At 41.9% G+C, this 138,799-nt stretch overlaps 10 protein-coding genes and 1 long non-coding RNA gene across 19 annotated transcripts; 4 read left to right on the top strand and 7 right to left on the bottom strand.

Moving 5' to 3' along the window:
* Window positions 1-234: 234 nt before the first annotated feature.
* On the top strand, window positions 235-7,137 carry get4 (guided entry of tail-anchored proteins factor 4). 2 transcript variants are annotated; one of them, XM_041066989.1, is made up of 10 exons: window positions 235-422; window positions 1,443-1,521; window positions 1,724-1,805; window positions 2,032-2,181; window positions 2,496-2,634; window positions 3,070-3,210; window positions 3,387-3,462; window positions 4,172-4,244; window positions 4,386-4,513; window positions 4,554-7,137. In XM_041066989.1, exons 1-9 carry the CDS (start codon window positions 283-285, stop codon window positions 4,475-4,477), a joined length of 972 nt encoding a protein of 323 aa, XP_040922923.1. In that variant the 5' UTR covers window positions 235-282; the 3' UTR covers window positions 4,478-4,513; window positions 4,554-7,137. The 2 variants fall into 2 exon arrangements, with proteins under 2 accessions (XP_040922923.1, XP_040922922.1); XM_041066988.1 differs by having other exon boundaries at window positions 4,386-7,137.
* A 225-nt stretch (window positions 7,138-7,362) lies between these two features.
* On the bottom strand, window positions 7,363-15,843 carry vps35l (VPS35 endosomal protein sorting factor like). Its single transcript, XM_041066982.1, has 30 exons — window positions 15,784-15,843; window positions 15,040-15,139; window positions 14,580-14,762; window positions 14,251-14,370; window positions 14,088-14,112; window positions 13,906-13,985; window positions 13,559-13,687; window positions 13,319-13,403; window positions 13,176-13,232; window positions 12,965-13,061; window positions 12,663-12,710; window positions 12,367-12,460; window positions 12,085-12,285; window positions 11,914-11,960; window positions 11,622-11,733; window positions 11,317-11,433; window positions 11,167-11,220; window positions 10,981-11,061; window positions 10,804-10,866; window positions 10,623-10,708; window positions 10,463-10,543; window positions 10,314-10,377; window positions 10,067-10,165; window positions 9,889-9,966; window positions 9,680-9,794; window positions 9,295-9,434; window positions 8,918-9,083; window positions 8,573-8,691; window positions 8,277-8,426; window positions 7,363-8,125 (listed from the first exon to the last, which is right to left on the bottom strand). The coding sequence occupies exons 1-30, from the start codon at window positions 15,798-15,800 to the stop codon at window positions 8,027-8,029; spliced, it is 2,907 nt and encodes a 968-aa protein (XP_040922916.1). The 5' UTR covers window positions 15,801-15,843; the 3' UTR covers window positions 7,363-8,026.
* On the top strand, window positions 9,342-23,424 carry zdhhc16b (zinc finger DHHC-type palmitoyltransferase 16b). 4 transcript variants are annotated; one of them, XM_041066986.1, is made up of 13 exons: window positions 9,342-9,445; window positions 9,649-9,985; window positions 10,292-10,449; window positions 13,537-13,713; window positions 19,195-19,514; window positions 19,593-19,787; window positions 20,185-20,273; window positions 20,368-20,396; window positions 20,515-20,648; window positions 21,057-21,142; window positions 21,225-21,348; window positions 21,446-21,516; window positions 21,935-23,424. In XM_041066986.1, the coding sequence occupies exons 5-13, from the start codon at window positions 19,245-19,247 to the stop codon at window positions 22,035-22,037; spliced, it is 1,101 nt and encodes a 366-aa protein (XP_040922920.1). In that variant the 5' UTR covers window positions 9,342-9,445; window positions 9,649-9,985; window positions 10,292-10,449; window positions 13,537-13,713; window positions 19,195-19,244; the 3' UTR covers window positions 22,038-23,424. The 4 variants fall into 4 exon arrangements, with proteins under 4 accessions (XP_040922920.1, XP_040922921.1, XP_040922918.1 ...); XM_041066987.1 differs by lacking the exons at window positions 9,342-9,445; window positions 9,649-9,985; window positions 10,292-10,449 and adding an exon at window positions 12,279-12,509; XM_041066984.1 differs by lacking the exons at window positions 9,342-9,445; window positions 9,649-9,985; window positions 10,292-10,449; window positions 13,537-13,713 and adding exons at window positions 16,066-16,145; window positions 16,236-16,437 and having other exon boundaries at window positions 19,199-19,514.
* A 65-nt stretch (window positions 23,425-23,489) lies between these two features.
* mms19 (MMS19 homolog, cytosolic iron-sulfur assembly component) lies at window positions 23,490-34,893 on the bottom strand. Its single transcript, XM_041066981.1, has 31 exons — window positions 34,805-34,893; window positions 34,226-34,274; window positions 33,717-33,817; window positions 33,434-33,519; window positions 33,167-33,241; window positions 32,824-32,893; window positions 32,439-32,567; window positions 32,213-32,274; window positions 31,780-31,866; window positions 31,613-31,687; window positions 31,384-31,461; window positions 30,614-30,752; window positions 29,693-29,847; window positions 29,526-29,604; window positions 29,120-29,245; window positions 28,946-29,027; window positions 28,568-28,665; window positions 28,195-28,356; window positions 27,910-28,065; window positions 27,668-27,767; window positions 27,375-27,477; window positions 27,189-27,266; window positions 26,956-27,082; window positions 26,733-26,839; window positions 26,494-26,550; window positions 26,200-26,386; window positions 25,974-26,056; window positions 25,706-25,870; window positions 25,432-25,491; window positions 25,085-25,185; window positions 23,490-24,970 (listed from the first exon to the last, which is right to left on the bottom strand). The coding sequence occupies exons 1-31, from the start codon at window positions 34,890-34,892 to the stop codon at window positions 24,940-24,942; spliced, it is 3,096 nt and encodes a 1,031-aa protein (XP_040922915.1). The 5' UTR covers window position 34,893; the 3' UTR covers window positions 23,490-24,939.
* On the top strand, window positions 29,157-30,699 carry LOC121201244. The gene is made up of 3 exons (XR_005896613.1): window positions 29,157-29,283; window positions 29,424-29,501; window positions 30,600-30,699. It is a non-coding gene; the product is annotated as an uncharacterized LOC121201244 (long non-coding RNA).
* A 574-nt stretch (window positions 34,894-35,467) lies between the features above and the next one.
* Window positions 35,468-51,082, top strand: ubtd1b (ubiquitin domain containing 1b). 5 transcript variants are annotated; one of them, XR_005896611.1, is made up of 6 exons: window positions 35,468-36,211; window positions 42,608-42,835; window positions 43,032-43,189; window positions 43,342-44,896; window positions 48,997-49,107; window positions 49,746-51,082. XR_005896611.1 is itself a non-coding variant. In XM_041066990.1 (4 exons), exons 1-4 carry the CDS (start codon window positions 36,130-36,132, stop codon window positions 43,609-43,611), a joined length of 738 nt encoding a protein of 245 aa, XP_040922924.1. In that variant the 5' UTR covers window positions 35,468-36,129; the 3' UTR covers window positions 43,612-48,201. The 5 variants fall into 5 exon arrangements, 1 of the variants encoding a protein (XP_040922924.1); XR_005896610.1 differs by having other exon boundaries at window positions 48,994-49,107; XR_005896609.1 differs by lacking the exons at window positions 48,997-49,107; window positions 49,746-51,082 and having other exon boundaries at window positions 43,342-43,718; window positions 44,779-48,201.
* A 12,028-nt stretch (window positions 51,083-63,110) lies between these two features.
* antxr1c (ANTXR cell adhesion molecule 1c) lies at window positions 63,111-99,961 on the bottom strand. The gene is made up of 18 exons (XM_041029281.1): window positions 99,665-99,961; window positions 88,415-88,486; window positions 86,874-86,945; window positions 86,028-86,109; window positions 85,867-85,897; window positions 85,713-85,786; window positions 85,535-85,603; window positions 84,619-84,699; window positions 83,784-83,844; window positions 82,691-82,789; window positions 82,332-82,401; window positions 77,960-78,038; window positions 75,258-75,353; window positions 74,961-74,999; window positions 73,538-73,636; window positions 73,252-73,419; window positions 71,711-71,791; window positions 63,111-66,317 (listed from the first exon to the last, which is right to left on the bottom strand). The coding sequence occupies exons 1-18, from the start codon at window positions 99,820-99,822 to the stop codon at window positions 66,057-66,059; spliced, it is 1,692 nt and encodes a 563-aa protein (XP_040885215.1). The 5' UTR covers window positions 99,823-99,961; the 3' UTR covers window positions 63,111-66,056.
* A 3,267-nt stretch (window positions 99,962-103,228) lies between these two features.
* On the bottom strand, window positions 103,229-106,414 carry LOC121175439 (retinol-binding protein 3-like). Its single transcript, XM_041029205.1, has 4 exons — window positions 105,215-106,414; window positions 104,621-104,811; window positions 104,076-104,218; window positions 103,229-103,554 (listed from the first exon to the last, which is right to left on the bottom strand). The coding sequence occupies exons 1-4, from the start codon at window positions 106,406-106,408 to the stop codon at window positions 103,229-103,231; spliced, it is 1,854 nt and encodes a 617-aa protein (XP_040885139.1). The 5' UTR covers window positions 106,409-106,414.
* Window positions 106,415-108,312: 1,898 nt separating this feature from the next.
* LOC121175617 (retinol-binding protein 3-like) lies at window positions 108,313-111,096 on the bottom strand. Its single transcript, XM_041029422.1, has one exon. It carries the CDS (start codon window positions 111,094-111,096, stop codon window positions 108,313-108,315), a length of 2,784 nt encoding a protein of 927 aa, XP_040885356.1.
* Window positions 111,097-113,603: 2,507 nt separating this feature from the next.
* gdf2 (growth differentiation factor 2) lies at window positions 113,604-116,711 on the bottom strand. Its single transcript, XM_041067438.1, has 2 exons — window positions 116,263-116,711; window positions 113,604-115,402 (listed from the first exon to the last, which is right to left on the bottom strand). The coding sequence occupies exons 1-2, from the start codon at window positions 116,612-116,614 to the stop codon at window positions 114,483-114,485; spliced, it is 1,272 nt and encodes a 423-aa protein (XP_040923372.1). The 5' UTR covers window positions 116,615-116,711; the 3' UTR covers window positions 113,604-114,482.
* A 1,924-nt stretch (window positions 116,712-118,635) lies between these two features.
* Window positions 118,636-123,736, bottom strand: gdf10b (growth differentiation factor 10b). The gene is made up of 3 exons (XM_041067269.1): window positions 123,298-123,736; window positions 121,013-121,911; window positions 118,636-120,356 (listed from the first exon to the last, which is right to left on the bottom strand). Exons 1-3 carry the CDS (start codon window positions 123,584-123,586, stop codon window positions 120,165-120,167), a joined length of 1,380 nt encoding a protein of 459 aa, XP_040923203.1. The 5' UTR covers window positions 123,587-123,736; the 3' UTR covers window positions 118,636-120,164.
* Window positions 123,737-138,799: the final 15,063 nt, after the last annotated feature.

Below are 138,799 nucleotides of genomic sequence, written 5' to 3'. Positions count from 1 at the left end.
GACGTCAAAGGAGAGACCGCTGAAACAAACCTCATGAAACAACATCACCACTACACTCTATTAACTTCCCAGAGGTTTATTTCCCCTGCTCTTAACCTTAACCCTGGCATTCATAGTGCTTTGCTGGTCACTAGGTTTCATGCCTCTCTTCCCTCATTCTCCCAATAACCAATTGCCTACTACGCTTTGCCGGCTACGGCAAGCGACGAGGGTCTGTTCAGTTTAAGTCTTTCCAGTGTCAACACTTGGACGGAGATAGAGAGCTGCTGCGGAGCAACGACGATGTCGGAGCAGGAGTCTCTGAGGTGCTCCAGTGCCAGAAATCGTGGAGGCGTCCAAAGGGTCGAAGGAAAACTGCGAGCCAGTGTTGAAAAGGGCGATTACTATGAAGCACACCAGATGTACAGGACTTTATTTTTTAGGTAAGACATCGTTTCGTGTTAATTGTCATTTGGCTTTGGGGCCTGTCTGTTCCAGATCATTCTTCTGTCAACCTTGCTACTATACCTCGCCTTTCGTGATTGGTTAAATCTCCCACGGACCCACCCACTCATGTTGTTCCGTCTGTTTGTTTGGACAGCTGTTCTGTCGATCTTACAACGGCTGTTAGCTAGCTACGTGTTTAGCAGCGTAGCCAAAAGCTAATGGTGGCCGAAGCCGTTAGCTGGATTGCCAAAGGAAGACAGTGAGACAGCGGGGTTTTGTGTGTTATTGGTAAACACATTTCTCGCGCAAAATAACAGAATATATGGGCTAACTGCTTTGTCAACCGCTGTCGTCTTTTAAACATGTTTGTTGAAGCTGTCCAGCTGTGTTAGCATTTAGCCAGATAGCCACACACTGTATCGCCGCAGTCTGGACTCTAGAGGGTAGACATGTTTTTACTTAATATATTTATTTTGTCTTTATTTGTAGCTGGCATTTCTGGTTAAATTTGCAGGATCTGGGATAAGACGTCTTAGAATTGGTGTGTTTTCCAGTGTATCCGTTTCTCTTGGGAATATTCACACTCTTTAATTGTGTACATCTACTCCAATACACTATAAAATGTGGATGCTGTTGGGGTAACAAACAGATTACTTGTACTGCCAAACTGGTTGGCTACGTGACTCTGTATATGTTCATATCCAATCCAATTAAAACCAAATCTTCTCCATACCACAGAGTGATTACTGGCTTTCTCCTGCTCATGACTTAAATCTTAATCTCTGAAATCCTGTCACATATGTAAAATACTGCAGCTGTGCTGTGGTCTTTAAGAAAGCTGTTATACTCATTGCAGTGTTCACATTGATACCTTGATGTATATCTCAAGCAAAACCAGTGAGTGTGTCTCAGATTCCAGGAATAGTCTTGAGTTGTGATGCAGACAAAACGTGTCTGTGTCGATAAGCAGATAGTGTCACTTCATGTGTAATGCTGACACTTCTGTTTTTCATCAGGTACATGTCACAGGCAAAACATGCTGAGGCCAGGGAGCTGATGTACAATGGCGCTCTGCTCTTCTTCAGCTATAACCAGGTACATGCAGCACTAGATTTTTGCTAAAAACTCTAAGGTCATGTTAGAAAGCAGTCTTGCAATCTAATTTTAATTTTATTATTCAGTGTTGCTTTTCACTAGTAAAACTGTGCATGTAACAGAAGTTTAACTCATATTCATCTCGCCTTAATCTTGTTACTCACAGCAAAAAACATACAATTTGTTGTGTTTTTGTCTGCAGCAAAACAGTGCAGCAGATCTGTCAATGCTGGTGCTGGAAGTGTTGGAGAAATCTGAGACAAAAGTTGAAGATGAAATATTAGGTGAGTAGCAACCTTGAGCCTTTAAAAGACACTTTTGGTTGGTGCTGTGCTGATCTGCTGGATCACTTTGTGACATCTCTTCTTTGCACAATCATCAATAAAAGCTGCCGCCTTACATTGTCTGGCATTCAGAGGAGCCCGCCTTTCTTGGGGACAGCACAATAGGACTTTTCTGGAAGGGGCTTTCTCTGATGCTGTTGGGGTTGTTTGTGTTTTTGTTGAGCAGAAAGCCTGGCTAAGCTGTTCAGCCTGATGGACCAAAACTCTCCAGAGAGAGTAGCGTTTGTGTCCAGAGCCTTGAAATGGTCCACAGGAGGATCCAGCAAGTTGGGTCACCCAAAACTACACCAACTGCTAGCTGTCACCTTGTGGAAAGGTAATCAGTTTATTATTTAGTTTAGAAAGTGTGGAGAGTAATAAGAAGTGCTTATCACAAGTTATGATAAATATTGAATTTAATCAAATGAAACATGTTGAGAAACTGTAATCATTAAAATAGTCTTAAATCAGTATTTGAGCTTCTTGAAGTAGTCTCATCAATTATCAAATGATCACATCAGGACCCCCATCCTATTTCTCAGCATCTGGCTGGTGTTCGCTGCTCTTAATCCTGTACCAGCTGCCCTGTTACTGAGTGAAAGTTAATATCTTAATAACAGTTTAAATATTGACATTTTTTTGTGTGTTCAGAGCAAAACTACAGCGAGTCTCGTTATCACTTCCTGCATTCGTCTGACGGGGAGGGCTGCGCACAGATGCTGGTGGAGTATTCAGCGTCACGAGGCTTCCGCAGCGAGGTCGACATGTTTGTGGCGCAGGCCGTCCTACAGTAAGTGGAGTGTCACTCTCACTGTCTGAAAACACAAATATGATTATTATTTTTCTTCTTTTACACCGTCACACTGTAAAAGTTGAATGTCTAAGCTCAAACCTGTGAATGAATGCAGGAGTAGTCTGTAATGCCTAGTAAATGTAATCCATAGTCCTTATTCGATTCAAGGTGTAAGTTTTGAATTCAGAATCTGTGTGAAGGAGAGAAAGTGAAGTGGCACCGATGTATTCAACATGTCAGCCTGCGGTCGTATCCATTTTCTATTTGTCAGCAGTTTCATTAAAATGTCTTTGGATATATGGGTATTTGTTGTCCTTTGTGCGTGTCACACTTTCTGCCATGTTTTCTTTCCCATCATCTCCTCTTGTTTTTATTGTCTGTGCCTCTTTCAATTAATGTAATTTCCTTCTCTCAACTCACAACCTCCTCCAGGTTCCTCTGCTTAAAGAACAAAAACAGCGCTTCTGTGGTGTTCAGCACATACACAGAGAAACACCCGTCCATAGAGAAGGGCCCACCCTTCGTCCAGCCTCTACTAAACTTTATCTGGTTTCTGCTGCTGGCAGTGGATGGGTAAGGAAATATATTATATTTAATGCTCAGAAACCCCACTACCTCTTACGGTTGTAATTCTAAGTATCTGATATTATCTTCAGCAGAAGAGAATCAGTAAAAATCAGTAAATGCTTTGTGTTAGTGAAGATAATAATGAGCAGTATTTAAAACTTTTCTTCTCTTTGTTCCTTCAGGGGTAAATTAACAGTTTTCACAGTGTTATGTGAACAATATCAACCTTCTCTGAAGAGGGACCCCATGTATAATGAGGTGAGAGTTAAGATGCTGCTTTACACTCAGTTGTTTCTTCGTGGTTGGTGGAAACCTTTGGACAAGTGTCCCTGGACATCATGGAGGTTATGGTGGTGATGTGGACGAGATGGGTTGTGCGAAAGTAGGTCTGTAAGAGAGAGCTGCAGAAAGCTAGTGATATTTAAAGACCTTCATCCAGTGATTGACTGGCTCCAGGAACGCAGGCAGAAAGGTCATTGGTCAGATATGGTGATGTCAGGATTGTGAATGGAGGGAGGAGTTGGTTCATGAGGGGGCAGCCGTGGCGCAGCAAGTTAAGAGTGCGGCTTTGGACCGACCTGAGATCGGAGGGTGGAGGGTTCGATGGACGCGCCTCCCCTGCCTCTGCGACCATAGCTCCCCGGGCACCTCACTGCAGCGTCTCTAGTGCATGTGCATGCTTGTGTGTGTGTTTTGTTCACTTGGTGTGGTTAAAATACAGAGAGTAATTTTCCCAGGAAGGATCAATAAAGTAATTAAAATTAAAAATTAAAAAAAAAAATTCCTTTTGTGCGTACACCAGTTTTTCCCTCTCATTCGAGAGTTAAAAACATTTTGGAATTTTCTGTGTTCTCACTCGGCATGTTTACATAGCCCATGTCTTCGACTGTAAAGTTGCAGTCAGTCTCATTCACAACCATGTCTCTCTGCCTTCCTCTTCCTTTCGGACACCTTCGTGGCTCCTCAGTATCTCGACAGGATAGGACAGCTTTTCTTTGGCGTTCCACCCAAACAGTCGCCATCATACGGTGGACTGCTAGGTGAGTGCACCATGGCTTTGCCCATTTAACCAACACCTTTTTGAAAAAGAAAACCTCAGTCCAAGGTGAACCATTGTAAGGACTTGATGTTAAGTCACTTTTTTTATGTGAGAATGATGGTCACTCTGTCACATGGTGCAGGAAACCTGCTGAATAGCTTGATGGGGTCGGGCGAGGAGGATGACGGGGCTGAAGAGGCCCAGGAGGACAGCAGCCCCATAGAGCTGGACTGAGCCTGCAGCCCAGGAGAAGGAGAACAAATGAACACACACACACACAAAAAAAAAATGAGAAAGACCACCCCGCCTCCCTTCGTCACCTCGACAGCAGGGATGGGGCGAGGCTCTGGTCTGTGTTTTCAGAGGCGTGCTGTCTCCAGAAACCCCAACCCACCCTGTCAAGTCCAAAATCAGAATAAGAATCAGGCCGCCAAAACATCCCCTGACAGCACTGCCTGGACTGACTGCGCCAAACTGCAAACTCTCCCCGTGTTGAATTATTTTATTTTAATCATTATTTGATTTGTTAGTTTGGGAGTCTTACTCTGGGTTTATCATTCTTAAATAGCAGATAACCAACTGTCCTCTCCCTGTGAAACCCTGCTCCTGATGGGAGTCTCCCAGCAGAGAGGATAGTATCCCAAGTGAAACCCCTCTGCATAATGTTGATCGCATCATTAGAAGAGGGTTTAGTGAACTCACTACAAATATCCAACTGTTCTGTTTGTCATACAGACACACAGGGTTCGATCAGAGCCACGGTGTTGCTGTTGTTGGCATTTTTCAACAGCTTATTCCGTTAAGTCTCTTCTTTCAGTAGTAAATTAAATTGTACTTGTAGCCAGGGCCACCTCTCATCTGTAGTTTGTCCATTGGCTTCATGGACAAAAAAAAAAAAAATAAAAGACACCAGATCTCTGAGTAATTTATTATTAGAGGTCATTGTGCACCTTGAATTTCAACCAAACAAACCTTTTCTGCTCAGTGTCTCCTCTGTGGATCATATTGGTGGCTGTCTTTTTTTTTCTTTTTTTTTAATTCAAGAAAATGGCTACAAACGTAGAGCTGTCTGTATACAAATAGCTCCAGTGTAGAGGTTTCTCTTTTTTAAATGTGCACTTGCTGAACTGCTGCTGAGCTTGCACCATCTCAAAGAGAAACTGTGTTGGAAGATTCAGTTTTGGCCTTGTTACAGTTACAGCCAGAAGTCTTAGAAATTCTGGTTATGAGGCGTTGGAAGCACTTAGGGTCTGCAAAGGCAAATCTAGAGATGAGAGGAGCAAAAGGAGACACTGTGAAAACCCGACTGTTGGAGTGAATCTCGCTTTGCATGTTATAAAACGCTGATATTTAAACCTGCTGCTTACCTGACTATTTCTGGCTAAGTCTTCTGTCTCTTTTTCTGTTCTCTCTTCTTCTTTTTTTTTTTTTTAATTTATGTTAAACAGTTCCTCTTGGAGGTGGATCAGGAGTCCCTCATTAGTTCAGCCTGTGCACAGTACAATAACTGCTGTTTATCAGTGTTAACTTCACGGGCCCACAGAGAACACACTCATTCTGCTTGCTTTCTTTGCTCACATCGTTCAGTCTTCAGCTTCGTTTCGTCCTCGTAGTGACATCAGTCCAGGTCTTGTCGGTTGGCTGTTTTTTTTTTTTTTAGGATTTAAAAAAAAAAAAAAAAAAGACCAAAACCCTAACTGTGCTCCAGATAATCTTGAGGGGTCAAATCCCGCCTGTGAAGTCAGACTTTTTACTAAATACTAGGAAACTAGGAATGTCCACAGGTCTTCCAGTGTAGAATAGTGTTTATTTACTCTTATCTGTGTGGGACTATGGAAGTCCAAAATGGCCAATATTAAATAAAGACATTATGAAATAAATAATCTCATTATCAGTTGAGTAAAGAACCAAGAAACTGTAACATAATTCAATATTTATTATTATTATTGATTATATTATTTAAAACTAATTTTTGTTGCTTCAACATTTTTGTTTTTTTAAAATGAGGTTGCTGAAATACCATTTCCTGATAAGTATGTGTTTTTAATAATTTATTGATTTATGTGACAGGTTATTGGTTCATTTAAATATTTTACTTTTATTTCAGGACTTCAGATTTATTTATTTAATATTGACCATTCTGTCATTCCATACAGGACTGGCTGGCTACATGTCTTAGTGCTACAGAAGGACAGATAGAATAGTGTTGAGTTGTCGGTGTACATGCTCTGCTGTGATTGCTATCTATCTTATGATGTTGAAGACACAAGTGAGAGACAAGTGGTGTGGCAGTCAAGGAGTTAGTTAACAACAGCGGTCATCAGAGAGTGGGGGCAAAAAAATCTAATCTAAAACCTGCAAACAGTGATGACTTAGCAGAATTTTATTTGAATGTTTAAGTCATGAAAAGTCTCAGTTCAGAACCAGGACTCTCTCTGGTGACCAGCTCTTCCTGCAGGCCTCCCCGTTACACCTCTGAGGTCGAAACATCCAAAGGGAGATTCAGGCAAAACTGACTCTCAGGCTCCTCAACAACATTTTCCAAAGACATCAGCAACTAAACGAAACAGTATCACAGAACATGCTCTGCCACGCTTTTTGTCTGACATGTCAGGTGCAGAACGAACAAAACTTTTTACTAACCTGAGAGTCAGTTTTGTCAGAATTCTCCTTTGATTATCGGGCAGTAAAAAAAGGTGTGCGACCAAAGGCCTACTGTGTGTGTGTGTGTGTGTGTGTGCGTGTGTGCGTGTGTGCGTGCGCGCCTGTGTGTGTCAGTGAAAATCATCACAGCTTTTGTATTTGCCTTTTTTTTTTCCTTTGAGAACTAAAGGGGGTGTTGTTTGCCTTTTCAATGATTCACTAATTGAATAAATAAACTACAACGGAGAAGAGTTTGAGAATGTCTTGAGACAAACGCTCCTGTCCTGTCCTTTTTTTCCATTGCATCATATTGTGTCTTAAAAAGCTGATTCATGGGGCTCTACTAAGGAAAACCAAAACTGTAGAGACTGTTGTTTCTAACATAAAAACTGTAGTTAAGATTTTTTTAATAAGTAGCAGAAATCTGTTATGTTAAAACAACAGGTTAAAAAATAGATTCATACACATGATCGGTGTTTAAGTACAAAGCAGCAGGAGTATTTATTTATTTATTTATTTCTACAAATGCACAAAGAGGACAACATGTTAAAACACTATTGTTAATCCAATATTATTACATTATTTATGTTGCATGATGATAGATTATGTTACAATACAGAGAACAGTTGTGATGCAAAATCAGTTGTACCTAATTTTTTTTTCTCTGAAACAGATGCTGATAACTCTGAAAGTGGGATTTCCAACAGCACTTCCTGCACTGACAAAGACACATCACTGCCAAAAAGCATGGTTTTAGTGCTGCGACTGTGTTTTTGTTATAACATTTGAAGCATTTCCACATTTACCAAATAATGAGGCCCAAAACAGAGCAGCAGACACTGTATGACACTTGTCGCCTCCTTTTTCTGCTTTATTTTTCTGTTCTGCAGATCAAAGTCATTTTTCTTTCTTTGCATACTTTGAATCATGTCATCTTGAAGAAATCTGCCGTGCCAAGGAATTTTTGCCCAACAGATTTCTGTAACTTCAGTCTATAACTATCAATAATTTCTTCATTCACACCCCTTCAAGTGTTCAGAGTGTCCTCACACAAAACACCTTCTTTGTGCTTTTCTTTTACTTACACAAACTTGATGTGTGATGCGCAGATGTTTTCACAAAGCTTGAGGAGGGTGGTGTTCAGGTGCGGGTCTGCAGTGTGAGTCTCTGGACTGTATCAGACAGGTGGATCATGTCGGGCTGCTGAGCCTGGTGTTTGATGTACTCCAGGGTCCGAACCTGCAGCAGGGAGAAAGAGACGGGAAGACAGCGAGGCTGCGTTTACTCGAAGCACGTTTTGGGGGCTACAAATAACAGATGACTGAAAACTCTCAGGCAAGTACAAGAAACCTGTAAGTAATTATGAGCAGAGCTGTGGATGTGAACTCACTGAGATCCGTGTCTCACAGTATCCGTGTTTGTGGCTGAGGTTCCACAGGTTGACGGACAGCTGGCTCAGCTTGTTGTTCCTCAGGTCACCGTGGGCCAGCAGGACGCCGAACAGTGAGAAGGCTACAGCGCCTTGACGCCGTGTGCTCTGCTGCAAGAGGCCGAGAAGAATGTCAACGCAGTGCTACTGGCAGCAGAGAGGGCAGGCGGAGTGGTTACTGTAAAACTGGGAGCATCACGAGAAAATACAGAAGCACAAGAGGAGCTCAAACGCTGCTTCTTTGCGTCCGTCCTCACCTCATCCCGACCGAGCGCCTTCAGATGATCCAGGATCTGACCGATCAGGGTCTCGCACAGCTTGTTGATCTCTGATAGAAACTTGGGGTCTCCTCCATAAAGTGTCTCATTGGAATCCACTGAGTCCAGGAAAGACAGGGAAAAGAGGCTTTCGATGAACAAGTTTGTCGTAAAGCGTTCACATAAAAGAAACCACTACAGCTTACAGAGGGATAAAAAGCACAGTCTCAGGTCATGAAGCAGAGCAGCAGAAGTGTTACAACATTTAAAACCTAGGATTAGGGAGTTCCTTAGTCTAAAAGTCACAGTAGAGAGATATTTTTATTACACTACGTGTGCATGTACCTTTGGGGATGGAGTAAAGGTAGGTTTCCTGGCTCATGGCGGCCAGCAGGGGCAGAGCGCTGATGTAGACCCGGACCTTGGCGTCGCTGTTGTCCTCCCAGGTGTAATCCTGGACCATGTTGAGCAGACCGCGGACTAGGTAGAGCACGCCGTGCTCCGGATGGTCCTGTAAACACGTACGCACACTCATGGATCTGTAAAACTACAGGGAATCTGAGGGGGAAATGATGGGTCTGGTACACCTCCTCTGAACCCCTACACTGAGCTGTCTAATCTGAGGAGTGAGGAAGAACTGAATGTTCCCACTCCTTATTCTAAATTTTTTTTCCTTATCTTTCTGTTCTATGAGGCCAATTGGAGAGGATAGAGTGCATTACCGGGACAACCAGCAGCGTGGCCAGGAAGTTGTTGATGAAGTCCAGCAGAAAGCTCTCAGAGGAACGAAGTTTCCCCTCCACGCTGATGGAGCGAGGAACCTCCGGAAGAATACTGACCGCTGCCTTCAGGAAGGCATCCGCTGGAGGAAAGGTAAGGAGGAAGAAGGAGGTAGGCAAGGAGGAAACAAAGGAGGAAAGGGGGAAGTAACGAGAGACAGGACAAGTGAGAGAGAAAGAGGTGTAAGGGTGAGAGGGTGGGGTTCAGGGAACAAGGAAAGAAAAAAAAAAAAAAAAGAGAAAGAGTAATCATTCCCAGCACAAAGACTTGAAAATGCCCTGAGTTTTTACTTTCAGAGTAAAATCTGAGACCCAGCAGCCTGCTCACCCTGGGACAGACACTGATTGGCCAACGCAACCTGACCAGACAGAAGATAGAGGCTGAGACGACTGAAGATGCTGCTGAGAGACGGGATGGTGATGAAACTGTAGGCAGCACACGCCTGGAGGAGAGAGGCACAGGAACAACTGGTCACACTGATAACTGTTCCTGTGGGAACGTACGGGGGCCCGCAGTGATCAGACGCGTCGACTCACCCTGACGAACGCCGCTGTTTTTCGGGAGTGACTCCCTCTCATCACCCTCCTGGTCTCCATCGCCAGCTGGTTCACCGTCTGGAAACGACAAGATAAGGTCAGCATGAACACGTGTGTGAGAGTGTGTGTGTGTGTGTGATACACTGGATTTAATGAACACACTCAGATTCATACTGACGTGAATGAGCTGCACCAGAACTGGCTCCAGGTTACAGAAGGTGGCTCTGGCCTCCACACAGAAACTCAACTGCTGCTCAAAGTCACGACCGAAAGAAACCTGAACGATACGATGGACGAACAAAGTGTAAAAAGAGAGCTGGGGAAGTTGGTTGTGGCTGCTTCATGGGATTTGTTGACCATAATAAAATATAAAATAACACTACTCTTATCCTTCAAACCACAGACATCGGTCGGAGAAGTCTCACCATGCGGATGAAGCCGATGATCAGCAGAGCCAAAGATCTTTTCTCATCCTCCAGAGTGAGAGCGCTGCAACACAGAGAGCAGAGGGGTTTACTGACTGAGGACTGCCGCTGGGCATGAGAGACAACAGCTATGGAGGTAAACACCCTACTTGACAGAGTCGTGCATGGTCTTGCATATGTGCAGCATGGCGTTGAGGATGACCGGGTCTCTGGTGAGATCCACCTGGTGTCTGAAGATGGAGACAAAAGTCTAATTTAAAAAAAATGAATCATAAATATGATTTCAGCAAACTTGAGGTGGGGTCTTACTTGATGAAGACCTCCATGATGGATCTGCAGACCTCCACTCTCACGCTGTCCTTCTGAAACATGTCTAGGAACGGCAGGAAACGCTCCTGGGAAATAAAAAAAATCAAATATGTGTGGAGCTGCAGCTGGATGAAGGGAAGTCACTGGTCATTTTCAGCTAGTCCATAATCAGATTACTCACCATGGAGAAGAGGACGGAGAAGTCGTGGAAATAGGTGAGGACCTTCCTGATCACCGACTGCAGCTACATGCAGGTCAAAACAAAACACAGTCACTAAAGAGGCAGAAATATGATGGAGAATGGTTCAGTTTCAAAATCAGCACGGTCACTCGTCCTGTTAGCCAATGAGCTGCTAACCTGGGGATAGGCGTCTTCAAACGCCCGGTCAGGGGTCATGTGTTTGATGATGTCAGCCAGAACGGTGTTGACCTCACGTTTCTAAAAACGAGAGACGGAGACAGAAAGTGATAGAAGAAGATTGTTGTCGGATTCCCAACGATAAGAAAAGCAAACAACTCATCCTCTCTCCTGTGTCTGACTCACTGTAAAGTGTCGGCAGGTGAACTCCACCCAGATTTCAGCACAGTTGACGTAATCCTGAAAAACCACCAACAGTCACACACGCAGCCGTGATCTGGAACATTCTGACTGAAATAAAAGTCGGTGTGAAAGCAGCTTCGGTCTTAAAAGTACCTGAGGACTGCGGACTTTGGTGATGACCTTCCAGGCTTCATTCAAGATCGTCAGCCTCTCGGATTCCGGAGGGTCGGCGCAAGCGAGACTGCGACCCAGAGATCCGAACAGCAGATGCTGGAGAGGAAACGACAATCAAATATCATTCAATCGAATTTCAAGCAGATACATCATAAGTAGACCTCAACAGTAGAAGAAACCTCAATTTCCTTAATTCCACCATATTTCACCGTCATTTCCTCCATTCTCTTCAAGGCCAGAAGTAAAAAGTCACGACCATATTACACGTGTTTGTCTCCTCTGACCTTTGGGAAGCCGGCCTCGTCACAGTCTTTGATCATCCCGATGAAGTCAGTGGCTCTGGCTGCGACAAACTCCGGCCTGAACGCCCTCATTACTGAATTCAACAGCAAGGCACTGTGGGAAACAGAGGTACATTAAATCTTTCCTGTTAAAAGCACATTCCTTGTTTTTCCACCACCACTGAATAAACCCTTCATAATGCTTTTGTTAAGTACATTTCTAAGCACTGTGTTCTCTGTTGGCAGTATATAACTCTATATCTATCTAATCTGAATCTATATATAAAACACTCACTTGTTTCCCAGTTTCTTGCATCTCTCCATCATCTCTGTTAGCAGAGGCTGAAATGGAAAAACAAACAGAATGACTGCACCAAAAAAATGAGTGATGACAACATTTTTTCTGATAAATATTCAACATCTTTCAGTTTGAGCTAAATAAGTCAAATAATAAGTGATGGTGTACCTCTGGAGCTCTGTAGGCGATGCACTGCAGGATCCAGCTGATGGCAGGTGAGTAGAGCGTCAGGTACTCAGGCACCTCCACCCTCTGCAGCACCAGCTGGTTCCGGACACTCTCACCGCTGATCTGGCGGAAGGTCCCGAGCAGGTCGAAGAAGTTGCGGTTCAGGCTGTCTTTCAGGTGGGGGGCCACCTCCATGCCCACCTGGAGAGAGATAGTAACGTGGCCTCGTTGATAGTGATGAATAAAAAATACTGAGCATGTTTAAAATGTCCACTGTCTCACCCTGCAGAGGTACGCTCTGGCATACGCCGCTACCAGAGGGTCTCCGATCCCTCTGATCATAGCTGTCAACCGAAGGAGGGTCTCCTGAATGCCACTACGGAGAGAGGACGGACAGAATTACATAACTGTGGGCTTTGGAAATGGTAAATGCAGAATTTAACATATGTTACAGTAAATATTTAATCTTTTGAAGCAAGTTTTTTTTAAAGCTAAAGTTCAGTTCTTGTGGAGATGTAAAGAGAAATCAGGCTACAAACTGATAAATCCAATAAGAGAAGCAAACAATGACGACTTACGATTTGGTCAGGAAGCGGTTGCACTTGAGAATGGCAGCTTCGACATATCTGATCATGGAGGTTAAAGAATCAAATTTACATACTAGGTAATAAGTGTGATTATAATAAGGGTCAAGACGACCACAGCCAAGTCTGTGTCAATTTGAGCTCCAGCATGCTAAAAGAACGCTTGGTGATGCTTCAATATTTCCTTATTTTCTTAGTAGAGACAGCCTGATCTGCATGTGAGCATCATAAGTCAAAACAGGCCTGGGATCAGTGCAGATGATCTGTCCCTGAGAGCTGATGGTGGCAAAGGATACAATCTGGGCAGGAGCTCTCTGATGGAGGCGATCTTGAAGAACCAGTTGAGGCACGTCTCCTTGGCCGTGTCATTCACATCATCTACTGTGAACGAGTCTGAGGAGGGAGGACACCGAGTGACACGTAAATCAAATCAATGCAGCGACACCTCAGAAGCTGAAGAAAAATACTGCCCAGAAATACTATGGGAAGAAGATATTCGATCCATACCTGGCAAGGGTCGTGGGTCTGAGCACATGGTCCAGATTCTATCGTACACCAGCCGACCTACAAACAAATAAGACTGTACTCAGAAAACTTCCAAACTGTTTTTACAAGAACTGAAGTTAAGGAAACAAGGCTTCTTCACGCACCAAAAGTGTCGAGGATATCAGTGATGAGAACAAACTTGCTGGGGTAGAACTGGATCACCGAGGTGTCAGACAAAAGCTTGGAGCACTGGAGCACACATCAAAGATCAGATCAATGCTTAGAAAAGCAGTAAATGCAGACAGTGTCAATCCATCACTGCCATCATGACTGATGATGTATGTATGTCTGATTGTTTTTCCCCCTGTTCTTTTGAGGTTAGGTGTTCTCAGTCGCTGGGTTACCTGGATGACAATCTTCAGGGCTTTGACTTTCTGGTCGGAGGCCCAGGCTTCCTTCAGGGACTGGTTCAGCTCCTCAATGCGGTTGGCATAATCCTGCTGGGAGAGGTTCAGCAGCTCTCTCTGGGAACCCTGAAGAGACACACACACATTAACAAGTAAGTCCAAAATACTTACACTAACATAGATTCACTGTGCTTCAACAAGTCTTACAGCACCAGGAGAGCAGATGATTTTAATATGAAAGCTCCGGGTCTGAACTGAACCTCTGACACTGATATTACCACACCTGACACACATCTGTGTGTTAATACAGGCCCACACCAATGTGAACATAGATAAAAACCTACCTCCTCTAGATCATCCAGTTCCTCCAGGCGAGTGCGGACTTTCTCTGAAACAGCTGAGGATCCTGGACTAACAGCTTTTCCTACAGAGACAACAGGAGCAAGTTATCTGCTTTAAAACAGAGTAAAAACAAAAAAAGTCTCTATATTTTGAATGAAATGTTGAATGAAAACACAGGTCTTACCTCTATCAGAGCCCATGAAAAGATTCTACAAAAATAAACAAAATTTCATTAGATTTATATCCAGTAAAGGATGGCTGTGTGCGCGCAGGCTGATAAAATGAACCTCCATAGTTTAGTTTATAGTAAAGCTTGGTTGTTGGTATTATGATGGAGAACGACTCACGATTGATAGTTTCTCGGTAGTGGTGAATCTGGCTAGGATCTCTCCTCGCTTTGACGACCAGGGCTCAAAGTCTGGTCCCACCACCTCTTCCTCCTTCTCCCTCCTCTTTCTCCCCAAGTCCTGGAAACACAACATCTCAGTGTTCAAATCAAGTACAGGAATCATGCCATTAGTTCTGAGTTATTGTTACTTTCCGAGGGTTGAAAGTGTTAACTTAGTCATGAAGCTGCTAATAGCTCATGCTTCCGTGATGTTTTGTAAAGGTAATAAAACTTTTGGGACAGAATTTTGTCTAAATATCATTCAGTGTGTCTGCAGTGTGAACTGACCCCTGTGGAGGCGCTGTGTGAAATGGCTGGAGTCTCACTGGCCGAGGCTGCTGCAAACATGGACAAGGGGTCGGTCCCATCCAGCATGGAGCTTAGGGGGTCCGGGGGCACTGAGGAAGAGGAGGAAGAAGAGGAGGAGGTGCTGCCTTTCCGAGCCCCACGGCGGGTCTTTGTATCGGTCACCTGGGTGGAGTAGAGAGGGTCAGGTTAGAGCTGTTAAAGGAACACTGAATGACTGTGCCAAGGGTCTCATATTATCACTACTACATATTTTCCAATTCACATCACAAGCTCACACATCGTGCTCTTAATAGATATTAACATGCTGAGGGAAGAAGCTGAGGAGATGGAGAGTCAGGCTACAGAGAGAGGAGGAGGTTTATGATGCAGATGTTGTGACAGAGGTGTTTCTGACTACAGCTGATAGTGATGAGGCTGGACAGCAGGAGGACACTGATACCATTATGGGCTTGAGGGGATGGTAGTCTCCAAACTCAACTGGCGCCGCCTCAGGACGACACCTCTGCAGCTCTGTGTCATAGTTGCGCCCGCGGGAACGCCTGGTTACACAGCAGACAGACCAGACCAGGTTATCAGCTCATGACATAAATACGACAGAGATATGAGATACTATTACTCCAAACAATGAAACACTGTGGTTGACAGTGCCAAACTGCATCTGGAAACTGGAACAGCTCTGGTTTGGTTTGGTAGAACTAATATTGTCACTTGTAAGGCAAATCCTCATCTGTAAACTCTGCATGTGCTTAATAAGAGCAGCCAGGATGTGGGACATTATCTAATATACAGTTTTATTTTCTATAGAATAACAAGTCACCAAATTTTTCTTACTGTGCCTGTGCTGATTCCCTGCTAATCTGTTTATTTGGGGGTAGAAACATTTAAATCTAAGCTACCTAAGTGCAGCAAAATCGGTGTAATATCCCCACAGGCTCTGCTGGACTGCAACAGCCACAGCCATAATAACACTTTGTCATGTTAAATTTGACTGAAAACCTAATGTGGAAAATCTGCTAAAAAAGTTAACCATTTATTTTGGACGGTAAATTGTATTGAAGTTTGCAATACAAACATTTGCATTGCACGTACGTTCTCAAAATTCGGCACAATATGAACATATACACGATTGATCTGATTTATGTTGACAATTTGGTGTTTTTTAAATAAGAAAACTGCTCCTTACCACTGCACCGCGGCCATTTTTCTACAGTCATATGACACCAGCACTTCCTGGTTACTCGAAATTTGGGGAAAACGTTATTTTTCTTTTGAAATGGGCGGTTTGTAAAATATGTGTTACTGTAATACCAAGGACTGCTACTGGGAGTATATACTAAAGTGCTATGTTATCGTTTCTAGCGACGACAGCGTGAGTTGAGAGGCTTTTTAATGAACTGTGGAGGCACTGTAAAACTTCATTTCCCAGAACGCATTGGGCGCTCTCAAGTGAACTTCCATTAAAGAAGAGGAGTAGAAAAGATGTGCCACTTGGGCATTTATTTTGCGAAAAACAAGGAAAATAAGGAACTTTTCGTTGTCTAACGGGTAAGTTGCAAATCAGCCAAACTACACTGGCATATGATTGAATGACACTTGACTCCCACCAATTAAAAAACATCTTTTAATGTTTCGCAGGCTGTTTGATGAACCAGGAGAACGTGACAGTTTTCCTGCTGATGAGTGAACCATCGGTACAATAGACGATCTTTGTGTGTGCCGCCGCTCGTGCAGCACACTGTTTGCAACCGTCAGTCAGTGGAGAGCTTAGCTAGCAGTGTAGCCTGACCATGACCTGACCGCAGTGCTGTAGGCTCGTCGGCCCCTTTCACCTGACCAGGTACAGTATGTCAGTGTCAAGTTTAGTCCGGGTCGGTTTGCGGTTTTTATGTAAAAATGTGGTATTTACGTTTTCAGCATCATTCAGTCAGTCAGCGTGAGCGTGTGTTAGCTTTACCTCACTCTGCCACAGACTTGCTCAACCATCATTTGGACAGAGCTGTTTGTCTTTGTGTAGCCTCATGACAAATCAGAGGTACTGGCAAGTAAATATACTTTACTCAGTATTTATATACACACATATATATATATAACAGTGTTCTGGGTTTGACTCTTGGTGCGTTCATGCAGTGTCCAATCCAAACTACGATCTGAGGGGGGAAAAAAATCACAGCTGTCAAAATGGTGACGAACTGGAGGAATTGTGTTCTGGACTGTATTGTGGGTTTTAAGACTGGGATAAGACATTATATGATGGTAATTTTACTATTAATAATTTACTAATTAATCATTTAGTCTGTAAATTGTGAGAAAATAGAGATAGATGGCCATAGTCTCCCAGAGATCAGTTGCTCTTTGCTCTTGTGGCATGTTTTTATTCTGACTGACAAAATGAAGCAGAGAAAAGCCACAAATCCTCAGAGTGGACAAGTTGGAAATGGATAATGTCTGAGGTTTTTCCCTGAACACTGAAATGGTTAATCAGAAATGATTAATCCACTAAAGTTGCTGATTACTTTTCTATCAATCGACCAACCAGCTAATCATCTAATTAACAATCACTATACAGTATTATATAAACCATAACCACAGGTAAGACATATTCATATATCATCATATTGATATAAACATTAAGATGCCCACCTAATATTCAGTGGGGAGAGTGAGTGGGTGAGTGCTGTATGGCTGAACTTGCATCCAGAAGAGAACAGCAGCTGTGGTCCATGTAAAAGTGGTGAGTCAGTGTCAAGTTAAAGGTCGACAAGCCGAGACTTAACCCGGAGTATATTACTTTGTTGCAGAAGGTACAGAGACTGAAGAGACAATGAATTATAAAACCTTTTTATTGCTGCAGTCCAGCTGCTGAAAAACCTGTTTACAGGATGAGATCTGACTGTGCTGCCCCATCACCATCCTCGGAACAAAGAGACTAAAGATAGAGCTGGTGCTAATGATTATTTCAAGTCATGTATTCGTATATTTGTAGAGATTAGCATCTACTGCATAAAATATCAAAAACAGTAAACCAGTGTCCTCTACACTTTTCTGCAGGACAGAGTGACTTGTGTCTCCAGAGTGATCTCTGACAGTCTGACCAACAGTCACAAGTTCAAAGTATTTATCTGGTGCTTTAGAAAGTATATATCATCTAATAAATGACTAGATAAGACTAAAAATTGCAATCAGTATCCTCTCGCTGGACTAATGATGTTTTTGCATGAGACAAGCCTGTCTAAACATAAACATTGGCAGACACGTCTTCTTCCTCTGCGACTCTTAGAGACCTTGCCAGTTCAGAGGTAGAGGACGAGGTAAAGCTTATTACAGCAAGACACACAGGCAGTGATCTTCCTTTCTTCTAAGACCAGATTTAGGCCAGCAGGTTGCCATAGAGACTGCGGCGGTGCCCTGCTGTGTGCCACTCTCTCGCTCTCTGTCTCTGCCACATTAATATTACGCCTTTTAAACACTCTGTTTAGTCAGCCCACAACCTGTCTGCAGCGCGCAGAGGTGTTGCTGCATGTGTCTTCAAAGGGTGGAGCATTTTTCATATTTCTCCTTCTCTCACATCATAACATTGATTTATATTTATGGACAAAGCAAAAATTAAATGATGAATGCATTAAAAAAAATAATGGCGAGTTGCTGTCCTAGCTTCAAGTGCTTCGTACATTAACATGGAGTAATTACACTATGGTCATGACTTATTAATGTTGTGCATGGAACCTTTTAGTGAAGATAGAATTGAAAACCTATCAGCGTCCTCATGTTTTACATTGACAGATGGGACATGTGCCGCACTTGTGCTGTTTCTTGACAGAACTTCACAAATGTCCATCAAAGTGTCTGTGCTGAACAGAAATATGGACGAAATAGAGACCAGAGTTAACAGTGGTCACCATGAGAGGTCAAATAGCTGCTGATAGAGGGAAGACAAAAGACAAAGGCAGGTCGTTGCTGGACTTTACTGTTACTGTCTATTAAGGGTCCCTGATTAGCATCTCTCATTATTAATGCCATCCTATTTTGGAGAACCTGAATAAGCCTTATCTGTGTAACCAATACTCACTTTCATGAAATGATGCCCCAGGATCAGGTAGCCACTTTATTTCCTTCTTACGACATTCATCCCTTCGCATTTCCCTCTTATAGGGTTACCTCTCTGCATCTCCCTGGCAGGCTTCTTGGAGGTTTATGGCCTGGAGTTCTGGATTTGCTGTGAATTATTAAGCTTATTTGTTGGGGCTGATGGGCATAGCTCATTACCTGATAGCTCCTGTCCTTGTTTGCTTTGAGGGACATGTGTCGCATGGAGGATGCTGTCACCGAACTTAAATAACTTTAGTGCTTTCCAGGAAACAGAAGGCCTTCTAGGAGTGGAAGTCCCTTGTGTTGCTCGCCGCCTGTTCTCTTGTTTCGGAGCTAGTTATCTTTTTAAGTGCACCAGGAGCTGTGATCACTCTTAGTTCTCCTGAGGTGGAGACGACAATGGCAACCTCACCCGTCATCTGGCTCCGCTACGAAGAGCTGCTGTTTTACGCAGCCTGTGTTTGTAACTGTTGGTGTGTGTTCTTGTGTGTTTGTGTGTGTCTGGAAGGCAGAGTGTGTAGGAGAGGAGGAGGAGGAGGCAGCGGCGGCTGTGGTGGCATGCGTATGGGCAGCAGCTGGAGGTGGCAGCTCTCCCGGGCCATGCGACTCGCGCTGCGCTGGTGCCGGCTGTGCCGCTCGCAGAGAGGACGGCGAGGCGGGGGGAGCAAACCGTGGATCAGCGGGAGGTTGTTGGAGCTGTGGAGTTACAGCAAGCTGCTGCTGAAGTCACTGTATTACAACAGCCTCAGCAACTCAGACACTGTGCTGGACTGTGTGTTCGAACCCGTCTACTGGATTGTGGACAACGTGACCCGCTGGTTCGGAGTGGTAAGCTCGCCTCTCTTCTCTTTTATTTCTACACTTCTATCTTCTTTCCTCACCCTCTCTTTTCTTTTTCCCTCTCAGGTGTTTGTGTGTCTGGTCGTCCTCCTGACCACCTCAGTGGTGGTCATCGTCTACCTGTTCATCCTACCCACGATCCTCAGCACCTACCCTGCGCACTGGGCCGTGTGGCACCTCTGCTGTGGCCACTGGCTTCTCGTCATGGTGGTCTTCCACTACTACAAGGCCACCACCACCTCTCCGGGACACCCGCCCAAGGTACCAAACACCTCACAGCTCTGTGGGAAAATGTTTAATGATGTAGTGACACAGTGTAGATGCACTGTACAAGTATTCTCAATACCATATTAACTGGAATGAAAAAAAATCTCCATTAATTGGTTGTGCTTGTAATATTTTATCAGAATTATTGATTAAAGTGCTGCAGACATTGTTTACTAATTGTACAGAAAACATATTTAGAGAAGAAGAAAGCTCTCACACTGTCAGCAGAAGAAGAGCAGGTGCATTGCTTTATCCATTTACTTAAGTTTCTCTGCCTCCTTGGTCTCCACTGTCACTGCATGAGGTAGATGGTTGGATCTGATTTCTCTTGTTTCAATTAAAGACACAATAATAACATCCTCTTAATTATGTTTTTTTTCCTTTATCTTAGGACAAAATTCACATTCCCTCAGTGTCCATCTGTAAGAAGTGTATCACTGCCAAACCGCCCAGGACGCACCACTGTAGCATCTGCAGCGTGTAAGACCATTTGCCAACTCTGTTCCTGTCAGTCATTCGATCAACTCAACAATCAACTTTTTTGGTTTTTTAAATTGCCTCTGTTGTGTTGCAGGTGTGTTCTGAAGATGGACCACCACTGTCGTATCCTTTTTAAAGGAAACACCCGAAGCACAATGCACGAAAATGACTTTTATTTATAATTTTAAAAAGTGTTTTGTAACTTCCCACTTTGTACATATTGAACTGAACCTATTTCCAGCCTGGTTGAATAACTGTGTGGGCCATTTCAACCATCGCTACTTCTTCTCCTTCTGCCTCTACATGACTCTGGGCTGCATCTACTGCAGCATCAGCAGCAGGGAGCTGTTCCTGGAGGCGTACAATGCTATAGAGGTGAGGACGAACGTCGTGCCAGTATCTGTGTTTGTTGTCTGTTATCAGTATCTTCCAGTTCAGTTTAACCATAATTGGATTTATTTCCCATTTTCACAAGATTTATCTGAGATGAATTGTTTTGTGGCGGCTGCCAGGTGGTAATTAGAAGGCAGAAATCGATCTCAAATGGCAAAAGCGAAGTGAAACGGGAGACCTGAAAGCGATCTTGGCTTTCTGCTCTCATGTTTATCCAGGATGGTCTTATCTCAAGGGTGTTTGCTCACCAGATGGTAAACAAACAAGGGTGACCTCAGAGAGCAGTGAGATAAAACATCCTCAGGTCATCTCTCACAGTGAAATATCTCCGTACTTGACGCCATTGTGAAGCAATTTGTAAGCTGAACTGTATTTTTTCGTCCCCTTTAGAGTTATTATCAGACCCCACCTCCTGACTACACCTTCAGAGAAACCACTGCTCACAAGAGTATCATCTTCCTCTGGGTGCTGACCAGGTGAGCAGCACGTCACCGCTCATATCTTCCTGTTCCAAAAAAAAAATAAAGGTTGTAACGTGCCCCCACCCTTCCCCTCCAGCTCAGTGGCGGTAGCTCTAGGAGGACTCACCCTGTGGCACGCCACGCTCATCAGCAGAGGAGAGACCAGCGTGGAACGCCACATCAACCGCAAAGAGACCAAAAGACTCAAGGAGAAGGGCAAGGTACATACACTGATCGGATCCTTAATTCTGCAAGAGTTTAGTAAAAAAAAATCCAACTTCGAAAATGGCTGTTGATGTTCCTTCTGTTATGATGCAGGCGTTCAGAAATCCACACCATCACGGTAGAATGAACAACTGGAGGTTACTGTTCGGTGTGGAGGAAAGAAGGTGAGCTCAGGTTTTGCGTTTTCCTAAACTGTGCATGAGATTCTTCTTATTACGTTTTACTGCACATTGTTACTTAGATATAGACCAGTTTTTGGATTTTGATGAGTCTTGGTGTATCCTGCTGTATCCAGCCATCATAGCCATTTTCCCCACATTGATTATGAATATGATTTGGACGTGACGACTGATTGAACCAAACTGGACCAAGTCTGTTTCAGTCAGGGTCAGCCCCTAAGGTTTACACTTGGCCTGAACTGTCAGAGACTAAAAAAATCGGTGCATGTTGGTGGAAACAATCTCTGTGTGTGCCGTGTGTAAAATGAGCCATATGAACCACCGCCTGATAAAGACTGCAGGTCCGAAAATGTCCTTTGTTTCCTCTTTAGCTTTATTTAAATCTTGTTCTTCTGTTCCTCAGTCACTGGTTCACACGGGTCATGTTACCCTCCAGCCATCTTCCCAGTGGGGACGGCATCATGTGGGACTGCACCTTCACCAGGAGGGACCCTATGGCCATCTGACCTTTGCCCATTCATTATTTTTTTAAGTATCAGAAACCTTTTATCATGTGTTTACACCACAGGCAGCGTGTCTGGTGTATCGCACTGACCAGCTAAAGAAAGCACAAGAAGCTCCCTCTCCAACTGAATGTGTATGGAAATAACCACTAGTGATTCCTCAAAAGCCCTTTCATCCTCTCAGACTGTCCACCTGTCTAACTGTAGACCTCACCACCAGCCGACTTCGCCCTGCGACTGCTGTGCTGTGGACCGACTCGGTTTATAACAGGCGCTGCTGGCCAGCATTGTTGTGAAGCTCAAACCTCTTTCTCACAACCATTTGTAAAGAGACGACAATGAATATTTGTGCATTTTAACGCACCAGCATGATGGATGTGGGCAAAGCATTATGGGAGGCACAGGAGACCTTCACAGAGGCTCACTGAGGAGTGAGTTACAGCATCTTTAAAGTGCTGTGTGTTGCATTTTCTAAATATTAATACAACGCATTGTAGACTGACGACCTGTTCAGGGTGTACCCCGCCTCTCACCTAAAGTCAGCCGGGATTGGCTCCAGCCCGCCCCCATGACCCTGAAGAGGATAAGCGGTATAGATAATGTAAACCATCTAATTTCAGTAGTATTGTTAATTCTTTCAAATTCATGCTACATTTCCCAGAGGCTCTGTTTGTGGTTCTCTGTCTTTCACCTAAAGAGGTGAAAAGATGATGAAATTCAAAACATAGCATCTTTAATAACTGACACTGTATCGATCCCTGACAGGTTTAGTCAGGGATCTGAGCCTAGACCTTGCCTGCTTGTTTGAGAAATGTTCTAGTTTTGATTACTGTGTTTATGTGTCTTAGGCGGGGGACAAACCCAGGTGTTTCTTACTGTAAGGGGGAGGCAAGGCAAATATTTCAATACTAACTTTTGATTTTGTTGGATAAATGTCCCGTGATTATTTAAATAATCGTCGTTTGGTTTTATCGTGTACCGATGTGCATGTTTACATCTGTGGTGTTCTGTGGTCGTGTTTTGGAGAGCGTGCTGATGAGCCGCTGGACTGAACTGATGCTCTGGTGCCAAAGAAGACCAAAAAAAAAACAAAAAAAAACAAGAGTTTGATTCTTAAATTCCTGACTTGAACCTTTAAAATCTTCTGATAGATCGTGCCTTGTTTGGGGTGTTCAGCCTTTAAATCGAGGCACTTTAAATAAGTGATAAAAGGCACTGTGAATTCCCTTTTAAATTTCACCCCAACGTGTTCATATCTGTAACTGTAATGATGGATGAGCTGGATCTGTAGTTGCCATAGAAACATGACATTTAGCTGTGATATCAGTTGTAATGAGCTGGAGCTGTGCTCCAGTTTGATTTATTGTCTTTTTTTTAATAAAAAGTGTTAGATAATTTTTGATTTTATAGCTTTTCCCTCGTCTGTAGATAAAAAATGACATGAGAAGCTTTTTGTATAATTAACAAAGAAAAGTTTTAATGACAACTTAAGTTAGACATTTTAAATACTGTCTATTTCCTTGGCATAAGTTGATGTGAGGTCCAAAGTCTTGACATTATGATATATACTGAGTGAACACAAGGCAGATGTCGGACATACTGTTCACGTAACTTACAATCTTAATGCATTAATAAACATTAACATCAGCACAGATAGATAATAATGTCAAATGAATCTTAAAATTTTACCCGGTCAGTGGAGGCGTGATACACGTGGAAGTGCTCGATTCCTGTCACCCTGTGAGCAACCAGAGGACAGTTGGCACATCCACATTTTCCCTCTGTCTGTACAGCTCCACCCAGCTGCTTCGCCAGAGTGACACAAATCGAACACACCAGCAGTTGCTAAGACATCGCTGCTCAGTTACACACATTCGTCCAGATGAGAAGATAAAAGGCTGCTAATCAGTGCCTGCTGGGTTCAGTGCTGTCCCACATCTTTATACGCAGTGAGGATGAGCTCTTTGATGTTTCCAGCAGTCTGAATTCTCAAAATGGTCGTAAAGTTTCATTTAAAAAACACCGCAGTTAACGGGACCACTCATCCACTATAGTCCATGAGCACTGTAGTGACTTTTCCACTGAATGTATGTACTGTGTTTACTTTCTCTCTTCATGGGACACAAAGTGCATTCAACAAGAGCCATTTTAAAATTTAGACTTTGAATATTTAACTTTATTACTACATCTAAGTTACATCTTATATCTAAGTTCGATTAGATTTTCAAAAATCTTGCAAAAAAGTGTCATTTTTTAAAATTACGTTGTTAATTATCAGAAAATCAGTTGATAATATTTATGTATCAAGCAAACATAGCAAACATTTGAAAATACTGTCTTTCATTTTGTTCTGATTATATAATGATTTGATCGGACTGTAATCTGAGTGACAGAGAAAACTTTGGGCTCTTGTGGTGATGATGAGGATGTAAGTATAAGTATTAATCAAAATGTCCTCACTCAACTCTGTAACATTTTCTGCGATATATAGAGAGAAAGACAACAACGTACACAAGGCGTGTTGCATATTAATCAACGTGTCATTTTCATTCTTTTAACGTAGACTACACTCCACAGTCAGTCCATATTCTCTCATTTGTGCGTTGTTGAAGATACAGGCGGTCACAACAAAAACATTTCAGTAAAAAGGGAAAGAAGATGGAGGATGGAGGGACTCTGGTTGACAAGATGAGAATAAGAAGGGTAGAGGGATGTGGGGAGTGGGAGGGGGTGAACTGGGGAGTTTATCCATTGATAGAGAGCTGTTGTGTGGACTGAACAGATCTGATCCTGGGTACCTGGTCCTGGAGATCGAGGCTCCCAACTCTGTTTTCTCTAAGTCCAGGGGAGGGTGGGGGCATGTGGGGACTTAATGGGAGACTTGTGTTGTGCTTGAGGTGTAAAATCACCTTCCCCCAGGACTTCCCAAGAGGAACCTATGAGGAAAATAATTCAGAGAAAAGCTGTAGTGTAGAACCAACTACAAATACAGTTGTAGTATTGTATGTGATTTCAGATTAGTGTAGGACTTGGTACTGGTCGACTCTTACCACTCTCCTCGTGCCTGAACCGCCTCGCTCCTCACCAGCCTCTTCTTGTCGTCCAGAGGCCGGGCCAGAGCTCGCAGCACTCGGGTCCGAAAAGGCAAGATCTGCATCAACGGGAAATGCGACACGTGGCTAAGCTTTAGTTTGAGAATGTCAGTGCTCCCAGAAACATGGAGAATGACATCAGTGAACTAAAGTATTTGTCAGTTAAATAATAACCACAGTTTTAATATTCTTATAAGAAAATAATGACTACTGATACATGAGCACAGAGCTCAGTTCAGAGCTTTTTTCATCACTGTATAAAAACAAATGACTTCACCAAGGAAACAGACAGTTTTGAGTTTTACCTCGTGTACGGGGAAGCGGGAAAGGGCATGGATACAGCGCAGTGAGGCGATCCTTACACTCTGCATGAAACAAGAAACACAATATTGATTAGATCTCTGCCTAATTAACATGTTCATCTCTATCTGAATCTGCAGTATGTCACAGGAGTAATGAGCTGGTTAATGTGTTCTCATGTTATTTTATTGCTTGCTTTTTTTTATTTTTTTTATTTTTTTTTATTTTCAGGGTGAACACACATCCTGACATAACATCCAGCTTCTGTATCTCACTGACCATGGCTGGACTAGAGATGAGGGCCAGCAGCCTGCTGACCAAAGCCTCCAGCTGCTGAATGAGAGCTGGTGGGGGGTCGATGAGGACGGGCTCCAGACAGGACAGTGTGGACAGCTGGACGCCCTGATCGGGATACGACAAGGCCTCCAGCAGCAGCGACAGGAGCTGGACAGGGACAAAAAAAAAAAAAAACAACAAAACTTCATGCTACAGTGGTTCATGAATGAAGAGAAGAAGAAGAGACCAAAATAGTTTATCATTTACTCACCGCTGGTAGTTCAGTGATTTGAACCTGCTTTGGCAGTTTATTGACTATGTTGGACAGAGCCTTCAGGTAGTTGGGCTTCTTCTCTGGAAAAGATAACAAATTTGACAAAAGGTAATGAAACTGAGACAAGAACGTGCAGAGGATGTGCCAGTGGAATCTCCTGTGAATGCTGAAGTTTAATTCATTTCAAACAGACAATCTGCTCAACAGCGCTGCTGCCTCGTACCTTGCGGCGCAGCATTGAAGCCCTGGACCAACTTTGCCGAATTCTCGCTGAAGAAACGCTGGCGGTACATGATGCGAACGTCGGCATGGCAACCACGGTTTAGAACGTCGGCAGAGTCGCTCATGAGCAGTGAGAAGCCGTCGGCTGCCATCGGACCCAGATCAGCATCATCGAGCAGAGAGAAGAGCTTCAGGGGTACACAGTGCAAAATTTAGCATGTTAGCAAGTTAGCAATTTCAGGTGTGTTAAATAAAGGACATCAGTGAGTGACTGAATGCTGCTGACAGCATTTACCTTGTCGGTCAGTGCTGTGGACAGAGGGTGGTATCGGAGAAGCAAAGCCTTGGCCACCTGGAGACAGAAGAAACCTTACTGCACTGTCTGCCTCTTCTACTAAGACCACTTCATCAATTTAATGTTAATTGACAGCTGATAATAGAATAAGGACAATTAAACATATTTGTCTCTTCGCAAACTAAATGTCATGAATTTGACAGCAGCAGTAAACATATTGAAAACAGTGTAACTCTTACCCAGATCATGAGGGTGAATGCCTGAGTGCGTACAGGTGAAGATGTAGAGTCCAGCTCACTACACACTCTCTTCATCGTCTTCTGAATGAGGCTATCAAGTGAATCACCTGAAGGAAAGAAAAAAGAAAACATCATCACAGCTTCTAACTGACAATATGAAGATCTGAGTTTTTCCACAGAAACACTCGTGACCCCTGACAGGAGCCTGAAGTAACAGACCGACCCTGCGATCGCTTGTTGACCAGCCCCGCAAAGCACTTTGCAGCGGAGGTGTACGACAGCGGGTGGCTGCAGGTGCAGCTCATCTCCTCCAGCTGTGACAGCAGCTGGTCCATCTGGGGCACCTCCACCTGGACGACACACAGAACCACAGTCACAATCCGGCTGCACAAACTCCAGCGATGGTTTTCAAGACTTTCAATGAAAGCAGAACTAGGAGCTGAAGAGGAGACTCACACTGCGAGGTAAAGAGCACACACAGCCCATGAGCAGACAAACCATCTGAGACTGGCTCCACGAGTCCCCCTCCTGATTCTGGGGAAACATTACATGCTTCAATAAATAAAATGGGGTATTCAGAATTACATAATTCTGCAACACAGCTGAAGTTTTTCTAATGATGAGGAATTTGTTCCTACAGACCTTGAGCAGCTGGATGTGAGATGGGAAGGAGTTGTCGGGCAAAAAGGAGACATCATCGTCGAGGAAAAGCGAGACAGCTCTTGACGCCGTCTGTTTCGCCAACCTGACGACGGGAAACACCCAACGTGAGGAAACCACACAAACCTCATGAAAAATGCTTTAACAGTACATCATACAAGGAATCAAAGAGACAAAGACAGAAAAGTGAGAGACAGACAGACAGGAAAAGGAAAAGGTTTCACAAGTTCTTCAGCTATAAACCAAAAAAAGAACGGCAGAGAGACTGCACTGACGTTGGCTGTAGCCTGGAGCAGGAAGTACTGATGACAGGGACCACAGCTGACAGGACCACCTCCTCTACCAGAGGACTGCGACGACCAGAGGACCCCTCACCTGCAAAGTATAAACCAGTGGGATGTTGGTGAGAAACACAGAAAGCACAAGGTCACGATTAAACATCAACCAGGAGCTATGGAAATGATCTAGTAAATTCTGAGACTGGGCTGAAGGATGAAGGAAATCCACTGCTGTTTACCCTGCAGTGCTGCTTGGAGAGCCAATGACAGCAGGCGCGGGATGATGATTTCATGGAAGCATCGTCCTGTCTCCTCGATGTCCTGAACTTGCTCTGCTATCCTCTGGAGGCTGCGACACGCCAACACCACCTCCCCCACTGAGAAACCGACGCCACCTGAAAACAAGAAGAAATGATCTTTTGGTCTTGTCTTAATTTCTAGAGCCTGTGAGATTGAGACAGTTTCTGTGGATTTAAAAAAAAAAAAAAAGAAAAGAAAAAGACCATCCTTCCAGGCAGACCTACCTGTGTGTGCTGAGCTGAGGACCTCCAGGAGGACAGGTGTGCTCTCCCGTACAACACTGGGTTGGGTGGACACCGCAGCCAGAGCAGACAAACACCGCTGACGCACTGCATGATGGGAATGCTGCTCAGAAGCTTCTCTGTTGATGTCCTGATCCATAGGCTCTGAGCAGATGAGGGACGGGAGGAACAGGCTGGTCAGGTTTTTCACAGTAAACTCCCTACTAAATATACTGCGATTAATTATAGAGAGGTCCAAAAAGGATAAAAACACTTTTATACACACTGTATGATACTAATAATTATTTCTGTATCTTCTACATGTTCAATATTGCAGGTACAGATGTTATATTTTAAGTGAACTCTATTCACTCACCAGAAAACATCTCCTCCTTTAGTCTCGGGATCAGTTTAGTGATAAAAGCTGCTGGGTGCAGCTCTGCTAAGGCTCCGGCACACTCCACTACAGCAAGGCTGGAGACACAAACAGGACAGACACACACAGAGACACATAGTTTATGTTTAGTTCAACTGCAACATCTTGATTCTGATTTTGTCTTGGTTTAAGAATGCTTAAACCAACTGTTCTGTTTTCTTTGACTGTAAGTTCTCAATATGAGCGTGTGTGTGTGTGTGTGTGTGTGTGTGTGTGTGTGTGTGTGTGTTTAGAGCTAAACAGAAGAGCAGTACTACAGGAATCAGATGGCAGACGGAGAAGAGGAAAGGCAGATGAAAGTTTCCACCATGAGCTGACCTGACTCTGTCATCCTCCTCCGTCAGCAGCAGTCTGGTCAGGTGATCTACAGCCAGCTCAATATCAGAGTCCAACAGCAGACCTTTGAGAGACAGAAATATTAGTAATGTTTAAGACAGTGATGAATTTCTGCCAAAATCTGACTCTCCTGTAAGATTTAAATGTAGGAATCACCTGTTTGTTGTGCCAGTGAGATGAGCATAGAGGTGGCTGTGATCTGCAGACTGGAATTAGTCTCCGACAGAGCTGAAAACACCATGCTGCACAGAGGCTGACGGAAGGCTAGAAACACACTCTCTTCTAATGTGGAGGGATGGAGGACACAAAGACACAGACCAGTAAGCAGCTGAGGTTTCTTTATGATAAACTATCACAGTATAAATATACTCAAACAAACATCCTAGTACATTTGGAAAAGTTAAAAGACATTAAACTAGTATAATTTGAAGATTCTTATCATTATTTATTTGTGTTAAAGTGGAACACGATGCAGCAGCTGTGAGAGGAGGAGGCCTAACGTGACCAGCCTGCAGGGGATCTGATGAGCTGAACTCAGGTCAGTAATAAACGCAGCACTCACCGCTGTCTGTGGCCTGGCTGGTTTTTACTGACTGGATGAATCTCACCACCACCTCCAGTAACGTCCGTCTATGGGAACACTGGTCAGACAGGAGAAGGTTAAACTATAGGTTCATTTTCTCATATTAAGCTAAGTAAACATCTGGATGTCAGTTTTAGTTATTTTACCTGTGTTCTGCTGCTGTACTGCTCGATGAGAGAGGGCATGACAGCGGCTGTTATGATGTGGCTCGCCCTGTTGGAGGCGCTGCAGGTGGCCTGCAGCAGCTTGGCACTGGGCCACACGAGCTTCAGGTCGGGCTCACACAGGTGATGTTTGCAGTCTGGAACAACATCACAATCTCATTTAAAAACTCATTCTGCCAGTGATATACAGTCCTACTTCCTGCAGTACAGTATTGTCCTAATAATGCAGCAGAGGGTGTAGTAACACAGTTTGTCCTCTGCCTTTGTACAGAGGGCTTGTAAGTTGTCAGCAAAAGTTGGGTCAACTCTAAGGACTGTTTGCATTAACTTTAAAGGCTTCATTTGCTTCCATTGCTGCAGGAAAACTGAAAGTTAAACAATTTCCTAATCCCTGAAAAAGGCCTGTTTTCTATGAAATTTACCTAAAAAACTGTTTAATGCTTCCTCCGTACCATTTAAGGTTATTCACTGCTTCAATTTCAATAAAAAGAGTAATATTATGTTACAGATCCTGTTAACACAGCTTGATAACTGTGAAGGCGTGAACAGTCACTGTGGTATGATTTCCTGCTCATCTACATTGCACCAAAACCTCCCATTACCACAGTCTTCACATCTTGACATATCTAGTTCAACAGTGCTGCCTTACTGTTACTCTGGCTGCATCAGGTCATATTAGTTAGTTCTTTAAAACATCGTTTCCAGTTCTCTTGTTTATATATCATCAAAGTTGAATTTTAATAAAACTGATCTCTGTATTAACTTCATCTGTAGCTCAGGTTTTAATTTTTCTACTGTTTCGACAAGTTTTTATTCACTTCTAGGGCTAATATGTCCTCCCTATAAAACTGTGCATTATATATGTATTTATTTATTTTTCGATTTTTAGATTTCTGCATTCACCTTTGAGCACAAGATCCAAGAAGGTGCTGAGGGAGTCTTCAGAGTCAGAGCTGAGGACTGATCGAGACAGACAGGAAGTGAGTGCGGTAAGAGCAGCGAGGCCTGCAGACTCTATCCTCTCACTGGATGTCTGAAACACCTGCAATGAAACAATGAGGGGGAAGTTTAACTTCAGACTCTGTAAGACGTGATTATAAAAGGCAGTTTGTTTAGTCTGGTGTGGATGATTAATCAGTCATGGAAAAGTTTAATTTGATGCATCATTGTAAAGGATTTGTTAGATTTCACATGTGATTTCTCTGCCTGCAGCATGAGGATCCCATCTAAAGTTTCTTAAGAACACAAGAAAACCTGATGAATATCAGCTCTGGTCCAGACTTCATCTTGTTTTACTTGGCTTTCAAAACCATGAGAAAATGCCCTTTCTTCCCAGAAACCTTTGTATTTTGGGTCATTTCCTGTAGTTTGTCTCAATTATATTCTCACTCCTAATGAACTGTCTCTCAGCTCCCTCAGAGGAGTTTTCATTTTCAGGCACCTCACTGGCATAATTTGGTGCCACCTGTAATCTGATCCAAAGTTGGTTGATGTGAACACACCCTTAAAGATGCTTCTTGTTGTTGTTTTTAAGGATGGAGAGGGTTTTGTTAGGATATTTAAAAATCTAAAAATGTCCTAACAAAGCTCAGACACACATAAACGAATCAAAATCACACATGGTATTTGTAAAACAGTCACTGCAGTAACATATAAATTTGTTTCAAACAAACCTCTCTGCGCAGTGATGTCCACAGTCCCTCAAGGAACTCTGCAAAGTCCTTATGTTCATATTGTGACACGCAGGCAGTCTGGGAAATATACAATGTTATGTAATAAGCAGTCAGGTACAACTTTTCTTAAATTTTATACTCTCAACAAGAACCTCCAACCCCACAGGACAGTGCTCTGTGTTATAACCAGAGGCAACAAAGATTTTTAGAAAAGGACCAGGAATCTCACCAGAGTCTGCAGCGAGTCCAGCTTCGCACTCTGAACATCTGAGTCCAGCTTCTCAATGATGAGAGGCAACAGAAACTGTAACAGCGCAGTACTCTTTAGTACATGATAGCCAACACTTGACTCAGGTCACACAACTTTCCATTGCACCAAAAAGAAAAATGTCCTACCTCAGCAAATTTTGGTGTCCCAGTAAGAACAGCCCTTAGGGCTTCGATGAGTTCCTCTTTGGTGATGCCGTGGGGGTCATTAGGAGGCTGCGGTGGACGGGTGGTGGTTATGGGAAGATGAGGGTAAAGCAAGAACAATTAAACACGTGATTAAAACACACAGAAATCATGAACGCACTTATACATTTTCATTTCAGCACTGGGTCAGTGTGCTGGTTTTCTCTGGAGAGTGAACAAATGATCACAGGGATGTGATCCTCTCTGACGTAGAGATGGGAAACGTGCGTGAGCAGATGAGGAGGTGGTTGCTGGACTGTTGTTTTCTACAGAGTTCGTCTGAGGTCACAGGAAGTCGGTGATGACATTTCTGTCTGCTATGCTCTCTGCTTTCATCAGTTCTCAGTCCAATGCAGCTGAGTAAACAGGGACTTACGGGGGTGAAGTCGATGGGAAAATAGCAGGACGTCACTTCGAACAGCTCCTCTGTGAATTTACCTGAGACAGCAAACAGGAAATTAAAGGGAGGCAAAAGGGAGCCATAGCCAATTAGCTCAAACTCTGAGAGCATGGATTGTACTTTAGCCAGTAACAGGGTTATAAAAAAGAAAAGAGAGAGGGATAGAGGTAAACAATGAGACGGATGCTGTATATGCTCTCACCTAGATCGTAACCTCGGTGGATGATGTTCTTTGCAATCTGGAAGGCTAAGAGGAGGTTGCGAGGATCCCTCTCACCATCCATTGACTGAACAAAGCCAAACACAAAGTCTGCTCCCAAACCCTTCAACTCTGCAGATTAATCAAACAGAAAGGACGCCGATTTATTCGGTTTTGTTAAATAGCTGACAGAAATACGGCCTGAACGCATCATTTTTAGAGAGCCGTGACAAACTCCTACGAGCGAGAGACTGCCAAGCTGGACGAATTACAACATCAAAAGCGTTTTCAACTCTTCCTCAAAATCTGAGGAAGTTCAGGATTGCTCAACCTAACACAGTCTGACCAGTAACCCCAAAAACTATAGAGGTCATTATGTGTTTCTTACCAGCCTCTCTGGTCTCCATGAGGTTGATGAGCATGCTGTAGACACACGATCTCTCTGCCAGCATCAGAGACTGGAGAAAAAGAAATATACCATATATGCTTTTTACCCACAATGCAATTTAGATCAGTCAAGTGTATCCACAAAGCAAAATGAATATAAGAGAAAGTGCTTTGGAAAACACGGAGAAAACGAGAAACAACATCCTCACACAGTCTTAAGAGACAGTCAGGCGCAGTTCAAATTCACAAAACAGACAGAGCCTCATCACAGTAACATATATTTTAAATAAAACCTGTCCACTGCAACTTAGACATCTTTACTATAACACAGTGTCAAATCTCACCTGTACGTGAACGTCCTGGAACAAAGATCTCAGCATGGACACAGCTGAGCCAGGAGGCAACACCGTACATTTTGTCTGAAAAAACAAAACAAAACCCATAAACACACACACACATGTGCATGTTGGACTCTGCTGTCACCTCTGGAAACTCTCAACACGGTTCTCACACATGCCAAGCAGAAACTCATTTGCAAACTCAGCTGTCAGTTAATCCTGAGCAGGATGTTTCAGGCGTTTGCTGACACTGAAAATCTATCACAGACTCACCAGAGCTTTGAGACCCTGTAAAACAGGTGGTATGATGACGTAATGGTCCTTTAGACGGTTTTCGTAGAAAGCTATCAGCACTTCCACTGTGGAGAAGCGAGACAGGGAGACATGCACCTAAAACATTACTCTCTACACGGATCAATATTTTAGATACTTTTGCCTTTTTTCCCCCATTCACTGATAGTAAATATAGTTTTGCATCCACATACCTTGTTCAAAACTTTACCATCACAGAAGACAGAATGACAGATTGTAATAAAATGACAGTAAAGATGCGTACCTTCTCCCTCTGTAAGATTTCCATAGCACTCATGGAGAACCTCGGACAGCAGCTGGACTCCTCTGGCTCGAGTGTGAGGCTGAGAGCTCGTCAAGCTCAGTCTACCATCGTGGCAAAAAAAAAATGGAAAAGGAACTGAAAACGGAATATATGAAGAGCACCTCTAATTGAGCTGATCTATTTCTTTTTATTAACAGAGGTCTGCAATGTCAAAGCAACATTTTGACATGGTGAAGTGTAACTCAACTATACAACTATGATAGAATCTTAAAAAGACTTAATATCAAAGTCCATGGAAACCAGCTACAGCTTGGTGATATTGTCCAAATGAAATATCTCTGTATTTTTTAGTGTCATGCATCTGAAACCTCCCACATCCTCTGTTCTTTTACTTTAGCAGAACCAGAGAGAGACTGCTTAAGAAAAAGAAAAAATGACACCACAGCGTGGTCCAGCTTTTGTTTCATGTTCTTGTTATTACTGTGATGTTACTGAAGATGTTGACTCACCCCAGTGCTTCCACCAGCTGAAGTACTGTAAACTGTCCATCTTTGACACCTGAAAATAAAAACAAGACTCAATGAATTCTGACAAACTCTGAAACGATAGCCGAGCAACTATAAACCCACACAGACACATGACCTGACAGCACATGTGGATAACGGAGTTATATCTGATGGTTACCTATAGATTAACCACGAGCATCGGCGGGGTTCAAAGGTACAGAGTTCATTGACAGGATGCTTTCAGGTGGACACAAACACAGCAGCTAACGAGCAGCATGCGATCAAACCACAATGGATCAGCACTCAAATTCACTGTACTAGTCGAATGACAGTGCACTGAAACGCAGGGGATGCATTCAGTGTGTGCTGGTAAGATGACAAAGTGAGCAGACTCTTGTTACAACATGTGTTTTGTGTCATGAGGTCGTAACACCACACAGGATGTTGTGGCGCTGAGTTAGCTAGTTAAGCATCATGCCGTGTTGCGCATCGTTGAAGCGGCAGCTCAGCAGCTTCAGCAGCGTTTATTTCACAATGATCTGCTCTGATAAGGCGTCGCGGAAAATTATACGACTTGTTTACCTGTTGCTGTATCTTTGGCCTTGCTATCTTGTAGTCCCGAGACAAATTCCTCCACCAGAGACAGAAGCAAGGCACTGTCCTCAGCCATCGTGCCCCAGTACATCTACCGAAACCGCGCATGCGCGAAAAGTTAGGGGTAAAACACAAACCTTGCTGATTTTATATATAATGATCTATAGATCAGAACCGCTAGCGAACAGTACAGTGTCAAATTGCGACCATGTGTGTTATGTGCACATTGCTTGGGATTAAACCGTTTGCTGAATGTTGAGATAAAAAACACAAATTCTAGTTTTTGGTGCTGCCTTCCGGTACTGTCCGAATTTCAAAACGCTGCATAGAGTACAACCCAGCAAAAGTGGAATTCTGTGTGAGAGTCCCGAAGTACACCGCCTGCTCGTTCACTGAAGCACTGCGCGTGCGTTTGTACTGTTTTTGAGTAATTTCAAATGAATTACTTCCGGTGTCATTAAAATTAATATACTAGACTGGAGCAAAGTAGCTGTGTGTAATAAGTCTCCGTTGGTATTGAACGTATTTGCAGGGTCGTCCATTCATAGTTTCCTTTCGTCCTGACGTAAGAGAACCCAACACCTGCATGCGTGCTTACGCGCAAGCGTAAAAAAGTTCGGTGGTGCTAGCTGCGCCGCTAGTCACCTTTCACCAGCGGCGAGGGAAGTAACGTTTAGGGTATTTAAAGACAAAGCTCTGGTGACAGCGTTAAAGAGCTGAAGTGGGACGGCGAGGGCTGTGGGAGGCTGTAACCACTCACCACATCGAGGAGAAACTCGTCGTGTCGGGAAATGGTCACGAGTGCGTGGAAGTTTGTGTTTACTGATGTTGTGGTAGCTAGCTGGCTGGCCCTGTTAGCTTGTTAGCGGGGAAGGTGCGCGCTGCTTGCACTGCTGGACATCAACATTTTCAACTAACCCAACTGAACAGGCAAGTTAGATAGCAGACACGTTGCTGGTTAGAGCAGTTAGTTACAGTTTGGCAGATGTTACGGGTGACTGTTAGTCCGGCTATCAAACTCTTGTAACGTTAGTGCGGGCCACGAGCTTTGAATCTTGTGGGGTCGTGTCAAACACAAGCAGCACTGATTCACAGAGAAAACGCACATCAAGCCACGACCCTGCAGATACAGCTCAGCCCAGCGCTAGCAAACATCCAGGCGACCTCCTTTTTCCCCGTTACGAATGACATACCAGGCTCGCAACTCTGGACCTGAGACCCGTCCCCCCAGTCGGACCTAGTTCATCGTCTTCCTCCGTGATGGGCCCCCTGCTCAGCTGGTGAGACGCGTGGAAACAATCTACAGTCTGACCATGGGAGGATGTGTGGGGAGATACTGGGAAGGCTGGGAGGACACACAGAGCCGAGGTTCGTCCAGGAACGGTGGACGAGGAGGTAAGACCTGTCTCTCTCTTTAAAGTGTGTGTGTGTGTGTGTGTGTGTGTGTGTGTGTGTGTAGGATGCCTCAGTAGATTTAATACATTTATAAACCGGTATTCTTGTAACACCAGTACCTGTGCATGTTATTCTAACTGGTGGCAGTGAAAAATCACTCAGGGAGACATCTTTTTCCAGTTCAGTGTTAACCACTGCTGAGACCACAATAACCACTTATGCATTTCTCTATACTAAGTATAAACACACCCCATGAACACTAAAGTACAGAAAAATCACGAAAACATGATTAATTAGAGGTGGTTGAGCCTCACTCTCTCGAGATGTATTCCTCTCCTGCATCTCAAGTGACCACCTGTGCTTGGGTTTCACCTCTCACCTTGCTCAGCTTTGTTTTTCTGTGGGGAAGCTGTCTGCTTGTAAACACAGTAAAATACACTTTAGCGCAAAGATGTGGCTAAAGAAAACAGGACTAGTTGGTGCATCGCTCTCTGGGAGGTCTCTGTTGGGGTCAGGGAGGGATTTGCATTCACAAGGCACTATGTATCCCATCACATAAAAGTGCAAATCATGTGCCTTTACTAGTGTGGACATACAAAGGTTTAGCTCATGTGTGTTGATTAGATAATGATCATATTGTGTAGTTACAAATACTGAAGTGCCTGCTATGAGAACTTGCACAACTGCAAATAAAGGGGAAGGATGCTGACGTGTACCACTTCACCAGCATTTTGGTCAGGCGGCCTGATTGCTGGAGATGCATTCTTAGTTTGAAGTTTAAATTTAGTGCAGTTACACTTCACTTGTATGCTGACTGGACACAGCTTACATGTTAAGGCCAGTGTACATTGTGTTTACCCCCTCAATACACCAGCCTGAACACGCACACAGAATGTGGTGTAACTCCCTTGTGGGATTTAAGTTTAGCACCTAGGCAAACTGTGCCATCCCAGACCCACTCCTATCATTGATTATAGCCAAACTCACCGACACTACACCCACATTTGCCTGACATTGCACCTACAACAAGGCCGACAATTTATTTTTTCACCCACCAATTTCAAGGCTTACTTTTAATCCCACAACAGCAAGCCTCTTGGGTCAGCTGCTGTCTTAAAAGTAGCCCTGTGAACGTCACACTTCAGTGCAGTTAAGGATCAAGCAGGATGTTGTGGTTACTGTAACCAACCAGTAAAGTAGAGGAGGTTACATTGATTCCCGAAGTTGCTGGTATGCCGATTATTCACGTCGGAGACCTGAGTTCATGTCCATTACCTTCCCGGAAGATAACATTCTTCCAAAGATAAACACTGGCAAACTGCCACGTTTTGTTCTTTTACACTTGTCTTTGATAATGACGGATGGAATTTGGATTGCTGGTTCAACACTTAGCAAGAGTAAATGTTATATTTACAACCAGACTAAACTGAATGACGCAGGCGCCGCACCGCTGAATTGGCAGACAGTCTGAATTTCTGCATAGTTTCGACCCCAGACACCAATGTCAGTGATATTCAGCATGACCTTTTATGACAGATGGTGTGACGCTGGAAAATGCTTACTGTTTATTGGATGATTAAAGGCTTTGCAGACTTGCAGGTTTATGAATGTTGTTATAAGCTCACCTAGGATGGGAAAAGACCATCGGCTGCCTGCCAGGGTGTGGTAAAAATCTGTGCTCAAGTTTGTCAGTCCAGCAATTAACCTATATGTTATTTTACTTAAGGGCAAAATGGTGAAAAGACAGTGGTTTGTCAATCTGAGACTTATTTGAATTTCAGCATATCTGACTCAATAATGGTCCCTTTACAGTGACTATTTAGGAATCTTAGTGTCTGTTATTCGTTTGGATACAGGTTCTGTCCCCTTTGTTTCCACTTTTTTTCCCAGCAGGAACTGTCTCTACATCAGAAAAACAGGATGTTTTCAAGATGGATTCCAGCTTTCAGGGAACAAAGGGGACTTTTTTGAACCCTAGCTACATGGGTATATCCCAGAAGGGGCATCAGATATAGATTTCTATAGCAGAACATGACCTTTAAAATAAGTTTTCTTACTTTGCTACAAGCCAAAGTGGCCGATGGACAGACTATTTAAAGTCAAAGCCATCACAGCTGAGATTCCCTAGGGTTTGGCGGTGGTTCATGGTAATTTCCCACCCTGATTGGTATCAACAGACACTCCCTGCTAGATCAGGCTCTGATCATAAAGAACAAGTCACATCATGTCCTGCTGTGTCATTGGCTGGCTCCTCTAACAGGACTGAATCAACTCTGCTTGACACACCCTCATACAGACAGCCATGTGAGAGGAAGAGGTCAGGTACAATAGAGGGCTAATGTGGTATCTCTCCATTTTTCAAAGTTGTGATGATTCCTCTCAGTCCTCTCCGTGAAGTAAAGATTTTGTGCTTATTGTCTTTGGATGAAATAGCTGTGTGATTTGTGTAGAATTGTAATGTGTAGGTTTTGCGTCACATCCCCTGAGGGATAAAAAGCCTCATTTGCATCCTCAAGGCTGAACTAAACTCTGGTAGAAAGAGGTTGGACACCATGTCCACTGTGTTTGAAAAGCTAAGATGTAAGATGTATATGTTGTTAGAGGGGGAATAGTAGTAAGTTAAAATTTGGGGCACTGTGTTCATGCAGGAAGATTAAGAGGTGTTTTTGGGTGCAGTCACGTCAGAAATCAGTGACAGGATAAATTTAATTTGCTCTTGGTCTGCTGAGTAACATTATAGAGGCGTGGAGACTGACTTTATCTTTAGCTGCAGAAACACAAAAGCACCGCTGTGGTGATAAAATGACCAGCTACAAGGACGAGACTGCATGTGGAAATGTATGTGTGTGAGTGTGTTCTTGTGTGTCCAGAGGAAATACAGTCATTCATAGATTCTGTCTGTGTCCGGTTAAAGAATGCACTTCCCATCAATCCTCTTTTGTGCTCGACTGCATGTTCACAGATGTCTGCTGTTAAAGAGGAACACAGAAAACACCCCACATTCATTATTTGCCTCATGTCAGGGGAATGTGAGAGGCTGTTAAATCTGTTTACAGGGCCAAAGCAACATTACGTGTTATCGTTCTTTTCCCAGAAACAGGTGATCCTTAAGCAACAACTGACCGTGAGCCCCAGATGGCTGTCGGCTGCATTGTTTTTGTTTTGTATCCTGACATAAAGCACTAAGAAGCCTTACAGATGATCCTTATACCTTGTTTTTGATGTATTTCATTAACATTCATAAATACAACACGCTTCACTGTAGCCCCATCACCTGTTTGATACAACATCACTTCCTTATATTACTACCTACTTTTCATACACACTCTGCAGCATGCCACTCTGATTTCCATAAAATCTTACCTTTTTTAAAAAATGTTTTTCTACCACTCGAGGCCTCTAAACATGGCGCAGTTTGTGCATTACATTGTTTGGCTTTTTAAATACAGATTTTTGGCATGTATTTGTATTCATTATATTCTTTTGTATAGAATTTAGCTCACTTTTTACCATCTACAGGGAATCCCTATCACAGGAGGGCACAATGAAAACGTGACAGAGGCATACTACGGCAAGAAAGTCCCTAAGCTCTCCTGCTCACATGTGCCTGTGCTAACTGTGCAGCATGTCAGCTCTTCAGAGAATATCCTCTGTAGATATCAGAGAATGTGTTAGTAAGAGATAACCAGTCTGAGTCCCCGGTCAGCCCTCTCTATAGGAAAGGGAGTCGCTACAACTCTACTGCTACAAGTCTATTATTCTGACTACTCAAATTATATCAGACGACAGATGATATTGTGGTAGTCGGTATACAGTATTTTAAGACATTCATCAACGCGACATTGTGCGTGTAAATAGAGAAAGGAAGCAGTAATTAATCATAAATTGTAAATGAAACTGCTTGTACCAAACTACATAGAATATGAGACAGTTTAATACATACACAGCAACATGAACAAGCATTTAGCTGTCAGCCATAAGCTTGCAACAGGTTGAACTACTAAAAATAAAAACAGCTTAAAGTTTCGATTCCCGCCATAAAAGAAGGCGTCACACCTGCCTCTGTTTTGCAACATACATTGGGTGGAACGAGTCCCTCCAACCTCAAAGACAACCTCTACATCCTTCCTTAAGGATGGGATTATTTTCTTTTTACAGCAGGTAAACAGTTTTTCTTTGAATTATTTGACCATGAACTGATATTTCTCAGAAACTCTCCAGTGGAACTCAGACACTATAGATAATTACAGTTAATTGTGTATTCTTGCATCAGGAACAGGGATAGCCACCTTGTATTTGTTCTGTGTGAGCCTACATTTGGATGTGTCTTACATTGTAATATCACCAAATTATCAGATCCTGTGTCAGCACATGTCCACTCTACTATGTGAGTGATGGTGAGGAAGCCCCTGTGCTTCACTAGGGATTCACTCTGCTCCAAGTGCTAATCCTACACCATTCCACGTCCTTCAAATTACTCCTCCTAAGCCGCCTGCACTATAAATAATTAGTTTGAAAGAAAGGCAACCTCTTGGATGTGTGCTGTCTCTACCATACTCTTCTCCATTTTCCATCACAGTGCTCCTCAGTGACTGGCATCTCTGCCCCTCAGGCATCCGTAAAAGTAAGCTTAGGCCTGTTTAATACTTGAGTTTAGAGGGTACTGAAAGTGCTTTTTGACAACATAAACTGAAGTTGCTGACAGCTGGCACTCATTTAAAAAAAAGAAAAAAACATCTACGAGAACAACATCACAGCCTGTTCTGTTAAAGGAAGTGTCACACACTAACAACAAGACAAAACTAGTGTGCCAAATCATTGGGAGATGCATTGTTGGCTTGTAACCATAGCTGGCAGAAATGCTAGTGAATTTTCAGATGAGGTCAGACGTGTTACTTTCCTGATCTACTTAAATAAGCGGCTCTCCTGGCCTAGTTGTGCTTTGTGTTACTCCTGAATGGTGGGAAACACAGGTAAGGTTACATACACAGATATAGGCTACACATGCTTCATGCATATTGCAAACTCTGAATGACCTCCTAATTTTAGATTCGGGTGACATAGTCGGGTGGGGTGCGATGTTCTCTTTCTCTGGTGACGGCTAGCATTTCTCTCTGCTGGCAGCTCTGTTTATGACTGCAAAGAGACGAAAGCACTGGATATGAATTATAAGGGAACATCATGTTGTTTATTAACCAATCTGCCTATTCTCTGCATTCTCTGACATGCATTCACACATTTGAGATTCACCCAAATCTTTCTGCAGTTTACCTAACGGTAAGAAGATGAGCATTGTACATGTAGACAACAAGTAAAACGGTAGTAAATACAACACTTAAAGGTGCCCTGTGAAGTTTTTGACCACTAGTACTGCTATTGAACAGCTTCTCAAAGAGTGAAGCAAATATTTGTTCCACCTCGGATACAGACGGTGCATTTTTTGGTGACAAACACTAAACATAACTTTTGTTTACGAGGAAACTCCACAGGACACCTTTATAATGATTTGTTGCGATGTACACCTGTGTTGGTGCCTTCAGGCTCCAGTTACTGATGTTGGAGTTTTGTGTTTTTCATGACGATGTTCATATTAGTAAAGTTACTTCTGAGTTATGAGTGTGAAGCATCTGTTTTCAAATGTATGCATTATAAAAGCAGACATTTGTCAAATTAATATCGGTAACAATCGATGTATATAAAAAAATTCAATCCATCTCCTATTATTGGTGAAATGTAAACATCTTAGCATCACTGCACCAACACACAGACTTGTATTTAGATTAGTTTGTTTTTACACTCTGTACGTTTCTGTTTGTCAGTTAGCGCCACTGACCCTCATTTGCAGTGTAATTGTAGAGCTTAAATCACTATGTCCATGTTTTATACCCAGTCCTCTATGTTGCTGTCCCCTCCTTTCTGTTTCAACCCCTGTCGTGCAAATCAACCTGCTAATAGCAGCAAGCTTGTTTCTGTGTTTTGCTTTATATGTTTGCACAGTCAGACCTCTCAAGGTTTATTCATTTAAAGTGCTATAACACATGTTCTTAAAGAAGGTAGTACAGTGGGTCCACAGCTAAATTCATTGTGCTGATGTTAAGCACAATTCTGGTGCCTCTAACCAGCAGTAACCATTTAAATCAGCGGAAATCTCACAAGCTATTCTCTCTGACAAAATACTTGCAAACAGCGTTTCAGAGACTATCACGAAATACACTTCAGTGGGACAACTTGCAGACAAATGAGCATCAGATATTTGTCCCCAAGTGTTTCCAAATCTGAGTATCATACTTAGTGGACTGCTTCAGACGTGCTGTGATGTACCCTGACCTAAACAGCTGATAGATATTTTTTCCTCTACCTGTAACAATCCTCTGTGGCTTTTCCTTTTTGTTACAGGACGTAATGAGCCTCTAAAGAAAGATCGTCCCAAGTGGAAGAGCGACTACCCGATGACGGAGGGCCAGCTACGGAGCAAGAGGGATGAGTTCTGGGACACAGCACCAGCCTTTGAGGGCCGTAAGGAGATCTGGGACGCCCTGAAAGCCGCCGCTGTGGCACTGGAGTGTAACGACCACGAGCTGGCCCAGGCTATAGTGGACGGAGCCAGTATCACACTGCCACATGGTGAGAACAGAATATACACAGTACAGAAAAAAACACAGATGCACAGAAAGTCAGTGAAATACAGACCAAAAGTGTGAGACCACGTGGAGGTCTTTAGACAACATGTGCACAGAATAACCCACAGAACATTATTTTTTAATTTGACGTTAGATTGACGTAACAGCTTGCGTGCTTTTCCTCGACACCCCCCCTCCAGGTACCCTCACAGAGTGTTACGATGAACTCGGGAACCGCTACCAGCTGCCCGTCTACTGCCTGGCTCCACCTGTCAACCTCATCTCAGAGCGCAGTGACGAGGACCCAAGCGACAGCCCCGAACCCCCTGTAGCACCCAAGAAGGAATTCCAGCTCAAGGTACCACAACAAGCTCCTCCCTCGAGCTGAAGCTCCTAACTTACTGTTTCGAAATTGAAAGCAGTTCTGGTGACTTCAAACAGTAAATGGAATAAGTTTATGTTTATCTGTGAAAGACAAATTTCACCTGCGTTCCGCTGTCCCCCCTGTAGGTACGACTGTCCTCGGGTAAGGACCTGCGCCTCAGTGCCAGCATGGCTGACACCATAGGGCAGCTTAAGAAGCAGCTTCAGGCCCAAGAGGACATCGACGCCACCCATCAGCGCTGGTTCTTCTCTGGCAAGTTGCTGACGGACAAGACGCGGCTGCAAGACACCAAGATCCAGAAGGACTTTGTCATCCAGGTCATCGTCAACCCGCAGGCCCTTCGAGCCCCGAAGCCATCACCCACCACCACTGCCTCCTCGCCGTCGTCTGAATAGCTGAGAACAAAGAGGACAGCTGAAGGGACGATGCAGTGGGTGGCCGACACTAAAAAGGACCAGCGGTGCCTCCTAATGCTGGATTGAAATAAAACTGAAGTGCAGAGGTACAAAACCACATGAGGGAGAAACTCTAAAGTGCTGCTTTCATCTACCATGTGTCATTGTATTTTTTTGGGGGGGTGGGGGTTGTTCTTAAAGTGAATCCAGTCACCACACTAACTCTGGAGATCCTCTTCTCTTGCCTCTTTGAACTATTTCACATTAAAGCAAACAGAACTTACGCTGACGAGCAGCCTTTTCGACCACATACAAAAACGTGCATGTCATGCTGCACATGCAAAGACTCTGCCTCTGCCCTTTTTGTCTGCACTAATGGTAACTAAGTGCCAATGGAAGGAAAGCAGACGTGTTTGTTGGTTCTAAAGCACATTTCTACAAGGACGCCGATGGACTCTGCAGTGCAGTCCTCTACTCCTCCACAGGGCAGAGAGCGTGATACCGAACATTTCTTGTTTCCCCCTTTTTCTTTTCTTTTTTGGGGGAAATAATGTAATCTGAGCTTTTTTGCACATTTGAAGATTATTACTATCGTGGTAGTTTGTGTGCCTTCTACATGAAACAAAAAAGGGTCAACGTCCTGAAAGATGCTAGTTTTACCACTAGGCTACGCCTTCTGTATTTTTTTAGATTCAGGACTTCTTAGACAGACCCAAGCTATAACTGCTGCCTTTTTTAAAATTATTTCACAAATCTTGGCGACAAAACATGGTGTGTGGGTGCTGGCGTGTGTGTGTGTGTCTGTGTGTATGTTTGGGCAAAAGGATTATGTATTTGACCCATATAACATTTCAGTGTAACGTAGCCTATAGAGACAAGACTGTTTCCCTGGTGTACAAGTCATAGCTTTGCAGTCAATCATATCATATTGTCTAGGGAAATAGAAATTCCCATGCAAAAATAATGATCTTAAAAGCTACGTCATCGACCACTTAATGACCCCCAGACCAGTAGGGGGCAGCAACAGAGCCCTGATATAATCAGTTCAGTTCCTTAGGGCTCTTTTTTTCTTTTTAAACCACCTGATGAATGTAAATCCAGTATTCACTCGCCTTTTATCCTCAATGCAGTCCACTAATTTCTCAAATATTTGACTTCCTTCACCAGCGTACAGATGACCAGATAGAGCTGGGTTGCTGGAAATGGCTGCCTGCGGGTTTTATATGTGGGGTTGGTGAGAGCTGTCAGGAGCTGACGATACGGAGCAGTGAACCAAAACAATGAGGTAAAAAGCAGATTTGAGTGTCGATTCTCAGTGGATCCAGCAGCGCTAACAACCTCTTTACTTTACAGGGAGTTGTTTGTTTTTGTGTGTTTGTTCATTAAAAACAAAAGTAGGTTATTCAAAGGGCCACTACACTGATGTCATACATACGCAACATGGTTAGCACTACTTTGCCAGAGAAAATAAGCCTAATAACGTCATTGTGTTGTCATCAGGGTTATCTCAGCTTCGGCATGGAGATTAGGTGTTCATGCAAAAAGCCTGTGGTACAAACTGAAAGTGATGAACTTGAAAGTTGTGGGTGTTTTAACGTAGGAGTCAGTATTTGTGAAGCTTGACCCCACGTCAGGATAACTCTTGATAGCTAATGATCTTAAAGGCAGTTTAACATAGCTGAAATCATAATTTCATAGATTTGCTTGGAAAGAGTTGAAACAAGTTTGTCATTTTATATATGTTATGACTTTTTTTTCAGTTGACACTATACTTAACTTTTGTTTTAATCTCTCACTAAGTCAATAAACACATTCAGAGTCTTTCCACAAGCTATTTTGCTTGACTGTTAAAAATGTCTCTAACTAAGCAGTAGGGTCCTGTCTTTTTCCTTTATATAGTCGTATGGAGACACATGTTAATGTTTGCACCGTGACTCTGACTGATCACTGATGTACAGCATAGATAAATGTTATGAATGGGGAAAAGAACCTCCAGCTTTGCCACCAACCACAGTGGCTGCCAAACGACAAACATGTCAGCCTCAAACAAAATTGCCCTGAAATTATACTGGCTGCTCATGGCTGAAGTAGCATTAGGCCTGACAGTCTGATTGGTAAAAACACATTAAAACACTGTGGCTACATTCACACCACAGCTCAAATTGCACAGTTTACCCTTTTCTAATTTTAAGCCTTGCAGTGTCAGAAACTTACTGTTTTTTCAGGCACATTAAATTTTCTATCCATACAGAAAATTCAGGTTGCCTGACACCTTGAAGTTTGGTGCCTGAATTTCTTCTGCAACTTGAGTTTTTGACTTCTCTTGAACTTTTAGACCTGCAATCCGACCTACTCCGCTTCTGTGTCACTTCCAGGTCGTGTTGGTGTCAAATATGGGTTATAGCTCAGAATAGATATGAAGGCAGTTCAACGTTTGAGAATCGAGACCTGCTTTGTGCCACTCGTGGTCGAATTCTCCCCAGGACTCATTGTTTTCATTCACTGCTCCTGTCGCACAGCTCTCACTGCAACAGTATCATCACTGAGGAAATGAAACTGAACCATCAGTTTGAAACCTAACTGAGCCACACCCTGACATATTAAGAAATTATTTTATCTTTAAGTAAATTTCATTTTTAATGTTTTTTTTCTCTACAATTTCAAACTTCATCACTTCATCAAAATCCCCCCCCCCCCCCCCCACCACCTTTTTTTTTTTTTTTAATTTCCAGGACATTTTTTTTCCCCTCTACCAATGGTTCTTTTGGGGATTTAATAGTTTTATGCAAACTTGAATAAGCATTTTTGTGTGCAATACAAATGACATAGACCTCATATCTTTTTTTTTTTTGTTTGTTTGTTTGTTTCTGAATACAGATCTCTTAGAACACCAGCTATGAGTATTGTTAAAGTTATGTCAAACTACAGGTACAATCCTGCTACAATCTGACGCCTGTGTCAACTGTATCACATGTTCATGTTTGTCACTTTGAGATGTATTCTAGTCTAGTGTTACCTTGACTGTTCAGATGGGCTTTCAGCGTTCACAGACAAAATATCTAAACATTAAAAAAAAAGTCTACACGAATTTTCTTCCCCGGTGTCCGCTTAGCATTCTGCCCTCCACTCCTCAGCTGTGCAGGTTAGGCTGTCATTGAGCCTCAGGGTGGGGAAGAGCTCTGCTGACAACTTTATCGATAGCATCTCCTGTTACAGCGCCCTCGCTGAAGTGAGCCATGGGTGGGGTTTTGTCCTCACGTCTGTCCCTGTGCTTATCCTGAGTTTCCCCTCTTTTTAAAATGTAACAGTGAGCAGAGGTGTTGTCTCTTGGCTCAAGGAACTTTAAGGTGTCCCTCAGGTTGTAAACGTTAGACAACTCTTGGAGGAACCTCCTCATATTGTGCTGTATCAATTACCAAATCAGTCTCTTTTCCAACAGCAGTTCAGTACAGTGTCACATATGAACTGACACTCTCACAGCTTAGGAGGGGTCTCTGTTTTAAAAGAAGGGCACACAAATGCTGATACGGCGTTCCCAGATAAAAGTGCAATGAAATGGATGACATTTTTTTGTTTTTAAACTGCGTTTAGATACAGGGAATTGTCTTTTTTTTTCAAAACCTACCATGATAAACCAGTAAAAAACGTAGCAAAGGTTAATCTATAGTAGAAGTAAATGTGTATGTTTCCTCATTCTCCAACGCAGATGTTTGGCCTTGTCACAGTGGGAAAAGCAAAGGTTGTTACTAATAAAATCAACGATGGCTGTGAAGTGTCCCAGTGAGTCATGTGCGCTGACATGCACAATACCTGGACTCGGAAACTAAAGCATCTAAACATAATTCAGCCATCATTCATTTTATTATTTATAATTGTGCTTTTCTTACTGTGATTTAAAAAAAAAAAAAAAAATGAAGTAAACAATGCCTGTGATCCTGTCTGGTTGGACTTAGACAGTCCTACTCTTAACAGGTGCCACAGAATTAACATGAGTGAGATGTTAATTACACAGAGTTTGTCCCACATGGTCCTGGTCTTCTCCACGGTCTTTTCTTTATTAACAGATGTCTTCAGTGTGCTCCAGTCTTAAATGCTGTTTTCCACAGTCAGGAACAATGCAAATGGACATTGATCATCACAACAATCGCGATGCAACACTTACTGTTTTGCACTCATTCGTATCTATGTGAATTTCTACACATTTGAACACATGTAAAGCTCGACTTAGACAAAAAAATATATCAGGATGTCAGCACGACGCCATGCACTTATATGTAAATCATACACAGATGAAATTAAAGTGCTTATGAAGTCTAAGTTTATTAAGCTGGTTATACAGTAAAAGCCATATCAGGCCAGAAATATTTATTTTACACTTTTAACAGAAAAATAACACTTCATACTTCATCGCTATCCTCTCCTTTAAGAACTCAAATTCCCAAAAGACACTGCAGTTAGACCAAGTTTCCTCATTGTTTTGACACATTAACAGCCATGAGAAAGAAACTGTTTTTTTCAGATTGTCTATACCACCTAGATATGTGTAAAAAAAAAAAAAAAAACAAATCAGTATATTTAGTCAGAGAAAAATGAAGTCCCTATATGGACAATTCTTGATGATGAATGACACCCACCCATTTATTTTACTACTTTACTACTTGGCGTGTTCATTTATATGCTGGTTTCATTTTAAATCATGTTGTTAAACTGTGGAATTAAATCAAACTATTGTAGAAATAAAGATTTTCTGCTGTTTTCTGCTTGAACCCTCGAATGAGTGAAATCAGAAGGGTTAGAATTAAGCTACAATGTGATTTAAAATGGAAAAATCTGCCCCAGTTTATGTTTATGCAGCAAGTCCTGATTTATCATTACCACAAGATGGAGCTCTGCTCTTCTGCAAACACTCCAGTGAACTGAGGGCTTCTTGGGCAGTGGTAGGAATGAATATGAACACACACAGCCTTGTTTGTTTTAGCCTCTAACATATTCGGACATGAAACAGATGACAGTGTTCCTTGAAAGCAGCATTTCTCAATATAGACGGTTCAAAAATGGACTATGGAAAAGTTTATGCTTTTGCATTTTTTGCAGCGGGCAATGAGATCAAAAAAGTTACTTCTAATTTTAGATTGTCAATTTTTGTGCCCACTCTCGTTTAACATTTCTTATATCTACTTCATGAAATCATTTCCTACATTTCTCAGAACTCCTCTTGACAACTCTCATGTGAGGGTGTGAACATAGTTGCAATCAAAGGTGTCTTTATGTGCATATAAATGGTTTCTGTGTGAAAGTGTTCAGCTGTGGGCTACTGTACATGTTGTGTACTCATACAGAGTTCGACAATCCTCAGCTATGTCTCTGCACTGTGTTTCCCAGCAGCCATCTGTCAGTCACACAGCATGAGAGGGAAGGCAATGGGACGGTCTTTCTGGAATTTTCTTTTGAAGAACTTGAGGTCCTGTAGGTGGCGCCCTCTGCTTCGGAACCGTGGTGAGCATCTGTGGTTATGATAATCTGTTAATCTGTTAATAACAAACACACCATCATTTCCTGTCTGAAAGGCAGGAATTAGACACCAGCTACATATTTTGTCATAGTAAATAGATGATAGAGCCATGGTCTTACTGGTACTTCATGTGAAAATCCTGCCCATTATTACTGTATTGCTGCACATCTTACTGCAGCTACCATCATCCTCCATCCAGTACATGGAAAGGGAAAGTTTTTAAGCAGTGCAACTCTGCCTGCTCTTTCAGTTTCTGCAAATACAGTCAACACAGGGTCTCCGGAGGTTTGTGGTGCACCGGGCCTGGAAAAAGCCCCTATTGACGGTGGAATTTCACAGGGAGCGCTGTTTGTGGTCGCTCGCCCAGTCAGCCTTATTCCAAATTCTGTCCCCCCCCCCCCCCCCCCCCCCCCCCCCCACCCACCCACAGTCCCAGGATGACCCTGACGCCACAGCAGAGAGTTTAGAGGGTTTGGACGGAGGGTCATGCCTAAGGGATCATAACAGTGTCCCAGGCTTTTGATTTTAATTTGACTTTGGATCTCAGTCAAGCTGTTTTATGAGACATCCACATTGTAATGTGAATTTCTGATTTTCTTTCTTGTCTCTTTTCTGCATGCAGCAAAGCCACTAAAGTGGACACCATAAAGTTTAACAGTAATCCTCCCCAATGAACTGTGAAGTCATGACTGAAATTGGATGCGATTACTTTTTACATACAGTGGCACATCAACTGGTACAGTGAGGCCAATTTCTCTATTTCCATTTTCGTTAGGGTTAGGGTTGGCCAAGTGAAATTCTGTTCTCAGTATGTTGGACTGTCTGCCCCACAGGAAGTGGTCAATCAAAATGGAGAGAAACTGTCCAGAGGAAGCTGGAGTCTCCAGCAGATTTCACTTACACCTCACCAGACAATAAGCAGTATGTTGTTTCATAGTTGGAAATTCCCAATTTATAGGCTGCAATTACAACTTCTGTGGGTTCTATCCCTTCTTACCCACATAAACTAACAGTAAAGCTAATGGTCAGTATAAGTATTTGCTAGTTAGCACAAAAGTTAGCCTGTCTGTCTTTCATGGTTTACATAACTCTAACCTTTCACTTTTCAAGTTGTAATTGTGTGTGATTAGCATATTGTAGACGATAATTTTATGTTTGTCACCACAGTTACAGTACAATTACCCTCTGATCCTGAGTTGGAAGGAGTTAAAAAAAAACATATTGGATGTCTGCAGATTGACCCTCATGGACAGTTTGCCACATAAGTGTGTTTTAATAGATTGTAAAAAAGGTTGGTTGTGCTGTGTACTGTTACATTTATAGCACCAGCAACAGATAGCTGCGGTTCGGAAAGAATATAGTCCTGTGAAATCTTGACAGTCTCCAACTTGGAGCGCTTGCTTAAATTTTTCCCAGTAGTAGTAGTGGAATTTCCTATTATCCAGCATCCCAGACAAGCACCAAATGAAAAATAAAGTTACTTTACTGAAGGTAAGGCTTGATTCCTGAGTGATGAAAAGCTCTTGGTGCCAAGCATGCAACCGTGACCTGTCTGAGTTCAAAGCCACAGCTCAAATTTCAACTTATTTCCTGCCTTTACTCACTCTTTTCCATCAACAATGATTTACCAGCTTTTATCGTTTGGGGAGATATTTGCTTTGTTTTTCCCTCATCACATCTGTATCATCATCACATTCCATTAACAAATATTCTTTGTTTCATAGCAGCAGTAAACAGCTCTGACTTGGAAAGTTTTCTTGGATATCTTGATTGTGTTTGCACTGGGAACACAAATTTACTCTCCCATTTACCCTCCCCTCCACAGCCACTGGCTTGCTTTTTAACAGAACCCACCATTATTTCTATGGCTGATCCCTTCCAATGTAATGTGTGCTTGATGTTAGTGAACCTACAGTAATCTGCTGCACTAACTTACAGGAACTGGAGGTCATTCATGTGTCATGAGTATGTTTATGAGAGGAGTGTGTGTGCTTTCTGTGGAATAAATACAGGGGATTGTTATGCAAAGCAGACGTTTGTCCAGAATAACAGAGCACTCTCACCAGAATAGATGAAGCAGTAAAATCCTCTCAGCACAGAGCTTGTGTGGCTGGTGTTTGTGTGTGTGTGTGTGTGTGTGTGTGTGTGTGTGTGTGTGTGTGTGTGTGTGTGTGTGTGTGTGTGTGTGTGTGTGTGTTTGCATGCATAAGTGTGCTCGTAGGGCTAGTTATGTTGGCTTTAAAGCTAATCCCTGGACTCCTGCTCTCACCGGACTCTCATCCACTTACCTAACGCTCACCTGGCGCACACCTAAACCTCACCTAATACTATGCTATGTATGTGAGTCACCTAATACCTTTTACTGTAAACTATAACTGTGAACCTGGTCACCCCATGGCCTGACAGACCACGTCACAGTGCCCACTGGGAGCAGAGCCAATGGGAAGTGTCACAAGACGAGGCAGGTTTCCAAAGCTTAGCATGACGGGAAGGTGTGTGTGTGTGTGTGTTTGTGTCTGTGTGTTTGTGTCTGTGTGTCTGGGGGGTGGTGTTTGACATGTTAAAGACAATGTAGAGCAAGAAACAAACCTGAAACTTGAAACAGTCATTTCCAATCATAGTGTCAGACTTTGTAAAACATTAATTGAATTTAAAGTGAGAGCGGCTGTTCATGATCGCTTTACTTTTCAGAAATGCCATGCCACCTACTGTATAATACCTCCAACCCTGAGGTCACATTTATTATGACATCAGTTTGTAATTTCTAGCTCGAAAAGGGAAAATCATTGGAAAAGTATGCATGCCTGTTTTTAGGGGTTACAATTCCACAAGAGTCTGCTCCGTCTCTCAGTCATGGAATTTATAATACAAAATAATTTGGGTTGTTTCCCCATTAGCGCTTCTCAAAGGCTACATCATGTGCTGTCTGCCCCAGACTGCAGCAATAGGTAATTCTTCCAGTCTTTCAATCCAAGTCTGATTTTAAGACAAAATACAGCACATTCTAACAGATCAACAAGACTTTGATTATTTTTGAAAGCTGTGTTACAGCTAGAGACGCTACAGTAAACAATCGATTTATCCATCGCTAAAGTCTTAAGTAAAACATTTCTTGATTTTAAATGGTGCAAAGAGTAAATCATGAGTTTCAGATTAGCTAGTATTTACAAAGAATTAAGGAAGGACTTCGATGAAGATGATAAAAACCTTTAAATAAAATATTTAGCAGATCAGATTTTATTTTGACGAGACAGAAACTGTGACTGGAGAGACATTGAGAAAATTCTGTACTGACACACATCAGGTGTCCTACATGGCTGAGAGCAGGACAGATGGAGCTAGTGCTGGATGTACAACTTTAAAATACACAAAGCATGTATTATAACACATGCATGGACAGCTGCACATGGGTACGCATGTGTATTAACTCTGAGACAGAAACCCAGTTAACCGCCCTCTGTGTCCAGGATCAACACACTGACCAAATGGCCTCTTCCAGCTCTGTATCCGACACCTATTTTGGCCCTTAACCCCCCACAAAGCTGGCCAGGTGTGCCAGCCAAACACACGTATACGTACACTTCCTCCCACAGTGCAGGTGCATGATACAGGGCACACTGATTCAATCCCCCAGATCCACAGTAACCATCTCCTCATTTCCCTGCAGCCAATCAGGAGGCTCCCTGGCAGCTCCGTTCTAATCGGCAGACTACCTTGGGGCTTTTACTGTACCAGACTATAGCTTAGGAGAATCTCCCGATGGCCTACAGGGTATTAGACACTGATATGAGCTCTATCAAAGACAGATTTTCTCATGGTGGAGGGGAAAAAAATGAGGCAGCGGTCAACTGAAGGTCAGAGAAATGGATCTCTGACTGGAAGGCCTCATGTTCGAATCAGACTGCGGGTAAAATGAAACCCTGCAACCCGAAATGCTAATTCCTCTTATGCTGAAAATAACTTGGTTTAATAATTTAAGAACATAAAATGAGGAAGAGGAACATAAAGTGTTCCTCTTACAAATGAAAAATTGAATTCATTAGAAATAAAACACGTCACTGATAAAGTGGAAACACTGAAGAGTTTTGCTGCCACAGCTTCATTTGGTCTGACATGACCCTTTCCTGCCAGTGGTCTCACTCCACTCACTTTCAGTTGTAATGATAATGTCTTTAAGCAAACCCAGCTAACATTAGCCACCATAAGCTACTAGTCATACTGGACAAAGGCAAAGATGTAGCAGCAAAACCAGTGTTCGTACTGAATTTAACATCACTGCTTAGATTTTCCCCAAGTATGCCCATAGCTTTTAGATGTCTGAATCCCTTTTTCATCATTTCCAGGAAGCCGCTCATCTCGGTATGATCGAAAAAACATCACACAGAGAACAGAAACATGCTCAGGAAAAGCAACCCATCACATTAAACATCATATCTGGTTTCCTGTTTGAAAATGGTACATTATTATTAAACAGCAATACTGACGCAAGCGTGGAAAGAATGAAAAGTATGGTGCATTTGCTCAGACTGAGACTAGAGTCGGCTGCCGAACAGCAAACATTTTAATGTGAGACACTACCAAAATCAAATTGTTACTTTTGTTTTTGTCCGCTGGATTTGATTTTTGCTGTCGTTTGTGAGTGTGCATCTGTATGGAAGCTCATGTAGCAGTTGTTCTTTTTCCATTCTGTCTTTCCATATCTTTCTGTATTGTTAGATAAAGCAGACAAAATTCCAAACCAATCAATAAAATCCCCACTAACAGTGTGAAAAATCTTATAGGACTCTGGTCCAGATAGATCAGGACTAGCTCGCCAGTAAAGCTCCAAAAACAACTTTGATTTATCTGTGTACTTTTTCCTTGTATTTGTATGTCTTGTGTTGTGCTGCACTCTCTTATTATCAATTTGAGACACTTAGTAATTCTGCTTTATAAAAATGCCCCTCTAAATAAAGTTTATTATTGTGGCGTAATGAGAGTGTAACCCAAGTCATCCTGGCCTCCGTGTCAGTGAACCACATAGTGGTGACTGCAGATATTTTCTTCACGACACGCCATATAAATCAGTTGGTTGTGACAGAAGAGGGGCAGCTACATTCTTGATTGGAATACACCCACTCACGCACCCACCCACCCACTCACACACACACGCACACACTCTCTTAATATAGCATAATTACTGCTGACCTACATAATGCTCTATCCAAACCGCATGACATGGCAGGGTAGTGGAAAAATGACAATTTATGTCATCAGATTTTGTCCTATCATGTTGCACTGTTTTTTTTTTTTTGTCTTTCTGTGGTTGGTGATGGCATCTGACTGCCACTGCAGCTGTGAGGGATAATCCACGTTTCCAGAATCCTAGTTTGATTCTGCTTGAATTTTGCAGTCATTCAATTTGCATGATATTTGAACTAGAAGGCTTACTTGTAACAGTAAAACAGAGGTTTTGGTGTGACTAAGGCACATTTTACTCACTGAGTTAGCTGTAATTGGCTTGCTTGCTAGAAATGTAAGAAATGTAGTAACACACTTAATCCCAGAATCTTTCAGTGTTTGCTAAGGACATTTTTTGTGGATCCTACTTTTTTTTTTGAGTTTTTTTTTTACACAGAATCAGTCCTGGTTCCTGTCCTGACAAGGTGCAGACACATCATACTGATTTTCAAGTTAGCAGCATACTGATAATCACTAGTTGCATATAGATTGCAGTCCTCCATCAACATCTTTAAAGGAAAAGTTTGGCACTTTGGGGCTTTGTTGCTGAGTGGTAGTTGATAAGATCCAAACCACCCTCATGTCTTTGTGCTGAATATGAAACTATGATTAGCTTAGCTTAGCATTAATGGTGTTTTATCAGTATTTTCTCTACTGATCTGTGATCTGCTAAAAGTGAAGCTGGAACAGGATTATAGTCGAAACTGTGACAGAAACTGGCTGCAGGCTGCTGCTGAACCTCAGTTTGTTTCTTACAAACAGCAGATTTACACACTCCTCTTGTTGTCCTCTTGGGCTCCACCCATGAATAATAGTGTAATCATTTCTCACTTCCAGTTCTAGTGTACTTATGTAATGGTTTAGGCATACCACACCTACATGTTTTCTTCAGTCTGTGCTTGTTTTCCTCAGACTATAAATATTGGTTGTGTCACTCAAACTCTGGTTATCTTGTCTCTGTATCTCCATACCAACACTGGTAAAACTGAAACCAGCTGAGACACTGCGTCTTTCCCACTAAACAGTACTTTGGAAATGTTGGCAAAAAGCTGTTTAAGCATATAACTTTTCTGGATACTAATGTTAAAGTCAGGATGTGTTGTTTGAGCAGCGCCTAAATAATTACATTTCTTCTCTGTTACACAATAGATGGTGGCAACCAGATTGCAGTTGTTTAACCATGGCTGATACAGTCATTTAACCCCAAAGCTCTTCATTACATCCCCACTGGAATACAGCAGTTAAATGCTAGATGAAATTTCATGGGGCAAAGAGTTCTCCTCCATTTACTTTCTAAGAGAAATAAAAAGGCATGATAATGGGACATGGGGATTAATGGAAACGAGGCCCGCAGTATTCAGTACCTAGAAGATTTGGAAAAGTACGTTTGCACATGAGCAAATTTGTGGCATGAGAACCAATCCCATTCAAGCCAAAATACAGCAGACTGTGGGTGTCCTGGCTGCTCAGATGGCTAATGTGCCCACCATGTAACTGTGAGACTTGTATCCGGTCCTTGAGTTTGGTCACGTCATGCCTTCCCTGTCTCTGGTCGTGTCTCCTGTGTCTATATACTCTGAGGCGTCTACAGTTCCTTCCAAAGTTCTAAAAAGCTGGAGACTGTCTTCTTCGGGTGTGTGTATTACAACTGGAGGAGTCTGAAATATCTTTAGGGACTGTACAAAAATTATTAGGGATGGAGTGGGAGGTCAGCAAAGGGGGAGGGTAATGAATTTATTATGTAAGAATTTATTTCCTGAAGGAAGGGTGGTTTTTACGTTATCTGGGTCTTCCCTTGTGAGATTTATTGTGAAAAACAAAACAAAACAATGGGAGAAAAATGAGACTAATTTAATATTTGGAAATCAGAATGGGCCAATAAAAATTGTGGGGTTTCCCCCTCAACAGTATTGGCTCTGGCTTTCCACTTCTATTGTGCAATATAATAGCTATGTAAAAATTGTTTTATGTATTATTTGTGTACTTTTCATTATTAATGGTGCAACAGGCTTTACTAAATAGGCGAGAGCCTTGCTTTTTTATAAAGTTAATCATATGGTTTAGCCCCCCATTCCCATAACTCTCAAAACAGCTTTTTCTAGAACAATGTGAAATGTTGTTCTTGGTTTGCATGTGCCTTAGCTGTGTCTCTACATACTGTGTGTTTCCACAAGATCTCTTTAAATCTCTCTTTAAACCAGGCCACCCTTATTTTTCTTGATCCCTGCGAACAAGGTCCATATGTGTGTGTGTGTGTGTGTGTGTGTGTGTGTGTGTGTGTGTGTGTGTGTGTGTGTGTGTACGTGTGTGAGGGAGTCTTGGAACAAGCTGTGATCTCTGTTTATCCTTCTTGTTCTTCCCACTTCCTGGTCAGGGGGTAGCAAGGTAATAAAAGTTTTAAGGCACAGTCATCCTTACAGGAGACAGCCTGGGCTGAACTCTGGTTACTAATCATCTGGCAACGTATCACAAACACAGATAACACAGGAGAGCAGTGTTGTTTTTCCCTGTTTGGTGCTGTGAAGATCCAGTTCAGAGAGTTCAAATAGTTCTCCACAGAATGGTTACGGTTCTATGAAGTGGTCAAAGGTTATGATATGAAGTGGACTGGCATCAATAGGGAGTAAACACATGTCACTTTATAGTCAGTGAGGAGCCGAAAGCATAACAACAGCTTTACTGAGTAGAAGTGAGCGGAGGATAAGTTGAAGAAGAGGGGGCGGTGGGGAGGGGATTCAGTGCCACACAAGTTGCCCCTGAGGCCTTGAGTGGTCGTGTTGGCTTGGCAGGAAGACGGAGGAAGCGTGGAGGAGGGGGATGTGTGTGTGTGTTTATATGTGAGTGTGTGTGTGTATATGTCTGAAGGGTGGGGGGGTGGGGGGGCTGTTGAGGGCAGCTCCTGGTGCCACGTTTGCATCACAGAACTGTAATCCTTTCAGCGCTGAGCGAAGCAGAGCTGGCACAGTGGCTGCTTCACTGTTTTTTAACCCCTTTTTTCGAGCTGTTGTTGCTGTTGTTGCTCCTCATGATCACAACAATGTGCGGGTTTTATTTATTTCATTTTTTAAATTTACACCAGTGTTGTGTGTCCTTTTGTTTGGATCTGTTTAGTGCTGACTGTTCACAAAGCTCTGTGCACATTTGTCACTGTTGCTCTGCCCGTCTCACAGCACGTCTGCTGCCATTACAGTTTTTTTAAGAAGCGTCTCACGTCATACAGTATGTATTCTATGTACTACAGACAAATCAAGCTGTAGTAACCAGAAAATGTGTTGGAAACATATTTCTGTATTATCATGTTTGCCAACAAAAATACCTTGATGTCGTCCCATCACTAAATTTCCCGACATCAAAACACAAAAACCACAGAGCAAGGCAGACACAGACAGGCGGGCACACAAACAACATGCCTACCGACATCAACTGGCACACACATACACATATGCACGTTCAAAACAAGCCAACCGCCCAACTGTTGTGCACATCTCTGCCTGGTAATGACAGCGTTCGTGCATCCTAAGATTCATTAGATGAGGAAATTGCATGACATCAAGTCTAATTGGACCCATGCAGATGTGTTGAACAACACGTCTGTAATTGTCACGTCTCTGTTGCTGCTGCTGCAAGGAATGTTTGTTTCTTCCTTTTCATCTTTCTTTTTCACTGTCTAACTTGTACGCTGTGCTGTTCAGAGGACTATCAGTGGGATGGTAGCTGCAGCATCTTTGCATGCAAGAAGAGTGTGATATAACTGGAAATGAAATTAAAATGTCAAATAAATGTTAGCGTGAAATGCATTTGAATCAAATGAAATAAATGTAAGTGGCTTTTCCAAATTTTGCCTTTCACCAGTTTCACCTGTGGGGCATAAGCAGGAGCCTGTTCAAATGGCAATAAATTATCAATGTACGGTAATGCACCCAAAAACAAAGTTTGTCGTTACGCACATAAATCAGCCAGACTCTCAGCAGATTCATTCAGAATCTGTAACCAAACTGAGCTTTTATTAAAATAAAAACTGAAAGAAAACCAAAGCCGAAATGAAATTTCAAAACCAAACTGCTGGGAACTGTAAAATCATAATAACCCGTGAATAAACCAACCACTGACACACACATACACACTCACACACGCTGTTGACAGCGATGTGAGTCAGCAATAGTCTTCAGTGGAGGATCTGGTTGGCCTCTGTGGCACTCGGGGTTTTCCGTAGTCCACAAAATAATCAGTGTTGGAAAATTACTGTAGAACAGCAACTGTTTGGCTGAGAGTTGACAGCCAGGTGGAATGAATTCAGCCCATCTGCAGGAAGTCCTGTTACTCAGTGTGAAATGTTGCAACCTGCCCTAATACAAATACTGGGAAGACAATATTTGTGTTGCCTAAATGTCGACATGATTATATTCTTTATTAAAATTCTATGTTTCTGACATTAACGGTCAACTCATGAGCCTGTGAGTTTTCGATTTGAGATTGAGATTTGAGTATTACAAATCCAACTGTGATTTTAACAAAAAGCCGAACTGCAGTAAAGCAGTATTTTGTACAATTTAGGCCAGGTATTTAGGCCAGGTGAATAATGACAAATAATGTGAAAAGGAAAGCTTTTGTTCACACACTGGAATAAAGCTCCCACTGCTAATTGACTAACAGGCAATGGTTTAATCCATCTGACCCGTGTTTTTCTTGCCGGCTGTCAGGCAAACAGCCAGTAAGGCAAATAGCAACGACACAACACTGCAAAAGTCATGAAGAGCAGAAACACATTTTTTCAAATTAAACTAAGGGAGGGGAAGGGAGAAGAATCCACATCGCGGTCATGATCGTACATCAAATCGACACTGTGCTGGAAATATTTCTGGAGAATGAAAACACATACAAGACATAAGAGAAAAGATAATACTCAGAGATGCTTGGTGCATAATTTACACAAAAAGATTAACATTAAAACAGGGTTTTAGAGTCAGTTAAGAGTCTTTCAGTTTGGCAAAACATCCTTTAAAGTAGAATTTATGCATTGTCAGATTAACTGTTCACCTGTTTGGATCTACTGGATTAAAGAAAAACCCTTCAGTTGGAAGTGCACAGTCAAGAAAGAATTATGAGTTTTCCCCATGCAGCCTTGTATAGAGGATCAGAAACAGTAAATATGGTTATATAAACTCAGTTTTAACTGCGAAAAAAACCACCACTCTGCTTACAGGACAGCTTTCCATCTTTCCAGCCGGCTGTTTGCACTCGCACCAGTTACCCTGGAGACCAGGGGCATCAAAATACAGGCACAATGACAAATACCAGCATCTGTGCTTTTGTGTGTGTGTGTGTTGGGTCAGTGAGGTTCAGTCTGGGCGGTAATGTGAGACCAAGATGAAACACTCAGCCATCAGCACATTCCTATGGTCCTCAGTTTTCTTCAGCTGGGGGAGAGAGGGAGAGGGAGAGGGAGAGAGAAAGAGAATGAAAGAAAGTCAGAACGAAAGAAGAAAGACAGGAATATTACAGAGAGAGAGAAAACCAAGCAGCAGTAAACATGTCATCCACTATAAATGATCCAGTTGCCTCCAGGGCCATTTACTAACAATCATAATTTGGCAATAACGCCTTCACCTTTCATTAGAACAGTGTGTACAGGTCTGTATATTGTTGTAGTCTTTATATAATGATATGTTTTCTGGAGGTTTTGCACAGATCTGCCTGCAGCCTCGCCTGCTTCATGACGGTGGTTGACGGAGGAATTTACTTCCCACAAATATTGTCTGAATATCTGTGAACCAGACTAGAGACAGAGAGCTAGCTTAAAACGCTTGCTGTGATGTGGCTGCAGAGCCCTTCAATAACCATTTATATTCCTGTGTGCTCAGACTTTTGTTTGTTAAAAGAAATTAAGGCTCAAACAACTTTAAAAAGTCAGAGTCTGCTATTCAAGCTTGGCTGTCAGGTTGAAAAGATCAGACTCTGGAAACAACACACGTAATACTTTGAGTTTTTTTTTTTTTTCATCCAGGCCGCAGAGTTTAACTGGTAAAATACCTCTGAGCCCAGTAAAAAAGGTGAGAGCAGTCCTCAGGTCTCCTCATTTAAAAGTCTGCGGTGTCTCCAGCAATTTATCCCCAATTTTCAGCCAACTGTGCTTGACTTTCTTTAGGCAATGTAAGATTACAGTATGAACAGTCTGTCGAGGCTCATTCGTTAGCAGGCGGAGGTTACTACAACACAGAAACGGTGATGGTGTGGTGGTTAGCTGAGAGTAGCGTACAGGCCATGAACACTTCCTTTGTTGTTCCATTGTTAAATTTTTGAGGTCATTCAAATAAAATGGCGGACAGTAAATGTAGTGCACTGCAAACAGGGTGTGACTGCGGACACAGCCTTATATGCTCGCATAGGCTATATAGAGCACAGTTCCCAGTGGAACAATAAAATTCGTGTCCATGGCATCTATTTTCTGCACAAAATCCCACAATGCAATGCTTTGCATTTTACAGATGCAAAAAAGAAAGAAGATGATATTAAGGCTTCATTGATGATGCAAAACACTGATTGTTCATAATCTGAAATTTCAAATCACTGTACAGGAAACCTTTGACTGACTTTTATCAGGGTTGAACAGTAATGCAGTAAGGCACTAGTAACATGCTACTACAGCCACAATGTAGGGAGTAGTGGATGAGTTCATGTGGGAGTGATTTTGGACACAGCCATGGTGTTGCCTAACAGGCCTGTTACAGTGGTGTCAGGCTGAACTCCCTTACACTGGCTCATCAGCTTGACCACTGTTAGTGTAACCATGCAACTAAAATCAACACACAGTGATGTTTCCATAAGCAGTTTTTTTTTTCTACTGAGGATGAGCCACTGCATGGAGAAGGAATGTAGGAGATACAGTCCTTACTAAATGTTACCACTAATGTCTAGATGATTGCATGCAATGCAGTTCATCACATTCTCAAAAGAGCACAACGAGTATGTGATGTGCAGTGTCAGGCAGGAAGTGGTTCCATCTGTGGCCTGAATAAATTGGCTCTAAAAATGCCAACTTTTGGAAACAGCTTAGTTTAGAGCAGGTATGACGGGCATCATCATGGTGTCGTGTGTCCATGGTTTTTTGCTAGTGTAGGATATTACATGGCAAGAATTTAAAATTTTCTGTAGGCATTGGTAACTATTGGTAACCATGCAAACATACTGACTATAAACTCATCACTTCATCAACATCATTTCAGGTCATTATGGTGTCACGGTCAAAGATCACCACTTCACAGAGCTGCAGTTCTAACAAACAGGATGTGTGTGTTGTTTTTCTATTTTTTTTTTTTTTCACTATTCACTAAATACAACATTTGGAGTATTTTGGTTGAATTAGCATCACAGTAGTGTGTGTACAATTACACACAAACCCACAAAATATGCAAACACATCACCATTTAATTAATGCCAACATTTATGCAGAAGTGAAGCAGGATGAATGTGGAGAAGGAGCGAGGGTTGGTGGAGGTGATGGGACTGTGAGGGAGAGTCCCAGCTGCTGTTATTTTTGCTTTTTGCTTTGTTCAGCTCTCTCCCCCTGTTCAACGCGTCTGTTTGAAGGACCGGCTGCCCGTCTGCATCATTTTCTCCATTCTTTTCTCCATTTTTCTGATTCAGCCCACCCTTTCCAACACACCACATCCTTCTCTCCTCCGCATGTGGAGGGGAAAAATGCAGACTCCACTGTAATTATCCAGCTGGAACTGCTCATGGGGGCCATTCTGGCTGTATTAAATTAATTACCAACCCGAGAAACAGATTGTGAATACTCCCTCAGCACAGAATGTGTTTTCAGTCACATTAGGTAATTAATGTCACTGTGATCTGCAGAGTGACATCCCTGGAGCTGGAGGGGATGCTCTGATACACTCAACTTCAGGTCCAACAGTGACTTTGTTTCCTCTCTCTGTCGCCTGGCGACTTGAGAGGTAGAGGTCGAAAGGTTAGAGTTAATCTTGTGACCGGAAGGTAGCCAGTGGTGAACCCAGCACAGCCATGGAAAGAAGTATTTGGGGAAATTGAGTGGAAAGCACTCTTCACTCCATCAGCAAAAAAAAGGAAGCCTCGGGAGGTTTGAAGGATGAGGAAAATCCTCCACAGCGAGACCACTTTTCTGGTTCGCTCTTCCATAACAGGCTCACGGGGAGTAAGTGAATGAACCGCATTACAAGTGCAGGATAATGGCTAACTTAACATGCACAGCATTCTGTTTTTCACTTGGTTATATAACTTCCCTTGTGGGATTTTGGGTTATTTCTCGTAGTCTTAATCAACTGTTGAGTAATAACTCAGTTAAAACCTGCAATAAGAATTATTTTGCCACTTTTAAGCAGCACAAATTACAGCGCCCTGCTATGTTATATACAGTATGTTGATTCATTTGTCAGGATAGGTGGAACCTAATTAAACAGTCAGTTGTTAATGTTATTGGTTAAACCTCTGCTTTTAGTGCTGTAATGAATGAAAATGTCCACTTTGAAAAATGTTTTTGGAAATCAAGAGACTCAGCGTTGCAGGTAAGAGAGTTTAATGTAAATAGATAGACTGTGGCTAAAAGTCAGGTCATTCTTTGCCTATGAGGCATGATGTGTGTGTGGGTAGTATACAGGCATCATTTTGAATAAAAGAGTTATTATCTTCTGTCCAAACCTTCAGGGGTGGAGCCGTGAAAGGGAAATAAGTCAGGCAAGACACTGGGAGTCCAAAGCAGAAATCACACACAGAAACTGTCTGGTAGAAGCTTGGAAGTCAACCTTTATTGATACTGTTAAAAAAAAAAGTCATGTCAACCAACAAGGAAAATCATATACGTCTTTCATATTTGCTTCAGTACTGCTGTTTATACATGTAAAAAACACTGGTTAACATAATGCATTTCACCTCATCTCGGGATGACAGATCTGGCAGCGATAAATACTGCAGAAGTTCCCTTTCAAGCACTGATCTTGCATCTGTACTGCATTTATACTGTAATCCTTTCTTGGGTGTTAACAAAGTTATTATTGTTAGAGCAAATTAGGAAAGATGCACTGCTGAGAACAAGGTAACAGAGTGTTGCATCTCTAGCCAAACTCTTAAGATGAAAGTTTATTTCACAGATGAAATACAGCCACTCCGACTTTCTCATTTACATTCTGTCATTAATAAATCTCAACTGAGGTGACGAGATCTGCTTTGGTTTAGTTTGATGCTGCAGCAAATTAAAACATTTAAGGCACAATGAATTTCTTGGTGGTGCCACGTCAAAGGTGATAATGATCAACAAACAGTTGTGTTGGCCAACATATGGATTCTGTCTTTTATGTTTTACTTTCACCAAATGAAATAAAAAGCCTGTCGGCCTATCAGCTTCTGCTGTGCTTTGGTTTATGACAGAAGGCAGTGTTTGGTAGAAAATTCTTGTGCTACCAATCAGCTGGAATTAACTAGCTGGATGTGTACCAGTTGAATACTGTTTCCCTATGATACAAATCAAAGTACACAGTTCTTTCTATGAATTTTCCCAGGAAACTGTTGGGAAATTATTCTGAATTTACAGACTCGTAAAAGTAAATTTGCCTCCAACACCTTTATGCATTATTTTCTTTATGGTTACTCTTTCAATACATCACAGTTCATCTGATCATTTTTACACATGGCACCTTGTTGTTAAAAGATGTTTCAACTCCAGCAGGCAAATTAAAATTTTTAAGCGAGATTAAAAGGCATTTTCAGTGAAAATGTGGATGTGGATTATACAGGTTTATGAAGCAATTAACATATGGACCTTTCCTTTAGCTCAGCAGTGGAGCCGCTGTTAAGACGCAGCGACCGACTATGAACGCATGTAGTAACACAACGGTACAGGACATAACTGAATGACGTACATTAAAATGAAAGTATTAAAAAAATCAAAGAAGAAAATTCCAGAAGGCACTGGATATAGAAGGAATACCAGCATTTTTCAACTGCTTTTCTACACCCTGAAGTCTCACACTTCTGTTTTGGTCAGTTTTGGTGGAGTAATGTTCTCTGTTTATCCCAATTGCACCGTCTTTTCAAATGCTAGAAAAGATCTGTGGAAGCATAATTCACACCAAGATTCATACATAAAAATGTAACTGGGTCACTTTCAGTTTCAACAAATGTTTTTCAGCATAGCTGAGAGGTTGAGAAATGCTGGTAAACCTTATATGACTTTAAACTGGCTAGCTGTTGTGTTTCTAAACTCTGCGCACAGTGTCCGTCTTGGTGGTTGGACACCTTGTCGATATTCAAGTACTCTCCTCTGTTTCTCTCGGGGAGTAAAATAAATTAGATGCTCTTTGAACTGCCCTGCAGTTGCAATGTGACCTGCAATGTGACCGGTGATGATAAAACTGTAGACATAAAACACACATAATGGTATCAAAGTACAGTATCAGGACTGTGTATAAAAATGTGAGGAGAGACGTTAACCTGATTTCTGGTTGCTCGATTTCATGAGAGTCAAATGTCCCAATGCTAACGAAAACAAATACATACTGTAGTTGCTCAGCAGTCTATGTGCGCAGATACCAATAAAAAAAAAAAAAAAATCCAAAACAAACAAAAAATATATATTGCTGTAATCTAAATTCAACTACATGAAAAGGTGGTTAAGGACAAAATCCAAAGCCTCAAAGACATCGACCAATGTAGCATTCAAAAACGCATCTCAAACATATATTGTAAAAACATACCTTCCATATAACATCTGTACACTTCCCTGTCACTGAATGGTACAAAGACTGGACCACAAAATCATGTAACTGTATCATTTCTGTACTCAAAGGATGGAATTTGTTGGATAAAAGAAAAAGGTGAAGGAAAAAAATTCACTTTAGCATTGAGATGATGTCCAAAACTTAACATTTCTAGCAAATCACAAGGCTTTTCTTAGTTTCTCAACACCATTGACAACAGGACTGATTGAAATTGCTTTGGAATCCAATTCCAGAAACTTCACAGCAATGGAGAAATAAGCCAATCCAGTCTGAGCAGAGTTTAACCTGGTTACTCTGGTTTCCACGTTCAACTTACTTTTCACCTCAATTCTCAATGACAATGGCACAACTCAGTAGTTGATAAAAACAACAAAGAAATTTCATCCATTGCAATATTCTTCCTGCCCCAACATGCTTTGCTGTCCAGCAACAATCCTCCCTGATCTCATAAACGCCAACAAAAAGTAAAATATTTCTCAGAATCACCCTGTTCAGTCTGTATGGGACAGAACGTTAAGTCAAACTGCTTGTCAGGATCCTTTTTCTTACATCAGTAAATACTAATACCCAGTAGAAAACAACCTTTGTCAATGATTTGGGGTCCACTTTTCATTTTGGCATGTAAAAAACTATACATTGGGCTTTAAGGTTAATAAACTTTCAGTTTTCTTTACATGTTTCTCTGGCATTTAAACATTTTCTCCCACCAGAATTTATCATGCTAGGTGGTAGCATGTGTGAAGTGACTTAAATTGCCAGCTTACAGTTTAACTTGACCCTCTTTTCCATACAAGAAGAGGAACACAGAATGACTGGGATTCAAAATCTTTGGCTTATAGCAGGAGTATCTTTGGCAGCGAGGACCACAGCCTTCAAACTGAAAGAGCTGGTCAACAGAGCGGTAAGTCTGTGTATCAAAGCGGGTGCGTTTGGGGGGTAGGAGAGGGGTTTGTCTATGTGATTCAGGGTCGGAGGGTGGGCGGGGGACGCGAGGGCGGTGGACAGGGAAGCCCCGGGGGCGTGCGGGACGGTGGCGGACCTGGGAGTACTTGGCCTGATGGGGGTGATCTGGCAGGAGGGCTGGTGGAGGTGGGAGACGAGGGGGTGCGGGCGACTGGGCGGTAGTCCGGTGGTGGGGCCGAAGGCGTGTTGACTGGGGTGCGAGGTGAAGCCTTGGCTGCTGCTGACTCATCTTTCACTCTTGTGAAGTTGATGCAACGACCCTAAAAGAAACAAAAGAGACACGTAAGATAAAAAAAAATAAATGTTTGTGTTGGCATGTGAAAGTAATTTTGACCCTGTATCTCTCCACCTTTGATGAATTGCCAAACTTAATGACTCACATAGTGAGTGTGATTAACATTCAAGCTAGACATCAGCATGTTAGTTATTGTTATTCCGTCAACATCATTAATATGAATTTTAATTTTAAAAGTGGAAACAGCAAAAATAAGAAAAAAAAAAACCCTGAAAATTCTGGTATATACATAATCTACATTGTGTGTACACAATACAATAGCTGGGTTATTTTGAAACACACACACACACACACACACAGACACACTTTCAGGTACAGACACACACAGGTGTCTAATCTGCAGTACATTTGGGCTAAGAAGGATGCGACACAGGGTCATGGTACAGTCACTGCTTGTTGTATGTTTGTGTGTCTGTCCTTGTGTGCCTGTGCCTATGTCTGTCTGTGTGTGGGGGTGTGTGTGGATGGCCAGCTGGTGTTCCAGATTACTCTTAAATCCCCGCTTTGACGCCCCCACTCCAAATGATCCCGGTTAGTCCAATGTTCTGTCCCGACAACTCGCTTACTCACTCACCAAAGTTCCCCTACTCATGATGGTACAGACCATATGGAGGAGAAACATAGGGAGGGATTGTGGTTAGAGGCCGGGGACTGGTGTGTACGTTTGTGGGTGGGAGGTGGTAAAGGTAACTGTTTAGCTGGAACTTCATAGCAGTGTGAGGGCGACTTATCAGACTGTAAAACAAGTGAATTTGTTCCGACCGAAATCACATTTCACTCCTTAGCTTCTCATAAAATACTTCACCGACCACAAACTCCCCCAGAGTTCATAGAAGTTGCTGTTACCATAGTAACCCTACCCATTCCATAGCTGCATATGGTTGGCAGGCAGAGTGGAGTGAAGTAATGTTAATCTGCTAATAACCAGTATCGGTGATTGGAGCCACAGGACCATGGTTTTACAGAGTGGAAAATGAGAGAACAGGAATTGATGTCACTCATAAAGCTTTGTGGGATCAGCACAGCTCATTCCACCTTAAAAAAAAAAAAACATTACGCACGATGTGTTGAACCTGTTGAGGCTTTAATTTATGGAAAAAAGGCATGAATAAACACGTAAGAGGGCTATAATGGATCCATCATGTTGACATAGTGTAATATATCAGAGACAGAGGAAAAATAGCAGGAGATTAAGAGGAAACAATACCAGACAGGGGAAAGTAAAAATAAGACTCAACTGAGGCAATATCCTACTCTAAACATTTGCCCTCTTCTCCAGTCAACCATTTCTGTCCTCTTCCATTTAGCCGAACATCTTTACATATACCACCGACTCCTCTGCAGCACTGATGCTGAACTTTAACCTGCCTCATCAGATCAGACGCAGATTAAAGCTGCAGGAGGAGTTGGATGATCGGGATCTAAGTGTCAGTGGATCGGCTATATGCAGAATGGGCAATGTCTCTGACTCTAACACGCATTTAAAGGAGAGCTATGAAAACAGTCACAGAGGGCACATTCCATTCATCCCGACTGGTAAATTAGCTGCTGAGAGCAGAAACAAAAAGTTGAATAAACAGAGGGGGAAAAGGACAAGAATTTAGCAGCGACCTCCAGTTTCTGGTCTGTCGCCACTCCAGTCTGGCATTCCTAGACGTCAGTGAAAAAAAAAAACCTGTGTGATGATCTTCTCAAATTCTTTTCTCAAAACTGTCTAAACTTGCCTAATGGAAATACCCATGGAGAGGAGATGTGTAGAGGCCTTTTCCTAGATTCATGTATTCTCTGAACTAGCTCTGCACTTTGGCTTCATCCCATACTGAATTTATTGAGAAGCAAATTAGTGTTTTTGCAGTTTTTCAGTGACTAGTTGAACCAGAGCTATGTCTTGTAAAACTCTTGTTTAGTTCCACAGGACAGAATCCAGCTTCAGCAATGACAAATTTGAGGGGGATGTCTTCCTCTGAATATTAAGCTCAGCTGGGGATGTTTCCATGTTACAGTTTGGCAATACCTCATTTCTATCACACAGTGAGGGAGGTGAACAACATGATGACATGGAATTAATTAACGGATGAAAACAAGACCGTTAAAGCAACAGGAAATGCCTGGTGCTGTCCAAAGGTAACAAAACCCTCCTACCAATATCTATAAATCTCACTACTTTGCATGTTATTTCTTTCTTGTTATTTCTTTGATTTGTATGAAACCGGAAATGTAAAAGTGACAAAGGCAAAATAAATAAATAGTGAGCTTCAGAGATGCTGGCAGTCAGGCTCGCTGTTTCCCATTTTTGTGCTACTCTAAACGAGCCATCTGGAAGTAGCCTCATATTCAGCCTACAGACATGAATGTGCTAACAATCTACTCTTCTAACTTTCAGCAAGAAAGTTAATAAATGCATTTCCCAAAATGTCAAACTTTTCTTCTAAGTAAGCTTATGACACTTTTCAATGGTGCCTCTTACTACAGGTTTAAAACCAGCCTGATGCTGTTGAATTGCATGTGTATGTTTAGTGTTTTTTTTATTTTTTTAAACTCAGCTTCGCTCCATGTACATTGTTCTGTTAGCGCCCAGCTGCGGTTTGAATCTCTGAACATTTTCCTGAATTAAAGAAAGCCACACTCGCTCTTTCTTTCTCGCTGATCTCCTCCACTGTCTGCAGTCTTACCAAGGTCATAAAATTGTCTGGCTAGGCCTGGGCAAAATGTGTGTGTGTGTGTGCGTGTGTGAGACATGGTCAATTGGTCAATGGAGACAGCCTTGGCAGTCGTCTGCCTTAGGTATTACCTCATGTCCTTTAGCCAGCTAAATGCTTCTCTGGGGAGGCGTGTGTTTATGTGAATGAGAGAGAGAGAGAGAGAGAGAGAGAGAGAGAGAGAGAGAGAGAGAGAGAGACTGCTGTGTGTGTCCTTGCTCTGCCTCACACTATACACTCTGACGTCAGTGTAATGGATGTGGTTTGGTGACACACACACACTCATAATAGCTAACTCCTGTCCTCAATTTAGATATCTTCATCCTAGTGGCCCTACCTCTGGTTTATCACTGGTGAATTCAGTGGTTACGTATTCATATAAATACAGTATACACACACACACACACACACAAAGCACACACACACACAAAACACATAAGCAGAAACAAACACACACAAAGTACAGAGGTTTGCCAAACCATAAGACTGAGCTTTATAATGATACTCTCTAAGACTTTCTGCACACACACACACACACACACACACACTCCTTTCCCACAATGTACCCAGTAACCCCTCTGCTTGTTTACTTTACATAGGCTCTGTACAGTATGATGATGTAGAGCAGAGTGGCTGTGGGAGAGGAGAGATCTATGTTTGTATAAGTGCAGTTAGATTACTTTGCAAGAACTAACTACATCACTGCAATTATTCCAGGTACTGTATGGTGTGTGTATGTGTGTGTGCTCACTAGACAATAGTTTCAGGTGTTGGTGTTAGTTATAATATAATGTATATACAGCATAGGTGTATCACATCAGATGAGTTCAATATTAGTCTGAACTGGAACATCAAGTCCAAACTTTGTGTTTCCAGTCATTATACATTTTCCTCATAAAGTTTCATCAGAGTAACAAAGAAACTTCATAACATTCAACAGACAAATGGGCACTTGTTGCCTTAGTATGCTATTGTGGAATAGGGCAGTTTCAAGGGTGTCATTCAGACACAGCGGTGAAAAACGCTCGCGTAGGGAGTGAGTGTTCCTATTAATTTGAAGGTCTGGTAGCTTTGGAGTGTGAGACTGGTCTGCTCAGGGTGGAACAGCTGCAGGAAATTTAAATCCAAACAGCCTTTCAGGTAAGCAAGGAAAGAGGTGTCCTGCACTTGTTTCCACTTTTTCCTCTATGAACTACAACATTACACTTCTCAGGAATGAGCCGGCCTGCTGGTCTGTGAGCTGTTTCTGCTGATTCGCGGCAAACTGTAAATGACGTGAGGAGGTGAAATCATTTGAGTGGAAAGAGACACATGACTTCCTTTTTCTTTTAGAATAAGCATTGTGTCATGCAGAGCTTAGGTGTGCAGCCATTGCTAAAAGCTTCTTTGGGTAACAGAAGTTATTTGATGCAAGAAATCAAATCCCAAATCTTTTTTATCTGACTGCCAGTTTGCTTTGGTAAAGATGCAATTGCAAGCTAATGGTGAGGGTTTTTTTTTGTCTGTCTCAGGGAAAGCTGAAAGCTTATCTGGTGGCAAATCCTGCCTCTATACCTGCTTGCGGTGCCAAGAAAACACCCTTACATGTGGAATTCCTGTTAAAAAAGATCATCGGAAAATTTTCTGCTAATAACGCATGGTTTTAACTAGCGCTTAGGACGGGACCTCATCAGCTGGAGAGTCGGCTGTGGAGAGGAGGAAGAACAGAAAAGGTGTGGAAGCCAATTACATATATGTGATTAACATATTGTTGCATATGAACTGCATTTTAAACACCAATAAGCCTGCAGAAATCCCAGTTTATGTTTACCATGCACCATTAATTTCAAAGTACAGATTAAGTAATAAAGGTGAAAATGGTTAGAAAGAATCACCAGAACACATTTCAGCACTAAAACTTGATTTGCTAGATGTGTCAGGGAGATTTAAAACATCCCTCGAGAGCTTCTAAACTCAGTGAACTCCCGTCTTCTCTCCACATTCAACCCAAAACTCTTATCTGGGGCTTTTTGATACAAAGGCTCCGGGCATTAAAACTAAACCATGTGGCTGATCTGAGAAGAAGAGAGATTTTTTTACCAGCTCACACACACACACACACACGATCACATCAGAAAACACAAGGATGTGTCTGGGTGCGAGCTGCGGCTCTGCTTTCTATCCGATTTATGGCGTCTAATGTGAAGCAGGTGTGAGAACGAGGCTGACTCTATGGGATGGAGAAGGGCCAGCCGAGGTGTTAGCCAGCACAGCAACACCAGGAGTGAATGAAACAGAGAGAGAGAGAGAGAGCTGGATGAGTAATCCCTACAGATGAACGAAACATTTTCAGGCTGAAGATCCGCCAGGATAGTTTTTTTGTCCCTCAGACAACTTTTTTTTTTTCCAGCCTAGAGAGGATTATCACACAATTACTTCGTGAGCTTAACAAGAAAAGACGTATAAAAAGAATATGGGAAAAACATGACAGATGTATGAAGGCGGAAAGAAAGGAGGAAATGGGGGGTGCTGCTGTGGGTCACTGCAGGTGTAAAACACCACAGGAGGGAGGAACTGGAGGCAAAACACATGGGAGACGGGGAAAGCGAACGAGACTGGGTGTGGGTGAAAGCATTTGATGAAATGAAATACATCCACAGTGCACCGCTGAGGTACTCACATGATCCCCCGGCTGGGGTCTCATCAGAGAGACCTGGTCGTACCCGCGGCGAAACAGAGCCCAGATAGCATCCAGTTTACCCTGAACAGGACAGAAGAGAGGGAGGGATTTAACAGCCGGCCACATCTGGACACCAAACTCTTCCACACTGCAATTCATAACTTCACAAAATCCTGTTAATACTGATTCTACTGTATCAGCACACATTTGGTCTGTGGTTCTCAGTCAAGACCAAGAGTCTGCAGGTTTCAACCCCAGACAAACATTACAGCAGCTGATTGTACTGATCAGCTCCTTCCTCAAGGAAGTTTTATTACTCACTGATCAATCACGAGGACTTCTAATTATATTTTTGTCCATTTCTCATGAACTTAATACATGAAGGCATGAACCCTTCACTCCTTATAACCGAAGAGTTATCAAGTGAGCAGGAGCTTACTTCTAATACACAGGAAAGAGATGATGATCCCAGCAATAACAGTAATAACAGTGATCCAGGGTACATGTGTTTCAATGAGAACTGTATGAGGATGATACTGGAGCTCATGTAACTTTTGATAAAGCTGTAGGACAAAAGTTTTGAGCCAAAATCTGATGGATTGAATGGATTAATGGGGGAATTCTCCTTCCTTACATAAAGGTTAAAGCACTGTTGTGATGCTGCATTTGTTTGTACCCTAAGACTCCTGCGCCTCAGTGGCACATAATGGAGAGGAAGGAGGGCAATATGTTAAACTAATTTAAAATACACCAAAAGATCTTCAGGTGTAGAAATTTAGAGCTGCACACACTCGCAGACTAGTCAGTATATAACTTTACCTTTTCCCTGCAATGACTGGGATGTACGAAGGGAGTGAAATTTCTCTGTGAATCACTGCAGCACTGTGGCATATTAAAGTACAGTCTTTAAAGTTATAAGGTAGCAGTGTGCGCAGATAACAGTACTGCTACTGTATAAAAGGCCAGCGTTGCTACACAGAGCTGTATTGTGGTGTAGGATTGAAGCACAAACAGCACTGACGCCAAGTCTAATCTGACTGTCTGCAGTATATGTTATATTACTAGTTATGTGTGTACATTGACAGTTGTTGAATTTTGTGCTTGTGCAACAAATTATACACAGACATGTCCAGAGCAGGCTTTTATTCCTCCCTGCTGTGTTGTGAAAACTTGTGCAGCTCCTCTCGTGCTGCTTTTCATGCTGAAGGATTTCAGTCTCTTCTGTGGGCTGAGAAAATTTTACCACCCTCAGTTATTTGAAACTCGGCAGGCCAGAAATAAAAAAACGCACAGCGGTCAAACTGTAAACAAGGCAGATTTTTGAATTCCTGAAAAGCTGGTGTGCGTTTTTTTTTTTTTTTTAGTTTAAAGTTTTGCCTGCTTGGATATTCTTCTTTAGCTTCTCTGCCTAAGTCAGTTAATGCTGTTATGTTATGTATCTATAGAAAAATCACGATATGTGGGTAGTGGGATGCTGTTATTTTTAACACTACAGTGCCCCATTGTCTGCTGGTTCTGAGGGAAACTGAGGCTGTGTTTACCCGGATGGGTGTGTACCACTTCCGGGCTTGAGGTGGCTTCTTGTTCTGAGGTTTCTTGGGTTTGGGCTCGAAGGGTTCGTACTCCTGCTCTGGCATTTTCACCACAGCGTTCTTCGGCTTCTCCAGCTTGGCCCCCTCCTCAGTCGAACCCTTTCCTCCCCAGCGCACCTACAGGCGGCCAACAATAGGTGAATATACAATGAAATAGAAGCAGGGGATGAGCTTTTTGGGATGTAGATTTAACAACTGTCTTTTAGCATTGTGCACGTCTCTCTATCTCTATCACCTCCATCCTCTTGATTCCTCCAATCCCTCTTCCCCCATAATATGAAGCATCCACAGTGGGCCATTTCTTCTTAGGCAGGCCATCTTCATCATCTGACTCCTAAAGCACAAATAATGACACAGAAAACATACTTTTTTTCCTCTCCGATACACTTTCCAACATACAGATTCACCAAAAGTTCCAAAATTAAATAAATGTAGTCATGGCTTTTCATACCCATTTTTCTATACTGCTGGATGGTCTTGCAAAAGTGATGTCATTTGTTTAGTTGTGATCATTAATGTGACACTGGGTTACAATCTAGTTTATCTCCGATCTAGTTTATCTTTCAAAAACACAGAGACCGTTATACACAGCTTCATCTCCTCTAGCCGCGTTATTATCGCGTTAACGCATTAATTAGTTAACACCGACAATTATTTTATCGCGCATTAACGCAGTTTATTATTCTTATTGTTTTTTTTGTTTTTATTATTATTATATATTTTTAATCGTTGCTCACTTGCGCTATAGAATACACATACAGACAAACAATAGGTCACAGGTGAGGTGGGATGGTGATCAGTATTGGCTTGGGATGAGTGACATCACGCGGCTCAACGAATGAGAGCGTTTGGGGTGGGCCTAAGACTGCCGCAGGGCTCACGTGAGCCGGAACAGAAGAAAACTGGCCAGAAAATGGACGAAGGTACCAAACTCTTATTTTCATTTTAAATCTCTTCCAGACGGCGGAGTTGGTAGAACCAAAGTTGTTTGTAAACACTGCAAAGTTAAATTTAACAAAGTTAAATCACCGGAGTATTTCGAGTTTGAAGTGTCACTTAAATTCAACACACACCGTTGATGCTAGCAAATCACCCACCCAAACAAATAGAGACAGTAAACCCCAGCCGCGTACGTTTTTATTTTGTGTTCAACCACTTCACTCCAACAGGGACACTTGCTACTGGACGTAGACTATGCTGCTCCCTGATAAGAGAAAATGTTTCTTCTGGTACCTGTTCAGAAAAAAGAATATCGTTTTTCTATAACCAGATAGAACGGCAGTGCCCTGGCAGTGGCAAATAGTTTGTTTCCCTCGTACCTGGATTCTGTTCAGCCATATTGTCCTCCAGCTTGACTGTAAGTTTATAAATTTCAGAAAAAGTTTAGAAATAATTGAACTGTTACACTGTCGAAGTGTAAATACCTTCATGGTCTTTTTTTCTTTTGTATTATCAGAGAGTTTTTCCAGAGTTTTACTGACTGCTTTAACTGGTGACACTAATTGTTTTTTTTTTTTATTTGCTTATTACTCTGAAATTATTTTATGATGTTTGTTTTGAAGTTGTTGCATTGTGTGAAGAATTTTTTGTAATTGTTTAGAGAAGTGCCCCTTAAATAAAGAATGTTTGTCAATATGTGTGTGTGTGTTTTAACTCACAGGCTCTGGTGGAGGTGGGGGAGGTGGTTCTTTGATCACCTGTAAAACAATAAGACTCATGACATGTTCACTGTTATGTTAGCTGCAAACACCAGGTATTGTTTAGCTTGTCACAAACACATTAATCATGTTGCCAACACAAACTGGCAGCTCTCAAAAGAACTATCAAGATTTGTAATGTTTTTTTTTTGACCCCATAAGGTGCTTATAGGACCTTTGGAGTTTTAGACAAACCCTCTTTGAAGCTCTTAATAATTTAAGGTTGACGACTTCCTGAATGTAGTTTTTGTTTCTTACCACAGTGCAGCAGAGAGGCCAGAACCACCACATGAAGAGCAGGGCCAGCAGAAGGAACAACACCAGCAAGGTGATGAGGAGAATGGTGCCATCAAACTGGTGAGAACACACACACACGACAGTTGTACATTACTACCACATCACTGAGGCTGACAGTATCACCAGAAATAGTAGAAGTCACTGATGGAGAGTACACTGGCTCATATACTTAAACAGAATTATTTAAGAACAGTTCTGAGGTCTTTAAACTTTTACTCCACTGCATTGCAGGGGCCAATATTGTTATTTTATAATATTTGCTGTGGTACATTTATTTGATGTAATAATGTCATTTATACAATCAGGTCAGTTTTTCATGCTGTGCCACCTGAGGGATCAAAGGTCATGTGCATTCAGTGATTGTTTTCGATTGATTTCTCCAGATGCTCTGAATCATTTGATGATACTGTGGACTGTAGATGGTGAAATCCCTCAGCTATTTGCAGTTGTGTATTGAGACACTTTGTTCTTTGTCCAAATAGTTTTTCACAAACCCTGACACATCTTTGCTTGTGAGCATCTCAGCTCTTTGAAGGTGCTCCTTTCATACCCAGTCATAATATTATCACCTTTTACCTATGAAATGTTTCCAACAGGTGTTATTTTTACCAAAATTATCACAGTGTTTTGTTTTACACTGTCTGGAAGTTTTTGGAAGGGGGGTTGTACTTTAAGTGTATTTTTAAGCGCATTTATTGTCCTTTAAGTATTTTGATGCTAATTCTGCTGTGCAGTTAAGTAAAATTCCGAATGCATAACTTTCACGTGTTTCTATACTGTGGTATTACTGCTTTTCTTACTTTAGCAAAAGATCCTTTTTTCAGTGAGTCCTTTTTTCAACACTGGGAGAACTAACAGTATTTGTACTGTAGACGTAACAGTAACTGTAGCAGGAACAGACGCAGTAGCACTCACATGTAGTGCTACCATTAGTCATAGTAACAGCCATAGTTCTGGTAGCAATAAATTCAATAGAGGTAGCAGTAGAAGTACAGTGCTTGCAGCAGCAGTAGTAGTGATAACAGTATAATCATAGTGCTATGATAGAAGCCTGCAGACTGATTTCCTTGCCATCAGTAATGTCAGTGTTCATATTTGTTTTTATTTTTCTCGATGACAGTGGTCTGTGTAAGTTTGTGTGATCCCTGAATGAATCCATCAGTTGACGTTGCTCACTTTAAGCGAGACAGGCGTCTCTGAGCCAAACATGGTTCCCATTACAGACCACAGATGAGGATCACATGTGGTTAGACTTTCCCCTATCTATCTTGTGGCAAAGCCATGGGGGGATTTGTCTGAACTCGGCAGTGGGGTCCGACGCAGAAGGCACATCACAGGAGCAAAATTACTATTCTCAGAAATCTCCCAATCAGCAAGTTAGCAAATTTTGTGAGGTAATGGTTTAGAAAACAATGCAGAAAATTTCATCAGTGGCCACATCTGCATTTTGCCACTTTTGCACATATGAAGCGTGCGTGTGTGTGTGTTTCGCCATGCTATTTCGTGGGAAAACTACAATGGTCGAAACCCCTCAGTGCGGAACTTTGGAGAGAAATTGCATGGGTTCACTGAGTTTATGAATTTTTTTTTTTCTCAACCTTGATTTATCCATAGACTTCAGCTTTAGCTTGCATGCTGTTTATTGTAAGACTTAGCAACTTGTCGTGCCTTCTTAAAGCCTGGTGTGACTTCAGCCTATATGGTTTAGTTTAGTGGCGAGAAGCGGCTAATTGCAATGGTATGTCTAATTGAGCTCTGTACATCACTAACCACAACACAGCAGTTTGAAACCACAGTGTTTTCATGGATGTGATGTCACATGGACTGAGCGAAAACAGCTTCAAAGAGCATATTTCTTTTTGGCTGGGTGGGATTCTGCTGTGGGCCTGGCCCATATGTTCCAACATACGTATTTTATTTTGTTAAATTGCTTTAAATTGTCTTAAATTGCATCTAGTTTAATCTTGGTTTTTTAAGTCTGTGAAGCTCCACCCTGCTTCACGCTGACACAGTTATATACAGTCACACACCTGGGGCCTATAGGAGTCTCCAAGTGCACCACTGAGCAGCTCCAGCAGAGGGGTAAATGGTTTGCACAAGGGCACTTCAGTGGCGGCTGTTACAGGACGCTTCTCTTTTCGCTTGCATGACCAAAATGTTGAGATTTGAGCACGGCGGCTTCACGGTCATGAACTTGCTTCTCTAACCTAATGTCTCCTGCCACCTCAGGGGGTTCAGATGGTCTTTTTCTGGGTGGAACACTACTACAAACCCCTGTGGTTTGGCTTCCGAAAAAAAAAAGAAAATGGGGAAAATAACAAAACTGAGAAAGGGAAGATGAAAGAGATAAAGGAGGTAGGGAAACTCACTGCAGAGAGGAAAACAACAGGCCTCTAGGAACAGTTAGTCAGAGATGGAGGTTGAAGAGAGGCAGAAAGAGGAAGAAGCCACTGGAAACCACATGCAATACTAGAGGAGATTTTAATATATTACAAAACCTTCTAAAATCTCAAGAGTAAATCCCTGATTTCATCTTTGAAGTTGAAAAACCTCTATACCTATACATAATAAGAAGTTGTTCAGTTTTTGATTTTGATCAGATTGAAAGATTGTCTGCAGATTAAATGCGTCAGTGGGGGACAGTATGAGAAGCTGCCACTTACACACTCTGTGGTGGTGATGTGCACATTGCTGCTGATGAAGGACAGACCGTCATTCATACTCACTTGGAGATAAATCACCCTGAAACACAACAACAGACACACACACACAAGACAAGTGAGCATCTCAGTGATGGGATGTAACACTGTTAGCTGACACTAAGCATGTTTGGATCAGTTTAGTCTGAAGCATTTCCTCCTTAAGCTCAGCGTGTTGGATGAAAACAATGTCATTTGAACTCGAGTTCACAACAGATTATGTCACCAGACCTCCTGCAAACCGTGGGCTTGTTCGTTTGGTATGAAACTGTCATTTGGAAACAAACACACAAGATTGTGAGCCAGATTTTCAAGCTAAGAACAAAGCGATGTTTAGGCTGATTCTTTCTTCTAAAGATACAGAAGCTGGCATCAGATTAGTTTTGACTCTTTGCAGCTGCCATATTCTCTGACCTGGCAGAAAGACATCAACAAATCTCCGTCCAGTAAATGAGCTGTTCGGTGAATCTTGTGACTTTTTGTTTACGATCCCTGCTTCACTTGTGATTGAGCAACTCAAATGACCTGACTCAAAAGTTTTTCATTGTGGTTAAAAACAAAGTGGGGGAAAAAAAAAAAAAAGCTGTAGGTGTCATCTTGTGACCCAGTGAGCAACACAGAAGGCACGGAGGCCAGTGAAGGATAGATGGATTGGATCATAATGGAAACTATATTAAGCTATGTTCAGATTGTGTTTTTGTATGTTTGTGACATGACACCATACTAATCGCACTCTGGGGAATGAGAACAATCTCTAACATCTGTCCGTTCTGTGATCTCTGTGTGTAGCTCTTGCAGTTTTTGGAGCTTTTCTTGATGGGCTGAATCCCTTCCTCGTCCGACTGGGTGAAAAACAATTCTGAGAATTTCATGTGCAGTCCTGTTCTTAAAAACATGTGGATGAAAGGCATGCTTTCTAACCTCCCCCCCTCCTCCCCCCTCCACATCCCTGCCCCTTCAGTTCTTATTTGGTCAAGGACCAGGTGGATGTGAATGAGCTCTGACAGATGGAAAGCAGGCGATGTGACCGATAAACCTGTCTTTACTCTGTCTTTGACTCACAGAGATGTCTGGCTTTAAAAAAAAAAAAAAAAGAGTGGAGAGAGAGAGAGAGAAAGAAAAGTTGGGTTAGTGGGTGAAGTTCATGATCAACAGCATTTGTGCCTGAAAACAAACAGCTGTCTACTGAAGGACTGAAACGTCAAGACAATCTTAGAGCTAAAGAGGTGTCGGTTTATGTTCATGTTTTTGATGTGTGGTTAGAGTGTGACCACAGCAGTGTAAATGTGCCAGAATACACTAAAACTGCACAAATAGGTTTTAGGTTTAGACAACTATGGACAGAGTTTCATGTAAATGGCATAAATCCTTGTCAGTCTCGGTGGCAGACGGAGGGTAGAAGTTATAAAACACAAGTTGTTTTTTTTTTTTTTTCATTTTAGGTTCTATTTTTAAATATGTATTTTCTGCTCAGCTGTTCATTCAGCTTGTTCTGGAAGCAATAATCCAGTGTGGGTGTAGTTTACTATGGTCAATTAACTTAATTAATTTGATTTTTATTGATGATTAAAAGAAGAGAAAGGGTTATGAGAGGAAACAATGACAAGAAAACTGACCAGTGTGAATTTGAGGATGTGGAGGAGAAACAAAGCAGCAGGCAGGAAATGTTTTTTGTACAGCGCTGTGTCAGACAGCTCTTCAGCAAGGAAATGAAACAGACAGGGCAGACGGTTCAAACATCAACACACACACATTTACACACTTGAGAAAGATAGCACAGACAGACAGTCATCTGCCACTCATTAGGTGGTGTGTGTGTCACCCTGCCTTAAAAGAAAAACCTACATTACAGCACTTCAACAAGTGCCTTTACATAGCCTGGACGCATTATGTCATGTCCAGATGTTTCCAGCTGGATATATTTAGTCAGTCTAAAATGTCAACTGTAGGATGCCAGATTTGGGCATCAGAGTCTCAGAATAAAAGGGCAAAGTCTTCCTTCTAGAGCTCATATTTTACACCACATTCAATTATACATGAAAAAAAATATTGGTAGAAGAGGCAGAAAGACCAATTTCATTTCAAGACAGGTTGGGTTTTGAGCAAAGGGACAACATCATTCTCAAATACCAAATATAATTCACTGTTTAGGGATGTTAATCAGCCAAAACCCAACTTCATTGGTCTGGATTTCAGTGGAGCAGTTTAAACACTCTCTGAAAGGCTTTTTCTTTTTTGTTCCGCCCTGCCGAGAATCAGGCTGCATGCAAACACACATGGCCACACACTTGAAAGACCAGGGTAGCTGCTACACAGCTTTGATCAGCAAAAAACTAGACAAGGAGACAGCTGAAAGAGAGTGGAAGACTGACGGGGGATGAAAGAGGGAGGTTCAGCATGACAAAGATAAATAAATGACAGATAGAGAGAAAAATGAACAGATGGGCAAGTAGACAGGCATGGGTGGGGGCGTGCTGGAAAACCACCGGCGAGGCGGTGAAAAGAGCCACCGTGGCACCAAAAGTAAAGACAGTGGTGGAGAGAAAGAGGGAGGGGGAGATAAGTGTGGGATCAGAGAGTCAGGAGGTTAAGTGTTCGAGCGTAAAGCGATGGAAAGTTTCAGGCAAGAACAGCAAAAACATACAAAGGCAGAAATGAACTGACTCAGTGGGATATTTACGAGCCACACGACGTACCCTTAGTTTTTACACCTCTCTGCCAAGGTGTTGATTAAAGCTTCAGAGTGCACGTCATCTGTCCAGGTTGCAAATCTTTCACCCCAGCAGTTCAAATCCATCTCTCTCTCTTTCCCACACCACGGCCAGTGCAAATATTAACTGTAAATGTGACTTACAACTTCTGTGGGACAATAAAATGAAGGAATTTCTATCATAATTACACGTCCCCTTAAAAGGTCAAGACAGTGTGCAAAGAAAGACTGGACCTCCCCTCCATTCTTTGTCTCTCAGTGTGTTTAAAGTCTTTAACCACCGTCCTCTGAAGCGTATATTCTGTGGCCTGGTGTACTTTTCTTCCCATAAAGACTTAGGTTAGAGAGGTTTGCGGGTTGTTGATGTTGGAACACGGTCGGGCTCTAAAAGGAGAATACGGTCAACTGATGAGGAGCAGTTCTGGCTGCTGCTGGGGTTACACCAGAAAATTGTGTGACCGTCATGTGGTGAGTGTTCGTGTGAACTAACCTCAGTAGTCTTAGTTTTCACAACCTGTCACCTTCCTCCTTTTTTTTTTTTTCCCCCGCAAACATGAAAACACTGACGTGATTACAACAAACTGGATTTTTTGTGCAAATGTCATCAAATGTTTCATACTGTCTCCATTAACTGCTGACAAGACAAGGACCTGTGATATGAGTGTCACCATGAATCAGGTTCTTGCATATGGATCATCATGCAGAGGGCACAGGAACTGTTGTATTGTTGTATCCAGCACATTTATCACTGTAGTTAACAGTAGAATGAAAGGCTTTAAAGTTTCATTATTAGGTTTATTTTATCCACCTAAGCGAAACACTGAACACTGACATATTGTGCACCTTATAAAGTTCTCATGGGGAACATGTTGGCAAACAGTTGCTTATTTATGCAGACAGGGAACAACATTAACATTCCTTTGGAGTCACATTTCTGACCACCTTCCAAATGCAAGTCCAATAGTGACTCGCTTTTTTAGCTCTGTTTTGGTTTCCACCTTCCTCCTCAGGGAAATATTTGGCTCTTTAGTTACTAAATTCTCCACTATGCTCACCAGAGAGCCGCTAACTGTGTCATATTCATGCTTAACAGGTGGCCCACTTTCCTACTGTAAGACAGAGTAAGAGCCAATGAAAATATAACACTCTGCTTTCTTTTTTGTTATCAGGCATTAAAAACAAAGATTTGTTTGGCAAATCATCAGCAGAGTCACATTAGATTTGTCGCTTTCTAGTCTTGGCTTTCTGCATGGAAGCTTCAGCAAGTGTTTTCACTCTTCAGTTGTAATTCAGGACAGAAGCAGGACAAATGCATGAGGGGTTTAGCACCACACGTGCTGGCGTGGCCACAGAGCCCCTTATATTTTGCTAAGCTGTACTGGGATCTACAAAAGAGGAATGCAGCCATGGATAGGGATAATGTATGGCAGGCTTCTTATGGTCTGTGCACATAGACACGTGTATGCATACATGTGTTTTTCTGTATTTGAGGCAAAGAACGTGCTTTGAGATTCACGTGGATGCCACTTGGTGTGAAATGTAAGCACTTTCACCTGAGGCAGTTTAAAGGGGATTAAATGAGAACCAATGAAATTATCATGAAGTCGTTTAAAAAGAGGCACTTACTTCCCAACTTCATCGATGACAGGAGCTGGGCACAGTAAGAATGTGTTTTCTACTCCAGCCGGCTTTTCATCTAGGAGACAGAGACAGAATTTTGATGAATGTACTGTAGGTACTTGCAGGGGTGAAACAAATTGAGTTTGATCAATACTGTCATTGATCAATAGGCTATAGAAGTTTCTTCTTTTAGTGAAAATCTGCTTTTCAGGATCCACATTGCAAATATATTGTGTTGTTAGGGGACTGTCGTATGGTCATTTTGTGCAGTCCCACACGTTCCAAAGAGGAAAACACAGGTTCAAAAACTGAAGATAAAGACAAGATTACCATAAACCCTACTATAAAAGCGTGGATCTACTCACTGACTGTAATGGTCTCGTTGATTTTGAAGCTGCAGAGCACCTGGTTGATGTTTCTGGCGTGGAGGAAACCGTTTCCTCTCACCACCACTTGGAAAGACTCTGGTTGCACAACAAACATTGACATTATTATATTGCAAACACTTAGCAGGCATCTGATATCGTATGTATTGTACACGAAGCTCATTTTCATGTTCAAGACTACACCGTTACATTTCACAACCAGCATGGCTAGAAGGACTGTAAGCTGCCAAAACTATGTTAACTGAACAAATTAGTCATGTGACTTCAGTTTATGAGAGCTAATTTGTTTGTAATTGGGTGGAAAGAATCTGAATAAGCAAAATATCAAAATTTAACAAAGTCATCGTTCCCACCCCAGAATTCAGCCGCTTGTAATTTCTGGACATGAATTTAAATAGTTGCAGTGTTGTATGTACCACAGGGAAAATACTCTGATACCAGCTGTGGATGTACAGAGGTCGAACAGAACCTGCAGGACTTAGCTGAACAGTTCAGCACTCGCTGTAACTTAAGGCCAGTAGATACTATTCAGTTTCAAGTGAAATACTTTCCCTTTTAAAGGGTATAAGTAATTCACTGCCTAATAAAAAGCAAAAGCAGATGAGAAAAACAGTAGAAGCCTTTTAGCTTTTTGCCAAAAACGTTTAATCAACCCCTGCTTTTATCTGTTCATTTGTGCCTTTTAATGTCTGTTTAATGTTGCTTTAACTGTCATAATCTTTTTCTTGGCGGGACACTAAAGGATGTTGTCTATTTTATATTTCAGCTGCAGCCAATCTCACCACCGTTGCTCTCTCACGGTTAATCCCTTTTAATGAGACCCTGTGATATTATTCCCACTGCGGTGCCCTGTCCCAACAGATTTCCTGTAAATGACCTGGATGCAGATTCATGGTCATTTTTCAGTCTGGGATTGTCGTTAGTGAAGTGAGAGAAGGAGAAACGAGGCACCCAGTGATGAAATTAACACACTTTCAGAAATGATGGCGGGCTGGCATCTGTGTCAGTGACTCAGGAGGGACTGAGTTCAGTTTGTGTGTGTGGGTGTGAGTGTGTGTTTCTAGCTTATCACCTCCTGCGCACACACTGGAGGGCTCTGCTGCCAAAATTTCAATGCAGGATTTCTTGATGATCTGCAGGGGAAATGAAGAGAATAGAAAGATATCAACCTTCTGCTCTCAGCACTGATAACAATCTGCTTTCACAGACAGGTATGTTAAATTTTACTGTAACAAAAAAAACGGGAGTTGAAAAGGAGTCAGCAGCTCACTGAAATGTTCTAGGGCTCATGCAAACTGTTTGCTGACCCCTCCTATGAACAGTGACTTTCCAGTCATAGCTACGCAACTTTAACTGGACACAGTAGACTTGAAGAGCTTTGGATTTCTCCTTCTCCCAAAGCGATGCGCAAGTTTAGAGGGTGGTGTTAAAGGGCGGTGTCTTTTTTTCTTTTTCTTTTTTTTTTTAAAGCCTTTTCAAACAGCTTTGACCCTCTGTGTAGAAGCTGTCAGAGTTAAGGTTCTGCAGCTCTGTCCGGCTCTTTAGTGGATGAGGAGAAGTTTACACTCCAGCCACTTAAGCCAGCAGTCCCTGAGATAGCACACGTTCGCCAAACACACTGGATGGTCCTAACTCTTAAAGCTTTTTCTCTTGTAATGTTTAAGTTGAAAGCATACTGTTTTAAAATGTACACTTCATGCACCAGCACTGTAGAACTGCAAGCGTGTGTATTTGTACTTTTGACTGAAGTCTGTTCTTCAATGTCCAAATAGGAAGTAAAGGTTAATTCCTCTGACACAGAGCACACTCAAGTTGAATATGTGAATGTGGACGAAGTCTGCACAACTGTCATGTTTGTCAGATTTAGCTGCAGGACGGTTTCCCTGCACAGAGAAGTGTTTATTTACCGAATCAATGACTCCCCGGAGGGCGTGGAAGCCACCCAGGACAGGAAACACATGCTCGATGGTGTCTGCAATAGTAGCCAGCTATAGGAAGAGAGACAGAGGCGTGGATGGAGGAACGAAGGGGATAAAATTAAGTAATTAAAAGAGAATAATTAAAGAAGAATCAGTTCTCAAAAATATGACCAGTGAATGAGCTAATTCTGGTGTTCTGATACTATAGTAGGTGAGTGATCTCCCCAGCATTCAGTTCACTGACTGGCTGAAATGTGATATTATCATAACAAGCACAAATTGGCCTTAAATATACAGGTGGTTCTAAGAGGGTATGAACTCTCTCATTCACACCCTTGTCACATTTCTAATCACACATTATTCACAATCAGATAATGGGTCAATTTATGGTTAATCAAATGGGGTTTTCACTAAATTTGAGGAAGCTGGCTGAAGCCAACTGTGCCTGGTTACTGAAGGTCAATCAATCGCTTAGCTCTCAAACGTCCGTCACATTATACACAGCAACCTGATCAGGATTATTCAAGTTACAGACACGTCTCCAGTCCAGTCTAGCGTGTTGGCATCTGAGAGGCCTTAGAGGCAGCTCAGAGTTAGAAAACACTTGAATTGGTTTTCAGGAAATTTTAAATTATGGGTTAGCCAAATTGCTCAGGGACCATTGAATACACACTACAGTGTGCAACATGGAGGTAACAGCATTTTGGATGCAGCTCGAGATTCCTGAGCATATGCGGTAAAGCACATGCATGGTAACTGTAACTGGCTCGTAGGTTTTAAAGACAATTACAGTGAAGTTTAGGGTGTTATTTTGATTTCAAAACAGATGCATGACATGTATGGGATATATATATGTTAACCAGTTAAATGTAGCACAGATTTGTTGCATTGGAATGTGTATTACCTGTGTCTCATTGAAGTCTTTGACACCGACACAGTACACAATTGCTCCCAGAGACCTAGCTCTCTCTGCCTGTTGTTAGAAAGAGGGAATAAATCTGTTATTTTTCAGAAATCAAGTAATGAGAGTCTCCCTGCTTCAAAAGCAACCCCGTCCCTTCAGCTTTGTTTGAAGCTGCTACCTCTTGCTGTGCAGTGATGAGCTGATGCTCCTGTAGCTCTCCATCTGTCAGTGCAATGATCACACTGGCTGTGCCTGAAAAAAAAAACTTCATCAACTTCAACATAATGCAATTGAGCCTGAAGTTACAAAGAGAAGAGTCATTTCATGCTTACCAAAGTTCTCGCGTTGTATCTGCTCATTAGCCTTTAAATACGAAGATATTTTCAGGGTCAGATTGTCAGGAAATACCAAAGTTTCAGATTGAAACAATTAATTCACTGAACTCTAATTTGCTTTTCGCTTAAAACATATCATAAAAACAACAAAGATATACCCTCTGCAATCCAAGGTGCATGAATGTGTCTCCACCTGGAATCTCCCTCTTCAGAGCATTCAGTCCCTTTCTGATGTCCACTCTGCAAAGAGGAGACACGGCAGAATAGATTCCGGTGAAGACACATTTTAACCTGCAATTTTGTCCTTTCTCTCACATATTTGTCAGGTTAACTCAAGCACTGTAGTGAAGTATAATTCTGAGGTACTTGGTATGTGGTACCAATATTACTTCACAGATTTTGCTTTAAAAACATATGATAAATGAATGAAATTCTATGTAAGATACAGATAAGATAAGATACACCTTTGTTAAACATGTATTGCTAAAGTTTAAGCTAGAGGATCCCAGTCTTTTTGGCTTGTGACCTCTCACACAAAACAGTGTCTGGTTGGGGCCCCTGCTTCCATTTCAATAGATGTTTGAGGATTGAATAAAAATCCCAAAACTGAAAAACAACTCGTCTATCATAACTTTTTTTTAAACTCATCATTAACTTTTTTTTTTTCCCCTCTTTCCTGGAAATTGAATCTCAGCTTATGCAATAGTTGTCAATAGAGAGTTTCACCTCACACACACAAAACTCTAGCACAAAATAACACTGAGATTCACGTAACAATAGTCACATGATGACACGGGCTCATTTTCAGCTTCATGTCAGCTTAGAGAGCATCTGCTTTCACTCTGGTTTGAGTTTACTTTAAGGCTGATTGTTTCTCCATGTTAGAATAACATTTATTTAGAGCACAGATTTAGCTTAGGTCCGTCAGTGGCAGTTACAGTTTCATTACGTTAAATGGCTGTGTAAATGAATGATATTAATCAAGAGACTGTAACTTAATTTACCTCTTTTCTGTCAGTTTCATGATGGTGGATGCTCTGGAGGAGAATGTTATGAAGGACATCCTCAGCATTGGACTGGAACAGGAAAAACAGTGGGGGGGGGGGACATCAGCACACCTAATATTCAACCGACAACTGTTTTCAGGTTTTGTTTTGTTTTTTTTGAGTGTTGTACAGAAATCCCCAGCAGTTATTGATGTAACCAGTTGCTCATACTTGCCATAAACTGATGCAAAAGACAAATTCAACAGCATTTGGCTGCTGGTTGGCGATCACCCACCTTGCACAACATGTAATGTCAATGATACAAACATTTTTACATCATCTGAGATTAATAATTTCGGTTGCGTCAATACTTGGTTGCAAAAAATACTTCGAAAGCAACATATTGTTTTCCTTCAGCATCATAAAATAACTGGCAGTAACCCATCATTTCCTTTAGTTTCATGCCAGGATTAAAATGAACAAAGTGAGAGTCCTTTTATTTAAACAATGAATATCTCATTGAGGATAAATTACCTCACTTCCTCTGAGGTCACTCCAACAGTCTGTGCATGAATTATTTTGTTGTTTTGAATGCAGCCCAACACTTTAAAGCACAAAGAGAAACCATGCATGGGTTTGTATCAGGGTTTTTTGCCCCCTGTGCGTGACAGTGTCTCAGCTGACATTCAAACTACGTCACACAATCCTCAGATGTGACAGTTTGTTGTTGTTTACTGGTGAAAAACTATATTTAGAAAAAAATTACATACATGTAAACACGTACACGCACGCATGCTGAACTATCTGAAGTGAAAAGCGTTTTGTTTGTGGGAGAAAATGAGTCGATGCAGATCTGAGCTGTTTAAAACTTTGTCATGTTTGTTTCACCCTGAAACTTTGACGAGGGCTTGGTGGTTTGTTTTGGCTGAACCGCAAAGCTACAGGTGCTGTGACAATAGGGACACAAAACAAAGCCACCCACGAGCTGAGGGACAGATGCAGCCGTTTGTTGAAATACTGCGTTTTATTCCACACTTACTTTTCTAGTGCTGCGATGCGTTAAAATGCAGTTTTTGCAGTTTTTAGTGGTTCAGTTGTTGCTCAAATACATTTTAGCTATAGACACTTTGCCCTCCTCTCAGTCTAAAGAGGTCGTTAAACCCAGAATGGTCATATACATTAAGACCTTCCAGCCTGTAGTCACTGCTGGTAACCCCACTGCCCCCAGACATCAGCCCAGCTACTGCAGAGAGCCTGGATGCTGAGCGACTTAGCATATGGCCAGTTGTAGCTGCAGGGACAGATTTTATTTTGCTTTACCAGGGTGACTGGTGTGCTAAGTGTGGCTTTCTCTTCAGTGATCTACATCTCGGGGCTCCAGGAAGTCGAGTACGGAGGCAACAAGGCTGTTTAGTGTCTAGAGACTTGCAGTCCATTTGTGAAATTTCCTTTCCAGTGTCCCAGTATACAGTCCACCTATGTAGTTCCATAGTTAGATAGAATATTTGATGGGTTAATCGTCTTACCATGTATGTTTACATACGTGTTTATGCTCTTACCTTTTGAATTTCTCAGCTAAATTCTCCACAAAGTAGTAGATTTCCTCCCAGTGATTCTTCACACTGCCAGACCTAAGACAAGGAAAAAGGGAAAACCATTAAAATAAAACATCTCAACATCCCTGAAACAAATTGAATCAAGTTACAAGTTGTGCACAACAGCCCTGGATGCAAATACAATCACATAGTTACACAGTTAAAAGCAGCACAGCTAACATTAGTCCACGGCTGTAAAAGCATGGTTGGAAGATAGAACAGATAGCCGCTGTAAATTATCATTTCTGTGTGTATCCGTGAGTTGCAAATGATTTGTTCAGCAAGAACTCAAACCAAATACCAAAGCCTAAGCTATTTTTCAGACGCACACTGATCTCCATATGGTAGAGCAGTAAAACAAGAAAAATACAGCTTTGTAAGCCAAGAACGACAGGGGGTAAAGTCATTAGCTCCGCAACATGAAGAACAAGCAGCATGTGCACTGGGCAGAGCACAACTGTTTAACTTATTAGAGCAACTTTAGTATCTATCACAACTATGTGTAACAAAAAGACTTGTCTTTTGTTTATTTGATAGAAGGAGTATTACTTTTGTTCTGTAGCTATGCTCCAGGGCTTGCATGCTATTTATCTGTCTGGCCAGCAGCAGATAGTTAAACCATCCTTTTTCTGTTAGAAAACCTTGGAGGAAATAATATTTAATTTCTTAAAGAGCATGGACCTTCCTGTTTATGTATCATAAACACCACTGAGGGAATAACTTAAAACAATTAGCCTGCACTATGCATTAGGGGCCAGTAATGCACTGGTGAGATAAAAGAGGCTGGTGGCGTGGTCTGGTGTGTAATTTAGCACCCCTCTGGATCCTGAATGAGACCCTGAAGGCTGAGGAAACAGGTCCTGGTCTCCCCAGGGGAACGTCCTGCTGCTTTCATTTCCTCTGAGTAGACTGCGTGTGTGTGTGTGTGTGAGTGTCTGTGTGTATTTGTAGCAATTTTATTAAGTGTGAGCATTAGGGGAGAGGGCTTCTGGCATGATGTGACCAGTCAGCAGGTCATCTGTTAGCTAACGAGTGAGCCAGAGAGATGACACATGGGAAATGAGCTAATTGACCGTGGTAAAACTAGAGGCCTGTTTAGAGGAGGAAGCTTACTTAGAATAAAGAGCAAGGCAGACTAAATGTTATTCTAGGTGCTGACTAACTGATGTAATGGCATTAGACACACTAGAACTGGCCAGTGCTGATGTGTTGCTGTTTCTTTGTGTGGAACAGAAGGTCAACACCAATTTTTATCCACAGGGATTAGCTGGATTTATTGAAGAGATAAAATTTATGAAGCCTTTCTAAGTCTCTACCTTTATTGTTGACTTCAAGAAGGCACTTTAATTAGTGATATTAAACAGTAAATCATTTTAAAAGTTAAAGTTTTACATAAAACAACTCAGAAATTCTTCAACTGAGGACATAGGAGGCAAATATCTTCATTGATGGCAAGTACTCACTAAACAGTGACTCTGTTATCCTAGTTTACCTTTTAGTTGTATCAGTTTCCAGCAAACCAGACTATCACAGCGAGACGCAACAAACAGAGAGAACCATTTCTCACGTTTGAGTTTTCCACCCTGTGGGTCGATGAGAAAACATTTGTTCAACAAATCAGATTACGACAACCAATCTTTGTTTTCTGTACATTTAAAGATGAAGGAGTCAACTTAGATTTACTCTTTGAGTTGCTTTGGAAAAACAGCACCAGCTACATGGCCAAAACTTAAAATGGAAATGAATGGTGACTCATGTTATTTGTCTGCTATTGAGTGTTGCTGAGGTTATACCCCTTGGTATTTTTGTGTTGTTGCTTGGCAGAGGAGGGGTAATTATTTGTCCACACTTGAGAGGGTTTTTTTTTTCTGAGGGCAGGAGATGTTGGGGTAGACATAGCCAGGGAATATGAGGGGCTTTCCCATCATGCCTCAGTCACTCAAGGCTTTTTTATCCTGCCAAACCAGACTCCGGTTTGGGAGACTGAATGTACACAAATTGGACAATGTTTTTTTAATCCTTGCAGACGCCAATAAACAAGTTTTTTTGATATTATATTATCCTTAAGAGGTTAATATAGTTGGTCATCTATTCAGTTCAAGTGATTTCTTTTGCAGATGCTGAGATACCTGACTTTCAAAACTCCTAACAACCAATAACTCTGCCGGTACAAGTATTTCAAGGAAAATCAGCGTGAGCAACAGTAGCCATCGTAGTTCAGCTCGTACTCAAACTTCAGCGCTGAAAAAGCCAAAGAAAACAAGCAGATTGATTGCCCAGAAGTAGGTAAGCTACTACAAAGGAAGCAAGAATTCTGTAGAAATGAGTAGAGCTTTGCACTAACACTGCAGAGGCTTGAGGATCAGGTTTGGGTTCCCATGGGCCACCCATGCTGGAGTATCGACTCCAAACACAATAAAGCGTCCAAAATAACATATACATGTTATATAAGTTTTAACTTTTTCCCTCATCTAGTCTGGACAGATACAGAATGTGGGCCAACTAAACATCCTATGCTAGCATTTTCTCAGTGCCGTTGTTTCTCTGATGACATGACTTGTTCCCCCCCACATCACATTACATTCTTGTGAGGCTGACGGAGCAAAGAAAGAGGACAAGACCTTACAAGCTAAACAAAAAATCCTCCCAAAATAAAAAAGAGAAAAGCTTGAGGTGGAGGATTGGAGGGGGGGGGGGGTGTTTAGCTTGGATGTCCAGCAAAATGTGCAGCGTAAACAGAAATAATCACACAAGGACTGAACAGGCAACACACACACACACACAGAGACGGCCTCTAACCTGAAGGAATGGCAGGAGCCAGTTTCTTGTGCAAATTGTTCCATTACAGCAACAGTGGAGGGGGAAAAAAAGAATATAAAGTCTGGTAAAACTTTCCTGCAGCTAATAGTGGTTTAGAGGTGTGGGGATCATTTATCTGAGTATTTATTTAACATCAGGGTGAATCTGAGGACTCCCACCTTTGGTTTTCTGCTGCTTATCTTTATTTCTGAACCACAATGGCTTGTTTGCCTTGGAACAGTTCGATTGTCTGAGGTGGCTGCAGTCGTGGGACCGAGGCCTAGCTTGCAGTTTCACTCACCTGTTCAAACACCGTTGGGAAAGGAAGTGGGCCATTTTATTCTATGATTCTTGATGAAAACATTTTATGTGGTGCCCTTTTTCCCCCCTCAATCCTTTGATCTAATTTTAATGGTCTGAGCTGAGCCCTGAAGTTCAGAGGTTTGGGGTTTGGACACAGAAAATAAAGGTTTTGAGAAGTGAGGGGTGTTATAATTTGCCGACAAAGTGATCGCGCCCAACAGCAGTTTGAAGTTATGTCATAGCAAATCGCTGAAGCTGGGCGACAGTGTTTTCTCAATTGATAGATTCTCAGGGCAAGATAAAAAACATGTGTCTGGATTTCTGCCATTTGAGGGCTGAGAGAAAAAGAAACAGAAGAAAGGGAGGAAAAAAGCAAGGGGAAGACAAAGAACTTTATCGTAGAGATTACAGTAAACTGAGTAGGAGTGAGATAATGTGAAAAATCTGTTGGCACTGCTGCAGTCTTGTCTGCCAGAGGAAACATGGCAATGACTCGATGAAAACTCCAACTTAAAAAGTCCAAGTTTCTCTCTGACCTGGTTCAGTCTGCTTCAGCCAAAGCAGCTGGCAAACACGTCAAAACAGACTCAAGCACCAACACCACCAGACAACCAAAACAAGGAGTAAACTGCTGATTAAATCACTGTGCGGTTACATATATTTATATGACTTTTTTATTTTCACTTATTTTCACTGGGTCCACAGCATTGATCAGTGTTACTGTTGCCAAAATGTGTTGCTGGTTTCCAGCTGTTTGCCAGATTTTGAATTAGCCATTTAAAACAACATTATAAGCCATTTCAAATCAAAGCAATAATCAGGCAGACAAAACATGAACCCAATCAAACCCAAGAAAAGAAATACTGTACAAGGCAAGAGTAGATGGTAAGTAGTGCAGAGCATAACATGAAAATAATAGTGGAGGTAATTAAAGCAGATAATTACAGCATAATAATGTATAATGTGATGTTAAAAGGCGAAAGGTTGTGCACTAATCTGACAGAGAAAAATCAGGAAGCTGACAGATGACGCATGCAGAAATTAGGCATTAGCAAATTTAAAACTCTATACAAGGGAGCAAGAACAGTGAACAGGATCACAATATCCTCTCTTTTCATTGATGTGGTAAATATGTCCCCAGCATTTTTCTGAAAAGTGAGATTCTGAGTGGGAAGAGATTCTATATCATGATGGAGTTGGTATATTAATTAAGCATCATGGAATTTAATCGTTTTCTTTTGGCTAAAAAATGTCATGTCTCCATGTCCAGGGACTGTGTTATAATAATGGTAGCTTCTAGTTTTGTTTCTTGTTTATAGAATAAGTTTTACTGTTTTATCAGTGGTGAGAGAGAGCTGGACAGGAAAGAAACAAGGAAGAGACAGCTTCTGAGATGGATGTAGGGTTTGACGGATGTCCTCTACAGCCTGTACTAACAGATGAGCAACGCATTTAATATCTAAAAAGCTGTGGTGTCCATGTGGCCAAGGCGGGGGGGGGGGTTAAAGTCCAGCTGGGGACCTTTGTTGCATGTCATTCTCCCAGCCTCATTTCCTGCTACCTCTCTATTGTCAACTTAAAGCTTTCCTTTAACTGAGTTGAGGTTGTGTTTCTATGTTTATTTAATGAGTTAGAAGAGACCTTTCAGAAATGGTCTGCAAATCTGCACATCGTCTCCACCAACACCTCTAAGTTAGTTGTCCTAAATTGCACCTAGTTGTGATTTACAGTAATTTCCCTCTGCTGCTGTGTCAGTACATCATTTAGTGCAGTGATCCACTCTTTCCAAATAGCTGTGGGCATTAGAGGAGGTAATTTGCATCATTACTGTTCAGCAATGCTAAACAGACCGTGTTAAGAGGAGACAGGAATTGTGTCCCCCATGAGTCTGAGAGGACCTAAAGAATAAAAACATCTTCAGTCATTTTTAGTAACAGTCTTTTTATGCTGACTGCACAAAATGAGTCAGCCAGTGAGTGTGTGTTTTCGAGAGAAAGAGTCTGGGTGTGTGAGTGTGTGTGTGTGTGAGTGTGTTTTGAGGAGAGCACAAATTTTCGGGAAGGCAAGGGGTTAGACAGACAGACAGACAGAGTGAGACAGAACAAGCAAAAAATGAACAGTAACTGAAAAAGAGAGGGTTAGGGTTGTCATAAGGATCATATCAGTGTGTTCCCATGTTTCAGGTCTTTATAGTTTATGATTGTCCACTGGTTTCTGTGTATTTTCCACACCAAAGTGTTGCAGACTTGATGTTCACTGTACAAAACTCAAGCATGTTTCACAAATCTGCTTAGTTATTTACCGCACCATAGCAGCGCAGCCTGGCTGTACAGGAGCACAGTGGTACTCTCAGCAAAATGCTAAATGCACAATGGCAATGACAAGATTCTGAGATTTAGCAAGTAATGTTTACCATGTTCTTCATCATAGTTAAAAGTACCAAACAAACAGAAGTACAGCTTTGTTGTTGAGATATTTCAGTCTGGACCAAAGTGGTAGACCAACGAAGTGACTCACTGGCTGACAGACATTGCCATCCCATAGGCCCTGCCCTGTGGCTAGCATGACAAAAAATCATTAGAAACCAGTGATCACTTGGAGTAGAAAAAAATAGACTTGTGTATTTCTAAAGCACAGCAGAATGGTTAGCAAAATGGTTAATTGTGATGTTAGCAAGCAACTTATTGTTGGAGCTTTGTTAAAGTGATTGTGTAAAAACAACAATAAAAAAACGTTTTAAAGCTGTCAGTATTTTTATATAAACAGTGAATAACGTGATTGTGCAATGAGAGAGAGGTGAACCAAGAGAAATATTACCTAACTCTGCAGTTCCCCTGAGCTCTATGAAGCATTTTAGCGCCTTTCAGCTTTTGTTTTTCTTTTTGCAGCCCACAACCTCGCTTCAGTCTCATGTTTACATCAGTTTTTTTTCCTGCCTGAGTTGGCAGGTTTCAGTGACACATGACAATGATGAGATCATAGTATGCTGCTGTTGTGTTTACAGCTTGTTCCCTGCCCCTGCTTTAAGGATCCTTCATTTGATGTCTCAAGTAAAGAGCCCTAAAGCAGCCATTTTGAACATCAGGAAATTGTTGACTATGCCAACAGTTCTGTAACATTAGTAAAGGATATTACAGCTGCAAGTTTGTTTGATACTAAGCCTTTTCAAATTATTGTCAAGGGCTAACTGTTTTTCCTCTTTAATTTCTCAACCAAGTCCACTCTCAACTACCCAACAGGCACTTCTATCCCAGAGGGAAATGGGATGACGGCATGTGGGAAAAAGCTTCATCGGTCTGAAGCCTTAGCAGCTCTCAGCTTCGTTCTCACGGTTCAAAGTGTTGAAGAAGGGGGGAAAAAAAAAATCCCATCTCTGCTAAGGAGGCTGTCTGCCATTACAGCTGGGCCTACCCACACCACCCCAGCCTGTATCCAATGATGGTGCTCCAATTTAACTGACTGGGCACAAGGATTTGTTTGTTTAAAACCACTAACCTACTTTTACAGCCATTGCAGAAGTCAAAGTCTTTACTGCGTGATTTCTGAGCTAATGCTGCGCGTCTGTTCCAAAACCGAGAGGAATTGTTTGGAAAAAACTGTTGGACAACTGGTTGGTTGGGGGACAGGCATTTGAGATGTTTGTTAAAAGATAATTTTTTTTCTTTTTAGGTCTTTATTGTAATGCATTTTTCTCTGTTAACTGAGGCAGAGTCACATATCAAATATTACCAGGAGGTTTGGATTAGAGTTAGACTGGCTTTCATCTGTTTTGAAACCTCTCATACGTTTTTTGTCTCTCCATGCCTGAAGGACTGATATCATTTAACAAGACATTTCTTGCTGCTGGAAACACCAAAGCAACATGCTGTGAGAGGCCAAATGACACTGAGTGGGAGTCATTCCACAGCTAAATACATTGAAAGTATTTATGAACTGCAGCTGCAGGTTGGCTTTTCTGCTGACTTGCCTGGATTCAGGCAGAATGGCTGAATGCCCAACTGGAGTGCTAACTTGTGACTACATCAACAACAACAAAAGCATTTTGAAGCCATGACTAGTGTTCTCGAAAATAAAGACAAGAGAGAAGTGGATGTGATTTGATTGCAACCTACCAGAGAAAGATTATAATTACTAATAGCAGCACAACTGTTGTGAGACGAGAGAATCTCCACAGCTAGAATCACCGATGCTGCTTTAACTAAAAGTAGGGGCAATGAGGAGCACAGAGTGAAGAGGTAATGCTGGAAATCTGAGAGAGATAAATGGAAAGAGCCTGTGGAAAAGAATGGCAGAAAAGCTGAGAGACATAGGCCTAAAGGGAAAGAGGGGAAGTGTGTTAGTAAAATACTGCTAAGTCTTTATTTTCACTGCAACAGCAACACTATGGACAGTACCATGTCTTCTAATTTGTGCCCAGTCAGTATAAACAACATGGTTAAATGCAGTCTGCCCCAAGAACATTAGCATTTGGCCTATAGGTGAATTCCTTTATCTACCTAATGAACACACCCAAAACCATTCCTCTGGCGCTGTGTTCCATATAAAACAGCAAGCTGCGGCCCGCCCACTCTGAATCAGCATATATACATCCTTATATGCGCACATGCAGCAATACAGGGCTTAATGGTCCACGCCTACATATTTTAAGCTTATGGTTTTATCCTTTGACAGATAAACTGACTATACAGCAAATCTCTACATTTTCATCCATGCTAGCTGTGCAGCAATGTTGGTCTCCCAGTCAGTTCGCTGGTCTGTTAGTTGGTCGGTCCACGACTTTGGTCCAGACTACAATATAAATATATAAAAAAGCACCACTGTGTCTAAATGCAACCTCACAGAGCCAGTAGCAGGGCTGTCAACTCTTAGTCTACTTTCTGAGTGTCTTTATTTAGGTTACAGTGGTAGAGAGCTCAGTTAATTGCTTGGTATGTCCAATTAAAAACTTTGCACCACAACATGAGGTTGTCAGGTTATCGGTATAGCCCATATTCAACATTTTATTTAATTAAAATATCATTTTTTAAAATCTTTTATTGACCCTTGTAAAGTTTAATTTGGAAACAACTGTGCTGTGTGTATATAATGTCTTCATTTTGACCATGTTTTCCTCCATCAGATATTTTAGCAATTTCCTGTTTGCTTCAGCAGTTGTGTCTTCTTAGTTATTATGGCATTACATATTAAATTAGTGCATTTAAGTCAGAGTTTGTCACCTGCAGTTAGAAAGTGAAACGATAACTGACCTTCATGTTTATTTGGCAGCAACCTCTCACTTCTGTCATGTCATTGTTGACATGACTCTGCCAATCACTCCCACATCATCTAGCTGGTAATGGAACAACCCTGCTTTCTTATAGTATATCACATACAATTTAAGTTAGCGGTTGAGGATAATTTGTCTCGCTGCAGCCCAGATTTTCCAAACCCAGTCCAAGATGTCTAAGATTCAAACTGGCAACTTAGTCATGCTTCAGACTGCAGCCACCTGTATGTCTCAAAGAACACTGTCCTACATGTTCAAGCCATGACGTGACATCATTTGCCCGAGTCTGCAATAAATGCCTTTGGAGTCGACTTTATGAGCCAACGCAGCAGTTATCTTTCCTCATTACTGTAAAACCCATGACCCTCTTCTCCACCTTCAGCACACTGCCCAAAGCATGTTACTCAGTCTAAATCAATTGGACCTATATATCTGCAGACATGATGTCGATACTGAACAATTCTGCAAAGGCCAACATGATCAATGAAGATCTTTTTGTCTACCACTTTGGTCCTGACTGACATCCTGTACCTCAGGAAAGCTAAAGACATTTACTACTATTACTATTAGCTTGAGATGAACCTTGTGTTTGGTGCTAATTAGAAAATTAGCATGCTGACACACTGAGAGGGTGAACATGGTTGACATTAAACCAGCTAAACACCAGCATGTTGTCTTTGTGAGCATGTTAGCCTGCTGATGTTAGGATTTAGCTCAAAGCACTGCTGTGCCTAAGTACAGAGTAAAATAGCTGTTAGCATGGCCACAAATTTAGAACTGGTCTTTAAAATCTGATGAGATTGGCTCCCAAATCATCTGTGCCTCAGTGAGAAATGCAAAGAAGCCTTCTGGGTCTGTGTTAGTCAAACTTGCAGTTAATTTTGGACCCAAGTCAACTCAGATTTTAAGATTTGTGGTTTAGGCAACCAAAGATTCAAACACCCCCAAAATTATTGCGGTGGTTGTTTGTGTATTGATGAAGGGCTGGTTAAGACCTTTCAACATTTCAGTGGCCTGCATCCTCAGCTTCTGTGCCTGGTCCAACCTCCTCACATTGATCTTTACGCCTTCCATATGGATCATCCAGGGCACCGAGTTCAGGCTGTGTCTCATAAAGCCAGCTCAGGCCTGAGGGATGCGGTTGATGGGCGGCTGTAGGAGGGCTGAGTCTGGTCTCTAATGAGCTTCCTCCTGTTTGAAGTCCACAACTGATATCTAAACCTTGTTAGTCACCCCCAGAAGTGGGCACGAAAGCACGCAGGAGAGCTAACAATAGCATCTGACAATGGAAAAAAAAAAGAAGCACTTTCTTTATTTGCAGCATGTGTCAGTGCTTACCACACAGCACAAGCCAAAAGCAGCCTTTCACATCTGGGATGCAGTCCCACCACGTTTGTGTCCTTTCCTATTCAGGAATGTCAAAGGTTCTGTGAAGTTCATTGGGTACAGAAAGGCACTTACACTGCCACTACATAGGGGATGAATCCAAACTGAAGGGCATGAGTGTAAAAATTGTACATCCTTTGGATAAATCCATCCAACCTGTAACGTTTGAGTTGTTATATAAACATTAGAAATGCTAATCTGCATGAAACTTCTCATCATACCCTAAAACAGGCTTTTAAATGTGCTGTGCGCAAACATTTTTCTCTCCAAATTAAGACCACATTTTCCATAAATGTTGTTGCTTCCTGTCCTTTCGTGTTTCTCCTCCCCATTCCTGGCATTGCTCCATTAATGCAAGAGGAAGGAGAAGAGCTGATACAACAATATGTTTTAAATCCAAGAGAGATAATCTCAAGATAAAAGCCCGGTAGTTACAATAACAGAGAAATTAAGTTTTGTATTGCTGACAACAAAGGTTCTTATAACAGATTCTCCATCATCTCCATCAAAATGAATGCAGAGTTGAGGTTTAGATCTTAAATTCAACCATAAGCAACTTAAATGTACAATATCTTGTGGATACTGAGGCACAATATAGGATGATTCCTTTGTTGCATAATGACAGAAAACATATGCTACTGCCCTGATCTCTGTCCATAAACCGTACAGTGGATGCACAGAGAAAGTAACAGGCGCTCCAGAAGTTTCTCTGACATTTTATTTTCCCCCTGACACTGTGAGCCCAGCTGCTGAAGTCCAGTGCAAAGATGTCACACAACCACAACATTTTTCCTACGTGGGCGTGCAGAGAGTAGAAATGAAAGAGTGAGCGGTCACTTAGTAAGGAGCAGAAAAAGTCCCTCCACTGTTTACCTCCAGGAGAAAAGTCCCACTAGCTTGGACAGTTTTAGTTTGTCTTCCTCTTTTTCTTTTTCTTGAGAATGGCAAAAGGAGGATGTGGGTTTTTTGACTTGAAAAGACAGTGACATTATTTTTAAACTGTAGCATCCAGATCATCACTCCTGTTTTTTGCTTATTCAGCAAACTGTACTCCACAAGTCAGCCTCCTGTCCAGCGTCATCACGTGCGCACGCACAGATGCTTTTCAGCCAACTTGAACTCGACAACCTAAACTTTTTTCCTCTTTTTTTTTTTAAATTAAAACATTCATGTCAGAGGCTGAAACTTTGGTGCCGTTCACCCCATTGGAAAATAAAACTGAATATTTTGTCCTCAATTACACCATCTCGCAAACTAGGCAAAAATAAAGACAGCAATAAAAGCTTAAACTGTAAAGTAAACGCAGATGCAAGCGTATTATTATTATTATTATTGTTGTTATTATTGGTGTTCTACTTTCTTTCTAACGCAATGGGGAAACGGATACAGGCCAGTATCCAAGTATACTTCAAATAGGTCTTTATGAATAGCAAATAGTGCCAAAAGCTGGTTCCACTTACTTATCAAGCACAAAATACAGGTCAAAGGCGCCCTGACAGGAACTCTCCTCCTCCTCCTCGTCCTGCAGCTCCGGCTCGGCTCTTGCGGATGGAGAAGAGAGCAAAAATAATCCGAACAAAACCAGAACAAGACGCATGTTCAACAAAAATCTCGCCATAATTTCTCCTCGTGAAAGAAAAAAAAAGTTAATTCCTTTGTGGATAAAAAGGAAAAAAACCCCAAAGTACTTTAGTGGCTTCTTACATCCCAGAGACGGTTGTAAAAATAAAGAGAGGCAGAGATGCAACAAAGACAAAAGAGAGGATGCAGGCGATGCTCCCGCGTCTCTTTTGTTTTGCGCTCAGTTTACAATCACGACCACCCGCATCCCGATCAGAGCGCCAGTGGAGAGATGCTTTCTCTCAAAGGGAATGATTAAAAAACAAAAAAAACAAAACATAAATGTTTCGGTTTGGTTCAGAATCCACATGCAGTTGGCATGAAAAAAAATGTTTTAAAACTTTGCAGAAACAAATCCAAAGGCAGAGAAAGGATAAAATGATGAAATGGGTGGTTCGCTAAAAAGAAAAAAAATGGATAAAAGTTTCCTGTCAAAGTGTCAAAACTAGTTTAAGTCTGAGAAAGCCAAATGAAACTGGGTAATGCAGAGCAGGGTTGGCGCTGGAGGAACTGGGAGCCCAGGGGACAGACTTGGCTGAAATGGAACAGGTTTCATATTTCATCCTGAGGAGGAGAGAGAAAGAGGAAAAAATGGGTCAAGATCCCATTTTGCGCCTCCCTCACGTGGAACACTGGCGCATTTTGCGGGGAATCGGAGCAGCCTGTAATGTGTGTGTGTGTGTGTGTGTGTGTGTGTGTGTGTGTGTGTGTGTGTGTGTGTGTGTGTTGGGGGACTACAAGCTTATTGGCGCATTTACAGGATACAACAAGTATACACAACTCATGGTCATCAAACACATGGAGGGGATCCACCGCTGCGACGTGCTGTAATTATAAAGGCTGGAGGTGTGTGTGTGCACACCATTACCTGGCTTGTTTACAGTGATCGCCTGTGATCTTAATCCCACTAAAATCTGAACTACTTATAAAGTTATAACAGGTATAAAATTATACAGATGAAGATGTTTAGAACATCCCTGATTGTTGGTGATGGCTGCAGCAAGAGGACATCTTCAGTAGTCTTTTTGTTGTTAGAGTCCGCCATTCCCACTCACAACAGCGTTCAAGTTGCCCTCACATGCGCATTGCTGTTTGTAATTTAAGCCTTATTTTAATCATCCACGGCCACATCACAGCTTCAGTAAGTTTCTTCTAATGCACATAAAACATTTCCTGCTGCTATGGCTTTAAATGGCTTTATAGTATTCTACTTTAAAGTGAAATATGAAGCAGCTTTTAGTGTACAGCCAAGTAAATGCAGTGTACTTTAACCAGAGGTTAGTGATCATTCACTAAAAAACAAAAAAAAAAACACATCTCCAAAACAAGACATTGTCATTTTCAGCATTTTTGGCTGTGGATCACAGCAGAACAGGCCTAGTTTGAATGTAAAATGATAACAAATAAAGTGCTGGTTAACAGTAGTGATAGGTTTCAGAATGTAAATTGTTTGTATATTTTATAGCCAGAAAAAAGAAGCCCTGTTATTTTTTGGCTCTACCTACTGACCTTTCCTCCTCCAGAGGCAATCTACTGGGAAATATTTATCCAACTGTCCTGTAATCTGCTGTCCTGTCACTTCAACACAAACCAGACAGACAGATTTCTAAACAGGGAGAAGCAGCCAGACTTGTTCACCCGATGGATCCTGTTGTGGAGTTTTAAGCTTTAGACCCCCACTCACCCTTACAGTGCCCCTTAACCCTCTGACCCCTGTTTAAAGTCTCACTTGTTGATGTGTGCTGACTTATCGCCCACTAAACTGATCCCTTCTAATCCTTGCACTTTGCAAACGAAAGTCCAGTTCCTCCCAGAGCCCTGCTCCTCCGCACATCCACTCATAGTTTTACACCCACTTATATGCACATATTCAATACACTCATTAACGCTCAACACACTATATATAACAATGACAAATAAAACCAATCCTAGATTTAGATTTAGAACAATGTGTTATTCAGACTCTATTTTAGTCTTTGCTTTATGAAGCAGAGTCCAGCCCCCCTCAGAAAGGAAGGAGAAATTATTTTGGGTTAAGTTTTGTGCCTCAAGCCACTCACTTACCCACTCACCATAACAATCCCAAGTGCACCACAGAACACTTCACATCATGTTTTTATATATAAAATTAATGGATGGATGTACCCTAACATGAAATAATTTTTTTCTTTCATTCAATTATTTTTCTTTATTTATTTTCATAATTGTTCCTGAATATGATGAAATTGAAATTGAAAGATAATTTGATCCCCTGTTCGTGCACAAAAAACCTGTTTTGTGTTTATTTATTTTATACTGCGACCACATGGCAAGTCCTTGATAGATGAGAATGAAATTATTCAGAGAGGATTGTTGGTCTGATCAACATGTTGCCATAATTCAAGACCAAAACCGCTGAAACCACCAAAGCGGTAACCCATCAAAGACTCATTCCTGCTGTATTTGACATAATTGCCCTTAAATACAGTGTAATCTTCAAATTGTACTGATGATTCTGTTGGTACCATGACTTTGTCTGTTGTTATACAGAAGAAAAAGTCCTTATTTTTGCTTCACTGTTGGTGAACTAACACTATCATATCATTTAACCGAGTGCTGAAGAACTGACAGTTGTGTGTTATGATGCACTTGGTTCTGTATCAAATTAAGAAGGGGCTGCCAGCACTTCACCGTAGACGTGACTCAGATAAATAATTCTTTTTTGATGATAACAACACATTTTTTTTGTATGATGCCTCCTCTGTAAAACATGACCGACACACTTGTTCTGTGTTTCAGTTGTGTTTTTTATTGTGTCTCACCACTGGAATTGATAAAACCCAAGTAGGTCCACATGGCATGACTCTCACTGCATAATGGATACACAGCATTTCCCACACACAATAAGGACATCACATGATTTCACATGATGACATGATTTTCTTATCAGAGCATCAAGTGCACTACTTTACAGAGGTCCAAATTCCAAATATTCAACATAACAAATGAAGAGCAAACTTACTTTGAAAGCATTTTTTGTGTGTTTACTTAATTTGTTTCTTCTCTTTTGCACGACTTCTCAAAAATTGAATTTTTGAAAGTTGTTTGGATATTGCAACTTATCTTTGACACAGACTTATATGTATCCACATCACATCAGAATCACATCAGCTTTTCATTCATTCTGAAAACCTTCAGCAGCCAGAGTAACATTCGACAGAAATAAAAACTGTAAGTAAATCCTGTTCAGCCTTTGCGCTACATAACAGGCTGAAAAGGCTTAGGTATTGAGAAAATGAATAACAGATTACATTTTGTACTTAACCTACATTCTTCACTTCTTAGACAAGTCTAGATTCTAAATCTTGTAACCATTTGGCTGTCAAAGCAAAAGTGGCTGTTGAAATCTCAGTTCAGGACACGGTTTACTTCTGGCCTGCCATGTGCTTGTTTAAGATGCCCTTGGCAGTCTCAAGGGCAGCATCAGCTGAGACAGGTATGTGAGGTGCGATGCCAGCTCCCTCCCATGCTGGCCCGGCAGTAGTGTCAGAGTGCACGGTGGGGATGCTGAGGAAGATGTCGGTCTCACCAACACGGAAGGTCTTGGGTGGGTGGGAGGCCCCGGCAGTTGTCTCTCCAATAATCATAGCGCGGCCAAGCTTCTTCATGATGTAAACAAACTCCTCAGCAGCACCGGCAGTTGCTCCACTGGTCAGGATAATCAGGCTCTTCTTGGAGCCATACCTTGTGCCTGAGGAAAAAGATAAGATGAAGGTAGAACAAGGTTAAAAATGTGAGGTGGGCGAGCTAGAGTAAAGAAAAGGGTGAAGGGTCAGAGCATAACTGTGGCATCATCCATGAATTAACTAAAAACATGGAAACTTCTATGTTGTTGTATTTGTAAACCCGCAGCAATTGATTTTTGGCTGCTTGAGGCCAGCAGAACAAAGATCCAAACACATACACATCACCTTTTAAGTTGAAATGCCAAACATTTAAACATTTACACATTTGCTAATTTACACATCCAGCAGCTACAAAGCAGAGTTAGCATTCACTTAGAGTTGTGTTTCTGGCCACCTGGTGAATTTGAGTCCAAAATAACTTCCCCTGTAGCTCTGTTTTTGGTTTACACCAGTGTCTGTATGTGTACATAGCTGCTAATTATGTCACTGTGATCCCCACCTAGTTGCTAACTTTGTTGCTAACAGGAATCACTTTATACAAGGAGTATAATACATTGACTTGATCGGCAAAAAGAAAAAAAAGTACCAGTGAGTTCAGATAGGGCCCGGAGCTCTGTGGTGGTGCCAGATGATCTGTCATACAGCTTGTCCAGCACAATCTCCTTGTCAGCATCAAAGAAGTAAGAGCAGAAGCCTGCAATGGCTGTTGTTGGGCCACCAAGGTTGTTCCTGCAAATACAGTTACAAAAAATAGAAAGGCTTGACTCATGAAAATGTATTTATGCATTTAATTAAATGATCTTTTATGAACTTTTACGTTTATGCAGGCATTGATAAACCTATCTCATCTTGTCTCGGGTGCTAAAGAAATTATGGTACATTCAAATTTCTTTGTTGAGCAATTAATCAGCAAAATTATCCTGACAAGGTTTGTCTTCACAGATTCAGTTAGTCTCATAGGCCTGATAGTGGTCCTGGTTCTCATGAAATCAATACTAAACGTTTGCAGACTAAGTCCTCTAAATTTGGACACAGACTGATGAGCTTTATCAGCTTTAGCGGATGAAATGTATTCCAAAGTGGACACAGAGTTTTGAATAGAAGCTCTGACTTGTGAGCAGGATTACAAACCTGAGGTCGATGATCAAGGCATCAGTGTTGACAACTTTGTTCCAGACATGCTCAACAATAATCTGAGCGATGGCCTTGACCTCCTCAAAGTCTCCGAACATGTCAAAACGGAGGTAGCCGATGTTGTTCTCAAACACGTTGGTGTGGAAGGAGACTTTGATCAACTCAATATACATCTCTGGAGAATAATTCTGGCAACAAAGACAAGCAGAGACTAGATTCAAATTTGCTTTGAATTTATGTTATTATATTTTTATCCAAACTAAATACTTCAATAATATTTTTTTTAATCAAATTTTCATCAAATTCCTTTTTCTTCATACATTTTATCCCCTTAAGTGTAAAATCATTTGGGTTCATTTGACTTTAACAAGTAAAAGACATTTTGCCTCTTCTACTGTTTATCTTCTCATTTTGAATACTAGTGTCATTTTAAGCTCTCTAAGCAGAAAAAAAAATCTCCACTAAACTGTTTTTGTCCCTGACAAATCAATTGTAAAACCAAAAACATACCTTTGTTTTAACCTTAAGCGTTGACAATGACAAATATTTTCACAACCAAAGACCAATAATCTTATTATATAAGGGTCTCACCATAGGTGGCAGGGCTGGGGTATTGCTGGAAGTCTTCAGGCTCTTGTCCCCAGAAATTGTGTTCAGGTCAGCAGACAGCTTTGCCTCCAGACTGTCCTTGGAGACAACCATGCTGTACTCGCCACTTGCCAGGAGCCCTTTCAACTTTTCTGCAACATTAGCACCGATATCTTCAAAGGCATAGTTGTCAGCAATCAGGGTGGCTGATTCCTCAATGATGGCTGGAACCTGGGCACGGAGGTTGACAATCTTGATGGCGGTAGCAAGGGCATCCTCAGCATTGACCTCTACATCAGGGGTCACACCCACAACCTCCCAGGTGGAGCCAGTGATGGGATTGATGGACTTTGCAGTTGGCACGGTAACGTAGAAGTCGGTGTCTCCCACTTTGATTTTATCGACCTTCACCGAGCCCCCGGCAGTCTTCTCACCCACAATAGTGGCCCTCTTCAGGTTCTGGAGGCAGTATGCAACATCCTCAGCAATGCCCTTGGTGTTTTTGCTGGAGAGGATAATGAGGGGTTTGGTGACGCCGTATCTCTCCCCCAGCAGTGTGGACATAGAAAACAGCTTAGTGGTGGTGTTTGAGGGGCGGTCAAATATGGTGTCAATGTGGATTTGAGGCTCGGTTTCGGTGAAATAAGACACAATGTAGGGGATTCCTGTGATGTCACCACTGCCGGTGTAACGCAAGTCAAAGATCAGAGCTGAAGTTGGAAGGATTTTATTCCAGACCAGATCTAGGAGCAAAGGGCCAACCTTTTCAGCGACCTCTTCCCCGAGAATGTGGTCGATCCTCAGGTAGCCAATGTTGCCCTCTAGGATGTCGAGCTTGATGGAGGTCTGGAGGACGGCAACGAGCTGCTCAGGGGGCAAGGGAGGCATCTTCGGGGCAACCACAGGGACGTAGTTTGGCTCAAAGGAGACCGTCAGACGTGGGTCACTGACCGTGGTCTGGACTCCAGAACTGAGGACATTAGCCAAGGATTCGCCGTCTGGGATGTTGAGAACCTCTGTGTTGCTGCTGGCTGCTTCAATTGCCTCCTTCATCCCTACCAGCTTCTCTGGTGAGCAGTAATTGTCCATGACGATTTTTGCCATATCAACAATGAGGCTGGGGGGAAATGAGGCATGAACAAAGAAAATATTTCCCAACACCAGCAGAGATGCTACCAGAAAGAGAGCCCTTGCCATTTTTGTCAGTTTAGTTTAGTTCAACTAAGTAAAGAAAAAATAGCTGCTGAAGAGTCGAACCTCCTTCTCCAAAGAGGTTCTTTGTCAAATGGCACTGTTTTGGCTGCAAGGTTTCTGTTAACACACACACATAAGAGGATTTACCCCACAATAAACCTCTAATCGTATTATCCTGAGTGCTTCTGTAAGGTAATAACAACCTAGCCAAGTAGGTGTAGTTACAAGAAGGCGTTGCCAAAGATACAAATCTTAAATTTACTCAAGGTATTTTGTAGACCTATTTAAAGCTACCTGTGTCAAATAAGGCAAGCTTTGTGAATGACAAATATCTAAAAAGGGATTAAGGGTGGTGGAAAATATTCATCCTGATAGGTTAAGTCACTGTCACAGTCACTTTTTACTAATCCCTTTGGCGTCAGTATATATAATTAGAAGTCATAGAATTTTCATTTTTGTAAATGAAAGCTCAAGAAATATTGAAATACAGCATGTGATTGACATATAATTCAACACAAACTGTGTGGCCTGCTCAGTGATTTATTTGAGGTGAGGAATATTCATTTTAATATCAGGAAAAGAAATTAGAAGCAATTTAAATTTGTATTGTTTCATAAAGGGTATGCATTTAACAATAGCTTTCTTCAGTCGGTGGTTCTTGTCCTCTTTCTGAGGTGGTATGGAAGTGAACAGCAACATTCAGGTTTAGTTTGTTTGGTGCTTGCTCCCTCTACTGGTTAAGTGTTGTAGTTAAGGAACAGAAAAGTTTTGTTTATTAATTATGGCAAGCTGAAAAGCACAGTGCAGAGCAAAAGGGCAAACAGTGACCCACAAATAATTTGGGTTCCACATGACAGTAATAACCAATCAAGAAATTTAACATATCTACATACATTTACATAATGATCATGCAATTATTCGTGCATAAAGAACACAACATTTAGCTCAATACATGGCATTTAAAATATAGTGAAAGGGACCTGCACAGAAAATAATGAAAGAAAAAAAGAAAAAGGCAACTATACATGAATGTGAATAAAATATACAGGTGATGGTTTATAAGGTTATCATATAAATAACAAAGTGCAATGTAGTTATATTTTAAAAAACACTGATGTTTTGTGAGTTATTAATTTGGAAGTTATAATATTTACTCAGTTCACACTGAAATTAGGCAATTGTAATGTTAAGCGGTTATCAGACATTAAATCCTATTTACTGCTTTTAATGCCAAGGTAGATAAGTAGATTTAAGGTTTGATCCTATCCACTACTAATAAGTTCCCTCCTGTAAGGAGATGTACACTGAATCCACACCCATTCATTGCAAGTCTCTCTAGATGAAGGCATCAGCTGAACTCTTAAAATATAAAAGTAAGTTTCATAGTGGAGACAGCTGGCTGTTCTTGGGTTCAGGGAGATTATACAAGTGCAGATACAACTTGAATAAAATCCACATTTTACATTAAAGCTACTAATGCTAACCTTACAAGGATTATTTTCTCTCCTAATATATTCTTGTGAAAAGGCATCTGAAACAGTACATACTCCGTGGCAGTAAACCTCGAAACCAAAACCAGAATAATGAAATTTATCTTGTGATGACATGTGACAAGGAGACCTCTCCAGTTACATTTCTTGAAAAATAGCTAATGGATACATTGCGGCCTTTAAATGAAGGATTAACACACAAAAAACATTATTTAATTATTAAGCATCATTACAGGACGAGGCTGCTTCATATACTGTTGCTTTGGTCAGTGGGTCACATGACTGGTTTATGTGTAAAATTGACTACAAGGCCTCTAACATGCAGCTCTTCATTAGTGGGCTTTTTGGGGTTGAAATGGAGGCTAAACACAGGACAAGTAATCATTTTTAGAGGAACTGAGAATACAACATGAGGAGCTATTTTCTTTGCTCACTCTTCAACAGCTTTGCTTCTGTAAGTGTCTGTGCGACATGAAGGGCATCGCTTGCATGAGCAATAACATGAGGCTCAACTCCTGAAACACTCCACACTTTACCAGTGATGGCACTCAAAACAGCTTGGTTAGGGATGGAAGCGTACAGGACGCTGTCCCTGATTTGGTAGGTTCCACTTGACAGAGACCCTCCAATTGTTGGCTCTCCAATGATTGTAGCCCTGTTTAGGTCCTTCAATGTGCGGGTGAACACCTCGGCTGCTGACCCAGTCATGTGACTGGTGAGGATGTAGACGTCCTTGGAGGACCCATACCTTTGACCCCTGACCTGAGGCAATGTCATGATCTCTGTCATGGCGGTTGAGGTGCTGTCATAAACAGTGTAAAGATGCCGCAAAGGTTCAGCATCAAAGAAATAGGTGCACAGAAGGGGAATTGCTGTTGAATAACCACCAGTGTTGTACCTCATGTCAATTATGAGGGCATCTGTGTTCACTATCTTGCTCCACACTGATTTTATTAGCTGTGGGCCAATGGCTTTTAACACCTCTATATCTGCCATCATGTCAAATCTCAGATAGCCAACATTACCTGGCAGAAGCTCAGTTTTAAACAAAGCGTCAATTATATATCCCACTTCTTCTGCTGTAGGGATCTTTGCAATGTCGTGAAGTGACTCAGGCTCAACATCACAATGGAAGACATGGAGGCGGTGATCACCTGAAGCCTCTTGGAGGTCTGCTGTCAATTGGGATGCCAAAGATTCAAAGTCAACCGCTGACCGGTACAGTCCCTCGGCCCATTTGCTCAACAGTATCTTACCAACCTTTAGGGCGACTTCATGGATTGCATAATGTTTTTCTAGCAGTTCCCCGGTTCCCTCTATGAGTGACCTGAGCCCTTGATGAAAATCTGTGATCTCATGAACGTGATCCACAGCTTCCTCGGCTAGCACAATGGCATCAGGGACTACACCACCTCCCAGCCAGCATTCCCCATTGTTATCTATAAAGTTTATGAAAGGAACAATGATGGCAAGGTCTGTCCCTTCTATTTGAAACATCTTTGAGTGCATTAGGGTACCAGATGTAATTTCCCCAATGACTGTGCCACGGTGTAGGGACTGTATCAGGTAAGCAAACTCTTCACCAACGCTTGCTGTATAGTAGCTGGTCAACAAGTAAACCCCACGTTTGGAGCCATAAGTCAGCCCTGTAATTTGGGGAAGCGAGCCATGTTCCGTTGTTGTGTTCTGAATTCTGTCATATACAGTAAAAAAATGATGCTTCTGCGAAGTGTCCTGCAGATAAGACAGTATAAAGGCTAGAGAGGCAGACCATCCACCAGTGTTATAGCGTAGATCAATAATCAGGTTATTAGTGTCTTTTAGGGGCTCCCACACCTTTTTAGCCATGACCTTTTCTAGTTTAGTCAGTGCAGATAACTCAAGAAACTTGTCAAAGCGGAGATAGCCAGTATTGCCTGGGAGAATTTCCACTTTAAATGTTGTATCAACCAGTGCCCTCAATAATTCTGGATCATCAGGAACTTTGTAAAGCTCAGGGTCCTCCTCCACAATGGCAGAATTGTTTTGCATATATTTGATGATCAGTCGCGGATCCTCAGAAACAGTCTGGAGATCCTGGTTGAGTCTGACTGCCAGATCCTCCTCAGATGTGACAGAAAATAAGTCTGTAGATTTCAGATGTTGAAGTAGAGCTGGAACTCTGTCAGTGAAAGCATACCACCTCCCAATTATGTTGGAGATACTTTGCAAAACTTTTGGAATGGCACTCCTTACAGCCAGAAGGGATTTTGCTTTTGTGATAGCTTCCTTTGCGATGACGTTGACTGTTGGGGAAACACCACTTACCTCCCAGCTCTGGCCTGTGATTGGACTGACAGATCTTGCCACAGGAACTGTTATGTAGAAATCTGATTCTCCAATCCTAATCTTTCGGACTTTTACTGACCCACCAGCAGACCTTTCTCCAACAATGATGGCCCTCTTTAGGTTTTTTAGAGTATATGCCACTGCCTCAGCAGCCCCCATGGTACGCTTACTGGTCAAAATAATCACATCTTTCTTCTTTCCATACCTTTCTCCCTTTATTGATGGTGTAGTCCACAGCTCTCTGGTTGTATTTGAGGGCCTGTCATATACAGTGTCAATATGAATGAGGGGCTCAGGGTCAGAGAAATAGGAGATTATAAAGGGAACTCCAGACAGTTGTCCAGCTGTGCTGTACCTCAGGTCAAAAATTAGTGAGGAAGTGTGAGCAACTTTGTCCCAGATGTTGTCCCTCAGCAGTGAGCCAAGCTTTGCAGCTGTTTCCTCCCCGATGATCCGATCTATCCGCAGATAGCCAACGTTGTTTTCCAGGATATCCAGCTTGACAGAGTTCCTCACCAGCCGGATCAGTTGTTCTATGGGGAGAGATGGCAGCATTGGTGGCATCACTGGGACGAAATTGGGCTCGTATGACACGGTCAACCGTGGATCATTCAATGCTCCTTGTACTCCAACTGTGAGCACAGCTGCCAGGGTCTTCCTGTCTGAAATCTGCAGGATTTCTCCACTGTTGATTGCTTGCTGGATGGCCTCCTGCATCCCAACCAGGTTCTCAGGGAAGCAGTAGTTTTCCAGCAGAATCTTGGCCATTTCTAATACCAAGGCGGGCTGGAATGATGAGTTGGCAGAGAAAGTGCACAGGAGAATCATCAATAGCAGTAGTGGTGTGTGTGGCGCCATCACCATTGTCTTCATCATTACTCATGGAAAGAGAACTACTCTGTCTTCCCTTTCACTCTTGTGTTAGTTCATTTGTCTGTGTTGAGAGACGGTGGTTTTTGTAGGAGGGAACATTGTCATAGTGATAGGTTTTTTTGGAGAACAACGACATCAACATAAGAGGCTTTTGTTCCCAATAAACCTTTAATCGCATTATCTGTGGTGCATCAGCCAGCCGACAATAGCAGGCACAATAAAAAATGGCAAATGGGAGATATGCAGTTTCGTACCTTTTCTCACAGAAACACAATACATGTTTGGGTACTCCCTTTAATGTTCTTAAATTTGCTTTGTCTTTGCCGAAGGCACCTAGTGTAACTGACACAATTTACTAATACTTAGTAAAGTTACACTGTAGGCTTGTTTGGCCTTGAATTACAGTCTGCATCATTTACCAAATTCCCCAGAGATTATAACATACCACCTGGAATTTCTTTTTAAAGAGAAAATGGGTAAGGGACAGGTAAGAAATATCTTGAGGGTGGACAGCTGGGTGCAAAAGCCAGATCAGAAACTCTCACTGTCTTTTCCCCCTCCCTCTCATTCTCTCTCCCTTGTTATGAAAGCTTATGGTGGTGTATTTTGGTGCCAGTGGTAGCTTTACGGGTCATGTCTGGGTCACTTCACTGGTGACATGATTACACAGTTTGTGGACACATGGCAAAGCCGTCTTAAAAACACATGCAGGATCAGAATGGTGAAAAAATACACCCACGCTTTGGTTATAGGTACAAAAGGTTGATTGGAAAGTTTTTTATCTGGGCCGAGCTTACGTCTCTCTTGCTATTGCCTTGCTTTACAGTATTGTTTTTCTTGGTTAGTTTTTTTTTTTTTTTTTTTTTAATCAGAGGTGACATTTTCATAGTGTAAAAATGAAAGTATCATGAAAAATGTTGTGAATAATGATTTCAGTGCAGGACCTTGTAAGACCCTGATCCAGACATTTTTGTGCTCGGCTAATCTTAACGTCTTAACTTTTAATGCCGCCCCCACACATTACACAACTCAATCCCCTCTCTGCCAATTCCCAGGATGCTAATCAAGACTTTTGAAACACTGAGTTCTGTCACACTTTGTCCTCATGTGTCAAATTTAAGAACTGCTTGGGAATCCCTAAATGCTAACTTGCTTAAAATACAATTGCAACTTAAAATTCATGTGTGAAATGTAAATTGTACAAATATTCTCGGAAGACAAGACTGCTCTAGAAGCTTATAAATTCTCATTGATTAACTACAGCTATATATATGTAGTAAACAGCCCAGTAAGCTATTTAGCCTGCTTAGATATCAACATAAAGACTATGTTCATGAATTAATAAATACATGCTTGACAAGAGTTAACACAACAGTCGGCTGTTTTAGCTAAAAAACAAGCCTGCCACCAAACAGCAGACAGAGGCATTGGCAACTTGCTGATGAATATATTGGGACATTTAGCAGAGACAAATATTTCAGGAGTTGATAGAAATAAAAACAGACCCAAAACCAGTATGAATACTGAACTTACATTCACCAACAAATATCAGTGTCCTGTTTATGACTTGCTGTGCTGCCCTCTAGTGACCAAATTAAATTGTCAGTCACTGGAGGTGAAAGGTTTAACTCATTCTTCACATTATTATGTGGTAAAAACATTTAAAATGGCTTGGTTTTCACATGCTGTTGATGACCACTGGAAGAACATCTTATGGGGCAAAGGTCAGCTGAGCCAATTATTTTCTTGGCATGCCAAAGACATTAAAATGGAGAATGCTTTCCTTGTTATTTGTACTATTTTGAGGCACAAGCAATTTGAGGTCACCCAGGACGTACATGAACTTGTCCCCAGCTCTGATAAGGTTGTGTCACTGACTTCGAGTAGTTACACAGCCAACACTTCGCAATAAGATGAAAAAGACTTGGACTGGCGGTTGACTTTGCCATAGTTTTATTTTCCTTTTTACCTAGTATTTCACTTATATTTTAGCAAAAGATTTAGAAGATATGGACTACGTACATGTTGTTTCCTTCATGTGAAAACTGTGATTTGATTGTCCTCTAACACAAACAACAGCAGTTACAATATTACATGTTCCTGCCATGTGGGGAAATTCACAGGTCACATCCTTAACTGCGTGTTAAATACTGTTACTGTGACGAGGAGAGTCTGGTATGTCTGTTACTGGTATGCTTCGATGAGTCAATAACCTATACAGTCATTTAAGTTGAAAGATTTGTTGCAAATAATTATTTAATCCAAAAATATGTTGAAAAGTTGTATTTGGTGAGCGATCTATTATTGAGTTTCATGTCTCTTTGTACACTACTGCATAATAACCACCAGAGGTTAAAAGGATAGGAACAGAAAAAGTCACGCCAAAACATTATGAAATGCAGTAAATGCAGGATGAGCTGTATAGATGATCTTAGTAAGTAAAATTAATTTCACTTTGTGACACAGAATATCCCCAAGATTTTTATTTATTCATTTCAAGGTTGGAAAGCCTCAAAACCAAAATGTAGACATCGTGAGACATAAAGTACAGTAAAAACTTTCCACTTTAAGTTAAATGGATTGAGCTATTTTAGCATCAGCAGCTCTTACAAACAGGCAGATTATATTATAGATTTGGCAAATGTAGTGAAAATGTATGGTTAAACTGTTTCCACCAAATTTGGAATAACTTTCATTAAAAAATGTCAGCCTTGTATAGATTAATACAGACCTTGCAGTCATGTCATGTGTAGTCGTTTTCTACAGCTGCCCTGCATAGCAATATAGAGCTTTCTAGGCTGATGATAGAAGCAACAGCAGCAATGTAGCATGCATAAACTAAGCTGACCATTGTATAAGCTGAGCCTTCTGTACAAATCTGTGTGGCAGTAATTTGCAAACTGCAACAAAATATATATTAACATAAACAAATGACACTAGAAATAGTAATGTACAGATTTACATTATGTCTAGCACATTAGCAGATGAATAGCTGTGATTAAATGCCATGCTATTAAATGTCAACTGGTCAATGTTTCCTTTAGGTTTTCTGGTTCTAAATAGGATTTCGGCACAGGCATAGACACTGGAAAACAGAAAAAGAGGTATAATTGACCTCTTGGTGGTTCTTCTGTTATGCTGCATTTAAGTTCTTTCACTATTTTGGAGTTTTGGAATAGCATAAACTGTAAATGCTACTTAGCGTTATTTCATGGCTACAGTTTAAAATATATGTACCATATATTTAATTTCAACAAAGCACCTTCATTCTATTTTTTTGTTGTACAACTTATCACCTGTGAACATCAGATTGACTTGAATAAAATGTAGCATTAGAACCATTAGAATCATCTGTGCTACCACCAAAGCAAACTGACCATCTTCAACTACCTGCAGCCACACTCTGCCACCTTCATCTCCTCATACAGGTATCTTATAGTCAGACGTCCGTTCTCCCGATACATGACTGTGATGGGGTCCAATTTGATGGGGACGCAGCATGCCATGTTGGCCTTCTTGGGGTCCCTGATGTTGATTAGTGTCTGGATGAGGGCGTGTTTGGACGGGGTGGATTCATCTGTGAGCGGGTGGTAACACATGCCTCGACATTCGAAGGCGTCATATTCTGGAGGCGCCACAATCCAGCTGTCCCAGCCGATGTCTTTAAAGTTGACCTTGAGTGAGGTCCGCCGGCAGTATTCCCTCTCTGCCTTTCTTTTGTTCCTCCGTGGATGCTGAGATTCTGGGATTTCATTTGGAAGTTGCACTCCTCTGTTCCAGTCGGCACCCGAGTGTAAGATGGTTTCTTCTTCATGGAGGATCATCTCTCTTAACTCCTTCTTTGTCTCCCTCCTCCTGCCTCCCACGTCGTTTGAGAAGACTATTAAAGCTGCAGAAGTGTTATCTCCAACAGACACGCTCAAATTTAAACAGCCTGCTCTTTCCTCTCCGCTATCAGAAGCCCCACAGTCCTTCTTGTCCACCACTACATCAAAAACAGTTGCTCCATTTCCTGACTTGATCCAGCTCTGAATAGCCGTGGTCACATCAAATGTCGTCCACATACTCTGAGAGCCTGTCACCTCTTTGCCAATCAGTAGTTGGGTTGTGGATGTCAAATCATTGTGATCCACTTCATAAACTTTGACTGTGGCCTTGAAACTGTGGGAGGTCAGGCTTGACCTGACATCTGGGAAGAAGAAGAGCTGCAGTTCAGCCGTGGTGATCTTTTCATGGTTGGGGATGCTGAAGTTGAACTGCAGACTGTGTTTTGACTTTGTGCCATTTGTCAGTAAGAGAGCGATATCTGTTGTACAGATACAAAGAGATTAGAGAGTTTATCTGTAAAAGCAGCTAACATGCACTACACTGTATAACATACACTTACATACATTGAAGTCAAACTGAACTTAGAAATCAGTGTGCAGTATATCTCTTGTCATGATGGACACTAACCCATTGCTTTGTGACTCCACCTGTAGTCTGTACATTTGTTACTCTATGTCGAGTAATGTAAAAGGTGCTGACTCACATTTTTCTTTCTATAATGAATGACAAAAACAACACTGGCCAATCTGGAGCTGCCAAGCACATGTTGAAATAACATGAACCAAGAGCAACTTCTTGTTGATGGGTCCCCCAAATGCTGAACTTTGTAAAGGGCACATTTCTTCAATCACTAACAATACACATGCTATGTGGGCTTGTTGAACAAGTGGCAAAAACAATCTTATATCAGTGTTTGTGGGATATACATAGCTGTGACATGCTCCAGTTGGTAGCACTCGATGGAAATTGACGGTGTGTCCCCCTAGCAACACTAGCCATTAAATCATTAAATGTCAAACGCTGCCATAGGAAACTCCAGGCCTGAAGCTTAGACACTGTCTTCACCATGTCCACAAACAGTTTACATTTTAGTTAAAATTTTATTACATAAAGAATGAGGAGAATTCAAATTTAAGTTCAACTTTAATGTAATGAGAGTGAATCACTATTCTGTATGTTTCTGTTTGGCCATTTGTGGGAAAGATTTAAGAATCAAAAAGGTTGAGAACCACTGCTTTAGAGCTTTATGTGTGAATTACCTGGGAATATCTCTCACCCTTCAACTAGACAGAAAATTATCTTGCTACTCTCTTGACAAGTTAAATACTTTTCACATACCTTGGACAGTGAAACTTCGTATGACATCAGACTGAGGGATTGCCGAGCTGTCCGAGGCGTACTTGTTGTAGAGCTCCATCATGAACTGAGGAGGGTAGATCTTGCTGTGTTCCTGAGGAACATCTGACAGGTTGAGTTTCCTCAAAAAGCCTTCCTTTATGGTTCCCAGGAGGTTCTCCATCCTCGAGTCTGTATCTTCCTCCTCCAGAAGGTCCTCCTCTGACATCTGGGAGTAGAATCCATCAAGGTCATCGTTTTGGATGTCATTATTGAGAGGTTTACAGGTACAGGAGCCAGTAGAAACCACCAGACTCAAACACACCTGCAACAGAAATGCTCTGGAGCTCAGCATTTTGAAATTATATCCTTTCCAAGCCACTGACCTGGCACAAACTTTACCTTCTTCCCAGCTTGAAAACAGACTTTGTGGTGGCAAGGTTTGAAAATGGAGATCCCCCATGCAGAGACCACAGTCCTGATCTCCGCTCCCATGCTCCCAGAGTAAACAGGGGGACTTGTGTCAACCAAAATAGTAGCTTGGCCATGCTTATCACCGTCATTGATGCCTTCTTTTAAGCTTTGTTATCATTAGAGGGCTGACTGCTAATGAAGACACTGTAAACACTTTACGGCGATAATGAGGGAAGCAATGGAAAATGTGAGGTTACTGACAAGCAGACATTTCCATAAAATGGCTTTTCCCAGCTTTAGGGTGAAAATGTTGTTGGCCAGTGGAAACAAAACTGCTTGAAAAAAGAAAAAAACACAAACAAACACAAAAACAGAACACTGCATTCTTTACCACCGTTATTACTAATGTTTCTTCCAGTCTTTTTTTTTTTTTTTTTTTAGCTTTCATCCAACCACTGCACATGGAAGACCACACACTTTTAATAGCACTGATGGGGAAGATAATTTTATTATTATTATTACTTTATTAAACCCAGATTGTCAAAGGATATAATCCCATAAACCTCTGTAATCAGCTACACAGAGCAGTCATCAATGCAACAAGGAGCACTGTAACTTGAACACTACGTATCTAATTTCACACACTATAGTCATTTACCTTAAAGCGTAAGTGTACCTTAAAGGTGCTGGTGTCCCAAGCGATGATAGTGAGACATCACTTTCACCACTATCATCACACCTTTAAGGTATGCTTACCTTAAAGGTGCTTTCAGCAGAGAGCAGTCATCACCCAGCATCAACAATGTTCTGTAATGTGAATTGGCAGCACAACAAACCAACACTGCATCCTGATAGAGCATAAAAATACAAAACCACAAATGTAAACCTGCTGGTGGCACTATGAGAAGAGACAGGGGATGGCCACAGTCAATCCCTTTTTTTTCTGTACTGCACTTCCCACCCAGTCAAGTAGTGAGGGTGGTATGCTCCCATGTTTCTCCTACAGTGGATACAGCTGACTTTATGTAGGCCAATTCCTTTTAGTGTTCTGTTCATCCATGGTGGCATTCACTAACTACCAAGTTCTTCTGTTTATTCCAAGCAAACAAGAAACACAGGATACATCACTTCCTGTGTACTTTAGGCATAGAACAACCAGTCGCAAAGCATTTGGACCTCCACATGGAAAAATGTTCATGAACTGATGCAGACTGATAGTTAGAATCTTTAAAATCTGACAGGCATGAGAGGCAAAATTATTTCTATACAAAGACATGAAGGTGGTGGCCCTCACCACCACATCCTGAAAGTCCTAGATGGATGACGGGATAGCGGGAGTCTACCCCAGGTTCCTGTGGGGATTTTGAGTCCAAACCACAAGCCAATGTGTCTGGGGACGTTGGCCTGAGTCCGGCCTATCTTGGAATTTCTGTCTTTCACCCATGAAGTCAGTCAGTACTTGGTTCATGCCACGTTTCATAAAAATGCTTTCATTATGGCTGTGCTTTCATGGAGTCAATCAGTGATGAAAGGCAACGACAAAATCTGCTGGCATGGATACAGTAAATAATGTAGGCATACAGGATGAAAACAAACACAGCAGGGAGAACTGCTTTGTTTTGAAACTGTGGTCATCTCATTACTGGATTGAGAAATATGTAGTAAAAATCACTTAAATTCAGTTAAGGTTTGGCCAATACACTATGGTGTTTGATGACTGATATTGATATTTGTTGAGGAAAGCAGCGGCCAGTGTGCCAGTGTTTTTTCCCTATATTAAAGGTTTTTCTGTTTTCAGGTCCCAAGTGTTTCCTCCAGGATATATTTCATATCAGGATGTAAAAGGCTTTGCAAGTAACTTATTCCACAAAATAGTTGTACTTAGATTTAGTCCTTTTCTCTCAAAGAAGAAACATATTCAGGGAACTTGACACATATAACTGTCCAAAATCTGTTATTTAATAAAACAACAAAACAAAAGCAAGATTAGCACAATACATCACTGTAATCTACTGTATTGTTATCTAATGTAAATGTATGGTTGATATTATAATATTATTGTATGTTATATTGATATACAGTAAGTTACGGTAAGGTATATGTCAAATGTACACATCTATGTCTATGCTTATATACTTTTTAAAAATAAAACCTAAGCCAACAGTATTTTTGGCTGTATGTACAATTCAGTTTATTTCTATACCACAAATACATTATGTCTGTGGTTTGTTAAAGCACACATCAAATTATTCAAATGCACTTTTAACCATTCAGTTAGAGGGTTAGATATATTTATCCCTTTTTAATTACTATGGAAATCTTTTATCATACTGTACATATAACAAACTGTACATGTCTTATTGAATAAACAGTATATATGTATTAGGGAAAAATAGCCACTGGAAATACTTTTAAGTTCTTGATTTGTTAATTATGAAGTACCTTCAACTTTTCCAAAATGCACAGCAGGGGGCAGCAGCACACCATTTTCTTCTCTATGCTGTAGTAGAAACATGCAACACAATGCTTCTGTTCCCAGTGACAAAATACACACATTATATACAAGATATAAACAAATGACTACTGAAATATATTTCAAAGAAGCTACTACCCCTCATGCATGAATAACATTTCTTGCTAATATATGGGAGGTGTTCAATGACATCAGTGTGTCACTTAAAGGGACACCACTACAAAAACTACCATTTAGTTTGTGTTAGTAGCTGCATTTGGTTAATTGGTGGAATGTAAATGTTCTGCCATTCTACCTGTGTCCAAAACCCTCCTGAGTCCATGTGCAGTTCATCAGTTTGTCCATATGTCTGTGCTGAATGTGAAAGATGGCAAGCAGCACAGGATACTGTTCTCAAAGGGTTTTCAGGCACTGAGCTCATCAAAAGCAAGCCTAAAGGGCTGTATAGGTTTCTCTCACAGAGCTGTAGTCAAGTGGAGACTGAGAAGATGCCAAAACCAGGTCCAGTTCAGTCCAGACTGAGACCAGAGCAAATCAAGTGCTTTCCAAAATCAAAACAGGCATAAATCACTTTATAAATCTTTCCAAATGTAAAATGGAAGCAAAAACAAAAAAGGAAAAAAAAAACAGCTGAAAGGAATCAATGGAAATTTACCTGCAGGAGCTCTGAATGAAACCCAACATCCAGCTATTTTTGAAGAAGGGGAAAAATAAATGAATGTGGACCAAACGCAAAAAGACTATTAAAACTGTTAGATAAGTGGGAAAACCTAAACGTCAAACAAACAATTCCAAGATCTCAGAAAAAAAGGTATTCAGAAGGAAACTTGGGAAGTGCAGCCCTGACAGTCATATCATTTTAGTTCCAGTTTCTCTCAGTTGTCCTGGTGTGTTTCACCACAATTGTCCTTTAATCGAAAAAGTGTCTTCCTGCTGTATGCTCAATCTACAGTTACGTCCTTCTGACTGTTTTTCAGATCCAACAGTTGCAGTTCTGGAGGCTCCCGTGGCTCCAGCCCTATCGACAGGCACAGGTATCCACAGACATGCCAGGGTAAACCTTGAGAACCATATTCCTGTTTGGGTCGAGGAAAAGGACGCTGAGAGGACTCATCTTCTCTGGAACGCAGCACGGTTCAGGGACACCGGGGACGATTCCCACAGCTCTGACAATGCTCTGGATGGTGGCGTGATTGGAGGGCCGCACCACCTGAAGAGGCAAGTGACAGCAACAGGCATTTTTATTAAAGCAACACAACATAAACTGTATGATAATACAGGTAGAAAACATTTTTAACAGTTTAACTACTGCATGAAAAAAACTGATAAATGTTCCTGAGGTGCAAAAGCACAAACATCAAACCTGATCTACGATGCAGCATTTTCTGTTGTGTACTTTTAATATTTCCAGTTTTCCTTTCTTTTGACTTTTGGTTTAAGGGCTTTTATTAACAGATGAAATCATCATCACCATTTTAGTTTTTGTCGAATGTGTAGTGTGTAAATCACATGGTTAGTGCTTTGATTGCAGGCTTCTCCTGTCCACATATCGATCGCCTGTTGTTCCTGATAGTTAGGCCAGCATCTTGCATGGTAGTTCACTGCTGTCACTGTGAGAGTGTGTGTGTCTGTGTGTGTGGATGGGTGAATTGTAAAGCAGTCCTTACATTTGACTTACAGTCCTTTTATTTTACTTTGTTTTAATCCACAACTGCAGAAGTCTTAAAGTAAAGACTTCTTTTATAAATACTGCCAGGTTGTGTACATCAGTACCACAATGTGAAACTTAGGCCAGCAAATATCTACTAACGTCAAGTATACTGAACATAAATCCAGAAGTAAAAGTTAAGCGTTTGTCTGGCTAACCTTAGGGATGGGGAACCCACAGGTCCCGGCGCAGTAGTAGGCATCAAATGCCTTTGGCGCCAAAACCCACTCGCTCCAGCCGATGTCAGCGAAGTCTACCCTGAGGTACCTCCTGGAGCAAACCCTCGGCTCGCTCCACTGTCTCCTCCTGGCCTTCTTCATCGTCCTCTCATCGAAGCTCAGCACCTGTGGCTTATTCAGGCCCTCGCTGCTCTCCTGACCCTGCTTCCTTCCTGGTTTGACCGCTGCTTTGGCTTTAGCTGGGAAATATGTGTTCTGCCACAGTTCCTGATTCTTCAAGGTGTTGAACTGGACTTGTGGGATATCATTTGTGTGGATCTGGAGATGAAGCTCTCTCCGGATCCTTGAGGCTGAGGCTGAGGAGGATGCATCGTCCCCTACAGGGAAAGGCCCATACCGCTGGAGTGACATAGCCACGCTGTTTGGCTCATCTATAGCTCGATCGTCAGCGTATACCAGAATATACGGCAGGTTGGCTGGAGAGAGGCGCTCTTGTCCGTAGGGGCTCCTCCGAGGCGCCCCAAACTCCATATCAAACTCCACCGTTACCACCAGCTCTTTGACATCCCTGGAATGTTTCACTACCGCAGTTACATCCCTCGATTGCCAAGAGCCTTTCTTGAAAGGAGTCAGAGTTATGTTTCCCAGCAGTGTTGCAAAAGCTGAGTTTGGAGATGATCCATGGAAGAGGAGCTGTGGAGAAGAAGGATGGGGATGCTGGAGGACGCCGGATGGGTGGCGGGGCCTTCGGAAACGCCACGGTCGCTGGTGGTGGCGGGGCCGCTTGTAGAGGAAGTGAAAAGATGCGAAGAGGATGAGCTCTGAGTCTTGGATGGAGGACAGGTTGAACTGGTACACTTCCTTGCCATGTGAAACTCCTGGGGGATTTGAAAAGAAATTAGAAGAAGAATGAAGGATGACAAGAAAAAAAGATATTCAAGTTGTAAAACATCTGAGAAAATTAAAAAACCCTGTATTTTCATTCTATCTTCCACATTTTTTTAATGTCTAATGGCTTTTTAAAAAGGACTCATCAGTAGCGATGTGCCATACAGATGTTTTGTCAAACAGATGCTGAAGCAGTTTGAAATGAACAATAACAAAGACGACTGAAGGGATCAAGTTGCTGCCTTGAACAGTTGTCCCCTCTTCTTTTTTCTCCTTCGTCATCTCATTCTGACACGTTTGACTGACATGAATAACAGCATCCAATACATCTTCCGCAAAATGTTTCTCAACACATCTGACTGACATCAGCAGAAGCAGCAGCAGCAGCAGCATGGAAAATGTGAAGTGCAGCACAGTGAAGTGCCTCCCTCACGCATGACCAAAAACCTCATCCTAGGTTGCTCTACTCTTGAAGTTGAACCTTGTCTCCCACACTTCCAGCCTGAAAGACAAACACCGGATCAGTCCAGTAGGTCTGTAGTAGGCATATGGAAATGCTTATAGGAGAAGGAGGTCCTCTGAGGCTTTTCGCTGTGCAGCCAGTGTCTGGGTGTGATAATAGGCTCTTGTCTAACACCTAGGCTGTTACAGCTACCGGGGAAATAACAGTGCTTGAGACTTAAAGTCCCCCAGTTCAGTAAATCACAGCAGTGACGGAGCATGGAGGTGAAGATGTTTAGCCCAAAGGAAAGTCAGAGCTGCCGTGTGACTGACAAAGCACCTGCATTTAGGATGTCCCACTGATAAAATAATAAAGTCCAGATATTTTTAGAGTGGACTTCTCAAGTTTAATTTGAATTTCTGCCTTTTTTCCCCCTGTATTTTCAGTTTGTACATGGTTGATCTGTAGTGAACCGTGCAACAAAAATTATACAGTTATATTTAAGTTATAAGTTATATTTAAAAGCTTTTTATGGGGTAAAGAAGAAAAATAGTTATACTAATTAATTTTGTATTATTTAAAATTTGCTTCTGAACTCCTTGTGATGTATTAAAATGACCAGAAACTGTACTGAACTGGTTGATTGATTAAATTATTATGATTTCAGTATCACAAAGGAATATAAAAAAACTTTATTTTATTATTTTAAAAATCTGACAAATGCTTAGTCCGTGTAACAAAATGCCCAATGTGCACAATATTCGTTAGTTTAAAAAAATAAAGGTAATCTGAAGATACCTGAAGGGTTTTTATTTAAACAGAGAGTAGTGACAATTGTTAACCATTATGGTCTCTACCTAACCCCAGGATAAACCGGCTTTGTTCAGTCTGATAACACAGTTCATGGAAGAAATGAACTCGTGTGGTCACTCACTCGGGACAGCTTTAAAACTTCTCACGGTGTTTCCGTCCCTCTGGCTCTGCGGCTCTTTACTGTACTTCTCGTACACTTTGAACATGTTGATGGAGACCATGTCCCGGTTTGCGCTTTCGTGCGCCAAGACGCGCTGATATACAGGCGCTGCGACATCGGCACCTTGACGCACGACTTCACCAAAATCCTCAGATACGAGTTTACCCCAGCTGGACTCCAGAATCAAAAACAAATGCAGCAAGTGAACAAACCGTCTCGCCATGGCTGAAGTCCAGGGAAACAGTCCCATTCAAAAGAAACTTGGTGAAACTTTTATGTGTGTTCTGGAAAATTTTTAAAGAATCAAAGAAACGCTCCCTTTTCTGTTTCTCCTCGGTTGATGCCCACCCAGCCTCTAAGCCGTTATCCAGGTAATCCGTGTCAGACCCGCACTCCACGGTTCACGGTCTACAGCTGTTTCTACAATGGGAGCAGAGGGGAAGGACGCATGCATGAAGCGCTCCTGCTGGATGACAGATGGTGACGCCTCGGAGCGCACAGCCAACGAGAGCCAAGCAGCCTTTATAGATCAGCTGCTTACGAGTATTGATAAAAGCCAATGTTTGGATCAGAGGAGCTTCCTATGAGAGTAATAGCTTTTACTGTAAATATATTTACAGTAAGAGTTACATATGCAATATAAATGTACTCCATCACTGAGAGGAATGTGAGGGGGTCAGGTGTGTCTACAAATCATTCATTTTTTGTGGAGCAGTTTATTCTCCAGTGACAGCGGAGTATGTAAAAGTGGATGGTTTCATGCAGCTAAAAAGCTAACAGCTTCCTCATTTTGTTCACAGAAGTTCCATCAAAAAATGTACACAAATACTTTGCTGCCCTTATTGTTTTTAAATTGAACATTAAAAAAATGAACAGTGGAACACCAACACTCTCCCTGTGTTTATATGTGAGTGCTAACTGGAGTTAACTAAGTTTGGTTGTTAAAAAGCTGCTTTACATTCATATCAGCTTTGAGTGATGAAAAAAAAAAGTAAACACTAACACCGCTGTGAATTTTGCAGTATGTGGAGACTTTACAGAAGATGGTTATCTCTTGTTAAGATGAGTGACAAGTGTGTGGGCAGGGACTTAACTGACTGATGGGCGGGCAGGGAGTAGTTCCTCAAGGTGAACCATTGTCGTTTTGTAGCTTTACAGGTTCATTTAGCGAGAACTAAATGGCCAAGAGAAGAAAAAGGAGTCGCGGGACATCTTTTCAGGGTCTCCTCTACTTTCTGTGTTTCTGCTGTAGCATAATAGTTTCCCTGTGTGGTGAGATGGCAGCAGGCTAGAGCCACCATGGGTCAGACAGCAATTAAAATACCTCCTACTGGTCCTCAGGGGCATCACAAGGGGCTCTTTGACACCACTGTGTCCTACATCAGAGATAAAGGACTCTGCTGGGACTGGGATCCCCTTCAGTAAAACGCTGGTGTGTTTAAAGGTCATGCTGCTTCAACGAAAGAGCCAGATAGCATCTGTCTCCTCCCAGGGAGTAATCAAACGCTGTTATCACTCAGCGTGAGGTTGTCTAATTGGTTTTCATGGAGTTAGAGAAACTAATGCTGCTCTTGTGCTTTTTCTTTTGATGGTGTGATGTTTTTGTGTGCAAAATGACCCAGGCTTATATTTTCCTGATGAGCAGCGTCTTGTGGTCATGCGAATAATGACTCTTCTCTTTCAGAAGCAATGGCCAAGGCCTGATTTTCAACCGGCCCCTTGGGATCTGGGGCCCTGAAAGTAGCTTGATGTTATTTTAGCTCCACAAAACCCTCTTTAGAATGAATTCGGGGAAGATGGGCAAGACTTTGATATTGGAGACCACAGTTTACACCCAGTGTGCTGCCAACAGCTGAATTTTAGTTTCGATCATTTCCTAACCTTTAGTTTCAGGTCCTAAACTCAAACCCTGTGGCAGATCATAAAATATTCACATGGCTCATTCTGAATGGCAATGACAAACTTCCTGTTTTGTTGTTTAAGACTTCAAGCACTTATAACTCTTGTAAGACTTCATGATTGATTTTGCTGTGCATAATCTTTAACAGTATGTGTAGGAATCTTGCACATACAGAGACAAAAGGTCTACATCATTTGCAACTTGAGGAAATTGAGCATAGCCTCCATCCAAGCAGACCAGTGAAGCTGAGTTTGCTTTAGCTGATTGGCATCAACTGTTTCATTCATGCTTCACAATCACTGGCAATCACTAGTAACATCCAGTCCTTGCCAACAAAGTGTTTTTCACCACATCTAACTGTGTAACCATTAGCTGTAACGGACTAGTTCCTTTACGTAAGTGTCTCTGACTGAAATTTATATTTTTGTCACCTCCTAGGTTCTTCCAGAAAATACAGCAAGTAAAATAACAACCCAAACAGACAAAGCTACACTTCACAGCTAATGAAAGGAGTTCAATCTTCACCTGTGTTATAACAAGGTAGATTTCTATCCAGATATAACACAAATTTGAACGGAATTTAAATAAAATCAGCAAACGAAAATGCAAATTGAGTGCGTCAAGATAAACACATGGTGTTAATTCTCACGTCTGGTGCCATTAAGTCAGAAGAAGGGAAAGCTGCATTATGACATTATGATGGGATAAAAGGGTGGCAGTCAAACCTGGGAGGTTACAGGCTCTTTATTGCTCCACACAGATCCGATGGTTTTGTCTTCTACTATTTTCGGTCTCTCCAGTTCAAGCTTCAGTGCATGTTACATATACATGTCTGCTTCCATTGCACTTTTTTGCATTTTGCTTTTATCGGTACGCCTACTGTCCCACCTCAGCCAAGCATAAAAAGTTTCCATCCAGCTGTTTCTATGCATATGATGTATACATTCTTAATTTTCAGACAGGGTGGTGATTGTGTTGCTCTTTCTATTCACTGCTGAACCCTGGTGCAAAGTGCTGGCTCTAGAGAGAATCCCGTGTTTATCTCTTTTGATGAAAATTTACCATTGATGTTTCATTTTCAGCTATCACCACATTGTGCCACCCTGCCTTGAGGAAATACGTCAACCAAAAGGCTCCGGGGCTCCATATCGACTCGTCTGGTTAACCAGCTGTAGCCACTGATCCAAAACTGGCTCAGCACGGTGATTAGCCGCCACTTCAAAGGTAATTTAAACCCCTCAGAGTATGTGTCACACCCACAGCAAACTTCGTAAGACCCCTCACTTAACAGCTCGTCTGCCATACGAGAAGCTGAGGAAATGTCAGACCGGAGCTTTAGAAAGACACGGTCCATAATTTGTTGAATTGAAAACTGTTGTATCCAATGAGCATAAATTCTCAATGATCATAAAGTCACCTCATTATCGTGGGTTTGGTGCCAGAGATCAAAGGGCTGTGTCCAGGCTCTGGGTCCCACACACGTCAGCCTGGTTACCAATATAGCTTCTAAACAAAATGGAAAGTGTAGAGAAAGAGAGAGTGAACGTAGCAAAAATAGTCATTATTAGGTGTTTGAGCACAAATATTGAAACAAGCTTGAGGCTTTATGTTCCATGAGCAGTTTTTCACTTGATCTATGAATAAACCAGTGGAATAACAACGTTTTAACCTCCTTTCCCCTTTGCACTTGTACAGAAAATATCCCAGCTCATCATGTCCTCTACGTTTGGTCAGTTAAAGCTTCAGCATTTTGGGAAATACACTGAAAACTATACTGATTTCAAAAAGACCAGAATAACAATGTTTTTACAGAATGTAAACTTACTGAATTCCTCTTGCTGAAGAAATGCTGAATATAAACAGTGTAAAATGAATTTTGATTGCATGAAAATCTTAAGGATTATAACTCCACTCAAGAATCACCATAGCTGCTTATGGAAGAATTTACTTTGAACACACAAACAGACAGAGAAAAAGGATGAAACCCGAGCAGTGTGAGTGAGCACTTAGCTTGAAAAGGTTGAGAATCAGCACTGTTGTACAGTACTAGAAGTCAGTAATAGAAGTACCAGACCAAGAAGCAGGCCAAAATTCATGTCCTCTTTTGCACATTGAGACTCATTTAAAATTTTTCATCTCGTATGACATCATGGATGAATCACCTCTTCACCACCACCACCACCGCCTCCTCCTCCTCCTCCTTCTTCTCCTTTACAGAATGAAATGGAAGCGTAGGCCCCCATGATATGCTCTCATTCACAGAATATTTGCCTGGGGTGCTCGTCAGGACAGGGAGGAGGACAGACAAGCCCACCGTGTTTCTTTTGGCTTGAGACCCCATCCTTCATCCTCCCCCTTTTCCTCCTCCTCTTCCTCCCTTTGACTTGTTTTCATACTAGCTGGCTGGAGCTGAATGACCATTCATGCTCACTGCTGTTGGATATGGATGTTTGTGTTTGTGTGTGTGTGTGTGAGAGAGTCTGAAGGCCATGACATCCCCTCATCTGATGTCTGCCAAACCATCCACACACACACACACACTCACGCACACACGCACACAGACACACACACACACACACACACACACACACACACACGTCCCACTCCAGTCTGGATTCTGTGCCATACCTCCCTCATAGAGAGCCACAGTCATGCCACTTCAGCTCACATCAGCATCACTCAAGCAAGAATGACAGGTCCACACACACACACACCCACACACACACACACACACACAGACACACACACCCCTCTGGCTCTGTCCTGGAGATATCCGGTTGTCTCATGCATTAGTGTTGCAAGTAGTCGCAGCAGTGCCAGCTGAAAGAGGAATGTCTGCTGGAGTCAGAGGGGAAACTTGTGCATGACAAATTTATGACCGCAAATCACCGCAATTTGCCAGACTTTATGGTGAAAAAACAACGACTGACATATTAGGACACATAGGAGAACGAGACCACATTTATTCATTCATGCAGCACCTTGGCAGCTCAGTGACAGAAGCGTCACCGGCGTAGTGTGACAGACCCAGAGCATGTGTACGTGTCTGGTGATGACTGTGCACCCATAAAACAGATTGTGCTGTTGTACTTGAGTTTGGGCAGTATTTTCTGTGTGTGTCTGACTGTTTAAGGGATAAAAATGTTGTCTTCCTTTAGATATAAAAGAAACATCAGGGATCTGAAATAAATTTAAATTCATAAATTGAGAAATAACAGTTCAGCTCTATTGAGTTGGATCTGAAGTTATACTTTTAGAAACATCAACTGTTCACACAACTTGTGCTGCCAGAGAACACCTCCAGTATAGCCGCTGGAGGTTGTGTTTAAATTCCCAGAAAGAGTGTGGTTGTTTCTTGCTCGGCCTCGCTGCTGTGTGTGCCCCTCGATAGATGTCAGCTTGACCTTATGCCATGGGGCTGTCAGAGCCACACATGAGGACCTGCTCATTTATCATCCCGCAGCAGACAGTGGGACTGATGACTAACCGAGGTAATGAGCTGCTCTCGGGCCGCGCGAGGGCTTCCCTCCCGAGATCCAACTAGCATGTGCAGAATCCAAAACCACAAGAACCCCAACAAACCCCACACAGCACCACCCCCATGTGGCTCCACACAGACAAGGCCAGCAATCAGCGTGATGGATTTCAGCCCTGACACGCTTTTCCTCAAGCGGCCCAATTAGGAAAATACTTTTGTGGATTGTTTTTTCTTTCTATAACAAAGCTAGGTTCCCATTGTGTCTTAGTGTCTGATCCAATGGTTGATGTACTGCACTGTAGGCCAGAAGATGGATTGACTTTAAAGAGGAAATTTAGTTTCATTATGGTCAGGAACAAGGAGTTGGGGAAATCCCTTTGTACGAAAGGAAAGTGAGAAACCAGATCTTAAGATTGAGGCTGTAGGTGCTGAACTCAAAAACCAAAGACAGACAGGCGCAAAGAGGCTTGAAAAGTTGCAGACACGCCAGCACGCATGTTCGAAGAACGAGTTTGCTGTAAGGGGCTCACTTAGATCTTACTGTCACTAATCAAAAGAAAACGGGGAGGAGTCTTTACAGCTGAGGCCCAAACCTTACAAACTCTCTCTAAACCAAGTGTCAATCTGTGACCGTGTGACAGATGAGTCTGAATGTCTCCCATGAGAAGAGCTTTCATTAGTAAATGGTGATCACTCCTCCTCGAGTGTTTTCAAGACTGCAATTTTCTCTCAGCGAGTTGTTTTGGCAATTCCTCCGCAGAGGCCCCCGTCTGAGAACAATCATCCGCGACGTGTTTGTCAGTTATTTGAAAAATTGACAACGATCTCAAATTGCACCTATTATTCACATCTCAGGCTTCTGGAACAGCTGTATTTTAAAAGCCAGCCATGATTGCATATCTTTGTTTGCCAGTAGGAACGGTTCGAAGCACCAGGCACTCCAGTTGATTTCACACTCCAGGGGCAGACCTGTACTCGCACTAGGCTTCACCTTGTTAACTACCTCCAGACTATGCCGTTGTTTTGTCAGAGGGGAGGACAGAGGACGGCTGAAGCTGCCTTGTCCTGTGGCTACCAGCCTTAAAATCCTGGCTGCTGTCATACTCATATAATAAAGTTCATATACTTAAGTTTGCTTTGGCTCTGTATTGTGAAAGTGCCCTCTTATTACAGTAAAGGCCCCCCGTTGTTTATGCCCATGATGAGCAGAGGAAGGCAAACTCAGACATGGAGCGCTGTGCTCTGTCCTCACAACTATACATCACTTCAAGGGCTACCCTACAGGAGAGGCCATTTCCCATCATCCCTCAGTCAGTGAGGCCGTTACTCTCCACATTAATGGACCGAATGGACTGACGACTGGCACCAAGCGCTCTCCATCTTTCTCCCTCTCTTCCCCTCACTTTATTTCTCCGTCTTTGTATACTTTCTTTTTTTTTTATTCTCTCCCTTTCCCAGTCTGCTTATTTCTCGCTCTGCCTCTCCACTTCCCTCTCACGTTTTCTCTCAGTGCTGTTTTCAGCGTTTTGGCTGTGCTGTCCATAAATCACTTGTCATATCACTGTGACGTACTCTGGCCCTGCTGAGGCAGCCTGCGGTGTGATTTAGCCTCAAGTTGATTTTCGTGCAGAGTGATACTTTGTATGTCAGTGCCTCTGTCAGTCGCACACAATTCGGACACAGCGAGTTTTCCAGCCAGCCCCGAACTTTTTATTCTCTTTTCATGCGAGAGAATGGAATTAAGTCGGTGCAGTACAGACTTCAGTTTTTCTGGCCAGGCACATTGTTTTCCTTGGCCGCTGCACTTAAAGTCTGTTGAAACGGACCTTTTTTTCATGTCTATAAATGGGCTCTTTTCATGAATCCATGAGGGAATGCTCGCTTTTTGAAGGGATTTAAGAGGATCCTGCACCATACTCAGTCAGGGGCCCTAGATTTGAGCTCCACATTCACACACTCTATCATATTGAGGCTAATATGGTATGGCTGGGCTCGATGTACATGAGTTGTCGTGGTATTTATCAAAATGGCTCGCCAAAGTGCTGGAGACAGGAACAACTGGAGTGGTGATGATGGGGGTTAGTGAATTGCTTCCTGTCTCTGAGAGCTGATGAGTGAAAGAGAAAAGGAGGCATCGGGCACTCAGAGCACAGATAGCAGGGGAATGAAGAAAACCACTGGAGCTATGGGAAAATACACAGAGAAAAAGTTAATCAATTAACATGTTGTAACACGTTATAACACTTTTTTTTTTTAATTTTTAACAGTCTGCCTCCGCTTTTAGTCTTCATGCTAAGCTAAAGCAAAACCAGTAAAGACTCCAGGAAGACACAATGTGTTGTTTTTGTATGGTTCTATCGGTGAAATTAAGCTGTGGCACATTTAGTTTCCTCTGGAGAGAGACTGTTAAGTCTTTGTGCTAACCTTATCTTACTGTCTGCTGCTGGTAGCTTCATATTTACTGTACACTAGGTACAGTTGTTGTATTGAGTTTATCATCTGATTTTCAGAAAGTGTGATGTGTAATATGACAAATGTCTTATTTAATTTCAGAAAAGTTGCATATAAGTTTAGTTTCTGTTCTTCCAGTGAACACTGAGTCCATGCTCAGCCTTCCACTGTTGGCTGCAGATTTTCCCCTGGGAAAAACTAACTTAATACTTCAATGGTCCGATTCCTGCTGGGACTGCTCAAACTGAAAATGTCCGTTCTCATGGAACCAAATCCGTCCATACAAACATCAACTAAACTGATGTTATATTAAGGCTGTTTAATGGTAAGCTGACCAGCTTTTTGAGTTTGGGTGGTTTTTGAGGTTTCGGGGGTTTCTTCCTCTCCGAGAGCAAAAAGTCTGCGGTGATATTATGTTACCCAGGCTGTCTGTCTTCAGCTCGACCCACAGGCGTTTAACTCGAGTAGTCACATTGTTCCTGCCTCCAGAAATGTTTGCAAAATTGTATTTTATTCCTGCTCTTATTTTTTTTTAGGTTTATTTGTTATTCTTTGTCCTACTATGTTTTCTTTTAGGTAAATTCTTTTGCAACCTTGTACCTTTTGTAAATAATTATGTCAGTCTCAACTTGGTTTCTGTTTTGTTATTAGTAGACACATTATATTAATAACTCTGCAAACAAAAAGTGATCCATAAAATTCAATACTTTGGTTTATGGTGACTTTTTAGCTATACACATTCTTCAGTAATCATTTTTATTCATAGAACATCCTTAATGATAATTCTCCCCGTCATTAAGGAGTGCATTTGTGTCTCGTATCTACTACACCAAAATCATCTCGACAAAACCCACACAGAATCAGCCTCTAAGGTATCATAGCTGTAGTACTGTTATGTCAGCCTCTGCAATATCTTCTGATTGTAAAGTTGCAGCTGTGTAGGCTCCGCTTTCACTGACAATAATTAACTCATATTTCTATTGTTACAGACCAAATGGCATGTGAAGGCACAATGAGCACGAACGCACACACATTATCTTGTCAGTGAGCCAGCACTGGCATGAGCTGAGCTAATTTCTGGTTCCGACTGAATTATGTCTGTAATCACAGTCTTCCACCACACACCACTCTGCTACACGCTCTCTCAGGTTGCCATTAATGATCATATGACCTGGTCCTGAACCTCTGACATCAAATACTCCAAACCTAGTGTGATGTGATTGTAAAAAGTTGACTGCCGCATTTATCAAACCACAGTGAATTCTCCCTGTGTCTGTTTCCTCTCTCTTTCTCCCCCCTTCATCAAATGACACAGAGGAACTCCCAGCTCACGGCCCACTTTCTTTCCTTTCACGCTTCCTGTCAGTCAGTCTGTTTTTCTGTGCGACAGATGTGTGTTTAGAAGTGAAGTCAGCCTGTTGCTTTCTGCCAAACACCTCTCAGTAAGACATTTGATACTGCTACTTCATAATTCTGGACTCAGAAGAGGGACTCGGCTTAATGTGTCATTTCACAATTAACCTTAACGTCTGTCCTGCTGCGTGCTCAGTGCGCTGTGAAAACCGTGTCGGAGGAATCATAAAGACTGATATGTATGACTGGTGTAGTTTTAAAAAATGCGAAAATAGAGTGATAAATAAAAATATCAAAATCTGACATACAAACGACACGCTGTCCTAGGTGCATTAAAACTAGATGAGACACTAGAAGCTTTGTTTTTGACAGATGTTTCCTCCAAGTGCTCCAAAACATGACACTATGGTGAAAGAAAACCGTTTGCCACTAGACAAACAGAGATCTGATTGGCCATGTGGCATGGCGATAATCAGTTTACCAACGGCCCTATATACTATAATAACAGAGTAATTAAAGTGTAGTTTTTCTCTGATGTGTAACAGTAGCTTCCAGATGCCGAACATTGAAATCGGTTCCTAAATGCATTAAAATGCACTTCAAAAAACACAACAGACGTAAAACTGGTATTACTTTCAAATAAAGTGAAGCATTAGTAGCATATTGCATCTAATGTAGTAATATGCCTTTTAGAGCGTTTATAATCAGCGTTCAGGTGTGTTCACTCATTTTAATGGTTTATATCTGATATATGAAATATTTGCAAATGAGTCATTAACAATTAATAAAGCCATTGTCCGCATAAAAATACTGAGTAGTGCAGCTTGAAGGGGGACTTGTTTGATTGACAGGTCAGATTGTAACGCAGCGGCAGTGCTTGCATCAGGTCCTAGCTTTAGCTTTATCTGAGAGACTCTTTAAGTTTATTTTTGTATCCAGGGGACGTGGGTTCAGTTCTCCCATAATAAAATGTGAAAGTGAGTCACAAAACTAAAGATATGTGAGATAAATGTGGTGTCAGGGACACCAGCAGCCATCAGTGTCTGCTGCTGCCCCGTTAAATCCACAGCTTATCCTTATTTATGAGGACAGGTAGAAGGGGCTTAGAAAAACATCAGAGATGACAGAATATGAATATCAGATATCAACGCTGAAGTGCTGCTCTGCGGGCAAAACCAACATCCGTGTGGAAATGACCCAGACGCACTTCTTCATCAGACGTCCAGAATGAATCCCTAAACCCGACATCTGAGGGAACCTGAGCCTGTGTGTGTGTGTGTGTGTGTGTGTGTGTGTGTGTGTGTGTGTGTGTGTGTGTGTGTTTGTGTGTGTCTGGTGGGAGGAAGATGAGAAAGAGAATTATACAGATAACAGGAGTGTTTCTGATTCGTCAGCAAGCTTGATTTTCAGACTCGCATGCCAATAAAAAGGTTTGGTAATTCAGTTTAAATGAACTGAGGAAGAGACGGGAAGAAGGAGAAAAGACAGAGAAAGTTATACTGGAGAAAGAGAAGAGCTAAGCAGAGAGGTAAAGAGACAGTTCAGGAAAAGAGAAAAAGACAGAAGGGAAAGAGATAAAGGGACAGAGGGGAAAAGCAGCAACAAAGACAGAAACAGACAAAGACAGAGAAAGAAAAAACAGCCAATCCGGCTTCATCTTATCACTCATGCAGGTTCATGAGCGATAGCAGCCAAAGGCCTAGTAAGTGGCCCGTTCCCGCCGTTCGCCCTCTGCTTTATTTCACCATGAAAGTTTTATGCGTGGAAAAATAACAAGACGCCGAGCCAAGTGGCTCGACGGTCGAAAAGAAAAGAAAGAACAAAAATCCAAGCCCTCCGAGACAAAAGGCTTCTGTTGTTTCTAAATCAATTTTAATTTGCGACTTGGCGGACCCCCGCCTGGAGGAAGCTTGTGGTGAAGAAAAGAAAATGAGTCGGGTTATTTTGTTCACATTTGCCATCTGAGGGCCAGGGTTGCTTTTTATGCAAACCTTGTGGTTCAGCCTTAAAGTTTGGATTTCACCTCTGCCCCTACCGACACTCACACCCCTCCCAACCCAAACGGCTTTTTGACCAAATGGGAATCAATGTAGTGATGGCAGCAAATCAGAGTAAAAGCCTCATCCTGGGATGTGTCCATATCACAGCGGTAGCCCTTGTAGAAGCCTTTGTCCTGCATTTGTCCTGCATAATGGCAGAAACTAGAATAAAGTCAGCGTATTTTAACTTAAAACTCTTGTGTCTCTCAATATTAAGCAGTTCATTTCTCTGATCAAAGGTCACAGGAGCAGAAGTGCAAATGTATGGTAAAAGTTAGGATTTATATAGTGACAGAACATTAAACTTTATGGATCCCTCTGTGTTTCACAATAACAAAGAAGAAGCTGATGAAGCACAAAGAAAGTTAGGAAATGTTCAAAACATCTTTCCTTGACATTTCCTGTGCTTTTCTTGTCTGTGTATCCATCTCTGTCACTAGCATCCCTTTGGATATTTTGGCCACGTCTGCAGGAGATGTTGCTGCGCTTTCAAAACCGTTGGCAAACTTCAAGCTTCGCTTGTAGGTTGGAGAGGCAAGGTAGGTTAAAATGCTACACACATGGGTGCAAACTATACCCCGAGCTGAGTATCAAGGCCAGTTGGGGCATATTTCAATGGAATGATATCTGTGAACTTTCTGCTACACATGTGAGTGATACTTATGCATGCTAAAAATTATTTGGAAACACTGGTGAGTCACTCAGAGTTCAGGTTGGCACAGATTTGCAAAGACACAATGCTAATTGGCAGTGTACATCCAGGCAGCAGCTTCTCACTTTTAACCTGTTAAAATGTCTGAATGTCTCCAGCAGCAGATCATATCAGCAGTCTTTAATTAATAAATTAAACTAACTTGATGAAAGGCCAATATTATATACTGTACATATGCTGTCAAGTTAAAGTGCTTACTGTAAACTAGTGTCTGTACTACCACCACTGTACAAATATTAAGTATTTTTGTAGATCCAATGAATCCAACAGAGCGATAGATCTTCTCTCTAGAAATGATTTAAACAATCATGAACCAGGACTTGGTCTGGTATTTGGATCACAAAGCTTGTGAAGCTATGTGACAGCTGTTATTTCAATGTGTCAGATAAATGATCAAAATTTAAGTAAATTCGACTTCGAATCAGCAAATACCCAAAACCATTTCAGAGTCCTTGGAGCTGGTTCCGATCCTGAACACAGGGAGTCGAACTAACCCAGATGCTAGTGACAAGCCAAGTCAGTTACCAGTCCAGAGGAATGTCGATATAGACATGTGGGTTACCCAGTTCAGTGAATCCGTAATTTATCTCGAACCCTGAGTGACTCACCTTGGTGAAGGCAGACATCATGCTGGCCTCTCATATACCAGTCAGTGACTACATCAGTTGCCTGGCTCAGTTTTTATCTCCTCCAAAATAGGAATTTACTCAAAGTCAAAGTTGTGTTTGAGTACGATTGAATATGTCCTGAATATGAAACACAAACAGTTACCGCTCCATGTTAAGTTGCAAACCAAACACAGCTTGTATGAATCAAGCGTCCAAAGGCAGAAAAGAAGAAAGCGAGACAATGAAGTCCTAGAGAAGTGAGAGAAAATTACGCGAAAGAAAGAAAATATTTTTGCCCCACGTTACGCTCGATATTCACCAGGAGGAAAAGCATTCCTGCTTATTCTCTCAGGTTCAAGACGTGAAATGAGAAAAATTCCATCCATCACCGACGATAAAGACAATGTTATTGCAAGACTCTCAGTGTTGGGTTACATGATGTTTGTCTCCCTGGAAACAAGCCCATTGGAGAGGCGGTAGGGTTAGTAGCTGAGGCAAGATCAGAAACAGGTGAAAGCTCTCTCTCGATCATACTGTCTCATACTGTATATACTGCGCAGGGTGGGAGGAAGCCTGACGCCAACAGCAATTACGTTCGGTGTGGTCAAATATGACAATTTTCTTGTCAAAAGCAGAAGTTCTTAGTGTGTGTTCTGGATGAAAAAAGCATTTGCATCTGTATTTAGGTCATCATTGGACACTAAGACCAAGATCAATTCAATTTTCTGACTCTAAGCAGATCTTAAGTCTACATGGCAGTGACGGAGCACTGACTGCGTGTGACTAAGCTAAGCAACTGCTAGCTTCACCTGAGCACCATCGATCTCCATTTACAGGAACTGTGCTTGCATGAAAGAAAGCCAGGTCTGGACTTGATTGGGGGGGGGGGGTGGAGAGGCGGCCAATTTGTCATCATTTGGGTGACAACTCGTCTGACTGACATGCTCCCTCACTGACCTCTCTTTGTGCTTTGAACTGATAACACAACTGTGTGTGTGCAACTGTGCGTGAGGAGGGGGCAGAGGAGAAAAATGACAACGATGAAGGAACAGGCGACGTTAAACAGAAAAGCAGGGTTTCTGGGTCGAAATAATAAAACTCCAAAACTTTTCCAGACTCTCACATCTTTGATTTCCTTTGAAGGTCTTGATGTTCAGCTTTGCCGCTGTACCACAGTATGTATACTATAACAATTCAACAATACTTTTCCATACTTTACCAATACTTTTCCTGCAACAGCCCAACAATTTTAAGTCCTAGAGGAGATAAAACAGACATTTATGCTTGAGACCACAGTTCTAAAGGTTTTGACCTCTTCAAGTGGCCGCCCTGGTATTTTATCTTGCGGGATTTAGTGAAATATTTTGCCTTTACAAATCGGTGAATGTCTTAAAATCCAGAACTATTAAACAGGCAAACACCAATCAATAACTAATTATCTCCATTACCTCCTTGGACATAACATGAACTCAAATGAGAATGTGTTCAAATGAAGTTAAAATGACCGCCTTCAGCACAATGCTGTTGCTTGTCCAAAGATGATTAAAGTCTTTCTACAGGAAACGACATTATTACTCTAATAAAACAAAGTTTTGTTTTGAAATGAAAGCTGTCCACTCTGGTCAGCATGAAAGTTTGGAGTCTTGGATCTGTTTCATAAGTTTGCAGAGACACAATTCTGCAGACGTGGTAATGAAATAACTAGCACTGTCACTCAGGCCTCAACATAGATGGAGCACAGGATTAACCCACAGAAAAGCCAGTGTAACACACTGTAAACAAATCTTTGTACATATTGGCAATTAAATGCTGTATATGTGTACATATTCACAGTTTTGCATCTGGTTGCTTTAACTTTGAGATTTAAAGTTTTGTACATTTAATTCTAACATCATGTCACGTTAATAGCTGCTAAGATTTCAAGTGTGCAGCCATATTTTATTGCCTGTGATTAAATAAACACATTAAAGTGTCCCTGGGCTTTTACTCACACTGTAATATGTCAGATATACAGCACCATCAGCATCTAAATCAAAAGAAAATGAAATGGCCTGGCTTTCATAACAGCTAAGAAAAACTGCTGTTGATGAATAAACCGAATCTGAACTTGATTACGAGAAGTAATGAGTTGTTCTGTTTCAGAGGCTGCTTTTTTATTTTTACAAGCAATTGGTAACTAAGCAAATAACCCCGTATGGGGAGCCAGCCAGGTACGCAGGCAGGCAAGGCTGCAGGCATTGTGAAAGGTGAATAGTTACATCGCTTCAAATGGTTTTTTGGCTTAAAGCATGGAATGGAAGATTAGCTCCCTAGAGAGAGCATTTAAAAGATCCAACCCCTCTAACCCTGCTGGCTTGAGGACGACTGCTGAGGCAAACAAGACGTAAGAAAAGGCTCTTTCTCCAGATTTCAGCTTCTTTTAAATTTTTTTTTTTATTTGGATGAATAAATTAAAGAGAAAGGGTAAACAAGCAGCAGGTATGTGTACGCCAACAGTTTTAAGAGTTTCCCACGTCTTTAAGTTGCTTCACAGGTCTTTTGGGGTTTTTGTAGGACAGAAAAAACGAGTGAAGGAGAGAAGGAGGCAAAGTTCAGCTTTGACAGGTTGTGACTGTGTGAACTGAAAGATTTGGTACAATTTTCAGAAAACAAGTAAATGGTCAATGGCCTTACAGGTCCACAGGGCTCCTGCCACCTGCTGATTGCATTTGGTGGCACTCTAGTTCAGATCAGGTTCTTGTGTCCCTCTCAGATTGGGAATATATCTAGTTATACACTTTGGATACAGGCAGGTTTTGAAAAGGTCTGTTTTGGATTGGGTTCAAAATTTTGGTCTCGTAAAGACCTCTGCACTGACATCATGTCCGCAGTGTTTTGGAGAATGTGGAGGATTTTGCAATCCATTAAGATGCAGTCACTCAC

The sequence above is a fragment of the Toxotes jaculatrix genome, chromosome 21, assembly GCF_017976425.1.
Source record: "Toxotes jaculatrix isolate fToxJac2 chromosome 21, fToxJac2.pri, whole genome shotgun sequence".
NCBI classification, from domain to species: domain Eukaryota; kingdom Metazoa; phylum Chordata; class Actinopteri; family Toxotidae; genus Toxotes; species Toxotes jaculatrix.
Note: the sequence above shows the minus strand (reverse complement) of the source record. Positions and strands in the feature narration are given on the sequence as shown.

Coding starts and splice junctions, on each gene's coding strand:
- get4 (XM_041066989.1), top strand. CDS start 283: ATGTCGGAGCAGGAGTCTCTGAGGTGCTCCAGTGCCAGAAATCGTGGA. Junction 423..1,442: donor TACAGGACTTTATTTTTTAG/GTAAGACATCGT, acceptor GTTTTTCATCAG/GTACATGTCACAGGCAAAAC. Junction 1,522..1,723: donor TCTTCTTCAGCTATAACCAG/GTACATGCAGCA, acceptor TTTTGTCTGCAG/CAAAACAGTGCAGCAGATCT.
- vps35l (XM_041066982.1), bottom strand. Junction 9,795..9,888: donor AAACAGCGGCGTTCGTCAGG/GTGAGTCGACGC, acceptor TCTCTCCTCCAG/GCGTGTGCTGCCTACAGTTT. Junction 9,084..9,294: donor CCACGCTGCTGGTTGTCCCG/GTAATGCACTCT, acceptor ACGTGTTTACAG/GACCATCCGGAGCACGGCGT.
- zdhhc16b (XM_041066986.1), top strand. CDS start 19,245: ATGCGTATGGGCAGCAGCTGGAGGTGGCAGCTCTCCCGGGCCATGCGA. Junction 19,515..19,592: donor TGACCCGCTGGTTCGGAGTG/GTAAGCTCGCCT, acceptor TTTCCCTCTCAG/GTGTTTGTGTGTCTGGTCGT. Junction 21,517..21,934: donor TTCGGTGTGGAGGAAAGAAG/GTGAGCTCAGGT, acceptor TCTGTTCCTCAG/TCACTGGTTCACACGGGTCA.
- mms19 (XM_041066981.1), bottom strand. CDS start 34,892: ATGGCTGAGGACAGTGCCTTGCTTCTGTCTCTGGTGGAGGAATTTGTC. Junction 27,768..27,909: donor TCTCCAAGCAGCACTGCAGG/GTAAACAGCAGT, acceptor TATACTTTGCAG/GTGAGGGGTCCTCTGGTCGT. Junction 26,057..26,199: donor CTTCAATGCTGCGCCGCAAG/GTACGAGGCAGC, acceptor TATCTTTTCCAG/AGAAGAAGCCCAACTACCTG.
- ubtd1b (XM_041066990.1), top strand. CDS start 36,130: ATGGGAGGATGTGTGGGGAGATACTGGGAAGGCTGGGAGGACACACAG. Junction 42,836..43,031: donor CAGTATCACACTGCCACATG/GTGAGAACAGAA, acceptor CCCCCCCTCCAG/GTACCCTCACAGAGTGTTAC. Junction 43,190..43,341: donor AGAAGGAATTCCAGCTCAAG/GTACCACAACAA, acceptor TCCCCCCTGTAG/GTACGACTGTCCTCGGGTAA.
- antxr1c (XM_041029281.1), bottom strand. CDS start 99,822: ATGGCGAGATTTTTGTTGAACATGCGTCTTGTTCTGGTTTTGTTCGGA. Junction 86,946..88,414: donor TTAGCTGAGAAATTCAAAAG/GTAAGAGCATAA, acceptor TTCCTGTTCCAG/TCCAATGCTGAGGATGTCCT. Junction 73,420..73,537: donor GAGGAATCAAGAGGATGGAG/GTGATAGAGATA, acceptor GGCCGCCTGTAG/GTGCGCTGGGGAGGAAAGGG.
- LOC121175439 (XM_041029205.1), bottom strand. CDS start 106,408: ATGGCAAGGGCTCTCTTTCTGGTAGCATCTCTGCTGGTGTTGGGAAAT. Junction 104,812..105,214: donor CCCCAGCCCTGCCACCTATG/GTGAGACCCTTA, acceptor CTTTGTTGCCAG/AATTATTCTCCAGAGATGTA. Junction 104,219..104,620: donor GCCTTGATCATCGACCTCAG/GTTTGTAATCCT, acceptor CTGTATTTGCAG/GAACAACCTTGGTGGCCCAA.
- LOC121175617 (XM_041029422.1), bottom strand. CDS start 111,096: ATGAAGACAATGGTGATGGCGCCACACACACCACTACTGCTATTGATG.
- gdf2 (XM_041067438.1), bottom strand. CDS start 116,614: ATGCTGAGCTCCAGAGCATTTCTGTTGCAGGTGTGTTTGAGTCTGGTG. Junction 115,403..116,262: donor ACGAAGTTTCACTGTCCAAG/GTATGTGAAAAG, acceptor TCTGTACAACAG/ATATCGCTCTCTTACTGACA.
- gdf10b (XM_041067269.1), bottom strand. CDS start 123,586: ATGGGACTGTTTCCCTGGACTTCAGCCATGGCGAGACGGTTTGTTCAC. Junction 121,912..123,297: donor AAGTTTTAAAGCTGTCCCGA/GTGAGTGACCAC, acceptor CAAATCCCCCAG/GAGTTTCACATGGCAAGGAA. Junction 120,357..121,012: donor GTGGGTTCCCCATCCCTAAG/GTTAGCCAGACA, acceptor TTGCCTCTTCAG/GTGGTGCGGCCCTCCAATCA.